This window comes from Cryptomeria japonica, chromosome 4, assembly GCF_030272615.1.
Source record: "Cryptomeria japonica chromosome 4, Sugi_1.0, whole genome shotgun sequence".
NCBI lineage: Eukaryota > Viridiplantae > Streptophyta > Pinopsida > Cupressales > Cupressaceae > Cryptomeria > Cryptomeria japonica.
In genome coordinates this window covers 341,447,551-341,591,729 of record NC_081408.1, presented here as the reverse complement: position 1 = coordinate 341,591,729, position 144,179 = coordinate 341,447,551, and positions in this window count along the sequence as shown.

Genomic DNA, 144,179 nt, shown 5'->3' with positions numbered 1-144,179 from the left:
ATCAATGATCTCAATATAATTTTATAAATTATAATTCCAATAAAAATAAAAAATATTTATAATTCTTAAAATCTTCTAAATATATTATATTAAAATTATTAAAATTATTAAAATTAAATTTAAATTATATTTATTTTTAAAAATATAATAGATTTAATTTTTTCATAATTTAATTTATTAATTTTATGTATAGTATATTAAAAAAGTTAAAAATAAAATAATACTATATTAAATTTAATTAATTCAAATCTTTAATTTGTTAATTTAGATATGTATAGAAAATTAAGCTATAAGATAATATTTTTAAAAAGTTTATTAAAATTTATAAAAGAAAAATATATAAAGCAAGGAGAGGAGGTGGGCTATCAAGAACAATTATTGTAGAGGAGGTGGGCTATCAAGAACAATTATTGTATTTGTTGCATAGTCTATAGTTGTAAACTTGAAAAAGTTGTTATAAGAAAGTAACCCTACGAAAGATTGCAATGTATTTCCTTCGTGGCTTTAATATATAAGAAAAATAAATGAAAAACATCATTAAAAATGCTTTCTAAAAATATATTTCAACAAAATGCCTTCACCTTTTTTCAACAAATTTCATACTTAAAGGATGAAATGTGGTGAATCCTGTGATGTAGGTCATGATATCTTCAATTAGAATATTGAGTAAAATTGCTCACTTCATATATTTCAATACTTAGTAATTGAATTTCTTTTGTCACAAATCAAGATTAGATTACTTGAAAGTTTAAATATATTTGCAATAGTGAACTATAATCATTATGGACTATCAACACAACAATACACTCATAATCTATTATTTATTTCAAGGTCAATTATAAATACTTTTGAAGTTGCAAATCCAAATTAGATATCAGAACAAACTAACAACATATTTTTTATATATGGTGCTCAACACGCCCCCATCAAATACAAAGAAATGACACTAAGGTATTTCCATTAATCGATAATTCTAATATTGAAATGATCACGCACCCCAATGGTAAATTCACGATTGGATCCTATGCAAGTAACCTCCAAATCCTTCACCACTTGGCCTCAAATCCTTAGTTGTCTACCACAATGAAGCCTAAGTGCAATGTTTGAATGAGATTGCCCCACTTTGAATCATGAGTTTTTGTTCACTAATCTAGTGATGTAAATTAAGGGCTCCTCTAATCTCTAGTGATAGATGAACCAAATGTCCAATCTATTTGAGGAAATGAAGTAAACAAATAGGCATACATCCTTTTGCAAAAGGCCTTGCTATTGTTGGCTTGATGATGTTGATATAGTTGTAATAGGTTGTATGATGACTTTATTTGTGTTTTTATTGATGACAATCGTGTTTTGTTAGTCATCTAGGTCATCTAGACCAACTGGTATAGCCTAGTCGGTAGTGGAATTAGTTAGACAACAAAACTGTTAAGTTGCTGTCAATTGGTAAGAAGGAACATAGCGATGATCAAGCGACCGATACAGATGATTGGTGAAGAGTGAGACGTTGCGGTTTTACTGGAGTGTTGGAGACAAGAACATGCACCTATGTTCCAAACCGCATCAACAAATTCAGTGTATCAAGCAAGTTATGATGGATTTGCCCAGTCAAGAAGAACAGAGAACCGATAAAGCAAAGTTACTTTGATCAGTAACCGATAGACTTATTGTTATGTTTTGTTTTTACGATATAAGTAAAGTGTAATGATTAGGAAAATGTAAAAGGTGACTAGGTTCATTGAATCTAGGGAATTGTTCCAAGGTTCTTAGCCGACTCAACATAGTTCTTTATAAAGAGGTGTAAATTGTATGATTTCATGTATCAAGAGTGAGAATTTGATCGTGTGGTTGAAGGAGAAATTAGGGTTTGATGTTTAGTCAGTGATAGAAGCTGAACAAAAGTAGATCTAATCAGGCACAAAGGTGCTAACTTCAGATCAGTTGAACTTGTTGTCTTCCTACAGTTGCAACAAGAAAATCCTCTAACAAGGTCACTCCTAATAGGGTGCGGTAGGATCCTAATAGTTCCGAAGGTGAAATCCTCTAACAAGGTGACACATTAGCTTATGTTTGTAAATACCAGTAATGTGGGTAGCTCCTAATAGGGTTGGATCCTAACATGCCTTATTGTATAGCTCTTAACCAGGCTAAAACACTCTTAACTGGGTGTGCCCCTAACAAGGTGTGATTGTATGACCTTAACCGATCAGATCTCTATACTGCAGTTAGAAGATCCTTGTGGGTACTAATTCCCACCATGATTTTTCCTAGTTGGGTTTCCACGTGAAAAATTATTGTGTCATGGTATGCATGCTTTGTTGGATGTTTGCTTATGTGGTTATATTTCTTGCATGCTTATTGATTTTCAAGTTGTTGAAAGGTGTTATCAGATTTATTAAGTTTTTGCTTGCACTGATTCACCCCCCCTCTCAGTGCCTTATAAGTTTATCACTCATATAGCCTCATCGAGTGCCAACTTTTCCTTAAAAAAGAACCCTTTTTCAAATTGTTAAATGTCTCTTCCCATGACACATATGGGAATTAGATACAAGATTATTTTAATTATAAAATATTCACACTTTAGGCATACACAATGAAAATACTTTAAGCGGTTAGATTATGAAGACATTAAAAGTATACAACTCAAAGGTTATAAATTCATTTCCCTAAGCGAGTGAGAGATATGAAATGGGCTTACTAAACATCGAGGGAGCTGATTGAAAAAGGGGACATGATAGTCTGCCTTCCAAAAAATTGTTTGCCCTTGAGCACTTGGATGTTTTCAAATGTTGGCTCTCTCCCGTTTAGCATCTTTAATTGGTAGGTCTTTCCAACACACCAAGTAATCTATAATGGTTATGTTCCTCATTGCAAGCCTATTTCACTCAAGTTGAAATAGTAATCCAAAAGATGTTGATGAAGTTCTAGGACATAGAAAGAATTGACATGCCTTCAACAATAAGTCTAATAAGTGTTTTAGGACTTGCCTAAACTCACCTAGAATTAGTGAGTCCTAAGGTGAGCCGCCTTCGCCAAGTCTGGGAAACTTGACCGTCGAGTCTTGCCAAACTCATTGAGTTTGGTGGACTCGCTAGATTTGTTGAGTCTAGGTGAGTCTTGAGCCCCAGACTTGGCCGCACGACAAGGAAAAGCAAAAAACCCCATAAAACTCATCAACTTAACTTGATTTTTTTGACTTATATTTCCTCCTCCACCCTGAAAGTAACTTCATTTCATTTTCAAGACAAAGGAGAAGAAGAAAGAGTTTTGAGAAAAATTTGGATTGCATTATAGGGAAACCAACAAGGAGTTTGAGTAAAACTTGATTGTTGAATTACAATTGACTAGGTTTGTAGCTACATTTGGTGCATCTAGAGGTGTCTACAAAGGATTGGAAAGAGCTCGCTATTGATTTCAAGCTAGAATAAGAGGGTAGTTTCTATTTTGAAGGTTTTTTATTTATTTTTAACAAAAAAATCATTTTACTTTTACATTTACTCTTTCTTTTTTATAATTATTTTAATAAATTAAAAAACAAACCCTAGGTGTGTTTGATTTTTCGATTGAACAAAATCTAGGGTTTTTGTAAAAATATTCCAATTTAATAGTTGGAATCTTACATTTTTTTATATTAGTTTAATTATAAATTACAAATGTTAATTTTTCTATTTAAATGTTATTGCAACATTCTTGAGATTTTCAAATTGTCTTTGTCACAATGTACCGAATCTTAGTTAGAAGGAACCCTTGTTGGAAACATGCTATTATTACCCATGTGCAAAATAAACGAGAAGTAACTTGTTATCATTGCAAAATAACTTTTTCATGGAGGAGGCATTGATAGATTGAAATACCATCTTGTAAATATTCTAGTTCATGATGCTAATTGATGCCCAAAAGTGCCCGATGAGGTTATGTGTGAAGTACAAGTGCGACTAAAAAGCTTTGAGCAACAAAAATAATTGAAAAGAGGCAAAGAGAGGAGATGGAAACCATTGGTGGTAGTGAAGAGTCATCTTCCATCCCTCCATTTCATCCACTTTCAGGTTTAGTGTTGGTGTTGGTGTCAAGTGTTGTCGTTGGTGCTAACAATAGTGTTAGTGGTAATGGCAATGTTAGCATTGGGCCTAGAGTTCATGCATCTAGGTTGGATTCATATATTTTTCCATACACTACTTTAGGTTCCCAATTGTCATTTGAGAGCATGGGTAGGAACAAAGACATACGCGACACAACTAAACGTGCAATATGATACTTTTGGTTCAATTGTACCATTCCATTCCATTCAACTAGGTAATTCTTTTTTGTTTGTTTGTTTTAAAATTTATAGCTTGATTCTTTGTCTCTTGAATTTTTATATTTAGAGATGTTGAATTAAATTTAACTCTTCATTTTACAATACTTGTGTTTTATTTTATTTATAAAATGTGTTAGGTCTTGTTATTGGAAACATGGTTGATGTTATTATTGTTTGTGACACAGACTTCAAAGCCTCTAGTGACAAGGAAATAAAGGCCCAATTTTGACACAAAAATGTTGTTGATGTCAAAGCCACAATAGAAGATCAATGATTGATATGGAGGAAGGGTTGCACCATCATGACCTTTGGTTGGATGAATAAAATAAATAGAACATTGCTAAATTTTCTTGTTTCTTCCTCGAGTGATTGTATTTCCTAAAGTGCATTGATTTCGTGATTAATATTTTCAATTTATAATTTATTTATTCATTGATTTTGTTTCTTTTCTTAAGTGACACCGTATTCATCAAATCTATTGGTTCTTTAGGACACAACAAAAATGTTGTATTTCTTTGTGAAGCTTGGAGGAAGTCCTAGGTGAGGTGGGTAAGGAGAATGTGGTACAAGTGGTTATGAATAATGTATTAAATTATGTTGTTGTAGGTAGACTATTCATGGATAGGCACCCATCATTATTTTGGACTCCATGCACTACTCATTGTCTTGATCTCATATTGGAGGATCTTGACAAGATTTCATGGATCAAAACATGTGTAGAGATGGATTTTTTTTTTTTTCTAAATCTATATAAAGTTACACATGGGTCCTCAACCTAATAGGCAATTCATAGGGCATAAGGAGTTTTCTCATCTTGGAATAACTTGATTTACAACGAATTTCATCACATTATAATTCTTGCTTCATGCAAAGGGATCTTTGAGGCACATGGTACTTAGTGATGACCTTATTGTATGCTAACAGAAATGCATGGGTTGATGTGGCAAATTAGATGTTTGATGAGCAAGGCTTTTGGATACCTACTACAAAGATCATAAAGGTAAATCTAATTCTACATTATATTTTTATTCATATTTTTCTTGTATTTTCTTATTTTTGTTCACATTTCATAATATTTGTAGCTCAAAAATCCTTTATTAGTTCTCTTACGAATTGCTGGTGGGGAGAAATCTATAATGGACTAAATATATAGGGGCACTAATAGGGCCAAGTAGGCTATTAGATCCATTTATGCTAGAGTTCAGGCTAAGTATCAATCCCCATTTGAGAAATCATTGTAGGCAATGACACTTATAGCTTCACAAGACCTTACATGTAGTTGCTTATTACCTTAATTTGGCATTCCAAGTCCGCCTTAATTTTAAGGGAAATGAGGAGGTTCTGAGTGGGCGCTACATGGTCATAGATAAAATTATACCTGGTTCTTGTGTTGGAGCACATATTGTCCACGAGATTGAGATCTTTAGACTTCCATAAGGGGATCTCTTTTCCCATGATATATGCAAGGCAACTCGATCATCATTGTAGCCAGATAAAAATATATTAATGACATAATTTAAGTTTAAAAATAAAAATATTTTCCTCTCTCTATATTTTTATTAAATATTGAAACTAAAAGTTGGATAATGAGATTGATTTTTTTTATTTTTTATTATTTTTTATTCATGGCACAAAAAAGATCATTGAGAGGGTTACAATTTAAATATTGAGCCAACCATGCAACGCTTTAGATTGTGAGTGCAATTGAATTATGTTTGAGCATATGCAATCCAAGAAGAAACTATAGATTGTCTGTGTAGAGGTTGAATGATCTAATTAGTGTTCATTACAACCTTTGTCTTTGCCACAAATAGATTTTGGGCAGTACATTATCCCCTTTATGCTAGAGTAGGTTGATCCATAGTCTAATTGGACCACTAAGGTTGAGGACCCTATAATTAGTGATGAGGACCTCAATTGGGTTGACTAGGTGGACAAATAGGTTGAGGTAGTAGACATGGTAGAGGAGGATAGAGCATGAGCAGACACTTTGGACATTGATGTGCATGTCACTGAGATAGAGGCAAATATCATGGTTGCAAAATCATGTAGGACCTATCTTTTACACCCACACATGAGGGTTGTAGGATCCTTTAATCCATAGAATTCTAGCTTTTGTTTTGATATATATTTGAAACTTTTGATACCGTGGATTTCATATTTCAGAAGCTTTGTATACATTTGCCTTTATTTTTATATATAAATGTGTTATTTCCTTTAGGTATATTTTTATACTTATGTGATTGATACATATATTTGTGCATGTGATCAAACCAACTTCTATTTGATGAGCTTATCATGTATTTAAGGTTTATTTATTTAAGGGGGCATGAAACAAGTTTTAAATCATTAAAATCTCTAAATTTCTTAGGTTTTTTAATTTGTCAAGTCTTCGAGTCAAAAATCAACTTCTCGAGTCCAAGTCTTGTAACACTGATCATGAAGTTTCAATCTATATCTATTTACCCTTTGAAGAGGGTTTATAAATTACTTGATGTTTCAAACACCTTATAGTTATAGATTTAGAAATTCTTTAAAATAAATATTTTTAGTTTTACAAGCACTTATTTCTATATTTTTGTTTTCATGTACAATTGTGCCTATGCTACCCTCACACAAAAATAACCAACAAAGGGGAAAAATAAGCTAATAGGTCAAATAATCATTCAACTTCTTGTTCACTATTTGCATTACCAACATGAGAACATGTTGTATTTAATATGTTAAGATATAGCCCTCATGAATCTAACTAATGGTAAATCGGTTATTATTTGGAGAGTGATATATTAACAGAGCATACAGTTTGGAAATTAAACATAAACAAACTAATTGTTATGAATGGTTGCCTCAGTAGGGACATGTCCATACGTGGCAACTGCCACGTATGGACATGTCCCTACGTAGGCAACCTTTCCTCTTGTATTTAAACCAGATTCAATGATGGAGACGATCAATAACTCACGACAATCAGTCTTCTAGAATCGCTGTCATTATTCTTTGATCCATATTTAACAACATGGTATCAGAGCCAGCATTTTAAGAGAATAAATTAGACAGCCATATTACTCATAAGCATTTATCAGAAGTAAATAACAAATCAACACAGAGGCTATATACGCAGAGGATATATCCGACTAAGAAAATATTCAAAATGTCAAGTAATATGAGAGTGGAAGATAGACTCGAAGGAGCCTCCAACTTCGTTTCTTGGAAGATACGAATCATTGCCATTCTTGAAGAACTAGAATTAGAGTCTTACATAGAAGAAAATCTAGACATGCCAAATGATGAACCAGAGAAATCTACCTAGAAAAGGCGTAATAATAAAGCAAAGAAAATAATTATTGACTCAGTCAAAGATCATATTCTTCCATCTATAGCCAGACTGCCTAAAGCATATGAAGTATTTAAAACCATTAAAAATACATATGAAGTTAACAATGCGAGCAGAATGTTAACCTTGAAACAACAACTTTTAAACATAAAGATGAATACAGATGATACAATATCTACATACTTTTCAAGGATATCTGAAGTAAAAGACCAATTACAAACTATTGGAAATGAGGTAGATGATCAAGAAATCTCTCTCATAGCCCTAAGATGATTACCAATTTCATGGGAATCCTACATTCAATGTATTAGCAGAACACCCCCCTTACCCAAATTTGAACAACTTAAGAATGAGTGCATTCAAGAGGAATCTTGACTAATCTCAAGAGGATTAGGGACAAATAAAGAAGGGGAAATCCAAGCACTTAATACAAATACCTTCAACAAAAAGAAAAAGTTCTCCAAACAAAAGAGAGGAAATAAAAACCATCAGAAAAGAGATATGTCTAAAATTCAGTGTTACAAATGCGACAAATATGGGCACACTCACAGGAATTGTCCAGAAAGGAAGAAAACACAAGCTAGTCTAGCCGAAGTCAAAGGAGAAAAATCACTTTTCTTCTTAGCCCTATCAAGCGAAATAAATACAAATAAAAACACTTGGATCGTAGACAATGGAGCATCAAGGCATATAACTGGATTCAAAAATCAATTTGAAACACTTAACAGGCACTCAAGTGAAGAGGTTACTATTGGAGATAACTCCACATATCCTGTGAAAGGAATTGGGACCTGTACTATCAGACTAAGAAATGGAGTATCTCTACAATTAAAGGATGTTCTGTTTGTACCTGGAATAAAAAGAAATCTAGTCTCAATCTCAGGCCTAGCTGATCAAGGATATCGGGTTACCTTCAATGAAGATAAAGTTCTACTCTGGCCTAAAAATACAAATATAAAAAATGCCATAACAGTAGGTTCAAGAGATGGTAGCCTATACAAACTATGCAGTGATCAAAAGGAAGCACTAAATCTTGAAGTTTCAAATAATAATGAATTATGGCACAAAAGATTAGGACACCTAAGATATAGTGCTCTATCCAACATAAAGAAGATTACTTCAGGACTGTCCCAACTAAAATCTGAACACACAGGCATTTGCAAAGGATGTGCCTTGGGAAAGAATATGAAAGTTTCTTTTCCCTCAAGCGAGCACAAATCAAAAGTTATTTTAGAACTAATTCACTCAGACCTATGCGGTCCCATGTCAACACCATCCCTAACTGAATCCTTATACTACATAATCTTTGTTGACGACTACTCTCGAAAAACATGGATATATTTTCTAAGGTGCATAGACTCAAATGAAGTACTATCTAAGTTCAAAGAATTCAAGGCACTAGTAGAAAACAGTCAGGGAAGAAAATTAAGGTGTTAAGATCCGACAATGGGGGAGAATATACATCTGACAACTTCAAAGACTTTTGTAATTATGTTGGGATTAAGAGGGAGTAAACTGTACCATATAATCCACAACAGAATGGATTAGCAGAAAGAAAGAACAGAACCATAATTGAAGCAACAAAAGCCATGATGCATGACCAAAACTTACACACTTCATTCTGGGTAGAAGCTTCAAATACAATAGTCTACATTCAAAACAGATGTCCGCACTCAGTTCTAGAAAACATAACTCCTGAAGAAGCTTTTACAGGGAACAAACCAGACTTAAGTCATTTAAGGATATTTGGCTGTCCCGTATATATACATGTTCCTAAAGAAAAGAGGACAAAACTAGAACCATCCGGAAAAAGAGGTATCTTCATTGGCTATAGTGAAAATACTAAAGGATATCACATTTACATTCCAGGGAAAAAATCTGTTGAGATAAGTAGAGATGTGAAGTTTGAAGAAAACACTACACTCAAAGAACCTGAGGATGATAACATTACTAAAGAAGAAGAAGATCACAAAACTGAGATTGAGATGGAGAATATCATAGAAAATTCCAAACCTTCAGACACTGAGAGGGAGGACATCATAAGAGCTTCTAAAACTCTTGTTGATGAAAATATTGAAACACTCAATAACAAGAAAAGACTTCTATGGGCAAGGAAAATGATTGAAGAGAATAATGTAGAACCAAATGAAATTTCCAAAGAAAATAAGAGAACAAGAACTCTAAAATGTTATGCTGCACTTCTAACCGAACTCACAAATTCTGAACCAACAAATGTCAGAGAAGCCTTATCAAAACAAGCTTGGAAAGATGCTATGGTTGAAGAATATCAATCTATACTAAAGAATGATGTTTGGGATATAGTGCCTAGACCAAAAGATAAATCAGTTGTCTCATCCAAGTGGTTATTCAAGATCAAATATGCATCTAATGGCAGCATTGAAAAACATAAAGCTCGCTTTGTGGCCAGGGGATTCTCTCAGAAAGCAGGAATTGATTATGAAGAGACATTTGCCCCAGTTGCCTGGTATATGTCAGTAAGAACAATCATTGCAATTGCAGCATCCAAAGGATGGAAAATTCACCAAATGGACGTAAAGACTACCTTCCTAAATGGTTCAATTGAAGAAGAAGTACATATAGAAAAACCAGAAGGATTCACCATACGTGATAAAAATTGCTATGTTTGTAAACTAAAGAAAGCTCTCTCTGGGTTAAAACAAGCACCTAGGGCCTGGAATGCAAGGATAGACAACTATCTCTCCAAACTAGGGTACTCCAAGAACCTAGCAGATCCCAACATCTACTTCAAGGCTTCAAATGGCAATATGATTATATTGGTCCTTTACGTGGATGATCTTTTGATAACAGGAGAGGATAATCTCATTGAGAAATGTAAGCAAGATCTGGCAGCAGAATTCGATATGAAGGATCTAGGGCTTCTACATTATTTTTTGGGATTAGAAGTATGGCAGAAGAAAAACTACATCTTCCTAAATCAAGGAAAGTACACCATAGATATTCTAACTAGATTTGGGATGATGGAGTGTAAGCCATTAGCTACACCAATGGAAACTAATTTGCACAAGCTGAAAATTGAGGTAGAAGATTCAGAACCTACAGATCCCACACTCTACAGACAAATCGTCGGTTCACTCATGTATTTGGTAAATACTCGTCTTGATATCTGCTATGCTACAAATGTATTAAGTCACTTCATGTGTGAACCTAAGAAGATACATCTAATGGCTGCTAAACACATTCTAAGATATTTACAAGGCACAATCAGACTTGGCTTAAAGTATGAAAATGTTGAGATTCAACTTGAAGGATATTCTAATTCTGATTTGGTCGGAAGTACCACTGACTGTAAAAGTACTACAGGGTGTTGCTTCAGTCTTGGTTCTGCTATGATATCTTGGTTCAGTAGAAAATAGTCAGCAGTTGCACAAAGCTCCACCGAAGCAGAATATATGGCAGCCTCCATGGGAGCTTGTGAAGCGGTATGGCTAAGAAAGTTATTATTTGGATTATTTGGAAAAACTCTAAATTCAACAATAATTCACTGTGATAATCAGAGCTGTATCAAGCTCTTAGTAAATCCAGTTTTTCACAATCGATCCAAACATATTGAGATCCCTTATCACTACATAAGAGATATGGTAGATCGAAACGTCATAAAACTAGTGTACATCAGTGCTGAAGAACAAAATGCTGATATCTTCACCAAACCACTTGCAAGATTGAAGATAGAATACTTCAGAAGTAAACTTGGTATGACTAGATTATAATTGAGATTATTAGGATGAAATTCCTACCATGTGTAATTTGTTCATGAATAAATAAATAAAATGTATATTGCAATATTCTAACTGTGTTCAAGAAGATGACGATCTTCTTATGTTTAAGGTTACTATTTCAAGGTGACGATCTTGACAATAGTCGACCAAGTGTCAAGATTGACTACATTAAGTTGTTGTCCCGGACTGTGCCGAATATCTTGATCCTAAAGTATGTGATCATCTCATGATTGACTTCTTAAGTGATTGTCCCGGACTGAGCTGGATATCATGATATTGAGTTTATTGTCATGACAAGACTATATTAAATGTTGTCCCAAATTGTGTCGGAAGTCATGACAGAATATGCTCCCAAGAAAATTACTTAGATCCACTCCTACTAACAGGGAGTGTTAAGATATAGCCCTCATGAATCTAACTAATGGTAAATCAGTTATTATCTGGAGAGTGATATATTAACAGAGCATACAGTTTGGAAATTAAACATAAACAAACTAATTGTTATGAACGGTTGCCTCCGTAGGGACATGTCCATACATGGCAACTGCCACGTATGGACATGTCCCTACGTAGGCAACCTTTCCTCTTGTATTTAAACCGGATTCAATGATGGAGACGTTCAATAACTCACGACAATTAGTCTTCCAGAATCACCGTCATTATTCTTTGATCCATATTTAACAACATAATAAACTGCTTGGGTCAATTAATTTGATAAATCATTTTCATGTACATCGTCTTCACTATCCATATTGTTGCAAAAAGCAACAAGGTCATTCTCCTCATCCATTTACTAGTTGTCATGATCAATCTCTTCATTATAACACCCATAGATTATTGATCTAATTGAATTTAGGTGCACAAATTTCCATCTTCATCTATATTGTTGCCATATAATGCACTAGAACCTTCTCTTACCGACTTGCAAACAAAATTATCACTTGATATTTTTGTTCCACTTGATGATACCTCCATACAATTATTGTCTTAAAAAATAAGTTCACCATAAACAACATGTATTCTTGATCAGGATAAATAACTTGCAATCATATCCCTCTTTAGACCATCAATGGAATCAAGGGACCTATATGCCTGTTGCATGTTTACCAAATGAAATTATACCATATTGAACAAGAACCTAGATAAACATCATATGATCCAAGAAATATGTCAATATAGGCATGCGTGTTAGGTATACAATTTTCTGGGATCTTGAAAATGGAAATAAAAAAGTTGTGGTTGAACTCCATAGTAACCTCTTCCACTTGCCATATGATGTTTTCCAATTCTTTATGTAGAGAAGAAAGGCTCAAATGCTAATAACATTTCTCATCAAATATAGTCACAATTTGATTCGAGAAAGCAAAATAATTCTTGGGAAAACTTTGATATCAATTTGTTTCCTTTCCATCCAATGACCTAATAAATAATCTCATCCATGCATCTTCATTGTCAAACTCATACTTCATGAATTCTAGAAATATTCCAACATGTGCATCTTCCTCCAAATGATCATACCCATCAAACCTTGGTGTCAATTTTTAGATTGAATATCTCTTCTTTTTCCTTTTATAATTGTAAAAAAAAAGGATAATTTGCATATACCGAGATCAAGTGGGACAATAAGAGATGTAGATTTTTTTTTATGTGTTTTGTGATTGTAGAGCCTTGCTTCTTTCTTCACACTCCTTTTCGAACTCAAAAAGAGCATCCATCTTTGATCTCTTTTCAAGTATGATTGCATGCACATTTGAAGGTAAATTCTTCTTATGTGTTGGATTGTATGAACAACATGTTGATTCATCATCATGATATTCCTAGACAAGTGTCCTCTCATAACATCTAGGGTTTGAATTTTGTATGTTACATTTGCTAAAATATCCCTAGGGTATATGCATTTATTCTTGCTATCCATGATTGGTTACAACCGTTTATGCATGATATGTGTTTATGGAACGTGAAGTTTTTTTTTGTCGTTGGTAGAGTCACAACCTCACAATAATGAGGAAACCATTGAAGTATATGGGCCTCCATGACACAAATTTTATTATTGGTTGTAACCACTAGAAAAGTCTTCAAAATATTCTCAACCCAGAAACCCTTGTCACAATTATGGTGCCATTTTGTTGGGGTGAGTTGATGGGCTACCCGACTTACCCAAATAGAATGAACAACTACAAACTTGGAAAGCAAGTTGAAAAGTTTTTTCAAACATGCCTCAGGCTCACATTTCATCGGAAACAACTAAGGCAACTTCATCCTTGACAATAGTGCCATTCTATTAGATCGTAAAACTATTGATCCACTTCCTAAAGTAAAATTTCACTCACAAGGCTAGGATTCTTGTCATACAAATGAAATTAACTCATCTACAGATTGTGGAGAGTTGAAGGCTAGCCCTATGAGAGCAGGTTATATCTACTACACTTTGAGCTCATCTTAGAATTGGGAGGGTATTCCAAGGGGTATATTTTAATAGTTATTTGATAACATAACATTTACAATAATGAAATAGGGATAACCAAACCCAAATTGATGTCTGGGTCCCAAAGATTCTCATTAAACCAAGAACAATTAATTACCTTAATAGCTCACATATAGTAGATATAATTGTGCACACATAACCCATATAAAATTAATTCATTTGAGGCTCATTGGAGAATGATCTATAGTTATATAACTAGGTTATACATGAACGTTCATAATACTCCTACTCCTACACTACTAGTTTGATGTTTGATTTGAAAGATGGTGTGAGATTGGTGAATCATTTGAAATTGATGCCTATCTATTGGGTACAAAGTCACAAATATGAAAATTAAAAGTATTAAAAACACAAAGGCAAAAAATATGCATCCATATGCACCAAAATAATGCTAATAATGTACAAAGAATACCTAGTTATCCATAAAAACAATGCATAGATCCATTTAAAACATGCAAAAAGCCATTACAAAGCTTGTAATATTTCAAATGTTGTTACATTCAACAATTTCATATTACAATCATACTAACAAATGTGATAAGAGAAACTTAGCAAAGAAGAGTCTCATAAAAATATACAAACTTTCATGGGTACATGCACGTATAACATGCCATATTAAAAAAATTCATATCTAGCCTTGAATAACATTAAAAAATTCTTAGAATGATTTGTACTATCAATGTTTGTGACCTAAAAATCTTTGATGACCACATAAACATTTGCAGAACCATCTCTATGACCAACCTCTTTTAAAATAAAAATATTTTTACATATATATTAAAAAAGACTATAATTTACATCATTGTATCACATTAAAATCCATGGACCCATATCAACCGCGCTCAAAATGGGTGCTCTAGATCAATGGGAGAGATCTACATTCAATTTTGGAAACTAGGTAATTGGCACCATGAAAGCGACTAGGCAAAGTAGGTTGGTGAGGAAAAATATGCCATTAGGGTAAAAAACACCTTATAAATCACCCAACATAAGTGTAGCGTCCTAAAATTGTGACACTTTCAATTTCGACCACATTTGGGTCTTCACGATGGCGATGCAACACGGAACCTGAATGGAGACCCCGAAACTTGTCCATGACATCAAAAACTGCATTTTCTTGCACCCTGACCTGATCCTCCTTGCACCCTGCTGTCCTGGGAGGTGGGACCAGAGCGCCCAGCGCCCTGGTCCCCCAGGACCATGGCGCCTAGCACCCTGGTCCCTGGCCCTATTTTGGGCCCGGTCTCTTTTGGGGCCTCGGGTCTTTATGTTTGCAATTTGGAAAATAATCTTTCCTGGTCGGCCTAAGGTCGGGAAAATCAGTCTATCAACCCTAATTGGCAAGTATATAAACTACATTTCCTCTCCCATTTTGGGAAGAAGATGGAAAAAAGGCGGAAGCAATACTCAAACATTCAAGCATTCCTTCAAGCAATTGATCATTCTAAGTCTCCATTCAAGGCTAAGTGTTGCATTCAAGACAATGATTCAACCATTGAAGAGGAGATCACATACAACATACAACATACAACATACAACAACATCTACACCTTCGCATGTAAGAATACAAACATTCTTACAACAAGGTACTAGTACTTGTTTTACAATCATTTACATTTACAGCATTTCTCATTTCTTGGTTAATTCCAAAACCGGGGTTTGACCTAAGGGCAAACCCCTAATCCCTAACCCCCCAATCGTCCTCACTTTTCTGTGTGTAGGTTGCAGGTACGCGGCTATAATTGAAGATCTGGAATCCTTGTGCAGAGACGAACAGATCCCCCTTCGTTTCGCGGATTTTTCAGAGGACCGTGTGCACGCCGAGTGCCATCATCCCGTCAACTTTCGCTCAAATTTGTAGGACAGCACCGTCTCGACATTCTACTGCTAATTCCAGGTCTGCAGCTTCAACTTATATCCCTATCTCAGTTTATAAGTGAATCTTTCTCACTTTTCATGCATTCCTAGCTTAATCATTCTATCCACATTCTTTACAAAAGAGGGTAGCCTTGCTGTCTTAACCCTTGAAACTCATTTAAAATCCAATCTTGCATTGTGTGGGATTGGGTCTTGTGGGTTTCAACCCCTCTTTTGAATGTAAAGTCTCCCCAAGTGAAAACCGACAATCCTAAGTGACCCCCCTTTCCCCTTTGGAGTGGTGGAGGGAACACTTAGGGTTCGCTCGCGATTTTCTGCTTTACATTTTGGTGAACCCGACGTGAACATCCTTTCTGATTATTCATGGTTAGATCTAAAAATTTGCTTCCTTAATTACATTTCCATGTTTGATCTTTTGCAAATTTTAGAGGTTGATTGCATAAAAACCCTAAATTTTCTTTTTGAAAATTGAACTTGTGAAATGTTTAATTGTTAATGCTTGTTTCAGATCTACCCTTCTATTGCAAATTATCAAACCATATCTGTGCTTTAATTTTGAAAATTAAGTGGTTTAGTGTCAAAACCCTAATTTTTAAAACCCTCTTGATTCAACCTTTGACTGATAATTTCACTGATCAAAACATCTCCAAATCAGCTGTAACTTTGGATTCCGCAATAAAATCATAATATCTTTCGTCCCTGAAAATTTGGAAAAAAGTTGCGAGGACCGTGTGCACCCCGAGCGCCATCGTCCCCGACATTTTTTTCGAAATTTCGGGAGTTAGATCTTACTGTATTTTTCTGCTAAAATCCAGAATTTTGGCTGATTTTATCAATTCTAACACTTTCAAAATTAAAGTCAAAGTTGGTCTAGTGATTGCTTGGATTAAGGCTTCTAATCATTCAAAAATTGTTGAAATTGAAATTTTGTGTCAAAATTGTGTTCTTACTGTCCTAAATCTGAAAAGTGTGTTGGCATTCATTCAAAATTTCAGTGCTTTATTCAAATTCTTGCAATTTGTGACTTTTGAAATTAAGTGTTTAATTACACCAACTTTGATTTCCGCTTTCAAAATTGAATTTTGCATGAAATTGAGTCAATTTTCAAGTTTCAAAGCTTGCATTACTTTTGGTATTCCTTCTAAAATCATAAAATTCAAAATTTCAGTTTCCCTCTCTTTTTCAAAATTCAAATTTTGCATTTTTCGACAATCTGGGTAGGGTTCAATTTTGAGATTGCAACTTTAATTTGGCCTATCTACAGATCGTAAAATCACTCAATTTTTTTAGATTAGCTTTAAAATCATCATAACTGTCATCCCTGCAAATTTCAAAAAAAATTGCGAGGACCGTGTGCACTCCGAGCGCCACGGTCCCTGACATTTTTTCTGAAATTTCGGGAGATTGTCGTGATTACATTTAACAGCTTAAATCTAGGAGATTGGCTGATTTTACTGAAATTTGCTACCTCTAAATTCAAAATCTTCTCTCTCTCTTTAGTGCATGAGTTTTACAACAATAAGCCCTACTTACACTATTCCCGTTAGACGAAGCCGTAGAATTAAGTCCTTCCGAGGTTTAATTACCGAGGAGATGGAACCTAATTTGAATAGCCTTTTTAACGAGGACACGTGTAATTCCTCTAATCCTCCTAATGATGAAGAAGCTCTCCATGAGGTTTCTGTAGAACAACTTTCGAAATTGGATAACCAATTTGATGATTTTCGACAATGGATGTCTCAAGAATACCCTGATAGTCAAACTCTTCCTTTAATTGAGGGTCTAAAACATATGCTTCAAAGTGATAAGAATGGAATTGATATTTTGCGTGGTATTGCACACATTGTGGATTCGAATGTGATGCCTATGAAGAGTTGTGCTGAAACTTTAGGTTATACACAACCTCCTACACAAGTCAATCATTCTGTTCCTTTAACAACTTCTATTGCTAGCATACCTACCTTTACATCAAACATAATGACTACTTCAATACAAGACATTCCGCCTATGATCACCAGTCATGGGGGCAATCCTTCCTCTTCAATCAACCCTCTTCCTTCATTCAATCCGACTTCTTCATTCATTCCTTCAATGAGTGTTCCTATTACATCTCCACAAATGAACATGACACAAGGGGGCAATTCATTCAACCATTCCATTCCTCCTTGTAGTGTTCCTCTTTTCCAATCTTCTCCTACGACTAACTATCATAGTGTCCCGCCACCTTACTCTTTACCTTCTTTCAATAACATAACACCTCCATCTCAATCTAACACATCTAATATGAACTCTTCGACTGAAGTGACCATTAACAATCTTGCACAAACTGTCTCTTCTTTACAACAACAAATTGCCTCTATGAATCAATCTAAGTTTAGTGTGCCCACATTTGATGTTGCGAGCCCACTTTCTCTTGACATTGTTCGAGCTATCCCTCCTAAACATGTTGAAATCCCGCATTTGGAGCTTTATAATGGTAAAGGTGATCCTCTAACACATGTTAAGACTTTTCAAACAATATGTACCGATTTTGCTTATGACCAAAGGTTGCTTGCAAAACTGTTTACTAGAACATTAAGAGATAAAGCCCTACAATGGTATTGCTCGTTGCCTTCTTATTCTATTACTTCTTTCGAACAACTTGCAAATGCTTTCATTCAACAATTTCAAAACAATATAAGTCCTAAAGTTACTTTGATTGATTTAATGCATTGTAAACAAGGTGTTAAAGAAAAAGTGACTGATTTCATTGGTAGATATAAGCATTTGTATGCTCAAATTTCTTTTCCAGTGCCTGACAATGATATTCAAAGAATCTTTATTTCTAATTTACAAAAAGATATTCGAGATAAACTTCTATTTTTTGAGTTTACTTCTTTCCAACAGTTGTGTGCAACTCTTCACAATTATCAACTAACTATGAGTCAAATGGAACAATCACATCCTATGGCTCCGAGTGATAAGGGTGATAGTAGTCAACAACCATTTGGGAAGTTTAAACCGAACAGAGAGTCCATTAAATTCAATGAAAACATCATCAACAACAATGTGAATGCAGCATCAGGTGTGCCTCCTATTTCTAAGTTTTTCAAGAAAGAAAGAAAGTTTACTCCTTTGAATGAATCATTGCATAGTATTATGAATAAGTTATTGGAACAAAATGTGCTTACTCTTCCTCCTATAAGGCAAATAGATCCTACAAAGATTAATTCACCTTATTTTGATAACAAATCTTTTTGTCAATTTCATCGTCAACCTGGGCATGATACTGAAAAATGTTTTGCTTTAAAGGGTAAAATTCAAGATTTGATTGATAATAATACTATCTCTGTTTCTGGAGTGAATGATAAAGGCAACACATCTATAGCTCCTCCTAACCAAAATCTTCAGATTTTTACTGATCCATTACCTTCTCATACCTCTAATGGGATTGAGGCTAATGATTCCTCTTTCTCATCTGATGGTCTTGTGTCTATGACTCTGAATGTGATTAACTTTGTAGAGCAGCAAGAAAAACCTAAAGAACCTTCCATCACATTTGATTCTAGTGAAACTATCAGGGCACCTGATGGTCCTTTATACATAGTTGCAAAAGTCAAGAATACACCTTGCTGTGGAGTGCTTATTGATCCTTCGTGCATGGTTAATGTTATTACTGAAGAATTTCTTTTTACTTTGCAATTGAATCAAGTGAGCTATGACAAAACAGATGTGGTTGTAAAATTATTTGATGCATTTTCTTCTCCTGCAATTGGTTCTATTACATTACCTATTCAGGTCCATAACAAATCCCTTGATGTGAACTTTGCTATTATTCCTTCATCCGAACAATTTCGTGTGAAGCTTGGCTATCCTTGGCTATCTTCCATGAAAGCTATTGCTTCTCCTATTCACAAGTGTTTGAAATTTCCCCATAATGGTGAAGTTGTTACTGTCAATCATAGTCTCTTTAAACCAGCTGAAAGAACTTCTAGCGTTCCTATTGATTATTTTTGGCCTAAACAATTCCAATCTCTTCCTCTGCGAAGTGATCATCTTTTCAAATCTTATCAAAAGTGGAAAACAGATATGATCCTATCTCTAAGTGAACCTAGAACACCCAAACTTGATATTCCTATTGTTCTTGAGAAGGAAGTTCTTCCTTTGAAAGATAAAACTAATGTCTTTCCTCAAGAAGATTCCCAACCCATTCCTATGGATGTGACTATGTCTATGTCTAATAAACTTTCTAAAAGTAGACCTATACCTCCTCGTCATGATGGAATTGGTCTCCTTCCTAAACCAAATATTCCTCCTTTATATGGAGCAATTCCTCCTCCTTCCTTTTATAGAGAGAAGAGACCTTCTTCTTCTCCTATTATCCAGCCTAAGAGACCACAACCTAAACACCCAAGTGATAAGGATGAGAACATTCCTCCTCCTCAATCTTCTCCACTTCCTACTAAGACTAGACGAAATCGTTCTGCGCGTGAACGTCGACGAAAGCGTCGTCTTAGAGCTCAGGCAGCTGCTTCTCAAACTTTGCAATCTCCAAAAACACCTTCAACAAGCATTATTCCATTTTCTCCAAAATCTCCTAAACATAAGATACATGATGATCTTGATCCTGTGTGAGTTAAAGATCCTATTTTTATAAATCTTGATGATGATATAGATGAAAATGTTATTCATGATGAAAATGTTACTTCTCTTGCTTCTGATAGTGAATATGAACTTGTTGATATTGATAACCATTTATCTAATGAATTTTCTAAAGCACTTATCCTAGCTCCTAGACAAGAACAATGTGGCTTGGGACATGAACATAGCCCTTGTTTGGATCTTGTGATAGCTCCATCTGCTGTGTTGGATGTTCCTCCTCTAGCGTGTTCCCTGCCTTCCCGAAACACTGATCAGCAAGATCGGGGGGGTAGATGACGTGCTAGACTAGTTTCATTAGCATAGCAGATTCTCTCCTCCTCTCTTTTGTTACTTCTTCTATGTGTTATTCTCATTCTTCTATTTGTTGTCCTTAGTGTTGTCTACTTGAGGACGATGCAAAGCATTGAGATCTCTTTTGGTCTCTCTCATGTTGACTCAAAAGACACATGTGTTCCCTTCTTCTAGGTGACCTTCCTTGATTGGGGAATGAAGAACAATTATGCATACATACATATGATATACATGACTTATCATACAACATACTGACCCCGAGGAAAGCGAAGTCACCTCGTGCTTTGTGTTTTGTGTCTATTATCCTTGGGTTTATCTCACACTTGGGGGCTAAATCTTTGCGATAACGTGCTCCTTTCCTTTCTCATTTCTTATGTGTATCACTACCTTAAAGCAATCACCCCCGTTGAGGCGTGTGCGATCGCTTTAACGTAGGGGGGCATACACCCTGTCTATCCCTTCAGGATACTTGAAAATTTCTTGGCAAACTTAGCTTTGCCTTGAAAATTTTTGGTATTTCTCTTGCATGACTCATAGTGAGGGAACCTTACTAGTGACAGTCATGGTTCTCCCTCGTGATCTTCCCTTTTACTTTGTCAATCAAAGTCATAAGATCCTTAGTCCACTGGGGGCTTGGTGTGTCTTGCCTCCTTGATGTGGTGAAAGTCTTTCAATGTTGTTTCCTTGTACTTTACCGAAAGTATGAGCGTACGCTTATACTCCCGCTAAAGTGGGGGCTAAATGTAGCGTCCTAAAATTGTGACACTTGCAATTTTGACCACATTTGGGTCTTCACTATGGCGATGCAACACGGAACCTGAATGGAGACCCCGAAACTTGTCCATGACATCAAAAACTGCATTTTCTTGCACCCTGGCTTGATCCTCCTTGCACCCTGCTGTCCCGGGAGGTGGGACCAGAGCGCCCAGTGCCCTGGTCCTTCAGGACCAGGGCGCCCAGCGCCCTGGTCCCCCAGGACCATGGCGCCCAGCGCCCTGGTCCTTGACCCTATTTTGGGCCCGGTCTCTTTTGGGGCCTCGGGTCTTTATGTTTGCAATTTGGAAAATAATCTTTCCTGGTCGGCCTAAGGTCGGGAAAATCAGTCTATCAACCCTAATTGGCAAGTATATAAACTACATTTCCTCTCCCATTTTGGGAAGAAGATGGAAAAAAGGCGGAAGCAATACTCAAACATTCAAGCATTCAAGCATTCAAGCATTCCTTCAAGCAATTGATCATTCTAAGTCTCCATTCAAGGCTAAGTGTTGCATTCAAGACAAGGATTCAACCATTGAAGAGGAGATCACATACAACATACAACATACAACATACAACAACATCTACACCTTCGCATGTAAGAATACAAACATTCTTACAACAAGGTACTAGTACTTGTTTTACAATCATTTACATTTACAACATTTCTCATTTCTTGGTTAATTCCAAAACCGGGGTTTGACCTAAGGGCAAACCCCTAATCCCTAACCCCCCAATCTTCCTCGCTTTTCTGTGTGTAGGTTGCAGGTACGCGGCTCTAATTGAAGATCTAGAATCCTTGTGCAGAGACGAACAGATCCCCCTTCGTTTCACGGATTTTTTGGAGGACCGTGTGCACGCTGGGCGCCATCGTCCCGTCAACTTTCACTCAAATTTGCAGGACAACACCGTCTCGACATTCTACTACTAATTCCAGGTCCACAGCTTCATCCTATATCCCTATCTCAGTTTATAAGTGAATCTTTCTCACTTTTCATGCATTCCTAGCTTAATCATTCTATCCACACTCTTTACAAAAGAGGGTAGCCTTGCTGTCTTAACCCTTGAAACTCATTTAAAATCCGATCTTGCATTGTGTGGGATTGGATCTTGTGGGTTTCAACCCCTCTTTTGAATTTAAAGTTTCCCCAAGTGAAAACCGACAATCCTAAGTGACCCCCCTTTCCCCTTTGGAGTGGTGGAGGGAACACTTAGGGTTCGCTCGCGATTTTCCGCTTTACAATAAGATTGTGCTTGAAATAGGAAATAGGAATTACAAATAAGAGATCCTCAACATGAGTTTTCAAAGGACAGGTTGCTGATCTGACACCTATTTCTTTCTAGTTGGGCCTCCAAAATAGGTAGGATCCAACTAAAAAATCTATTGAGATCCATAAGGTTGGAAGTATATCACATATTAAAGAGGGGGGGGGGGGGGGTGTGGAAAGAAGAATATCAAAGGGTCGATGTGGAAATTAATTTGGCACTTGAATTCATCCTTGTCGACGATCAAGCTCCAAGGTGGAACTCAAAACTATGTTGGAAGTTTCAGCGGTACTGAGAATTCGCGATGCCTCCTCCATTCTTATTCACTTTATTTATGGAAAATGGTTTGCCAAGAATCAAGAATTAGTTGATATTTTTTTATGGTTCTTGAAACCTCCAAAAGGTTTGATCATGCATTATTCGCACATCTTTGCTTAAAATTTGAAAAGTAGAGGTACTCAACAAGTAGATTTTCATGATAAAGCTTTGAAACTTATACATACTGATGAGACAAGATTATGGTCCGATTTTCTAAGGATTTATTATGATGTCCATGATGATACTTTCGATTTTGATACCGCGATGATACTATTTACTGTGCTATTCCCTTAAAAACTATTATCTTTTGGGCTTAAGTTTGACCTTGAAACAGTTCATGATATTAATACATATGCTATATAATTATCTATTGAATGTGCATATGTTAGAAAGGATGTTGTTTTTTAGATGATTTGGGAAATGTGGATTGTTTCTATGTGCTAACGTGTTTTGTAGATCTATAACAAGAAAGTGGTGTTATGAAGAAGCTTGCAACAAGGAGTAGGACTCTTACCAGCTGGCCAATTGTTGAAGAGGTCAAGGAATAACCAACATAGAGGATCTCTCTGTACTTAATGCTACAACTACCTTCTTAATTAATCATGTACAATCGGTTGAGTCTATTTAGGGGCATGCTTCGCTATATCTCTGTTGAGGAAGTCTTGTCTGACTTGGCTAAGCGCGTGCATGAGATTCCCTTTCATCTTTTCATGCTTTCAATAAATGACGTCCTCCTTATGTTATGGAGTTGGTCACCCAATTAGTTAGGATAGTTGGTAGTTTTTCTTCTATAAATAATGTTCAGATAATCTCAAGTAGGAGGTTGAACATTCTGATAATGTAAGTTTACTTTCAAATTTATAGTTTAAGAGCATGCTGTCAAATCTTATGCACTTCTTCTTTGATGAATAAAATGATATTCTAAGTTTTCAGCACTCGTGGTAATCTTGGAAGTCTCACTCAAGGAGGCTCACTTGGTGATAACTATTATAGTTAGCTTAGTAGTTATTTTTCATTCAGTAGTTAGTATCATTCCAACAGTTGACTGTTCCTACAACCACATAACTCTGCTTTGTGTCTGTTCTTGCAGCCAAAGCAAACAGAGTAGTTTCATGTCTGTTGTCTGGAATCTCATTCTTGTAACTTATGTTAGATTAATATTTGCATGTTCAGATTAGTGGTTTATTTAAGTTCATTTTCCTTCATTAGTTGATTACAACATTCCAATTCCATCATTGTCCTTTGTTGAAGTCATGATGGCCATAATAGAGTCTTAGTGCACATACAATGCTGATCCATTTCAAGTTTACATCCCTAGGTTGATAAGTTAAATGAACCTCCATAATGAGTCTGATAGATACTTAGTATGGATGTGTAATCTTCGAGTCACAACTTTAAAGGCTTAGTTATTGAACCATTAGAGGAGGCTACCACATACCTTGGATATTTCAACTTGACAACATGATGAACCTTATGGACTATTTCAGATCCATTATTTTTGAGAGATCTTACTGCACAAGAATAAACAAAGATGAGATTTCAAGAAATAAAGGGCACCACAAATTTGAGTTCTGACATCATTTATATATCAACAACCACCTCTTTAATAACAACAATTCATTCAACCTCCAATGTACCAACAAACACTGAATCATCAATAACCACTACCATTCATGCTAAATACAACACTTAGGAATACCTTCACTCAAGAGTGGCAAGAGATGGACACTCTTAAGGGGATGAAATGAGAGACCTTACAACAAAAAAAAGCATGCAAATTCAAAGAACTATGCCACTAACCCTTTGAGAAATCGATAACATCAATCCATTTCTCTTATAATATTGAAGTCCCAAAGCTACACAATATAAAGGGAAGTGAGACCCACATGACAACGTGAAAGAATTTAACATGGTTTTCCATGAAGTGATTTACAATGAAATATATCCTTGAAATGGATTTTCATTTACAATTCCACTGTGGTATAAGTTTTGATAAAATTATTGAGAAATCATTCACCCTATAGAAATCCTTTATTTCTAAGGGATTGGTCAAAATCTATAAAAGGACAAATACAATATGACTCAAACTAATAAAATCTAGATTTTGGTATGAATAAAAAAATATTGTAAGTGATGGGATCGCTAATACCAAAGTTATACGAATTGCAAATTAAACCCTGAAATTTAAAATGTCTTATAAAAAAACCTATTTATATACCACAAGGACCATCAAGAGACCCTACAAACAAAATAAGTAATTATAATCCTTTAGGGGAATCTATAGAAACAATATTTGAGAAGATCATCAAATAAAACACGATTAAATATCTATACACTCAGCCTTTTGACGAGAGTAAAGAAAAACCCAAAGGGTATAGAGAAAATAAATACTGTAAATACCATTAGATTAAAGGTCACACCCTTTCAAAGTGCAACTCAAAAACTACATTTAAGATCTTATTGATCATGACAAACTTATAGTGGAATCTCCTTCATCCTCTTCACCTAATGAGAAATTAGGTATCTATTAGGATCCATTTTATATGACCAAAATTGACCTTCAATGTCTAATAATGCTCCAAATAAAAACAATCAAACAAATAATATAATACCACACCCTCCTCATATGACTTAGTAGTTGGTAATATTGAATAGGTCAACCCATAAGTCAATAATATTACAATTAATTATCTTGTGACCACTAGGTGTGGCTAGATACCATCCAAGGGACAACCTTATCCTCAACAAGCCACCCAATATGAACTCCTTGAGCATATTAGGATGACTCTACAACATCTTACTATCTTGGAGCTTCTTAGATCATCAACTCTTTTTAGAAACATATTGGAGCATTCTTTAAGAGAGTCTCAAATCCCTAGCGATGTAAAGCTTAATCAATTTTGAGCCCTCATAGGACACTTGTCTTTTCCATAGCACCTACTTTCAGTATAATTGACATGCTATCTATTGAATTGTCCCATAACAAATGAATCCATATAGATGCTATTATGAATGAAAATAAATTCAAATGAGTCCTTATATATGGGGAGTATGCTTTAAATATGTGTACATACAAAATAAAATAATTGAGATATTCAAATGATAACATGAAAATAAAAAAGAAGATAACCATGAGAGAATATGATTAAGTAGAAATAGATTCCCAAGGCATCATTTGGCTCCCAATCCAAGTGGGTATAGTATCATAGAATACCATGTTGCATATTCTTGATTTGGTCTCCCTAGATTCATGCCATGCAAGGAGTCCCATTACGTACCATGAATGTATCAACTTTTTACACAATTGTGTAGAAGCCATAGTTTCAACAAACCCTAATACCTTCTAATATTATATATTATTGAAGGATCACTATGATAAACCACATCATTTTCCTAGTGTGGATGTCATCATTCCTCCACCATCATTTCTATCTTCATCCTTGGTTGAACCTACCATGTTGGTATCAACATCATCTACGAAATTTTATGCCCAAGTCAAAGTCAAGATCATAGAGAAAGGGCATGGGGAGCACGAGATACACAATGCTTTTCATGTTGGTTAACTCCCTCTTTCTCCAAACTTCTACGATAGACCTCGACAAGAACAAAAGACAACTCTCACATCTAGTGTGGTACAATAAATTTTGTACATAATACCTTCTTGATTATAAAACCACAAACATTCATATAAATCATTGATTATTCAAAGATGAAGAATTTGTAGCATGCTTTGTTGAAGAGACCCATTTGAAGGAACTCAAAATGTGTAGGAATATGAGCTAGAAAGGGTAAAGATTTGGGATTATATGAATAAGGTCCTCATGAACTAATCACTATCAAGGTTAATAATAAAATATTTGGTTTAGGATATATGCCTCTAGTGGAAAAATCCTATGATATCAATCCCACATTCAATATTGTGGTATGAGCCTTTCTCGTTGTTAATCATGTTAAGGAACATAACTTCAAATACTCCTTAGTTGAATTTTCCACCTTATTTAATGAGATAAACATGTATACCATTACAATTTCCATTGATATTCCACTTGTATATCCAAAAATAATTTTTGAGGGCCAACAAGATCCTATGTCTTTGGACATATTTGAAATTATAGAAGTTATATCTAAATTCATGGCTCTCTATGAAGATTTTATAATCACTAACCACAAACAAGCTTTTTATATAGAATTATATCCAACAACTTATTTTAGAAAACACACCAAGTCCCTTAGTCCTAAATATTCAAAAAATTAAAAAGAACAATAAAATACCAAAAAAATGAAAAATTAGAAAAATGTGAAGATATTTTTTTTCGCGCTATGGTGAAAACAATTTCTATGGTGCCTTGGGAGAACCACCATTATGAAAACCTAGCAAACATTCATCATTTTTAACATCCAAAAAAATTAAAAAATAAATAGTAAAGATAAAAAATTGTCCTTTAGTGAAATCCACTTTTGATAGCACCTTGGACAAGTACCATGGTGAAAACCTTCTCATAGGCACCATATTTAATAAACTAGAATCATACATATTATATATCCTCATTAATTTACTCATCCCATTTCCACGTTATTAGTTTAATTCATTCCATTTTGTACCTAGTTATACACCGGGGTAGATGAAAATGTCCTATGCTTGAATAAACCTTGGTTTATGTCTTTTGGCCCACTTAGTAACTAGGATACCTTCTCATAAATATAATTAAGTACAGGTTAATTCCTTTTTGGCTACTAATGACATGATGGCTAATCTTAAAGTCCAAGTCGTTGATATGCAGGTGAGACTAAATGACCTAAAAACTAATGTAGAGAGCCTCAAAGTTGATAAAAAGTTCTTGTTGAAGGCAGTCAAATCCCTTACCCTAATCATAGACATAATTATGCGGAAGGAGATGATGGGTGTGGTCTTGGGACATAGAAAGATAAAGAAACAATAGAAAAAAGGGAAGGATCCTGAAGATTGTGGCCCTGATGCCGAAGATTGGAAGAGGAATCTCTGCATTCTGGAAAAGAACTAGGGTCTTATCAAAGATCAAAAGAAATAGGTTGTCAATCCAGGGTTTGCTTTCTTTTTTGGCTAGGATTAGTTATACATTGTATTTATTTTATTGTGGTTTCTCTAAGACTTATGTTTATGATATTGTTTGGCTTGCATGCCTTTTATATTTTTGGATGGTTTGTTAATTAATTTAGCGGTTATGTTTGGCTTGGATACTATGATGGTACTTGTTATGTATGTTCGATGGTTGGCTGGTGCCACTAGCTATTTTGAGATCTAGTGGTTGTTTTGTGGTTGGCTATTCTATACTGTTAACTATATGGGATCATGACCCTTCCCTGCTTAATAGAAAACTAGGATACCTTCTATATTCAACAAGCAACAAGTTTTGTGAATCTTTTGAAAATCCATCAATGAAAAAATATCAAACACTAAACATCAACATGTTCTTTCAAATCTTCAAATAAAACACTTAGAAACATATACTTTAATGCAAAATTATAAAAATCTACATCAAACTTGATAACACATTATTGAAACCATTATTTGCCATCATGAAAATCTAATATTAGTTTATAACTTGTCTCATATATTGTTTCCTTCCCAAAACTAGACTCTTGCCTTATATGGGATGTTTTCTTCCCTAAATAAAACATGATCCAAATCCATCCTTAAATATTTTACACACCTTGGAATAATATATTATTTTTATGTGTTAGTTGGCAGTTTCTTATCTTTTTCTTTGGTTTATCTTTATATCTTTTGATACTTATTTTTCTTTATGCTTTGACCCATATTATTACATCTCAAGGCCATCATATAATTTCATATTATGGTGTTCTTTGAATGACACATTTATAGAAAAAATTGTTTGTCAACCTCCTTGGATGCAATTGTGATGTTTATTTTATAATTCAAAGCTCCTATAAAAACTTGAATACCAAAATTACCTCAAGAACACACACTTGCAAGATAAAGCTCACAATTACAAGCATTAGATGTAAATAAGGATACGTGTCAATTTCACTAAAATGAATGCATGCAAAAAAGAATAAACCAATAAGAATAAAAATCAAATAAATTAAACGCTCAAATTATACACATGAAAACCTTAATTTAAGCATAATTAGAAGCTTTTCTCATTTGGGAATGTGGGTGCTCAATTTTACAACATAATGATTACATTCCCTAAATGTCAAACTAATAGGATATGTATTTGTAAAATTAATCCTTATGAAATGTTGAGTATTGGGTTTGATATAGGGTTTCAAAAGAATTAGATGAATTACTAAGATTCAATGTAGAACCTCATATCTGATCCATGATTATGGGTGTTTATGAGGAGATGTGGCAACCATGGGAGAGTTGCACAATATTTTAATTTGAATTAAAATAATTATTATTGCTCAACCCAAATTTACTAGTGAGATGAAAAGTTGATTGATGAGTTAATTTCCCACATAAATGAATTAACTAAATGCATGAGATATTTAGGGGAGTTAACTATTTTCATGGGCAAGTGAAGTGGGTTAGATTGTTGCATGGGACTAGGAGTACACCGAAGTGAACTGATTAGAATAGATAGTCAACTAGGTGTATGCACAAAATAGTGAATGTAAACTAGAGAGACTAAAAAGACAAACTAAACAAGATCAACAGACACATATTTAAACAACACTCAAGATTAGGACGCTAAGAAGGAAGAAAACTAGATAAACAAAATAAAACTAATTAAAGTGCAAACTCTATCTTCCTCCTTTGATTTGATAGTCCCCTGATTTGATGTGTTCTTGTTATATGATAGATACTCGATTCTACTCCATGATAGTGAATGCAAAATGGATTAAGCTAAAATGAGATGCAAAGATGGATCCTAAATGGATATGAATGTGCAAAAGGTGAGTAAGCATTTATGCATTGTGAGGGTATGAAAATGAAAGTGGGTTGATTTTAGAAGGAAAATGGGTGGTTTAAATAGGCTTTATTTGAGAGATGGAGAGGCATGAGTATGAGACACATGTCCCTGAAAAGGGCAAACGTCATGGATGAGAATGATATGTGTACTTGAGAAGGACATGTGTCATTGGAAGGAACAACATGTGTTTGATATTTGAACCTTGTTTTAGCACTTTGAACTTAAGGAATTCCTAAAACTCCTTAAACAATATTGGACTTATGCACCATAACCTCTTCAATATGGGATTAACAAAGAAGTCCTTAATGAGATAGTAGTTAGAGTAAGAGAATCTTTTACCAAGGTTGATAGTCCACATTTAAATAGGGCTAACAAATCTTGGTGGCAATTCATTTTATTTAAGCTCTCTAAGCATCTTTTCATTCTCATGAAAAAATATGAATGAGTAGCATCTAAAGGTATTACCAAAACCATATTTTTCAAAATTATATATTTCATCGTGTAATTAGATTCTACCACAATAAAATATTATGTTGGTTTGAAGATGCTGAATATTAAAAGAAATTAGCATTATCCTATTTTTATCTATTAGATTCTACCACAATAAAATATTATGCTGGTTTGAAGATGTTGAATATTAAAAGAAATTAGCATTACCCCATTTTTTTTAATCTTGTTTTGTGTATCTATTCTAAGTAACTAGAATAATCCTTAATAAGTGTCCCTGTGGTACCCTTAAAATTTATCCATGTCAAGAGGTTCATTTTCATTATTAGAAATTGTCCCCATCTTCATAACATTTTTGTCCCTTTTTAATCCTATAGTGGAGAAACCATTTGATCCCATGACTTTGTCTACCTTTTCTAAATTATATGGCTAGGTTTTGTAGACTTATTTTTCTGATGTATTAGGGTTAATATGTAATGCAATTTGTATCAAATCCCTACTCATAGTGAACAATGTATTTCTCTCATCATCATCTATAACACTTCTAGATATATGGTCGTACATTTTGTATACCCACTCCATTACTTCAAGGATTTTAAATTAGTTTAACACAATTATCTTTCCCAAGTCACACTTCCATGCATTACAAAGAGGATACCTTCAAAATATTTCTTGAAGAAAACTTTAAACAAATCCTATCTATTTCTAAAATTTATGGTATCCCTTACATGTGCCTTTGAATCCTCAACTTGGTCAGTTAATTTTCCTTTCTTGAATGGTTTGTTTTACTCTCTTGGTTGTCCAAGGAAGTAATTTAGTTAAGTCTTAGATAGAGCTATGTTTGGAAGACATCATGATAGGTAGGTAATTGTTGGGAAATACTAGAGCTTCAATTAGTACAAAGTATTGATAAAATATTTTTTCTTAAATTTGGACTTTGAAATGCAGACATAAGAGTTATTAAAAAAAGTACAAAGTATTAGTATAACAAATTTTTAAATATGAGAATTTAAAATGTGGACATAGGAATTCTTTGATAATATTATACCCTCCTAGAATTTCATAATTTAAGATTCAACTAATTTAATAGAAAAACTCAAACATTAGTAGACATACAAATAAATAAGGTGTAAGAACATATAAAATGTGCATATCGAAAAACAGATATTCCAAGAAATTTCCTTAAGATTAATAATATCGAAAAATAAATGTTCCAAGAAATTTCCTCAAAATTAAAAACTTCTTAAAAAAACAATCTTTCAAATTACACAAACACCTAATTTGCAACAATAGCTCTCTTATGAACTATCTATCTTTAAAAAATTGTAGGCTAAGGCATGTTGAAAACAGTGACTCATATTCCTTATGGCTTGCAATGGCATTTTGTGATGAATGAACTCATATTCCTTTTGGATCAATTGCAATGTCGTTCATTAATTCAATGACTCATGTAAAGGGTCAAATAAGCCATTGCGAGTAAACAATTTGAAGAGAATAAAACAACAAAATATATTATTCGATTGTATGTGAAGGGGCCACTCAATTTTTTTTTTAAATATGACATTTGGCTATTTTTTAAGTGCATAATAAAAAAACATCAGATGCCAATTGAAAGCTACCATAGACTTAAATTTCATTGGATATATTGCGGGTCCATAAAGACAATGGAATAGCTTTAAATCATACCATGTGGCTTTTGGTTTCAGGGGATAAACACTTTGGGACATAACTCAAAATAAGTTTGGAACAATATGGAGTTTGCACTTATTTTGATGTAGAAACATAGCATCAAGTGGGGCTATTACCAAGAGAACCCACTTTGTGATGGATAGTTTTATCACTTACTTGTGTGCATGACATCATTCCTAAGGACCAAGTGGTAGATAATGGTATATATGAAGAGCTTAAGTAAGACAAATTATGTGGCTAAGAAAACCTCAATGAGTGAGGGGAAATGAAAGATATTTAGTTTTAGATTTTATAAAAGATATTTATATGAGTGGTTTTGAATTCTTTTATAGTGGTGACGTTCATATTGTTTAGTAGATTATATTAATTTATATTTCATGTTGGATTGTTATCATTATAATGTATGTATCATTTTTGTAATCTTATCTTATGTATATGTGTTCTTTTAGAACGAGCTTTAGAATTTTAAGATGTATTTTATTATTTATTTATTGAATTATGGAGTTACTGATCATAATTTATATTTGATGATGTGTTAAATGAGTAATTTATATAATTATGTGAGATTTTGAGGGTAGTGGCCTAATAACTACACACGACTTAGGAGCAAAACATGATTGTAGGACATCAAAAAGCTCAACTATGACCAATCTAGGGTTAAACAACCCAATAAGATTGTGAAAAAATGATCAAAAAGGTGATGAAGAACCTCATACAAGGGTCAACATCACACACTCACAACAAGGATATCACATACAATAGTCAATTCTTCACACCAAAACTACATACTTTTCCAACCTTAAACAAGGAACACCTCAGAACTACTAATGATAACTTCTCCAACCACAAGGTTGACCTCAATAGGTAACTAAACAAGTGGTGGGTATATATATAAATATAGTAAGATACATACAAATAATGTGTGTTGAAGCACTACTAGTGCACCCATCACTACACTATGTCAACCATACATTTAGTTAGACAAACCACATCTAACATGTCATGATGTTCACCCTCATGCTAAAAAATAACATGGATCAAGATGTATTAAACACCTCCACAAACACTCAGCTGATGTTGAAGCACCATGGATATGGTCTTATTGTTGGCATTTTTCATGATTATGTTGTGATTGTCATTGATGGACACACACTTGCTATGAGATCACTTTTTAAATGTATGAGTCATGCTCAACCAGTCTTTGTTCCAAACCGGTATTATGTAGTAGTCTTTAGACTATTGGTGTTTTGCAGAAAGTGTTTATCGATCTCAAGCGGTATGAAGACCTCAAGCGGTTCGAGGATCTCAAGCGGAACGGAACTAAGGAACTAAAGCGACAGTTATCATTTTCCTAGTCTTCATTTTTGTCAACCGGTAATTGGTTTAATATTTGAACCGGTATTACTCTGAGTTCCCACCCAGTAATCGGTGAAGTTGTATGAATCGGTAATACTCTGTGATGAGTTACCAACCAGTATCTTTGTGATGAGTTACCATCCACCGATACTTTGACGGTAATTTTGTGTCGTGTTACCAAATGTGTCTAGATACACTGAACATAGGAACTTGCAATGTAATCCTATTGGACCGACATGAAATCATATTCCTTTTTAGGGATATCATGTCTAGGGTTTTAAAGGTTGTTAGGGTTTTTAATAGTGCATGAGTTTTTGCATGTATGATCTGAGAAGACAAGATCAAGTTTGTGCGAAGCAACAAAGAGTGGAGATATTGAAGACTGAAGTAAAGCTGGAATGCATTAACAATGAGCTATCAAGGATCAAACCAAGCATACTTTGCTAGTATCTAGATCGCTCAATTGTTGATTACTTACATCTTCGACAAGTCTAAAAACCCTTAACCGGGTAGGCTTGGCAGAGCCTTTGTAAATCCTCTAACAAGGTGGTTCACAATTGTGGATCTGAAATCCTCTCACAAGGTAGTCTTTAATCAAACTTATCTCCTAACAGAGATTGAGATTCCTAATAGGATCTGTTCTGGTGAAGAACATTGTATGACCTTAACCGGTTTGGTTACTATTCTGCAGATAGTTACTTGTGAGTCTCATCTCACTGTGGTTTTTCCCATTTGGGTTTCCATGTCAAAATCTCTTGTGTTATGGTGATTGTGCTTCTGTGGGTGAATGCCTTATTTGCTGTTTGGTTTGCATGTGTGTTAACCGGTTTGTTTGTAAAACAATTTTATCGGTTTACTACTAGACTATTTAAGTTTTTGAGTTCAGTATTTTTTGGTATAATAATTCACCCCCCCTCTTAGTATTCATCAATTGGTATCAGAGCCAACCTTTCTATAAGTTTAACCACTTGAAAGGAGATATGGGGGAATACACTGTGAGGGAACTTACTCATCGGCTCACTCAGACTAAGCAAGCCTATGATGAACTTAAAGTCAAATATAAAGCTTCTTCAGCCAAAAGAAGAGAGGATGCTGAGAAACTGATGGAGCTTACTGAAAACAATTCTTCTGATGAAGTAGACATGGAAGCCCTAGTTGAAGAAGTGGAAAAACTGAATGAATCCAATGCCAACCTAAGAAAGGAGTTGGAAGGACTGACTATCTAAATGTGTCAAGAGCTTGAGAACCAGAAGAAAACTAAAGATTTGGTAAAAGACAAAGATCATGAGATCTCCAAGGTGAAGCAAGAAATCAGTACACTTACCGCTCTTCTTCAAGAAAGAAAAATGGAAAAAGAAGAAATGCAAGGCGAACTAAACTTGGCTATCTCTGAAAATGCAATCTTGAAGGAATCCAATGCTGCTATTTCCAAAGAACTCACTGAGTCAAAGGAAATACTTTCCAAATTCAATAAGAGGACTGTTAAGCTAGAGCAAAAGTTTGAATCAACTAAACAGGTAAAGAATACTAATGGAATTGGTTTCTCAGAATATGAGGAAGGTGAGACCTCTAGAACAAACGATGCAGCATCAAAGAAGAAACTGGCACCAAAGGATAAAGGTAAGCAAACATTCAAACCTGTTTTCTTTAATTGTCTCAAGGAAGGACACATTGCCAATGTATGTAGAAGTAAGGCCTACAATAATTTTCCCTACTTTCTAAATGATAAGCCTAGACCCAATAGATTCAATGGTAATTGTTATGCATGCAACAAGTTTGGGTATAGAGCATTTGAATGTAGGTTTGTCGTGCACAACACCAAAAGGTATCCTCAAAGGAGTCAAGGAGTTTTTCCTGAACCTTCTGGGAACTGGAATCCAAACTAGTTTAATACCTATAATCATCAGTCAGGTAGCGGTGGCTATCAAGCGGCAACTAGATGGAGAGAAACCTGTTTGATTTGTAATGGTAGTGGTCACATTGCTGCAACATGCAGAAGGAAGAATGGAAACATGAATAATGGACCTTGGAGAGCACCTGGAATGGTTTGCTATCATTGCAACAAACCGGGTCATACAACAAGATTCTGCAGGATGAGAAAGAATATATCGGATGATATACCAATCACTCCGGAAGGAAAGATTGATGTTGAAACTGTTCAAGCGGATATGAAGAAAGCGTGGAAAAAGAAGCCAAAAGAAATGATTCAAGAAGAACTGGTTTTTGCACCTAGTGTGGAAGTCATTGAACTGGCAAACTAAGCATCAGAAAAGCTTAGGGGGAGAAAACGGTGAAATGTTTCGAACCCCTGGTTTACACCGGTAAAAGACCTTAATTGGTATGTGATACTTGTCAATTGGCAGAAGACCGTAAACGATAAAAGGCAAATTAGGGTTTACGCCCTAATAGTAGAGCATTTATTATGGTAGGTGAAGAATTTGTTTAGAAGGAATTTTCAAGTCATTTTTCACTTATTAGTTTTCGAGCGAAGAATTTTTCAAGTGCAAAGCGATGAAAGGCGATTTGCATTGCGATTCAAAGAATTTTCAAAACCTTGAAGAAGAATCAAAAGCTAATATCAGTTGGTCAAGTGTAGAGCATAAAGCGGTATTTCAGCAACTGAAGTAGTGTGTGGCGAAGTGGAATTTGCAAGCCCTCAATTTTGATTTACGAAGGTATTTTTTGAATTTCTCTATTTATCATGGCTTCCGCATCACACTCTAGTTCTAGTGCACCCGTTGATTTAGTAGATTTCATCCAACAGAAGGCAAAATATAATGTCCTATCCCAAATACCCGCTGGTGTCATAGTCGAGGAAGGCATTTCGGATTATATTGATTGTAAAATTGAAGACCTAGGATCTCTAATGATCCATTCTTAGTTAAGCTTATTCTGTAGGAAGGACAAGAAGATCAAATTGGAATTCAACATCTTGGAAAAGAAGCTTCAAAATGCAGTCTTTTTCCTTGAAGAGTTTATAGATGATCACATCCGCATCATTCTGAGCAGAGTGCATGGTGACAAAATGTACTTAGAGTGGACACATGACATCACACCGGAAGCAATTCATGCCGTCACTGGTTTTTGTAACGTCGGTGAAGTGCCAATCCTAAGGAAGATCAACAAGACCGAAATGACCAAGCTCACCGGTTCTGTGAGCGACCAACAGGGAATGACCATCAATCCCATCAAGGATGATCTGGTCAAGTATGCTGCATGGTAATAGGTTACCGGACATTCTATGCTAGCAGGATCAACTCTGTCTTTGTTGCAGCAGTAAATGCTGCCTACAGGATGATCAAAGAAGATGCCTCATTTTATTTATGCACCTGTATGCAAAGGCAACTTCTAGTGAATCTGAAGTCGATTAAATAGGACAATGCCTTGAGATTTAAGTTTGGACAACTATTGGTTGGGTTGTTCTTCTACTTCCAAGGTTACTTCCTAGGAGTTGGAGATATTCAGTGGTATGCCGACCAACCGATTACAAAGCAAATCAAAGAAAGTCTTCAAGCGGTTGGAACTGGTTATCCAAAAGTTTTGAACAAATACTTTGATGAGTTCAGATGCAAAATGAGCCAAAGGGTAAGAATATCGGGTGATATTGTCAAAAAGTATGAAGAGGACATCTTCTTCACCATCAAAGTTGATGAGTGCATAATGGAGGCGGTTGAACCTAGACAGGAAGAAGTGGAACCCATGGGATATGAGGTAATGTATGACATGCTAGATGGGTATGCCTCTACCCTACTTGCCTAACCCCTTGATCCAAAGGAGAAGAGAACCGACACCTATTTGGAAAGGGTTACACCGGTTGAAGAACCTTCAGTAAAGAAGGGAAAGGCAGTGCCTTAAGTATCGGCACTGGTTACTGCAACAAGTCCCAAAGTGACCAAGCGGTCACCAACAAAGAAGAAATCGGAAGCTGCACCTGCCAAAGTATTTGAGAGAAAGCGGAAGACAAAAGGGAACACACCGGACTCAGAGGACACTGTGTCTGAAGAATAGACTAAGAAGACAAGGCAAACGACGAAGAAAACAAAGACAACTAGCAATGAACTGGCAACATCAGCACCGGTAAATATTGATATTTCCTCCTACAAACCTTTGACACATTGTCAAAGAACTATTAAGAATATTAGAAGAAAAGTGCTTAGTGATTTGAAAGAATGCTTTGATGATTTTAATGATAATGAAAAGGAAGAAGTTGAACAGGAAGTCATTAAATATTTATGTATTAATGATCGGTGGCCATCAGAAATTAAATCTGAGGCACCTGATTCTTTATATAATTCTTGTAAAGCGGAAAAATCGAACCCTAGTTGTTCTCCCCTCCCCAATCTCCAAGGAGAGAGAAGGGAGAGTCACTAGGGTTGATGGTTTTCACTTAGGAGAGACTTTACATTCAAAAGAGGGGTTGAAACCCACAAGATCCAATCCCACACAATGCAAGATTGGATTCTAAATGAGTTTCAAGGGTTGTGACATCAAGGATACCCTCTTTTGTAAAGAATGTAGATAGAAAGATTGAACTAGGAATGCATGTAAAGTAGGAAAGATTCGCTTATAAACAGAGATAAGGGATATGGGATGAAGCTACGGACTTGGAATTAGCAGTAAAATGTCGAGACGGTGTTGTTCTGCAAATTTGAGCGAAAGTTGATGGGACGATGGCGCTCGACGTGCACACGGTCCTCCGAAAAATCTGCGAAACGAAGGGGATCTGTTCGTCTCTGCACAAGGATTCCAGATCTTCAATTACAGCCGCGTACCTGCAACCTACACACAGAAAAGAGAGGACGATTGGGGGGTTAGGGATGAGGGGTTTGCCTTTAGGTCAAACCCCGGTTTTGGAATTAACCAAGAAATGAGAATGTTGTAAATGTAAATGTTTGTAATGTAAACAAGTACTGATACCTTGTTGTAAGAATGTTTGTATTCTTACATGCGAAGGTGTAATGGATGTAGTATGTTGTATGTTGTATGTGATCTCCTCTTCAATGGTTGAATCCTTGTCTTGAATGCAACACCTAGCCTTGAATGGAGACTTAGAATGCTCAATTGCTTGAAGGAATGCTTGAATGCTTGAATGTTCGAATATCGCTTCCGCCTTTTTTGCACACATATGTCTTCCTCCCTTTTTTGGAAGAGGAAATGTAGTTTATATACTTGTCAATTAGGGTTGATAGACTGATTTTCCCGACCTTAGGCCGACCAGGAAACATTATTTCCCAAATTGCAAACTTAAAGACCCGATGCCCAAAATAGGGCCAGGGACCAGGGCGCTGGGCGCCATGGTCCTGGGGGACCAAGGCGCTGGGCACCCTAGTCCTGAAGGACCAGGGCGCTGGGCGCCATGGTCCCACCTCCCGGGACAGCAGGGTGCAAGGAGGGATCAGGCCAAGGTGCAGAAAATGCAGTTTTTGGTGTCACAAGCAGGTTTCGGGGTCTCCATTCAGGTTCAACATTGCGCCGCCATCGTGAAGACCCAAATGCAGTCAAAATTGCAAGTGTCACAATTTTAGGATGCTACAATTCTTTAGATAACAAATGGTGCATTGCCATAGAGAAGGAACAAGAAATAAGAGAGGAAGTATTTGCACAATACTTTCTTGATGTGCCTAACTCAGAGCTTTATGAAGTTGTAGAAAAATATAAAGGCCTCTTCTTCATGAGAAGAAGAAGACTCCTATTACTAGAGGGAAAAATCCCTAAAGTGGTAAAATATACCTACTCCCTTGCTCAATCCTCTCTAAAGTTGCATCAAGTGGCTGAAGCCAACAGGAAAGCTGAGCAAGAACTGAAAATCAATAAACCGAAGGAGGTATATGACAGTGAAGGGGAACCAATCACATATCAAATGGACCCAATTGATGTTGATGCCTTGAACGGTGATAATGTTACTCTGGATACACCAACAGAAGCGGCAGGACAGGAGAAACGGGCAAAAGAAGAGAAGAAGCAACAAGAAGAAGAAAAGAAGAAACAGGCAGAAGAGGAGGAAAAGAGAAAAGAGGAGGAGAAGGGGAAACAGGAAGAGGAAAAGAGAAAAGAAGAGGAGAATAAGAAACAAGAGGAAGAGAAGAAGAAGAAGGAAGCAGAAAAGAAAGAAGAAGAGAAATAGAAGGAACAAGAAAAGAAAAAGGAAGAGGAGAAGAGAAAGGAAGAGGAGAAGAGGAAGCATGAAGAGGAGAAGAAGAAGAAGGATGAAGAAGAAGAGAGGCGGAAAGAAGAAGAGAAGAGGGAAGAAGAGAAAAGAAAGATAGAAGCAAAGGAGAAAAAGAAGGCAGAAGAGGACAAGCTAAGAGCCAAAGAGAAGGAGGAAGCGACACATAGCACACAATTGGAGACCCCAAAGGAAACCGGTAGTCAAGCCAAACCGGCTGACATTACCAGTCCCATTGACCTCCAATTTGCAAACGAATCGGAGCTGCTGCAAAGTATTAAGCTTGCTCAAGAACGATTGGATGTGATAAGGAGGAAGAAGGAGCAAGACGTGATTCATGCCGCGGTGGAAACTCTTACCAGTTTGATACTCGGTACCAACCTCCCTAGTATCGATTCCTCTCTGGCCCAATTGAAACTCTTATGCACAGTTGTGGAGGACTAGGTGCAGATTCTGGAAGAGGTTGCTGAAGCCAGTGCACAAAAGAAGCATCAAAAGGCTCTGAACACTGCCTTGGTGAAGAAGTTGAATGAACTCCGATTTGATCTACAGAAAGCCCAAAAAGATATAAGGGATGCTCTGGATGAGGGGAATCTACTGCTCAGTAAGATATGCCAACCCCATCTCTTCTGTGATGATGTACTTGATCAGAAAGAAAAGCTACAATCTGACTTGCAGTCATACATAAGCACCTTCAAGCCGCCATATGATTCCTTGACCGCTTATGGGCAAACCGCTCACCAGTTTCAAATCCAGTCTGCAAGAATAGAGTTAGAGATTAGCAACCAGACACGAGATTTGCAGGAACTTCAACTGGCTCTACTACCAAGACTGCAAATACTCCATAAATGCTATCTCGATCTGGATGTCCTAACGGTCACTCAGGAGATGAGTACCTTGGATGCCATGGAAGAACAGCTCTATCAGATGCAAACAGAGAGTGAGGTTGCTACCTCATTACTTGAGTCATGGTCCTTATCCATGAAGCAATTTATGCAGGACTTTAAATCAGTTTTTGACAAGTTTCACTCTTTATTGTCATAAACACTTATTATTTTAATGCTAATGAAAACAAGGCTTTTTCAGCTATACTTTGTCATTGTTGGCAAAGGGGGAGTATTATTCTGGTATTTAAAATTTTGATGCATGCTATATATACTTTCATGTTTATCTCTGTAAGGGACTAGTATACATTGTATTTTCTGCAAAGGGATAGTGTATATGCTTAGGGGGAGTAATTTTGATTATGACATTTTTTTTGTAAAACACTTAGATGTCAAAATTTTTCCTAAGTATTGCCATCAATGCCAAAGGGGGAGATTGTTGGTATTTTTTATGGTTATGTTGTGATTTTCATTGATGGACACACACTTGCTATGAGATCACTTTTTGAATGTATGAGTCATGCTCAATCGGTATTTGTTCCAAATCGGTATTATGTAGTAGTCTTTAGACTATCGGTGTTTTGCAAAAAGTGTTTATCGATCTCAAGCGGTATGAAGACCTCAGGCGGTTCGAGGATCTCAAGCAGAATGGAACCAAGGAACTAAAGCGGTAGTTATCATTTTCCCAGTCTTCATTTTTGTCAATCGGTAATCGGTTTAATATTTGAACCGGTATTACTCTGAGTTCCCAACCGATAATCGGTAAAGTTGTATGAACCGATAATACTCTCTGATGAGTTACAAATCGGTATCTTTGTGATGAGTTACCATCCACCGACACTTTGATGGTGATTTTGTGTCATGTTACCAAATGTGTCTAGATACACTGAACCTAGGAACTTGCAATGTAATCCTATTGGACCGACATGAAATCAGATTCCTTTTTAAGGACATCATGTCTAGGGTTTTAAAGGTTGTCAAGGTTTTTAATAGTGCATGAGTTTTTGCATGTATGATCTGAGAAGACAAGATCAAGTTTGTGCGAAACAACAGAGAGTGGAGATATTGAAGACTGAACTAATGTTGGAATGCATTAACAATGAGCTATCAAGGATCTAACCAAGCATATTGTGCTAGTATCTAGATCACTCACTTGTTGATTTCTCTCATATTGGACAAGTCTGAAAACCCTTAACCGGGTAGGCTTGGCAGAGCCTTTGTAAATCCTCTAACAAGGTGGTTCACAACTATGGATCTGAAATCCTCTCACAAGGTAGTCTTTAATCGGACTTATCTCCTAGCAAAGATTGTGATTCCTAATAGGATCCGTTCTAGTGAAGAACATTGTATGACCTTAACTGGTCTGGTTACTATTCTGCAGATAGTTACTTGTGAGTCTCATCTCACCATGGTTTTTCCCATTTGGGTTTCCACGTCAAAATCTCTTGTGTTATGGTGATTGTGCTTCTATGGGTGAATGCCTTATTTGTTGTTTGGTTTGTATGTGTGTTAACCGGTTTGTTTGTAAAACTGTTTTACCGGTTTATTGCTAGACTGTTTAAGTGTTTGAGTTTAGTATTTTTTGGTATACTAATTCACCCCCCCCTCTTAGTATTCATCATCTTATGACCACACAAACAAGAATCAATCATTGTTGGGGGACTTTAAATCACACCTCACCCTCTACTAACAATCATAATATGACACAATGTAGACATTGTTATTACATTATCACAGTTGCAAGATCAGACATGAGTACATAAAGCACATTAAGAAAGATCCACTTGTACTTCACTGAAAAAGAGAAAGAATTTTTTAGTTCAAACACAATTAATGCAACACTATGCAATCACATCTCATTAACAATACATTTCGCAAATATTTACACACAACTTGAGAGACTTCATTCACATTTCATCAAAGAAGATATTTCATCTAACCATTATTCTAATTGACCAACTTTCAGATATGGTACATTCTCTGGGAGGTACTCCCTTGCACATTCTACCAGGGGTTCATAATGAACATGATAGAGAACAACACTTAACATGAAACATGACCAACAATTTCAAACATTCAAAATAGCCACCATGAGATTTTAAAAGTAAATCCAACAAGGAAAATCATCAACTTTAACACTAAATCATCAATTTTATTATTTTTTATTATCTTATCATAATTAGCTTATAGTCTTTTGGTTATTGATCCACTAAATTAGGTTATATGTACAACTAGGGAAGTTATCTCTAGGGGTGACATCTCCACATTTTTCATATTAAGTTAACTAACCAACTCTTGTAGGTCCTTGAATATGTATGGATTATTATGTTTGAAGGCAATAGCCCACACACTTAAGATTTCATGATTTGGGGTTAAGTTCAAACCTAGAATGGAATTATTTTATCTAAATTTCCAAACACATATCCTTCATCTTTTATCCTTTTGAAGGTGTCCAATTTATAATAGTGGATGATACATTTGATCTAGGTTGCATAAATAGACCATCATCAATAACAAATATTCTTCCTTTCTCTAGTCTCACTTGCTTTATATTGCCCTTAAATGTTTCCAAAGCATTTTGAGTAGTATATATCCAACTCTTCAACTATCATTTTAATATGTTCACTTCTAGTTATTTCTTCTCTTTTCAATTTGGTCTTCAATTTAAACATGAAAATTTTGAATTCCTCTATTTTGATAAAGTCGTTATAAAAAAATGTTCTTTGTAGGTTTTTTTTCTTACTTTCCCAATATCAGTGTCTCCTTATGGAAGAGTCATTATTATAGAGAATTGGAGGTTGTAGTTATGATCCTTTGATGACACATTGGGGATGAAATTAATTCTTTGATTGGATAATTGTGATGGACAAATTATTAAATCAGCTTAGTATCATCATAGCTAATCAATGTTTGTGTTAGGATCTCTACTTGAATCTATATATTTCTCCTAATGATTTGATGTGGAATCAAAGATGACCCAACTATATTAATTTTATCTTCAGATTAGGAAGGTGCATAATTTATCATTCCATTAAGTAGGGATGATTCTAAAACATGTTAAGGTGAAGCTGAGAATATTTATGCACTTGGTGAGACAATCTTGATACAATTTTTCCTAGGTATATCAAACATTGTAGGATTTATCAATGGCGGAATTACCTCCAATATTTTCACATTATTTAATTATTATTTTTTCTTTAAATATGGCATTTAATTGTTATTAAATGGATCTTGTGTATTTGAGATCATTCAACTTCCTTATCTATGCAAGTTTTTCCTTCACTTACGATATTTTTCAACTTTATTTTTACAAGTCCTAATAAGATCTTCCTTATCTATAAATTGTTGTTTGTATGTATGCAAAAATAATAAATTATATGAACATCAATATCAAATCAATTAACACTTAAACATACAAACAATAGATTGAGCATTTGTGAAGCTTTGCTCATTTTGGAATGTGGGTGCTAAATTTGTAAGTATAACCTTAGCACTATTTGGATATAAAACTAACAAATTTTTGGTATGAAATTGGATTCTTTTGAATGGATGATAAATGAGCTTGATTTATAGAAGTGCAAGAGAATTTGATGAATTTATAAGAATTGATATGGAGTCTCAAATCTAGTCCATGAAGACTTATTTTAATTTTTAATTAAAATCATTATTAATTGTCAAATCAAATTGAACTACTTGCTTGGAGGAGTTATTTGAGAATAAGGTAGAGTTGACTATTTGGATGGAATAGTTGATTGATTATATGAACGAGTGAAGTGAATTTAATTGATGAGTGGGATGAGAGTAATTATAAGCGAACCAATTAGACTTGATATTTAATTAGGTGAGGTGGAATAAATTATTTGAATTATTGATGTGCGTGAGACATAAATTAATATTAAACTAATTTATTAATCTAGATAATATATTGATAATGAAATAAATCATTGCATAATTTGAAAAAATAATGTATAATTAATTTATTATAATATTAAATAATGATAGTTAATTAACATCAAATAATTATGAATTATTTAATTAAGTGGTTAGACGCTAAGAATCCTAGGCGAAAAATGGACAATAAGGTCCTAGGTGGTTAATGGACAATAAGGTCTTACAAGATAAATGTGTAAACTATGTGATGTGCTAAATGGTTAGGTGACAATTTGAAAGATTATGTGATGAGTGGAATGACAAGACAACAATGTGTGTCTAATTGACTAGATTAGAAAGATGAAGGCAAAGGTGGCATTATATAGCTGTCCACAATGTTAATGACCTTACCTACCAATATCTCACATTATTGATAAAGTTATTTGGATTGAATCAATATTTTCCATGCAAAAATTGTGAATGGTATCATTTAATCTATCATAAACTTCTTTACTTTTAAAGTAGTAAAATCAAAGAATCAGGTTTGTGAGGGTATGAAACATATTTACAACTCTCTTTCTACAACTCTCTCATTCTGATGGATCAGGGAGTGCGATCTGAAACATTGATGCAAATAAATTCTATACAATTGAAACTTGATGCATTGCACAACAATCATTATAGATTATGGAAATCTAATGTCACAAAATGAAACATCTTTTTCAATGGAATTATGAAGGTGCCACATTGATTTTAATTTTGCAATTCTATTAATTATCCACTTTCGTTGTTCATGAGGGGCATATTTAGGTTTATAACCCTGCTCACAAGTGGAGGATGCAATTGTTTAAATTGTGGGGGCAGATTGGTTGTACAAAAATCCTCATGAAGCTCTTCCTTCTGAAGGGGCATTAGCATTTGTTTCAAATCTCAAAGATGTCCTTTGGAGCCCAGAGGTAGTCAAGTTCTTGGCTGGGAACTATGTTCGACCTGAGCTCTTTTCATATTCAGAATTATACGTAGAGCTCAACTCTTATGATATGAATGTTGGTGGATTTCTAAATCGTTATAAGATCCTGCATCACTCAGCTTTTCTCTTCCTGCTCATTTCCCTGGTCCATGGTCCATGGTCTTGTTGGTATGTGTGTGTATGTTTCAACTAAGCACTCATATTAGTCTGTTCTATTCGAAATTGTCATTTTGGCTAGACTGTAATCTATCTTTGTGGCCCAAACCAAATTGGCCCAATATATGAGCCCTCTTTTAGCACTTCGAACTTAAGGAATTTCTAGAACTGCTTAAACAATATTGGGGTTATGTGCCTTAACTTCTTCAATATGGGAGTAACAAGGAAGTTCACAAATCTTGGTGAAAATTCATTTGATTTTATTTCTAAGTATCTTCATGTAGCAGGTTGTAGCATAATATGGAGTACCATCTAAAGGTTTTATCAAATCCATGTTTCTCAAAGTTAGATATTTCATCATGCAATTCATTTACTAGAATCTACCAAAATAAAATATCATGTTGGTCTGGAGATGTTGAATATTAACGGGCAACATTATTATCCCATTTTTTCATCTTGTGTTGTGTATCTATTCCAAGTACTTGACATAATCCTTAATAAGTGTTCTTATAGCAATCTTAAAATTCATACATGTCAAAAGGTTCAAGTTCATTATTACAAATTGGCTCTAGCTTCATATTTGTCCTTTTGTTGATCTTAAAATTCATAACATAATCCTTAATAAGTGTCCTTATAGCAATCTTAAAATTCATACATGTCAAAAGGTTCAAGTTCATAGAAGACGAGAACGATAGGCAAGCGGCCAGGGATCTCTTCAAATTCCTCTCTGAGGACTGGGAGAAGGTCATAAGTATGACAGGGGCTCATAATCTGACCCCTTAGTTTCTAGATTTTTATTGTTGCTTAGTTTTGTAGACACTTAATTTTGACTAATTAATTTAGTCAAATTTATTCCCTTTAACCATTTAATTAATTAAATATCTTCATTAATTAAGCCCATCCCTTGAAATAAATTAATCTAATTAATTAACTCTCCCCTTCCAATCCCTTGGATTAATTAATCCAATTAATTAATTCCCCTCTTTTCCAAATCCATGAATTAATTAAACCAATTTTAATTCCTCATTTTCTTCCTTTTATTTGAATTATTTGAATTCAAATATTCCCTTTAGAGCACATGGCTCCTAACTCCTAACTCCTAACTACCTAACTAACCCTCTTCTAACCTTTCCTCCAATCTAACCCATGGGTTCTAACCAACCCTATAACCCCAAACTAACCTTATCCTAACCTCCCTTCACATGTGTGTGCACACATATTCCCTGATTTCCTTAATTTTTAAGAAATTAAAGCCTATTTTGGGTGTCTTTCTCCCAAAAGAGACATGTGTCCTTGAGGACACATGATTCCTCCCCAAGACATGAGTCCCTCTTTTGGACACTTGTCCTCCCTTGTTGAGACTTTGAGGACAAGTGTGGTTCCACTTGTCATTTCTAGGATTGCCACTTGTCCTCCTTGAGGACAAGTGTTGCATTTTCCAATCCCTTCCTCTCCTCCCTTCTCCTATTTAATCTCTCTTCATTTTAGATCAATCATCCACTTTCTCACTATCATATCGTTATCATGCAGAACTCTATCCACTTTCATTACATTGCATTGTTATAAATGCAAATTTTCATCCACCATTAGCACATTCATATTGTCATAATGCCCAATTTCATCCACAATTCATACCATCCAATCCTCATATCTTGAATCCAATCATCATAATCACATCATGGAGCAATATCGAGCAACTGTTGCGTCAATGAGCACACATCCGAATATGGGAAAATCGAATCAAAGTTGGTAAATGATGTTTGCATTCACTTGTTTTATGCTTTTATGCTTCATTTATTTCTTTTTAAATATCCCAATTTTGAGGTGTTTGGGGTTAATTGTGTTGCTTAGATTGTTTAGTGTTATCTTTCAATCATTTACATTTGAGCACAATTTACCTCACACAAGTTTAATCCGGGGTATGCCCTTGTTGTTGTTAATTTCAGTTGAACTTGTTTCTAGTTTTTTGTTGATCTTCATCTGAACTCTTGTTTGGTTTTTGGTTGATAATATGTTGTTGATAGCCATAGACCATGTTAAGGGTCAGCGCCCTAAATATCACTGCTTTTTGAATCAAAAACATATTTGTCCTTTTTAATCTTATTGTGGAGAAATCACTTGATCCCATGACATTGTCTATCTTTACTATATTATATGGCTAGGGTTTGTAGACTTATCTTTTCTCATGTGTTAGGGTTCATATAAAAATAATTGGTATCAAATCCCTACTCATAGTAAACAATGTATTTATCTCAACAGATCTATAACACTTGTAGATATAGGGTCAATACATATTTTATACCCACTCCATTACCTCAAGAATTTTAAATCAATCTAGTCCACATTTATCTTCCCTAAATGAAACTTTCATGCATTACAAAGAGGATACCTTCAAAATAAATCTTGAAGAAAACCCAAAATAGATTCTATACATTTCTACAGTATACGCGTGTCTTTGAATCCTTAAGTTAGTCACTTAAAATTCCTTATTGAATGGTTTTTATTAATCTCTTGGTTGTCCATGGAAGTAATTTAGTTAGGTCTTAGATAGAGCTATGTTTGGAAGACATTGAATGATAGGTAGGTAATTCTTGGGAAATACTAGAGTTTCAAGAAGTACAAAGTATTGATACAACAAATTTCTGAACACAAGGCTTCAAAATGTGGACATAAGAATTATTGAAAAATGTTACTGTTTTATGAAGTACAAAGTGTTGATATAACAAATTTTTAAACAATGGACTTCAAAATGTGAACATAAGAATTCTTTGAGAATAATATGCTCTTTTAGAACTTTATAATTTAAAATTGAAACAATTTAATAAATAAAAACAAAAACATAAATAGACATACAAATAAGTAAGTTGTAAGAACATATAAAATATACATACCTTAGAAATAGATGTTCCAAAAATTTCCTCAAATTTATTAACTTCTGAAAGCAATGTGACAAGCTTAATTTTGCAATAGCTTCTATCTCTTTGCACAAATATACAACAATGACTCTCTTATGAACTATCTAGCTTTAGAAAAAAAAAATTGTAGGCTTGGGTATGTTGAAAACATTGACCCATATTCCTTATAGCTTGCAATGTCATTTTGTGATGAATGAAGTCTGAAACATAGATACCGATCATTAATTTAGTCACTCATGTAAAGAGTCAAATGAGCAAAGTGAGCCATTGCAAATAAACAATTTGAAGGTTGGATAAAACGTAGTCCTTGAGTGCCACTTACAAAAAAGATCACATCACATTGATTGTAAAGTTGAGAGATAGCCTTGTAATTGGGCCTCACCACCTAGTTTGCTCTGCAATCAAGAAAAAAAAACCAAAACATTTTATTTGATTGTATGTGAAGGGGCCACTTAAAAACATTTTAGACTATGACATTTGGCCAACATTTATTGATAATGTAAAATATCATTTGCTAATTGAAAGCTACCATAGCCTAAAATTCATTGGATATATTGTGGGTCCATAAAGACAATGAAATAGCTTTAAATCATGCCATGTGGTTTTTGGTTTCAGTGGATAAACATTTTGGGGAATAACTCAAAAGAATATGGAGTTTGCACTTATTTTGATGTAGAAACATAGCATCAAGTGGGGCTATTACCAAGAGAACCCACTTTGTGATGGATAGTTTTATCACTGCTAAAGACACTGAGATAATGGTATTTGTGAAGAGTTTAAGTAAGAAAACTCAAGAGAGGATTAACAAGAATTAATACTTCAGTGAGTGAAGGGAAAACTATGTAGAGAAGGAATGAAAATAAGGAATTTGATTTGAACAATGGTGGTAGGGAGTATGAAGTTAATAAAACATAGTAACAAAAGTGCAATGTAATAGAGATGAAAATATAGACTAAGTACCTTAATCACTTTTCATAGTTTTTTAACAAGGTAAGTCCAATTTTGCACTTGGAATACAATTTCGAAACATGAATTTTTTTGGGTCTTATTGGTAGGATGTCAATAAATGGCACTAAATCTAATCATGATCAAATGGCTTTGTGCTCAAATTTATTGTTTGGTTTGATACTTTTTAGATCTTAGAGTGGCTTGGAATTCATTTGTAGTGGTGGATTGTCATGATAATAAATGAAGTCATGGCAAGAGTTTTATCAACCTATCTAATTTCTGGTTTTATCTTGCAGTTTTATGGCTGAATTTTGTTTGGTCAGACTGTTCTAGTCATTTTAAGAGCTTCAACTTATGTATCTTTCAGTTATATTCTTCAGCCTTGTGCCTGATGTTTAGACAACTATTTTTAGCTACCATAGTAGCTTTCTCTATTGTATTATTTAATTAATTATTTTGTTCAATATATGAAAAAAAAGGTATCAAATAATTGTGGACCATCACTCATGAAAAAAAATGAATACTCATTTGACTATTTTATATTTTCATGAATCATTAATTTGATTTGTGATCTAAGTTGTAAAAGTGATATTTTAAATCATTCATATTGTAGATTTTGAGACTTAAGACCACTTTATTTTTCTTAGACATAAGTTATCACTTTATGATCCGCATTTTATAACTATTACTTTAAAAGATCTTAATTCGTAAAGTTACAAAAGTATTTTAAATGAAAAAGTCATTTTCAATCGATAAAAAATATTTGTCTCATGTCTCATTTCTTAATTAATTTAAACTCTTTGAAAAATTAAACTATTCACTATTTGTTGTTACCCTAAAGTTCGTATTCTTGTCGATGGAAGCAATTATTAACATTTAGAGGTCTAAGCCCATCAACCTTCAAAAGAATGTATTTTGGAATTGCATGAAGTGATTAATTTTCTATTAAGAATATTATATTGGGCAGTATATAGGTAGTCCATACTCTATGGAATGCATTCAAATATATCCATCAAATTAATCTACAACTTACACATATGGATTGCATGTACATTGTCTTATATAGAGGATCTAATAAGAAATCTAATCCGCTTTACACAATTTTGTTTAGATTTTTTCTATACATATGCAACATCTAAAATTAATATTAAAATATGATATATTGGTAGGCACAATCCAAAGGTGGTGATAAAAATTATATATGTATTACATGTTTTTGATATATGTATTACATGTTAATATGTATAGATCTATTACATTCGTAGCAAAGAATTGACATGTTTGTTAAGCAAGGATGTTCTTTCTATTGTTTTGTAAGCTTCATCCAATTCACAAAATATGCCTTTTCTAGTTTCATTTTTTAATAAAAAATATTTTCCTATCATGAATTGTATTAATCATTGCTTGTACAATATCCCGACACTCATATTTATATTCTTTCCCTTTGACTAAATTTATTTCTACATATATGACCTTCATTTATCTATCATAATATTTGTTTACTACTATATACAATTTTAATTTATATACACAATGAAACCCATTTAATAAAATAATCTCTCTCGTCTTCCAAATTGATGTTTGTCATTAACAATTTCAAGAACAAACACTCCAAATATATAAATGTCTAGCTTATTTTTTGAGATGCCCATTTAAAATATACTTTATGACCAAATATCAATTAAATAATATTTTAAAATATAAAATTATTATTAACATATCTTCAAAATAGAAATATCTAATGAATATTGTATGTAAATAAGAATTCAATCAATAGTTGAACATGAGTTATCCTACCTAATAGAAGAATGTGGAAAAATGCTTAAGAGTTGGAGTGACCTTGGTTGCTCTATGATTTTTGTCCCATCCTATCAACATCAATATTAAAGATTATATCACCCCTTCTTAACCTTTATGTGCCAAATATAACATTTGATTTAATTATAGTAAGAGAGGGGTACACTTGCATAAATACATGTGTGTTAATGTAAAGAAGATGCAATACTTGGTTCAACATTTTTACACAAATCTTAGCTTGTAGATGACTACCCTTTATTTTTATTTGTCAAAATAAATTCTTTGTTTTTATAAAAAATATATTTAAAAATATATATAAAATTTGTAAGGGTAAATTATTATAAATTATATTTGAAATATAAGATTTTTATTTAAAAATATATGTAAAATTTGTAAGTGTAAATTATTATAAATTATGATAAACATGTTGTCTTTTGAATGGTGTCAAATGTAGTATATTGTGTTTGTCTTTTTTCATATAAATAAATAACTATCCAACATCTTTGTCAGACTATTTAAGGTTGATAAATCATTTTCTTCAAAAGAATAAGTTAAAATTATTTGATTTTTTTGTGTATGTGTAAACTTAATCTTCTAAACATCTCGGACCCTTTCTATATTTTTTCCACACATTTCTAAAATAATTCACAAATAGAAAAAAATGTAACTCATTTTTACACACATTTCTTGAATTTTTACAAACAAATTAACCTTATCACGATAAATCAAACTCTATATTTTTGGATTTTGTTACTTTTCAAAGAAGACTAGTTTTAATAAATCTCTAATTATTCTAGTATGTACAAAAAGAAGAAAAAATGTAACTCCCTACATTAATGTGCAAAGACCACTTCTCTCATTTCTCACAAATAAAATATCTTTACTCCCAAAGTCAAAGTCTTCATTTGTCTATTATGTTTTTTTTCAAAGCACAAGGTTTGAATAAACATCTTATTACTAATATACAATAAATTTCCCTCTATTGAAATTATGCTCATAATCCAAATTTAAAATAGTGACTATATCAACTACAAACTTTTAGTAAAATTATCAATGTAAACATGCTTTAATCCCTTCCCATATCAAATCTATAACTTTGACGTTGATATATCTCCTTAAAGAATCATTTACAATTAAACATATTATAAGTCATGTGGTCTTACCACATTTATAGTATGACAATGAAATTTGGAAATAGTATAAGCATGATCTTAATAGTTAAAAAATTATTTTAAAATCGTTAATTTTTTAAGATATTATAATAACCTAAACTAATCATTACATGACATTTGTTAAACTAGATATTTTAGAAGAGATTTCCCATTTCTCCTCTTCAACATTGGACTATGTAATAGTCCTCCAGGGGGTTCCTTTGACTAGAGTAATGTTAATATAAGTTAAAACTAAATTTAGTTATATATATATAACTTAAAAACTATATATATAAAAGTTAAACTAAATTCAAATGTATGTATACGTCATTGAAGTGAAAACATCTAGAAGGTGGGGAGCGTATGTATTCATCTTTCTTCACTCTTTTTCTTCACGTGTCATTTTCCTTACCCTTTACAATATTAATAATGCTAACAATGGGTCCCACAATTTCATTTTTCGTAGTGTCAGATTGACCGACATTAATTTCTTAGAAACTTCAATACTTCTTTTTCTTTGGCCGGCTATGAATGAATATTGAATGAATAATAAGATGCACACATTATGTTATGCCTCCATGTATGGGACTCTTTCCAAATGTATGTGCTCTAACTCATACTTTGAAAAAAAGGTTAATAATGTTGATTCTTATCTTGGGAGTATGAAATGAAATATTTTTTTAATTATCTTTTTTATAAGATTAAAGAGTTTGTGAAATTAAAAGTCGTAATAAAAATTTATTGTATTTTTATTATAAAAATAAAAAAGGGTATTGAAGGAATTTAAAATTTTTGTTGTGACGAATAAAAATAGTCAAAGTTCAATCAAATTGTAGATTATCAAAAGTCGTAATAAAAAATTATTATATTTTTTTATATAAAAATTAAAAAGTGGATTGAAGAAATTTTAAAATTTTATTGTAATGAATAAAGGAATCGTCAAAGTCCAATCAAAATGTAGTCCAATCAAAATGTAGATTGTCATCATAACTATCGACATTTATAAAGGTAACACTAAGTCCAACCATCAATTGCATGTTCTTAAGGATTTTTACTATTATTAAGTTAATACTTTTATTAAAGATAGTTTTATAAATGATTGAAATATATGTTTTGATGAATTTTTTAATATATATTTTGATAAAAAGTAATAATATATTTGTTTATAAAAAAGTTTGTCATTTTTAGTGTTGCATAGTCAAATAAAATGATTAATAATGTTGATTCTTATCTCAAGAGTATGATGCTCTTTGCTTTTATTTTAAATGATTGAAATGAAATAAAATATTTTAATATGTTTATATAAGACTAAAGTATGAAATCAAAGTCATAATAAAAATGTATTATGTTGTATTGAAGAAATTTTAAAATTTTGTTGCAACAAAAAAAGAATAATCAAAGTCCAATCAAAATACAGATTACCATCTACAACTATCTACCTTTACAAAACATAGAACAAAGAAAAACAAGTCTAGCATAACCAATAATTGTTGAACAACCCACAACATGAGTTACATATTCTTAAGGATCTGTATTGTCTGTATTATATTGATTTTTTAATTAAATATAGTTTTATAAAAGATTTAAATATATATTTTTGATGAATTTTTTAATATATATTTTGATTAAAAATTATAAATTTTGATCAAAGAGGTTGTCGTTTTTAGCGTTCTCTATTCTTAATACCGATTTCAATATAAATTGCACCATTCATCTACACAACCACTTTCTCACAAAATATATATGTTCTCATTTCTCACTTTTTAAAAATTCACCACTTCTAAAATGGTGTGAACTAATCCTTAACTAAACTATTAATATTTGTGTCTTCCACTTAATTTCTACATTCATATAAACTTTTTCATTATAATGTAATATAAAACTAAACTCTCTAATATAATATACTTTCTTCTACTTAATAAATGGACTAAAGATATGTCTAATTTTTTAAAAAATTAAAAAATATAATTTAATGTATAAAATTTAGTATAAGTTAAATAAATTTGATGGAAAAAATATTTCTTAATGTTGAAATATAAAAACACATTAAACAAATGAATATTAAACTAACATGGATATATTTATTTTCAAATTTGAAATAAATTTTATAATATATTCCAAACACAACTAAAACTGAATCATTAGAGTCGGAGACATGATTCAACCAACATAAGCTATGCTAAGTATTATAAAAGCTTAAATGAATATAGAATACTAGCCTTCCTTCAAATGACATAAAGCATAAAGAGTTATATGGAAAGGCCGAGAGTTGGCACAATCCGAATGTCAAATGCAAAATAGAAATATTGAAGTCTACATTACGGAGCTAAAATCTGTCCCAAGTGTGAATCCCCTAAAAAGACAACAAAATTCTTATTTTATAGCCTCCAGACACGAGCACAAATCTCCAGGTAATAGCCCTCCTCCTCGGATCCTGTGACTGGTTCCATCTTCTACCTTGGCTTCCTTCTCTTGTGACATGTCATGATTACTATCTAACTGTCTCAACAACAGAACAACCTCGCAAATGAACTTCATCTTTAGGAGTTAATCGTTGTCATCGGTTGACCTTTTCACCTTTCTTTATCCTTTGGTGCCCTTTTTCAAGAATGCATTTTGTTGATGCGTGACCTTGCTTAGATTGATGGATGGATGGCAACAAAACAAGGCTTCTTGCCCTACAGCTCCTTTCCTTCTTCAAAAGGCCCACAAATGAGCCACGTGTCGCTCTGGCGACGACTCTAGGTCCTACCTTCTTCCTCCCTTAAGAAAATCCCACCCGCTCGACGCATGGCAGTTCTAACTTGGGATAAGTGGGCCCCTCCAAGGTCAAAACCAAAAATGTTGACAAGATGTATGTGGCAGCATAACGAAGCCCAACACGAGTAAGAAGAGGATGCTTCCCCAAAATTTTTCCCACTTGACGCGTGGCGGTATGAGAGAAGGATGACAAACAAACAAAAATAAGAGGTTAGATAAAATAATAAAGAGACCCGTAGGGAACTAGAGATTTAATCACAGTTTTTGGTGACTCATTAGGCTGATTTGCCTGCAAATAAAGAACCCTTGAACTTTGTTCCATAGACCGGCTCCCAAACTCGCAAATAAATTCAAAACTAAGAGAGTTCATTTTGCAGAGGAGCCCACTCCTCGGATGAAGGGTGTGCCTGAGCATGCAGAAATACATAAGCTTGATCCAACTAAAACATTTCTCTGAAGGGAAAATTACCCAATAGCCTGAATGATTGCTCGAGAGAAAAAATGTATTGTGCCAAAGGATGCATAACGTTTTCAATGTCGACATCATTAGGTACTTCTCCTAGTGCTTGTAGGTATAGTTGATCTTGTTGACGTTGCTCTAGGAGCTGCATCATTTTCTCCTTGTTGTCGTCAAACCGTTTGCAAGAAACGAGGATGGGAGACCAATCTGCATAAAATATTCAAATTACCTCTTGAGATGGGAAGTGGCGACCATCAATACGCCCATGCAATCTTTAACATGATTTGTCGCCCCATGGAAAATGATGAACTCATTAGCTTTCCTTGGTCACCTCATCTATTTTGTCGAGCATAAGCTTATTAACTCTCTTCTTACTTCATAATATTTCTTTTGCAAGCTTTAATAAATGACAGAGGATAGATTTACTAATACATACTCTTTTATCCTTTCATCCTCTAGACTTGTTGTATGTCTCCTCACATCCCAAATGTCATGCATGATTTTAGGAATCATGGATTATAGTTCTATTAATGCCTTTCTATAGACATCCATGTATTGAACTGCTACTTCTTCTATAGCCCTCTGATCTTTATCATCAAAATTTTTATAATATATAGGCACATTTTTAAAATTTCCATCCTTAAGTACCTCATCAATTACTTGTTTCAGGGTCATTAGAGGCACAACTTCATATGTACCGTGCACCTTGCTAGATTTGAGAGATGCATCCAATGTTGACTTATGCTTACTTTCTCTGGCTTTTTCAGATGACTGAACTTCTGCTCTTGGCTTCTTTGATTTTTGGGCTCCACTAGATTGTGGCTTCTTCACCACTCTAGCATAAGTGGTTGTCTTCTTTACCTCTTTGACCTCCACATCGTATTTAGTTTCTTACTCTATAGCTACATATTTTCTTGTTGGTTTCTCTTTCTTTCTCTTTTCTACTCCATCGACTAGATTTTGTTTGAGGCTTGGGTGGAGGAATGAACTTCTGCACACTAGAGGTAGTTGCAGACTAAGACTATTTAGGCTTTGGTTGCTTTGAAGGAGTGGAAATAGTTTTTGACTTCTTGGGATTTTCCATGTCCTCCTCCTTTAGTATTTTTTTCTCTTTCCCTTTGCACAACCTCCTTAGATATGGCCATTTGCTTTGCTATCTCCTCAACCTCCTTTCTTACTTCCTCTTCCTTTTCAGCTCGATGAATTTCTTATGCAAGTCTAAGTCTTTTTCCTTGTATGTACCTAAAGTTTTAAGTCTAAGTCTTTTTCCTTGTATGTACCGAAACTTTCTTCCTTATCTTCTACCGGATGACTCAACAGGTGTTGAGCATATGCATCAAGAGTATTTGCATCCACTTCATACCCCATGGGCATGATCCAAATAGTTCTTGGCTCAAACACCTCCATATGACATTGGTTTTTGTCCATCATGAAGCAAATTGTTTTCTCATATTTCTCAATAATATCCTTAGGGATCCTTTCTCTACTTTGCATCATTTATTGAAATGATTTAAAATATCCCCATAAAGCATATTTATGTGCAATAGTGTCACCCAAACCTGCCAAACCTTCCTTTATTTGAATTGTCATCAGTTTATCATACGCCCATTGAACTTTTCCAATTTTGGGGATCTCATTCAAGAAATATAGTGCTATATGGACAATCAAGGAACCAAATTTGAAAACATGTTTCTTGTCTTGTTTTATCTTCTTCAGATTACTCAATAGCTCACTGATAAGTACTACACATAGATTATACCGCTTGTCTTCCTTGACCATCTCATAGGCTACAAATATAACTGTACTAGATACTGAGTTCTGCCTACTAGATTGATATACCTTATATCCAATTACCATTTAAGAAAATATTACACCATGATCTATGATATCACTGATTGTCATTGACCAGCTATCATGTCGGGATCCAGTAACCTTTTTTACCATTGTGTTCTGAACTTTCGTAAGACTGAGGATCTCACTGATTGCATTCAAACAAGTAACCACTTGAATGGCTTTCTTGGTAATCTTGTGAGGTCGGTCCAACCATATGAAATCATCATGGATTTGACTAAAGATATATGTCACCCATTCGTGTTCATCAAACACCAGGAAATGTACAAACTAGATGAAACCCTTATCCTGTAATGACTTGAATTCTGGCTTCAGATTTCCCATCCCATCCATCATATGCTTGGTATACAATGAGAGAATGTCCACATTTCCAAACTCTTTGATGTTACAAGGGATATATGCCCTAATGTATTTTTTATGTAGCATGCCATAGAAAACAGAGGAAAAAGAACCTTCTAGATCATCTTCGACATATTTAAATGGATGTTTTGAATATGGGCCTCGCTCTTTCAATAATCTCAACTACCAAGGGATTCACAACACTAGATGCATATGTCATTTCAAAATTAGGGTATGAACAAATAGCTCGTAAATAGTTAAATACCTTTTCAATCTCAATTGGATGTTAGGAATCACCGCCTGATTGCTTCTAGCTCAATTTTCATTTCTCAATCTTGTTTGCCTTTCTCTTCTGCACTTACTCTTCATTCGCAATGTGAGGAATGAGTAATTGAAATGCCTTTTTATTCATCAAAAACCTAATTTTAAGTTATAATAAATGCACAACCCTAAAAGCTTTTGGATACTCTATTTTTTATGAATTCACTGACTAGAATCTCAAATCGACATGAATTCTACCAGATAATAATTGCACAACTAATCTCCATCATCTGCAACCATCCTCGACTGACTATAGATCTCTGAAAGGGGGTTCTAAAGATTTGCATGAAAAACTTCCACCTAAGGAATTAGGCCTTAGTTATCGGATGATGTTCAAACATCAGAATCAGGTGTGGAACCATTCTGCATATTTGAATCTTCCTTCTTAACCCACATCTTTTTATATTGATCTTTGATCTCTTCCACTTTAGGTTTGCCCTTTTCATTTGATCAGTTCTTGTTTACCAGACCATTGTTGTTCATGTTCTTGCTTCTCCAATATTTTGCAATATGAGTGGATTTGTTGCATGCATAGAAAACAAGATTTCTCTGCATAGGCCCGAGATTCATCTGATTTGATCTCATCCTGCATCGGTTAGAAATGTGTCCAAACATTCCATAGGTATAACGTCTCTTATTCTGAAAATTGTTCACCATTTTGTACATATTTAATTTATGACCAAAGTTGTTACATATGAAACATTGACCGGTAAAGGTAGGACCATTATTCATCTTATTTCTACATTGACTTGCCATATGACCAAATTTACCACAAACAAAACATTTGCCATTGAATGTATATGCATTACGTTGTCTTACCAGAGGTTTCCTATTCTTTCGATGATTGCTTTGTCCATAACTAGAGGATTCTTCTTTCTCAAATCCAAGTCCTCACATATCCTTCCCATGTCTCTGACTTTCCAGCATCTCATCTAACTAGGTTGAACTAGCTTTGAATTTTTCTTTGTACTCATTTGCACTAGAAAGTTCATCTGTCAAAATTATGAACTCCCTTTCAAGTTCTTGTCCATTATTCTTGCATTGCACTAATTCAAGCTTGAACTAATCATTCTCATATGGCAATTTGTAGCATTCATCAGAGTTGTCCTTTAGTGAGTGAGTTAGGGTTTCTTCATTCTTCTTCCATTCTTCAATCTCCTTTGTCAGCTTCATTACAATGGATTGCATGTTATTCTTCAAGACTGCATTCTCTCTATCTAGCTTCTCACATTTATCTGTCTTGTCTTGTAGGGCTTGATTATCAATGCTTTACTCTTCTTTCTCCTTCAATTGGTCCATCATCTCCTTTCTATTTTCTCTAAATGTTCTCACTTGATCTTTTAGTGTCTTAATGAAGTCTTCAGCTGCATTCAGGTTTCTTTTCAGGGAACTTCTTTTATTGCTGCATCAATATCTTCAAGTGTCACACAAAGTTGTCTCTGCAAATCGGAGTCCATTGATTCAATCTACTAGATCTTCCTCAAGTTGTTAGGCTTCTTTCGAGGAACTAGTCTTTGATACCAATTGCTAGAATCAATGAGCACTGAGAGGGGGGGTGAATCAGTGTTTTACAATTTGCAAACTTATTAAGTTGATCCTTAAACCACCAGTTGCATATGAATGAAAGAAAAATACAGAAACATAAAGTAAACAACCACACAACCATAACACCAATATTTTTACGTGGAGACCCAAAAAGGGAAAAAAACATGGTGAGATTTGAACCCACAATATTATTATACTATTCCTATAAGTATGATAATATTACATAAGGGGAATGCACTTGCATTCAAGCACACTGCCTAGAGCTCATTGCTCAATTACAAAAGGGTTAGAACCCAAAGGAAGGCTCACTGCCTTAAAGGCTATTACAAATTATTAAAATGATGAATGAACTAAGGTATAGCATCTAAATATGCCAAAAAGAAGTTCCAGTTAGGCTTTGGCCAAGTTCTACAACTATTATGTCTCTCTGCTATGTTTTCCTACATTGTCATGCATCAGAGCACCAAAATCTTCAATCACCTTCACCAACCTTCACAAATTCACTCATACTGACTTCTCACATTCTACTTATATGTGAATATGCATAAATGAATCGATCTTAATATCCACACCAAAAAAAAGAATCATTAACCATGTTGGCTTCCAAAAACCACATAACATGCAACTTGAAATGTGTATCACCAAGTCATCTCAATCCATCCACAAATCCATATGCAGACAAAAACAAGATGATAATAAGCTTCCCATAAGTTTTCCAAAACACCTCAAACATGAAACCAACCACCAAAATGAACCCAACAAATCTGCAACATACGTTACACAAAAATAGCTCTTCTTTAATTGAATTACTAGATACCAGACCTCTAAACTTGCTCATGAATCAAAACAAGATATCAAGATCACAAGATAAGCTTCCTCAAACCTTGAATAATCTTTCTTAATCACTGCAACCAAATTTACTTCACCAATATCAAGATGTGCACCATGATCTCATTCTCTACTAGTTACTATGATCCACCTTCTAGACTTATGCCTTATGAACAAAATGACTTCCGGTAAGTCAAATCTATGTACATCAGATGTGATATTTGAACTAGGTTGCCATCAATGACAATTCCTAAGCATTAATCATGCACTAATCTTCACCAGAACAATGTCTCTTACCAACAAAATCTAAGAACCCCATCCTTTTACTTCAAAAAGTACACCAATGTGCACCAGAAGAAGTCATCAATAAAAGTGAGAACATACTTAGCCCCTAAAAATGGAGTAAAAAATGGCACGAGGTCACTATGTACCAACTCAAGGGATGTCAAACAACATGTGGTCATACCCTTAGGAAAGATATTCCTATGATGTTTGACAAGTACACAACCTTGAAAAACTCCCTCTAGACAAGAGATCTGAGGTAGACTAATCACCAAGTTTTGTATGCTCATCTATTGAAGATAATTGTAATTCAGGTGCCCAAATGATTGATGCTAAATATTTCTCACTCAATCTACATGACTAACAAATGATGATCCTAATGGAGACTCAACTCCATCAAACCTATACAAGTTGGGTGTCATGATTGATTGTGCTTGTAGCAACAACCTTCTTAGGGTCCTGTAATTCCCAAATAATCACATCATTGGGAAAGAAGTCAACAAGTATGTCATCACCATGATTAAAAATATTATAAATTTAAAGAAGATTATGTGAAATATCTGGAACAAGAAGAACATCATCAATACAACAATCCTACATTCAAGAACTGAGCCTATCCCAAGAATCATATTATGTGAAGAGTTCCTAACAGTGATATGAGGAGTGTTGATATCAAAAAGGGATTCAAGAAGATCCATGACATGAGTCACGTGATGTGAAGTACCATAATCAAGAATAAAATTATCATTGGTAGAGAATAAAACCCTAGTTGAAAAAGCTTGTCCTTTTCCCAAGAAAGAAGACTTAGGCATAACAATATTGTGCTTCCACATAACTTCCTCTAATGTTACTAGCCTCACAAAACAAATTGCTTCATTATGCCCTAATTTTTTACAAAAGGAGGTTTTTTTTTGCTTCTTAGACATGAAGGATGGCCACTCGAAGTTAGAAGGAGGAGGAGGTGAAGGATTAGTATTTTGATCATTCTTTTCCTTATGCTTGAAGGGAAGTTGACCACATAGAGGATAATCTATCTTGAGCTTATTCTTATTCATACCCTTTACCTTGGAAGATTGAGCCATCAAAGCATGACTCTTAAGAAGAGCATCCATCTAAATCAACTTGGCATATTCCCTTAGTTAGATGATCACAAAACACCTCGAAAGAAGGCATCTTATGATCTCCTCCCATAACGTCCACAACAAAATAAAAAAGTAGAAGAAAATTTTGAAAAACACCTCTTAGCTTAGCCATGATTAAGAAGATACACTCCTTTTCATCTTTTGTATGACCAAATCCTTTCAGTTGGGATAAAAACAACTTAAATTGTGCAAGGAAATCATAAATAGCAAGAAATAATAAATAAAAATAGAAGTGAGATCGACTTCAAGTTGTAAGATCTTGAACTGATTATCCTTACCATAAAACTTAGCAAGCTTGTCCCACACCTCTTTAGGTATCTTAGACTCCGCAATATGAAACACAAATTTATCAAAAACATGAAGACCAAAGAGTCCTTTCACCTCATCCATTGTTTTTTTATGAACAAACTGCTCAAATGCCTTAGTAAACTCAATTTGGTCTTCATCCAACATTTTCCAAAGACCTCAAGATTGCAACAACAATGACATCTTTATCTTCTACTTGTGATAATTATATGGAGTAAGCAATTCAATCCTTTATATTGACATGATATACAAGGGAACACAAAAGGACCTGTTGGTGCTCAAATCAACAGATTGGAAAAGTTCTAAGGCAATGCCAACACCTATCTTCAAAATCTCCAATTGATTTTCCCAACTAACAGAGTGAACCTTTCAAGGTTGCTAACTCCCTCAGTTCAGGCTCTGCAGAACCTAGGCGGGTGTACCTACTCACCAACCAGTTTTTCAAATTGGTGCTTTTAGTAGCAGATTTGCACTATATCTTCTACTTCTAGTGTTTATCTCAAAGTGGCATTACCTTTGGGATAAATTTACTGTTCTGGTTATTCTAACTTCTCCTAATTCTTCTTGCTTCAATTTGATTACTTCTTACTCCTACTCTCTACTTCTATCTCCTACTTGCACAAAACTGAAATTGAAAAGTATAAGTAATGATTGAATTGAAATTTATATGTAATAGACCAGTGCCTTATGTCTCTTGGTCAATATAGTCACTCACTTGCAAACCCTACGTATAACTTTGAAAGACAATTTTTAAATCCTCCCTTGGATGGATCTGTTAGTTACCCATTCTATATTTTTCTAACTTGTAATTACAACATAAAATATTCACACAAGGATTTAAGATAACAACTACTTGCTAATGGTTATGACAAAGAACTAATCTCAAAAGAAATTTACTACAACACAATAGTACACTATAGTATTTTATTTATTCATGTCTGGTGATATTTTTACAAATCTGTTATTATATATATATAACAATTTATAATTCCCTATTCGGTCCCGATTTCCCTTTTTATAAGAACAAAAGAGCATTTCAGACCATTACAAAAAATATCAGAACTACCCAAATGTAAAAAGTCACAACCTTTTGTTTATTTTAATATCGCAACTTGTAATCCCTAATTTGTGTATAACAATATTCTTCCTCCTTCATTAAAAAATTCTTTATGACTTTAATCTTCCATTTTCACTTCACACTTATCTTCTATAATGCGTATTTATCTGCTCATTTACACCCTTCATCTTAAGTGTAAATAATTCACCTCTATCTTTTCTTGTTTTCCAATCACCTTCTTATTTCTTTTCATGAAATAATTTTTACATCTGTCACAATTCGATTTTTATTTCTTCATCTTTCACAAAAGTAGAGAAAAAAAACAATTATTGAACTTCATACCCCCTTATTAACTTGGCATTACTAGTTCTCTATCTTGAATTGATGAATTTTCCTTACTCATCCTTCTTTCATCTTTGCGAAGTTAATCTTTCTTTGTGTGAAATATATACTTCCCTTACTTTTGCTTTTAAAGTATTTGGCTCCATATTACTAATCCATGTAAAAGCCTTTTCACCTATAGGTTTGATGTAGTAAATCCTTATATTATCCACCTTTTAGGTAAAACAATTACCCTTCTCATTCTTGCAAGCTTTAATTTGTGCATGATAAAAACATATTTATTGTATTTTAACCGAAACAATTATAATTTCCATTTGTGAAAATATTTTTGTCCCTCGTGAAAATACTACTTTTGTCTTTAAATGAAAATCTTATTTTTATAAATTACTTCAATTGGTAATAATCCTTTAGCCACCTTTGTGTAATTTTTCCGCACCTTATTTCACTATTTTTTGGTGAGGCATGGTTTTTTTTTGGCAAGAACATTTTCACTGATAATAAATATTTTTTACTCGCGGGGCCCATCACTTTGCTTGCTCATCTAATAAATGATTTATTGGGATAATTTCTCCTTCCCTCTTTATAGTGTTTATCATATTAAAATGATTTAAACTTCTATTTTACCTGGGTGTTTTCCCACTCTTCTGTAGATACTTCATCTTTTATATATATGCATATATGTTTTAAATGAATTATTATTTAAATCAAATCAATTCAAACAACATGATTTTAGGTTCAACACCAACTTCTTGTCTTTACATACCATGGCATTCATCTGCCTCCCTTTGAAACTATATCTTGGGCTCTACCCTCTGTTAGGTCCCAGAGACAACTGAGAGGGGGGGGGGGGGGGGGGGTGAATCAGTTGTCAAATAAATTCGAACCAAAACAAATTAACCAACCTTAATGCTTAATACCGGTAAACCAAACTTTATGTCGGTAGACAGTTTATCAGTTAATTATAGTACTGGTAAAGATTAATGCATGAAATAGAAAGACAATAACATCCACAACATATAACACCAATATTTGTATGTGGAAACCCTGTTAGGGGAAAAACCATGGTGGGAAACCTTACCCACAATCAGATGATACTATTGCAGATAGTATGTGTATACAAATGGGGTCTGCACATCCAGAAAGGCCAAGCGCCTAGATCTCACTGCTCAAACACAAATAGGAGTCACACTGAGTACAATTGGATGGTTAAATCCAATAATGATGTACTGCTCAAAATAGCATCTTCATATGCTGGATTCAGTACCGATGTAGTTCTAATATGCCTTCACAAAAACCTTGCTTTACCTTCAAATGATGTCTGCGTGTATAGTTTTTCTTATTCTCACATAAACCTTCTTACAATTCCTTTTCCCAATCACATATCGATCTTACAAATAAGATCTTACATATATACCATAACCTAAGACCAATTTTAGTAGGTTGGCTCTAAAAGATATTACAATAAAATCAATTACAAGTAAATCAATAACCGATGCAATATCTGATTCAACATTTCAGCTTAATGCATTTATAATAATAACAAAATCATCTCCAAAGTGTGTTGTGCTGATCTGGAATAGATAAGCCTGCCAGTGCTTATTCTGGACCTATTTGCCTTTAACAACAAATGTGCAAGTACAAATATATCAATGAATAAATCTCCAAGACAAAGTGTCCAAATGATGTCTTCAACATAACCAAGTGTTTTCTATGTCATTCCAAGTGCCAGTGAACAATATATCCTACCGGTGAACCAGATACCGGTGACTATGCATAAAGTCAATTGCTTGCCGGTGAACATTGCCAATCCTCCAAAGTGCCAGAGTTGATAAGTGTTAATAGGTGTTGACATCAATGACAAAACCATATCAACATAGCCAAAATACCAACAATCTCCCCCTTTGGCATTGATGGAAACACAAGATGGAAAAACCATCAAAGTGCCAAAATAGAAATGCCAAATACCAAAAACCAACAATCTCCCAAAAGAGATCATAACCAGAAATCAAAATTCAGATATGGAGATTAATCAATCTCTCCCAAAGTAACAATCTCTCCCCCTGAGAGTAACATGTGTTTTCCTTGTGTTTTTCCATATCAATCTCTCCCCTTTTGACATCAAATGCCAAAGCCAATACAAAAGCCAGGTTCAAGTATAAGATACCAACCAATTCAGTATACCAACTACTCCCCCTGAGAAGTAGCTCTCCTCATCAAAGCCAGAGTAAAAGATTTCTCTGTTAATTTTGCCGGTTGATGACAAACATCAACTGTCTAAGTCCCTACCGGTGGGGATTCGACCCCAAGCTAATCTCTGAGATATTCAAAAGTCTCTTTAGGCAAAGGCTTAGTGAAAATATCTGCAATCTGTTCTTTAGTATTCACATAAACTAGTTTTACTTCTTTTGCTTCAACATTCTCTTTCAAAAAATTCAGTTTGATAGAAACATGTTTAGTTTTAGAATGTAGTACTGGATTCTTAGATATATCAATTGCTGCAGTGTTATCACAATAGATAGTTATAGGTTCCTTGCATTTTATCTTTATGTCCTTCAACATTTGCTTAAGCCATAATACCCGTGTACAGTTAGTTGTTGCTGCAACATATTCTGATTTTGTTGTTGATAAAGATGTGCAACTTTGTTTCTTACTCAACCAAGAAATTAATCTACTTCCAAGAAAAAATGCTCCGCTGGTGGTGTTTTTTCTGTCATCCACATCTCCTGCCCAATTTGCATTTGTGTATGCACATATTTTGAAGTTTTCATCTCTAGGATACCATAAACCAAGATTTGTAGTGCCTTGTAAGTACCAGAAAATCCTTTTTACTGTTGATTCATGATTTTTTCTAGGATTACTTTGAAATCTTGAAACAATACATACTGCATTCATAATATTAGGTCTTGTTTGTGTCAAATACAGTAGGCCTCCTATCATAGATTTGTACCTAGTCAGATTAACAGGTGTATTCATCCATTAGTGATAATTTGTCATTTGTAGTCATAGGTGTGCTTGCCGGTTTAGACTTCTCCATTCCAAATTTCTTTAGCAACTCCTTCAAGTACCTAGATTGACTCAAGAATATACCTTTATCAGTCTGTGAAATTTGCAATCCTCAAATTTTTTTTATCTCTCCAATCATAGACATTTCAAATTCTTGCTGCATTTCAATAGAAAAGTCTACATAATCCATCTTCTCCTCCAAATATTATATCATCAACAAAAAATTCTATAACCAAGATGTCATCATTAGTCACTTTATAGTATAAGTTGTTGTCAGCATTACCTTTAGAAAATCCAGTCTTCAAAAGATATTTATTCAATCTAGCATACCAAGCTCTCAGAGCTTGCTTCAACCCATACAAAGCTTTCCTTATCCTGCAAACCATATCTTTGTTATCTGTCAAAGAAAATCCATCAGGTTGCTCAATGTAAACTTCTTCTTCAAGATCTCCATTCAAAAATGCACATTTAATATCCATTTGATATACTTTGTAGTTCTTGTGTGTTGTAAAAGCCAAGAATAATTTGACTGCCTCAATTCTAGCTACTGGTGCAAAGGTTTCATTATAATCAATTCCTTCTTTCTGAGAATATCCCTTACACACTAATCTTGCTTTATTTCTGATTACCTTACCATCTTCATTAAGTTTGTTTCTGAATACCCATTTTGTTCCAATCACATTTTTGTCTTTAGGCCGGGGAACTAATTGTTAGGGTTTCAAGCAGATCCAAAGCAAATATGAACTAACAGTTATATGCAGATTCAAATACAAAAGATAAAGGAATAAAATAGGACACAGATAACATAGAGATTTAACGTGGTTCACCCAGAATGGGTTACGTCCACCATACATAGCTGTCCAATCTTTCTTATTATCCAGCAAAAATAGTACATCAACTTACCATGCCTTAAGCATCACAACCGCTTATAACATGCATTTTTAGAGCAACAAACAAAGTCAGCCTTTTTAGGGTTTTATTACAATGTTAGTTTTCATCAACAAAAATGGCCCCCGAACCCTCGTAGCAGGCTTCGCTCGCTTTGGGGGCTGCCACCCCCAAACCCTCGCTCGGGGCTCGACCCGGCCCCGAACCCCGGCAAGGATACGTGCTGAGTGTACAATACTTTGCTGATTAGTCACCACATTTCAACAATCTCCCACTTGGAGACTGATCAGGCTCCACATCGAACAATCTCCCACTTGGAGACTAAAACTACACGACACCACTGTACATGCAACATCCGTTGGATAAAACACTAGGACTCGACTGGTATACATTCCACAACTATCAATCAAGAAGACCAATAGAAACTGATGAAGAAATCAACTTCTGCTATGGAACTGCCTTCGTGAACATATTGGCAGGATTCTCACTTGTGTGAATCTTCTCAAGCCGTAACTGACCCTCCTCCAAAACAGTCCGGATGAAGTGGTACCTGAGCTGAATGTGCTTTGTCCTTGAATGAAAAGTAGAGTTCTTTGCAAGATTAATGACACTCTGGTTATCAGTATACAATGGGCGATCCTCTTATGTCTGACCCAATTCCTCTAGAAAGCATTGTAACCAAATCATCTCCTTGCTGGCTTCTGTAGCAGCAACATACTCAGCTTCAGTGGTTGAAAGTGCAACAACCTTTTGTAGCATAGAAATCCAACTGACTGCAGTTCCCCCTATAGTAAAAACATACCCTGTAGTACTCCTCCGTGAATCAATATCACCGGCTAGATCAGAGTCAACAAATCCACTCAGAGCAGCATTCGATCCTTTGAAACATAATGCCTTCGTAGTAGTTCCTTTCAAATACCAAAGAATCCATTTCACAACATTCCAATGTTTCATACCCAGATTACTCATAAACCTGCTCACAACTCCCACTGCATGTGCAATATCTGACCTTGTGCATACCATTGCATACATCAGACTACCAACAACTGATGAATATGGGATGTTAGACATTTTATTAACCTCTTCCTGTGCCTTTGGGCACATCTCCTTAGTCAATTTGAAATGACTAGCCAAAGGTGTACTAACTGCTTTTGCATCCTGCATGTTAAATATTTTCAACATCTTCTTTATATACTCACTTTGGGACAAATTCAAGGTTCTATTTTTCCTGTCCGGTGTAATCCTCATATCGAGAATTTGCTTAGCTGCACCCAAATCCTTCATAGCAAATGACCTGGCTAATTTTTGTTTAAGATCATATATATGTTGCATGTTAGACCTTGCAACAAGCATGTCATCAACATAAAGCAACATGATAATATAACTGTCATTATCAAATCTCTTAAAATATACACAATGATCAGAATGACATCTATGATAACCGTGTTCAGCCATGAAACCATCAAATTTTAAATACCATTGTTGGGGTGCTTGCTTTAGGCCATACAAACTTTTCTTCAACCTGCACACCAAGTTCTCCTTACCTTTGACCTCATATCCCTGTGGTTGAAACATTTAAATTTCCTCCTCCAAATCTCCATGGAGAAAAGCTATTTTGACATCTAATTGTTCAAGATGTAAATCATCTGCAGCCACAAGACTAAGTACAGTTCTAATTGAAGTCATTTTTACAACTGGAGAAAATATTTCATCATAATTTATACCCTTTTTCTGTGCAAAACCTTTTACCACAAGTCTGGCCTTATATCTTTTCTGACCTCTTTCCTCCTCCTTTAGTCGATAAACCCATTTGTTAGGCAAGGCTCTTTTTTTTGCAGGTAAAGGGACTAAGTCCCAAGTCTTATTTTTCATCAAGGAGTCCATCTCCTCTTTCATGCCTAGCTCCCACTGTTGTTTGGCACCTACCTGCATGGCTTCTTCATATTCTTCTGGTTCACCAGAATCTGTTAATAATATAGAATACAAAGAAGGAGAAAATCTTTCAGGGGGTCTACTTGACCTCGTAGAATGTCTAACACTTGCAGGAGTTTGTGGAACATTCTGTTGTTCCTGAGCATCAGGTACCTGTGGCATTTCATTTTCAGGAATCTCATCCAACACCACATATTCTTGCTTGTCTTGTTCATGCTTCTTTTCCCACATCTTTTCTTTATACATAACCTTCTCATTGAATATAACATCTCTACTTCTAGTTATTTTCTTATTTTCAAAATCCCATAACCGATAGCCATATTCATCTATCCCATATCCAGTGAAGGTACATTTTTGAGATTTAGCATCAAGCTTGGTTCTGTTTTCTTTATCAACATGGACAAAAGCTTCACAACCAAAGGTTTTTAGAAAAGAATAATTTACCTTTTTACCAGTCCATGCCTCCTCTGGACTACCACAATCCAAAGGGGTTGAAGGTCCTCTATTTATCAAATAGACAACATTATGTACAACATCTACCCAAAAATGTAAGGGCAATCCAACATGCAATCTCATGCTCCTCGCGCGTTCCATGATAGTCCTATTCATTCTCTTTGACACACCATTTTCCTGTGGAGTTCCTAGATCTGTCTTCTACTTTCTAGTCCCATTTAAGGAGCAGTAATATTCAAATGCCTTGCTACAACACTCACCTCCATTATCCGATCTTAGACACTTCAACCTTTTTCCTGTCTCATTTTCAACCAAAGCTTTCCATTTCTTAAAAGTTTCAAAAACATCTAATTTTTGCTTTAGGAAATATACCCATGTTTTTATAGTTGAGTCATCAATAAAAATAACATAATAACAAGAGCCACCAAGAGATGATACCTGAGCCAGTCCCCATACATCTGAATGCACAAGCTCTAACTTCTCACTCTTCTTCTCTTTCCCAACCTTGAGAAATCTGACTCTTTTCTGTTTGCCATAAACACAATTTTCACAGAACTCTAAATCGATTGTCTTTAGTCTTGGCAATATATTTTTGGAGTGAAGGATTTTCATCCCTTTCTCACTCATGTGCCCAAGCCTATGGTGCCACATTATCGAATCTGTTCTTGCAACATTTACTGTTGTTGTCCCTACAGTAACTTTATCTGTAGCAGCTAAGGTAGAGTAAGTGTTACTAGCACACAAATATAATGTGCCTACCTTCGCACCTTTAGCTACTACTAATGATCCTTTACTGACCTTCCAGATACTGTTTGAGAAGGTAACTATGCAACCTTCACTACCTAGTTGCCCTCCAAAAATTGAATTTATTCTTAAGTTAAAAACATGTCTTACCTCCTGCAGAAACCAATCATTACCATTCTGCAACTTGATCTTTATCTTTCCTTTTCCAACAATTCGACAGGGCTCATCATCACCCAAATATACCTGTCCAAAATCACCTTAAACATATATTTTCTATGGGGTGTAGCATGAAATGAAGCCCCAGAATCTATTACCTAGGAATCATTAACATTATCCAAACATAAGATTAAAGCATCTTGTAAAGTATTGCTTGCAATATTAGCTTCCTTACTATCATTTTCATTTTTGTCTCCTTCTTTGTTTTTCTGAGACCAACAGTCTTTCTTTAGATGACCAGGCTTTCCGTAGTACCAACAATCTTTCTTTCCTCTAGATTGAGAGCATCCTTTTGACTTCCCTCGTGACTTCTCATTCCAAGGGTCTTTTCCTCTTTCCTTTGATCTTCCTCTATTCTCCACATTCAAAACACTACTTGATGATGTTGGAGTCTCACCTGTGTTTTTCCTTCGCATTTCCTCGCTTAGGATAACACCAACAATATCATCAAATACCAAAGTATTTTTACTAGAGACAGAGTTACTTACAGGCATAACCAAGCTATTCTAGCTTTCTGGCAGAGAACATAAAATCAAGAGAGCCCTAACCTCTTCCGCAAAGGTAATTTTTATCAAAGACAATTGACTGGTAATTGTATTAAATTCATTTAAGTGCTCCGCTACAGATCCTCCATCACTCATTTTCAAATTTAACAAACACTTCATAAGAAATACCTTATTCAAAGTTGAGGGTTTCTCATATAGCTTAGCCAATGTCGCCATCAAATCTACAACCGTTTTTGCTTCTGTTACATTGAAAGCTACAAACGATGCAAGGCACAATCGAATGGATCCCAGTGCCTTTCTATCTAAAATGTCCCATTCTTCATCTGACATTGTGGTTACTTTCTTTTCCTTTCCTTCTAATGGCCGCCACAAATACTTTTGATACAGGTAATCCTCCATTTGCATTTTCCATAACTGATAATTCTGGCCGTTAAACTTTTCGACCTTGAATTTGGAATCCTCCATTGCTCCCACTCAAATCTGAAAGTGTTGCCAATTTATAGAAAACCTCGCTCTGATACCAATTGTTAGGGTTTCAAGCAGATCCAAAGCAAATATGAACTAACAGTTATATGCAAATTCAAATACAAAAGATAAAGGAATAAAATAGGACATAGATAACACAAAGATTTAACGTGGTTCACCCAGAATGGGTTACATCCACCATACACAGCCATCCAATCTTTCTTATTATCCAGCAAAAATAGTACATCAACTTACCATACACAGCCCCCAAACCCCTGCTCGGGCCCCAGCCCGGCCCTGAACCCCACTAAGGATACGTGCTGAGTGTACAATACTTTGCTGATCAATCACCACATTTCAACACTAATGTCCATGTGTTATTCTTCTCAATTTGTTCTAGTTCCTCTTCCATAGCTTTAATCCATTGTTTATCTTCACATGCCTCATTAATTGATGATGGTTCAATTTGAGAAATAAGACACCTCTTCATTTGCCAGTCTTCCTCTTGTCATAACTCCTTGATACTTGTTCCCAATTATCTGATTTTCTGAGTGTTTCAATCTTACATACCGAGGTATCTTCATTTGCTGCTATTCCTCAGTTACAGTGGAATTTTCAGATGATACCGGTGTAACTGGATCTTCATTCTATACCGGTGGATTCAATGTAGGTTCATTTGTCAATATTTCTGTTGCCTGTTTAGAGTCTATATACCTTGAAGTTCCTCTAAATTGTTCATCAACCTTCACATTTGTACTCTCAACAATTTTCTGTAGTCTCTTTTTAAAACATTTATATGCTTTGCTCTTAGATGAATAACCAAGAAATATTCCATCATCACTTCTAGGATCAAATTTGCCAATATAATCATCTCTCCTAATATAGCATTTACTTCCAAATATTCTAAAATATTTAAGAGTAGGAGTAATGCTAAACCATAGTTCGTGAGGGGTCTTACCAGTTTCATCTTTGATGTGAACTTTGTTGAATGTATAGACCATTGTGCTTACTACCTCTCTCCAATATACATGTGGTGGATTTGCTTCTAATAACATACTTCTAGCTGCATCCAAGATAGTTCTGTTTTTCCTTTCGACAACTCCATTTTTATATGGTGTCCGTGGTGCTAATAACTGTCTTCTAATTCCATTCACTTCACAGAATGTATTAAATTCCTTAGATGTAAATTCTCCTCCTTCATCTGATCTCAGACATTTGATTTTCTTACCGGTTTCATTTTCTATCATTACCTTGAATAGTTTGAACTTCCCAAGTGCTTCTGATTTTTCTCTGATAAAAGTAACCCAACACATTCTAGAATAGTCATCAATGATTAGCATGAAATATCTATCACCTTGTAAGATTTTAGTTCTAGCTGGACCACATAAATTAGTGTGAATTAAGTCAAGAGAATTAGTGGATTTTTCTGGAATACTTTTAAAAGATGCTCTAACTTGTTTTCCAAATTGACATTCCTTACATACCAGATTGTGAGGTTTAACAATCTTAGGTAAGTCTCTAACTGCCTTAGTAGTACTGATTTTTACCATGCAATCAAAATTTAAATGACAGAGTCTCTTATGCCATAGCCAACTTTCATCAATATGTGCAATCATGTCTTTTCATTGTTATTCAAATGAAAGATATTACCTCTAGTTTGATTACCGGTTGCAATTTCCAAACCAGTTCTGTTCATAATTTTGCATTTTCCATTCTTGAATTGTAACTGAAATCCTTTCTCAACTAATTGACCAACACTCAAAAGATTATGCTTTAAACCTTCTACATAGTAAACATTGTCAGTATTGTGCTTACCATCAAGAGATATAGTAACTTTTCCTTTGATCAAACAAGCTTTATCATCTCCAAATCTTACCAGACCTCCATTATACTCCTGAAAGTTCAAGAATTTACCTTTATCACCAGTCATATGATGTGAACATCCTGAATCAATGATCCATTCATCCTTAACTTCAACTTTAGCTTCCAGGGCCTACTCTACCTGTTGAACAGTAGGTGTCAGTTGATCTTCTATTATAGCAACAAAAACCTATCCATTGTCTGTTGGATCCTCATCAGAATCACCAATGACTCCTTTATCAACAAGATAACAAGATTTATCTTTATTCTTCTTAAATCTGTATCTCTAATATTCAGGGTTAGGCTTGTATGTTATTCTAGCTTCTTCTCTTAGTCTAGCATATTTATTAGGGCATGTTGAAGCCATATGACCAATCTTATTACAGTTAAAACATTTAAAGGTGCTTTACCTTCATACTTACTTCCAACTGGACCTATAGGCATTTTCCTTGCAAATAGTGCTTCAAGTTCTTCAAGTTCTTCATTTTCTCTCCCGCTTTCTTCAAGTTCTCTTGCATAAAAGGGTTTCCAATCATATTTGTCAAATGATGGTGCAGATGATGTTGATGCCTTAAAAGCTAAATTTGTCTTTATAGTAGCAACAGGACCAAATTCCTCAATTTCAAAAGTTGAAAGTTTTCCAATCAGTTTGTCCCTAGTTACTGATGTATTAGGTATTGTTCTTAACTCATTTATAGCAGAAAATTTTATTTTATATGCCGGTGACAATCCTCTTAAAATTTTTGAAACAGTTTCATCTTCACTTAAGGTTCCTCCACAACATTTAATACCCAAAACAATTTCATTAACTCTTTCCATAAAAGCAGAAATCCTTTCATCTTCTTCCATTTTTAGATTTTTGTACCTGACCCGGAAGCTTTCAAGTTTTTCAATTTTGACCGTGGAATCTCCTTCATTGAATGTTTCCAAATGACCCCAAATAGCTTTAGCAGTAGACCTATTTGATAATCCCATGATTTGTTGATCTGATAATGCGCTCAAAAGTACTTCCCTTGCTTTGCAATCATTTTCTTCATCTTTTCCTAAGGTAGGTGGATTAGGCTGACTTTGAGTAGGAGCAATATAGCTATTGTTTGTAGCATCCCAGATGTCCTTTCCAATGCAATTTAGATGTGTCTCCACTCTGATCTTCCATATGCCATAGTTGGTTCCATCAAGTTTAGGACTGTCCTTCCTGAAATAGTTAGTAGACATTGGATCTCCTCAAGCTGTTAAACTTCTGCAAAAAGAGGACTAAGCTCTGATATCAATTGTTAGGTCCTGGAGACAATTGAGAGGGGGGGGGGGGTGAATCAGTTGTCAAATAAATTCGAACCAAAACAAATTAACCAACCTTAATGCTTAATACCGGTAAACCAAACTTTATGCCGGTAGACAGTTTATCAGTTAATTATAGTACTGGTAAAGATTAATGCATGAAATAGAAAGACAATAACATCCACAACATATAACACCAATATTTGTATGTGGAAACCCTGTTAGGGGAAAAACCATGGTGGGAAACCTTACCCACAATCAGATGATACTATTGCAGATAGTATGTGTATACAAATGGGGTGTGCACATGCAGAAAGGCCAAGTGCCTAGATTTCACTGCTCAAACACAAATAGGAGTTACATTGACTACAATTGGATGGTTAAATCTAATAATGATGTAGTATTCAAAATAGCATCTTCATATGATGGATTCAATACCACTGTAGTTTTGATATGCCTTCACAAAAACCTTTCTTTACCTTCAAATGATGTCTGCATGTATAGCTCTGCTTATTCTCGCATATACCTTCTTACAATTCCTTTTCCCAATCACATATCAATCTCACAAATAAGATCTTACATATATACCATAACCTAAGACCAATTTTAGTAGGTCGTCTCTAAAAGATATTACAATAAAATCAATTACAAGTAAATCAATAACCGATGCAATATCCGATTCAACATGTCGGCTTAATGCATTTATAATAACAATAAAATCATCTCCAAAGTGTGCCATGCTGATCTGGAATAGATAAGCATGTCGATGCTTATTCTGGACCTATTTGCCGGTAACAACAAATATGCAAATACGAATATATCAATGAATAAATCTCCAAGACAAAGTGTCCAAATGATGTCTTCAACATAACCAAGTGTTTTATATGTCATTCCAAGTGCCGATGAACAACATATCCTATCGGTGAACCAGATACCGGTGACTGTGCATAAAGTCACTTACTTGCCGGTGAACATTGCCAATCCTCCAAAGTGTTAGAGTTGATAAGTGTTAATAGGTGTTGACATCAATGACAAAACCATATCAACATAACCAAAATACCAACACCCTCATGGGAGCTGCATTTATCTCCACATATAGTAAAAATTTGGTTTCAATAATGTCAAATATATTAATTTGAATTATCAATTTTCATAAAGAAGATGTCTTTTATTAATGAACTTGCAACAGTACGAACCTCGTCTGATGATCAAATAAACCATTCTTCTCGCATTAACACTCCATACCTTGCTCTGACTTATTTTGCCAAATATTTCATTTGAGTTGGTGAGTATGTGATCGTAATTTATTTTTTGAATATTGTTGAATTGTGCGTTTTGGCCTTTTGTAAAAATGTCCAATCTTGACTTTTTGCATTTGGAATCAATCCTGAAAACTGACCCAATTATACCATGAGGTCACGAAAGTTGGCAATCATGTAGACATTTAACTAGATATTGCAATGTAACTAATGACTGTGAGAAATTCCTTTCGAGGTGGATGATATTGACTTTCAAAGTGAGCTCCGTAATTGATTTTAACCTTGTGCAGGTCTTAAATTTGCATAAATTGCATTTTGTTTAGGCTCAAAAAAAATATCAAATAGATTGCTGAGGGTTTGGGGATTTGCACAGGAGTTCATAATCATACTAACAATTGCATGGACCAATTGTTTCAATCTGAAGGTAATCTGGGCGAGAAATATTAATCTCAATAGAAAGCTACTTTGGTAAGTTTTTTGCACCGTGCAAGTAACAACATGAATAAATTGCAAATGAAATTGGATTTAGAAAAATAGAAAATTAGGTGTTGGGGTTATGCAAATTTGTATAGGGGTACTTTGTTGATAGGAGAATCACCTAGGATAATCATTTTAGCATGAAGGCTCTCATATTAAAAGATATTAAATCCTGAAAATGCCTACTCGGAAAGGTTGTGCGACTCAAGATTGTGTGCACCCTAAATTTTGCCACTTGAAATGGGTAGTAATCATAAGTGCAAGGTAAAATTGGTCATTGGGATTAAGATTCATGGGTGCATTTTTGGGGGTGTTCACTAAATTATCTCATTTAGGAGACCCTAAATTTTGCCAAAATTTAGGGTTCCAACAGGGCCATTATGGTACTTATACTCCCAAGAATGAATAAAACTAGAATTTGTAATCCCAACACCAATTTTGCCAAATGACACCAAATAGAAGCAACAAAAGCAATGTGTAACTTCAAGCTAGTAAAAATATCAAAAGATGGAAAAATATGCAAAAACTACCTACTCCACAATGTAGTTTGTCAAATAGGCTTTTATATGATCCCTGGTTTGTCAAAAATCACCTCCATTTGCAAAATTTGTACAAGTTTGAAAAAATAGCCTATAATAGGCACTTCAAAGACCAAATCAAAATCAAGCTAGTCCCAACATGTGATAAAAAATGATCTTCTAGGATTAAAAAAAATAGTGTCCTTCAGGCCAAGTGGACCTCGATAGATGATATTTGTGGTGGGTTAATTGTGCCATATAAGATCCAAATCACCATACTCCACAAGCTTCAAGAACCATAAGTCTTACCATGGAAAATACACTAACACAAACAAATCAACAATCACAACAAATCCATGCACTCACGAAAGCCTACCACAGACCATGTGAGCATACGAAATCAATCATGATAGATTCTTGTGCACCGAGCTTAATAAAGCTCATAATTACTCCCCACTACAAATATGGGACTAAATTCCCAATGAGATGCTTATGCTTTGCTGCAACATGGTGATCAAGACTTCCATATTTTGATCAGTCCATAGAAAGAAAACCCTAACAACAAAGAAAATAAATATTTGTTTGAAAATTTTGAGATCATAAATTCCAAACAAATTGCCTTGGCCATAGAAAAAGATTCATGATAGCAAAAGGAAAGGCCATAGAATCGATATGGCTTGGTGGTTGAAAATGAAACCATAAACAATGAAAAAGGCCTCAAATGCATATAACATATGTCATTGTAGAGAACAATTATTATAACCACCCTTATGATTTAAGTGAATAGCCTAAATCGCTCGTCATAAAGGATGTATCACCAGACATGAAATGCTATAGATTTTTTTTTAGCGGTGTAATTTTTCCAAGGAAATGAAGGCACAGATAAAAAATGGTGAAGCCGCCAATGAAAAGGAATATGCCAAAGATGCATCAACTATCAAACAATGGCCACTGCTAAGCAAAGCTTAGTCCAAGTAGTACAAATATGTAGGCAAAAAAATGATCTCAACCAGTCATGTGAGCACCAAATGTCAATGGTGTGATTAATCACCAAAAACATGATTTCATCATTATAAATTGAGACCTTTGACCTCAGGCACAAAATGATGAAGACTCCAAGCAGGGAAAGGGGTTGTAGGAACTTTTCTCTGATACCATGTTTGAGAACCTAGAAGCCCAATCTGCAAACCAAAAAAACCTTCACAAAAGACTAAGAGAATCAATCTAGAAGATGATATTTCACCAAGAGAATAATAAAAATGAGATAATATGTAATGTATAGGAATCTCGGATATAAAAGGAGATGTGATGATGTATGGAATAACTGTTAACAACTACCTCAACCAAAAACTGAAATGCACTAAACAATATTAAATAATGTCTAATAATGGAAAATGGGGATATCACATATTAAGCTACCAAGGTTCTCTAGAGTAGCAGATGTTGTAGAGTACATTTTAGTTATGGAGCATATGTTTTAGAATGAACAAATAATAATTGTCACTGTACAACATACCTTGGTTTGTAATGCAAGCTATTGGTAGAATACACATAAATGCACTATCCTAGAATGACTTACCTTTAGAATCCTTATCAAAGCACAATGTGCACAAAAAGAATAAGAATATGGTATGATACAAAAATATATAGAAACAATTACTTTGGGAGATCACTTTCAAACTTTCACTACTATATGGAAGAGAGGTAGGGAATAAGACAATAATTTATACATACAACTCTTTTACTAGACCATAACACTGGTAATTCAAACTTGGTACACTAACCAAGAAAGGAGAACCAAAACTAGGAAATGGGAGGAGTTACAAAAGGACTTTATCAACATATTTTCATTTTGGTACGAAAATAGAGAAATTTGTACTACATTGGGCAAAATAAATTAAATTATCTTCAAACTAGTGTAAAAAACATATGTCATGAGTAGAATCCACCACCTCAAAGCTAAGGATTTTGGAAGTTGATCGAGTGGTTAGATAAACAAGAAAGACTAATGTAGAATAGATGTTATAAGGTGTGGAAAGGTGAGGATGAATTGAACCTTAAGATTGAGATCATTGTAGGTGAGGGAGAGAAATAATTACAACTAAATAAGGAATTATAAGAAAATTATGATAACTAACCCCTTCAACTCTGAGAAGAAAATACAGCAGTTGGAGATGCCCCTAAAATGGAAAAAATCAGAGACTATTGGGAAGATCTAGTAGTAGCATATGTTATTAAATTTCTCACAAAATATGAATACTTGTTTCCCTAGAAGTTTATTAAAATGAAAGGAATCAAAGAGGAGGTAGGAGTTATGAAAATACACTTAAAGGAAAGCACAAAACTCACCCAAAAGAGGCCCTAACACCTCAATTCTAATATGAAGAAGAGAGTTAAAATAGAGCTGGATAAGATGTTGAAAACAATAATTAGCAAATCAATCAAAATTCTGAGTGGATTATGTTATTGTGAGGATCTAGTTATTATTGAGAGGGGGGGGGGGGTGAATCAGTAATAACAATAAGCTGAAATCTTTTCCCAATCTGCAAATACTTCACAAAAATAGTTCATAACTAGTTTCGGTAACTGCTCAATCATTCACTTAAAGAAGATTAACCAAACTACTCATTCACGTGTTCATCAACATGTAAGAAATATAATGATATCAAATCCACACATAAACACATCAACCACCATATGAACACTAATATTTTTCATGTGGAAACCCAAATGGGAAAAACCATGATGGGAATTAGTACCCACAATATTTCCAATCTTTCAGAATGCACCCTGTTAAGACCCTATCTCGGTTAGGAGCTTTACAATAATGCTCGGTTAAGAGCAGAACCTGTTGGGAGTCACCCGAAGAAGGGATTTTAACCTCAGCCCTATTAGGAGCTATACCCTATTAGGAGTAACCTTGATAAAGGATTTAAACTCAAATTAACAAGCCACCTGGTGAAGGGATTTACAAGATCAGGGATGTTAGGACCTACCTAGTTAAGGGATTTTAATACTGCTACAATTGTTAGGAAACAATAGATAAATGATTTGATCAATGCATTCTTTGCTTGCTAATACAGATCCATTTCAGCTCCAATCTACTTCACTCATGCAGATATCTCAACCTGGTTCGACACACTCTTCTTCTCTAATCACCAACACAATAAACCTTCTCAAACTTGACCTAAATAAAATTTACAATTAGGTTGGTTACATAACCCTAACTTACATTGAATTTGCATCATAGATCATATCAAATCATTAAAAATAATTAAAATTCATCATACAGAACATTACAACAAATTTCAAGACAATTACAACCATTGAATGATCATAACACATCACCACACATTAATCTGATAAGCTATCAAACCCTTATGACATTATTCTAAGCACTTTGTTTCTTCCCAAGAAATTCGCTCCTTGTATGCGCTAAAATAACATCTTATCACTTCACACAGATTCTGCGACGTCACCACTAAGTTAAGAACATGGAAAGAATCACTGCCAAACCATAAAACATTAGCGATCAAAGATCTTGATACCAGTTCTCAAACCGTACACTGAATAATCAACAGTGAACTAAAAACATGACTTTCGGTTCTCCAAACATGATATGGTTGAAACCATAGACTCATTACAATTTCATAAGCATACATTCCAAACCACAACACCTAACTCAACACGCATCTCTACCACAACTATCTCCTTCTTTGTTCCTGCTTACCGATTAACTGCTTGACTGCTACTTAACAAGTTTGTTGTCCAAATCAATCCATTACTAGTTAGGCAATACTAGTAGACTTAGATGGCATACCAAACATACACAAACATGGTTTCCATCAATGACAACATAAATAACTGATCATAAAGTCATCATATCACAATTGTATCATCACCAACATTCCATCAATATATCATCATCCTTTACCAGTAGGTACATCATTATCTCCATCAGTTATGCCAACATGCCAACATTCTCCCCCTTTGGCATTGATGGTAACACTAAAAGAATGCAACAACTAAAACAATCAACTGATGACAAATATTAGGAACTCATCATGCCATGCTATATTGATATGTTCTTCACTTGATCTTCTCCTCCTTTGCATTGTTCTTCTTCCCCTTTGACAATAATTTGAAAGGTGTAAAGGCATCTTCTATCTTCATATTTGTTGCTTCATCTCCATCATCTCTATGTTCCTCATCTTAGTTCCTCCCCCTAAGGAGTAGCCCACTTCTCATCAATCCATAGTGAAAGATATTCAATAAATCCACTAGATTGATGCTTCAACATCTTCTTAGTTGACCTTGGGGGTAGGGGTATAACCCCTAACTTACCTTTGAGATATTCAAAGGTAGCCTTAGAAAATGGTTTGGTGAATATATCTGCCAACTGCTCCTTACTTGACACATGCTCCAATCTCACTTTATTTGCCTTTACTCTTTCTCTCAGAAAGTGATACTTCAACTCAATATGTTTAGTCCTAGCATGTAGTTGTGGGTTCTTAGAAATGTTTATAGAACTAGTGTTATCACAATGTATTATCATCGGTTTTGTCATATCTTGCTTGAATCCTTACAAGACATGTCTCATCCATATGTAATGTGTAAATTCATTGATATAGACACATACCGATTGTTCTTTTTCGATCATCAACATTTCCTGGCCAATCAACATCAATGAATACCTGCAAAGTAAATTTCCCTTTTTATGGATACCACAATCCATAATCAACTATCCCTCTAAGATATCTAAATATCCTCTTCACTATTGTCATATGTGTCTCCTTAGGGCTCTTCTAAAATCTTGCTACTAAACCAATTGCATGGGCAATATCTGGTCTACTATGAACAACATAATGAAGTTTCCCAATCATAGATCTATATTCTTTCTCATCCACTGAGGGTGAATCATCTTCTTTTGACAATATGAAACTGGTAACCATAGGTGTTCCAATTGGTTTATAGTCTTCCATTCCAAAGGTTTTTAAAACTTCCTTCACATACTTAAACTGACTGATAAAAATTCCACCTTCCAGCTATTGGACCTGCAAACCAATGAATTTTTTTATGTCACCTATCAGAGACATCTCAAACCCTTCCTTCATCTCATCTGCAAAAGTAATACACATATCATAATTTACTCCAAAAGTCATCAACAAATAATTTTGCAATCAACATCTTGTCTCCTTCAGTTTTCAAATAAATATTGTTTTCCTCACTAGTTCTCTGAAATCCTATCTTTATCAGATGTGCATGAAGTCTTTCAAACCATGCCCTTGGCGCTTTCTTTAATCCATATAATGTTTTATGCTATTTGCATACCATATCCTTATCTTTGACAATGCAAATCCCTCTGGTTGTTCAATATACACCTCTTCTTCAAGAATACCATTCAGAAATGTTGACTTTACATCCATTTGATAAACTTTAAAAGCTGCAAATGCAAGTAGCATTCTAACACCTTCAAGCCTAGAAACCAGTGCAAAGGTCTCTCCATAATCTTCACCTTCTTCTTGTGCATACCCTTTGAAAACTAATCTTGCCTTGTTTCTAACAACTTCTCCTTCTTCATTCAATTTGTTTCTAAATACCCACTTTGTACCAATCACATTTTTATCTTTCGGTATAGGAACAAGTGACCAAGTGTTTTTTTTTCTCAATCTGATCAAGTTCTTCATTCATTGCCTTTAACCAGTCAACATCCTTAAGAGTTTCTCTCACTATCTTTGGTTCAACTATAGAAATTAGACAAGAGATTTCTCTGATTTTTCTTCTAGTCTGCACTCCAGCATTCTTGTCACCTATTATCTAGTCTTCAAAATGATTTAACCTTACATACCTAGGTACAACATGTTCCGGTGTAATAACCTCTTCTTGTTCTTCATCATCTTCATCTTCTATCGGTTGAGCATCTTCCACTGCACTATTCTTCTCAACATCTTTCTACACTTTCAGTTCAATAATCACAAGTTTTTGTTCATCATCTGTTGGATCAAATTTGCTAATATCATCAATTTTTACATTCACACTCTCCATAATCTTATTTTTCCTTTTGTTAAAACACTTGAAATCTTTTCTCTTAGTAGAGTAGCCAAGAAATGTTCATCACTTTTAGAGTCAAATTTACCAGTATATTCATCTCTTTTAATGAAACATCTGCTACCAAAAACTTTGAAATAACTAACATTAGGATTTTTACCATACAATAACTCATAGGGTGTCTTGTCATTACCTTTCTTCACAAGTACCCAGTTCAAAGAGTATACAACAGTGCTGAATTCTTCTCTCCAAAACATTTGAGGTACATCTCCCTATATCAGCATAGTCCTTATTGCTTCAACAATAGTTATGTTTCTCATTTCTACAATTCCACTCTATTATGGAGTCCTTGGAGCAAATAATTGCCTCTTTATTCCATTTTCATCACAATATCTCAGAAACTCATCTGATGTAAATCCTCCACCCCGGTCAGATCTCAGGCATTTAAGATTTTTATTGGTTTCCTTTTCTACTAAGGCTTTGAATGCCTTGAACTTGCTGAAAGCTTCTGACTTTTCCTTCAGAAAAGTAACCCATGTCATTCTAGAAAAATCATCAGTAAACAACATGAAATACTTATCATCATAAAAGCTTCTAGTCCACATAGGACCACATAAGTAGGTCAATATGCACCAAATCTAGAATATGCTTAGAAGAAAAAGAATTGCTCTTAAAAGAAGATGTGGTCATCTTACCCAACTGACATTCTTTACACAACACATTGTCTGGTTTATCAAGTTGTGGCATACCTCTCACAATACTACATTTGCTGACCTTAACCACATTATCAAACTTCACATGACAAAAACTTCTATGCCATAACCAACTATCTTCAACCTTAGCAACCAAACAATTGTTTACATTAGCATTCAGATGGAATAAGTTACCTTTAGTTTGTTTCCCTATAGCAATTAATTCCCCTTTGCATCCTAAGATCTTTCACACTCCATTCTTAAACTCAAGATGATAACCTTTGTCATTCAACTGACCAACACTCAACAAGTGATTTTTTAAACCTTCAACCTGTAGTGTCATAAAATTATGCCTCTTGTAATTTTAACCACATTTTATGTCCTCACCTAGGTGATGACATCTCCTTCCCTAACCAAGACTTATTTTTGCATTCTTACCCCTTCACCCTTCATCCTCCAAGACTTGTGGCTACTCTAGACCCTGTTTGGGCCCCAAAATAGGGTAGGATAGGGGTGTGCCACCTAGGACAGGAGAGTGACGCCCTTTTCCCCACCCCTTAGGGTGACCCTATGTCAAGTCTGCTTGGTCTCCCATGCATAAATTATCTTTGGGGTTTTCAATTCCTCTTTGTCAGCCTTCAATGGTTGAAAATTAATCCTTGAGGCATGTATAAAAGGGAATTCAAATCCCTCATTCAAGGATACATGAAAAAGGAGATAGAGTATAAGAGGCATAAGGATAAGATATAGGGTTTCAAGGTCATCGTCAAACATTCAACCATTCAAGTCTTCTTCATTCATCCATTGGAGAAACATTACAACATTCATTTGTAAGCATGTGTGTGTGTTAGGGTTTTTTCATGTTACATACCATTTCATATAACATTTGTGATTACATTCAAGAATCAAAGCAATCATCATCAACAAGTTGTAGATCTACAAGGTATACATTTCTATTGTTTACGTTCAAGCATTTGCAATTACTTTCTTTCAAGGTTGATTTCTCAACCAGGGTTTGACTGAGGTAAAACCCTATCCACAACCATTCTCTCTATCTTTTTTGTGTGTAGGTTGCAGGTGTGTAGCTGTAATTGCAGGTTTGGGCTTCATTTGTAGAGACCGAAGAACCCTTTTCATTTTGCAGATTTTATGGAGGACCATGTACATTCCCGGCACTGTCCCAATGACTTTTCTCCAAATTTGTAGGACATATCTATATCAGTCTAATTAGCTCAGATCCAAAGTTACAGTGCGATCCCAAACTGGTAGCTCCTCATTTCACTCATTTCCTCCCTCTTTTCCGCATAGTCAACAAGTCAACTTTCTCATTTACAAATGAGGGTAAATCACACTTTAACCCTTGTAGTCCATTTGGAATTCACATCCTTGTTTCCACCGGATTTGGATCTAATTGATTCAAGCCCCTGTTTTGAATGTAAAGTTCCTCGTAAGTGAAAATCATCCTAGTGGCTTTCTTTCTCTCTCCTAGGTGGGGAGTCACTAGGATCCGAATTTTCACTTTACATTTTGGTGAACCCATCATCTTAACAATTCATTATGATTTCTCATTCTTAGATCTAATTAATTGCAATTTGAATTTCAAATTTTCATTTTCAATTTTGACCTATTTGCACATTTTAGAGGTTAATTTCATAAAAACCCTAATTTTTCATGTTGACAAAATAAAGCTTGTGAGGTGCAAAATTTTAATTGCTTGTTTCAAATTTGATTTCCATTTCAAAATTGCAATTCAAATCTGTCTCTTTATTCTAAAAAATTCAATGGTTAAATCATACAAACCTAATTTTTTACCTTTGACTGCAAGTTTGGTATATCTAGACATCTCCAAATCGGTTATTTTTTTGGATTCCACATTAATATCATAATTTCTATCATCTCTGAAAATTTCAAAAAAAGTTGGTTGGACCGTGTGCATTCCTACCACGGTCCTTGACTTTTTTCCCAAAATTTTGAGAGACGGAATTGATTGTATTTTTTTGCTCAAATCCAGAAAACCAGCATACTTTATCAATTTTAACACTCTCTAAGGTCAAAGACAAATTCAAAATTCATCAAATTCAAATCTTAAAATTAATTTTCATAAAAAGGCCCTTATTTTAGATATGCTTTTCCAGCAAATTCAAATTTCACTTAAGACACTTTTAATGGCAATTAATAAATTGGATTTACTTGCTCTTTCGTATATGATTACATTGCTTTTTGCATTTATTTACTACAATCATGTGTCAGATAAGAGTTTCTTTCATTTCCTGTTGTTTCTCTTTCTTCATAACACTTGGTCATATTGTGTTGTTAGGATTTCCAAATTATTTTCTTTTCAATTAGATCTCAAAGCTTTCTTATATCATTTATGTTGCATTATGGTGATGTTGTTAACTAAATTCCTTTCCTATGTTAATCACCTTAAAGTCTTTGTAGATCCTAAATCTTTGTAGCTCTCCTAGGGTATCTTGTGTAAATGAGATGAGACCTAATGCTTTAACCAATGATCTCTCTATAAAAGAGCAAGCATTGGAAAGTAACATGGATCCATCTTCTTCTCACACACATACCCTTGAGCAAGGGGGGCAACATGACAACATAAAAATTCATACATCTTTAGATCCTCCTTATTCTCCTAGGACCTATCTTCAACATCAAAGTCTATGTAGGGAGGATGATGTCATGCATTTTATTCATGACCTTTCCCCTTGCATAGAAATCACTAAAAATGAGCTTTTAGATGATGAAGATGTTCCTCCCCAATCTTCCAAAAAGGATAAGCTTGATAAAGGAAAAGACATTGTCATTTCACATGATACTCCTCCTTCATCTACAAATCCTTTTATACCTCCTTACACATCAGATTTCAAAGAAATTCATGATCCTGTTCCCCCATCTGGTCAATTGCAACATTCTTATAGTTGTGGCTTTCATACAATTACAAAACAAGGTTTTAAAGGACAAGGAATTGGGAAATTTGAGCATGGAATTCGTGTCCCTATAAATCCTCCTACACAAACTAATACAAGATGCCTAGGAAGTGGTACCCCTCTTTCTATGGATGAGTTCCTTATGCTTCAAAACTTTCAAGATTACCTTCAAAAACAACAATTCAAGAAAGCCCGCAAGAATGCTTCTTCTTGAAAGCGTCCTTCTTGTTCATTTCATCAAACCCATGACCATAATGCTGATGATTTCTCTAGTTTTCAAAAATCTATTCAAGATGGCATAGATAGTGGCAAAATTATAATTGTGGATAATGAAAATTCTTCTTCTAACAAACCCTCTCCTTCATGGCAAGATGATCTTTACCATCCTGATAGATTAGCTGCAAGAATCTATTGGAGGTTGAAATATGACAAGAACATTTCCTTTCCTCCTCAAAATAAAAACAAAAAATCTTAAGCAAGTGAAAGGTATTGAATATTGCATTTTAAATTATTCATATTCGCATTCTCTTGGAAAATGTTATGCATTTAAGAAATTTGTTAACCTACAATATGATCTTGCACACATTTTTCTCACAACAGATCTAGTTGTATTTCTTGGTAAAAACATCGTGCCTCGACACTTCTTTTCCCTTCATGTTTCTCTTCACACTATGGAATAATTATCCCATTTAACGAGAGCTCTTTATCTTTAGCGGTGGTATTGATTAACTTTAACATACTTTGGGGCAGCAACATGAAGTCCATTTTTTCTTCTTTCTATACATTTATCTCTATCTTTGTGCATTATTCATTATTAGATCTCTTTTCTTTCATAGGGTTATTCTTATGTGAGAATATAATTGTTCTTTGGTTTCCCTCTTTGCTTGGAGAGGGGCATCTTTAATTAGTACGGAACTTCTTCCCTTTCCTTCATTCTTTTGGAAATCTTACCTCTTCTATGGTTTTGATTGTTTGCAAGTATGATATGCCCTTTAGTAGGGAATGATCTCTTGATAATTTTGTATCCCTTCCTTGAAAGGACTTGTCCCACTAAGATGGAATATCACTTGAAACTAATCACAATTAGAGGACATGTAGTGTTTCTCCTTGTTCTCCTCACTTGGAGGGCAAGGATTTTCACTCCTTTTCCTTTTATTTCTTATCATTATTTCTTTTAGGGGCTGCATTTTTCATATGTGATTATCATTTCTTACAATGGCATGCTTTTATGATTAATCCCCCTTGGGAAATATATGATGCTTTTTCTCTCTTCTTTTTGAAGGTTACCACTTCTTGAGATTTGTATTTTACATTTACTAATGTCTTTTCTTACATGTGTTCATGTAAGTTCATTTGCACATTTTCTTATGTTTAATCTCTCTCTAGTAGATTGTGTAAGATCTTCTCATTGTCCCTTATATTGAGGGGCAATGATCCTTCTCTCTCTCTTTCTCTAGGGATCCACTTTTCCCTATTAGTTGGATGGTGTGAGTTCTATTACTTGATGTCATTCCTTGTGTGGAATTGTTGTTGTTTACTCAAGGATTCTCTCTTATATAAGAGATGTCCATCCTTGATTACAAACTTTTTTATACTTGGTAATGTACATCTATGACAAATCTAGCCATCCCTCAGGGGGCTAAAAGTGAGTCATCCCTCATCCAGAATCCCTTTCATCTAGAAATAGGAGGAAGGATTGCATTCTTGTTCTTTCCTTTTCTTGTTCTATAAGATGTTATATTTGTCTAAGACAACTCCTCTTGGGGGTAGATGTCTTTTTAACAAATATATCTTCTCCTCCAAGGATCACCTTTAAACTTACAACAAGATATCTCTTTTCAACTATCTTATTCTTTCTTAAAGAGTATTCCCTCTCTTGCTTGGATTTATGACATTGTTGCATAGAAGACATCTTCTTTGTGATGAAGGTAGGTATCATTGTTATAGTTTCCTTAAGATATCAACATCAACCTATGTTGACATCTTAAGGCAGGGGGTACCCACAATGCTCCTTTGTATTATACTTCTCTCATGCATTGTACAGTGGGACATTCTTGGAACCAGAGGGCGGCCTCTTAGAGAATGGTTTCATAACTTTTCTTGTACAATGGAACATTCTTGGAACCAGAGCAAATCCTCTTAGAGAAAGATGTCATCACTTTTCTTGTACAATGAGACATTCTTGGAACCAGAGGGAAGCCTCTTAGAGAAAGATGTTGTCACTTTTCTCTTGTACAGTGGGTCATTCTTGGAACCAAAGGATGGTCTCTTAGAGTGAGATGACACCACCAGAGCACATAATCTTAGAGTATAATGTAACACCTTTATTGACACTTGTACTATACATTCTATATAGGTTGTAGTGTACTCTGGCATAGACTTCTATGAGGTGCTTCAAACCTCACTTGCACACACGTGCATGAGGTTGAGTGGAACTAATGGTTTTCTCACTCTCTCTCTTTACATGGATCACCTAGATAGGCTCTAGGGGCAAGATTTTCCATGTCTTTCTCTCCATGGATCACCTAGTTTTAGGGGCAAGACGTCCATGGTTTCTTTCTTCTTCACCTTTCTTCTCATGGATCACCAAAGTGTGTATTCATGTTATCTCTCTTCTTCCTCTCATGAACTCATAGTTTTACTATTGATGATTCATGGATGATGTTGTCTTTTCTCTTTTATGTGATCGCTTGTGTTTATGTGATGGCATTGGTCTTTGTGTCCTGATTGGTTTATTGTCTTGTGTCTTGCTCTTCTCACATGTCTTTTTGTGCTTTGTCTTTGTTTTTGTGTGTCTTGTGCGTTTTTGTTTTGTGTTCTCTTATGTATGTTGGCATGAGTTGAGAACCTAAGATTGGGGGCTTTTTTCTCCTCGATATTATTGATTTCTTATACTCCTTTTGGTTTTTCTCCACGTCTCTCATCTTCATCTCTCTTTGTTTCTTCTATTTTACTAGCAGTGGTGGCGTATGCCATACTCCCGCTAAAGTTGGGGCTAAATGTAGTGTCATAAAATTGCACCTCCTGCAATTTTAACCACATTTTAGGTCCTCACCTTGGTGATAGCATCTCCTTCCCTAATTGAAACCTATTTCTGCATTCTTACCCATTCACCCTTCATCCTACAAGACTTATGGCTACTCTAGACCCTATCTAGGACCCAAAATAGGGCAAGACAAGGTGTGATGCTCTATTCCCCATAGGACAAGGGCATAGCACCCTTGTCCCCACCCCTTAGGGTGGCCTTATTTCAAGTCTGTCTGGTCTCCCATACATAAATTGTCTTCGGGGTTTGTAATTCCTCTTTGTCGGATTTCGGTGGTTGAAAATTAATCCTTGAGGCATGAATAAAAGGGAATTTAAATCCCTCATTCAAGGATGAATGAAAAAGAAGATAGAGGATAATAGGCATAAGGATAGGATACAGAGTTTCAAGGTCATCATCAAGCATTCAATTATTCAAGTCTTCTTCATTCATCCATTACAACAACATTACAATATTCATTTGCAAGCATGTGTGTGTGTTAGGGTTTTGTCATGTTACATGCCATTTCATATAGCATTTGTGATTACATTCAACAAGAAAAGCAATCATCATCAACAAGTTGTAGATCTACAAGGTATACATTTCTATTGTTTACATTCAATCATTTGCAATTACTTTCTTTCAAGGTCGATTCCTCAACCGAGGTTTGACTAAGGAAAACCCCTATCCACAACCATTCTCCCTCTCTTTTCTATGTGTAGGTTGCAGGTGTGTAGTTGTAATTGTGGGTTTGGGCTTCATTTGCAAAGACGAAAGAACCCTTTTTGTTTCATAGATTTTATGGAGGACCATGTACATTCCTGCCATGGTCCTGGTGAATTTTCTCCAAATTTGTAGGGTAGATCTGTATTAGTCTAATTAGTTCAAATTTGAAGTTACAACACGATCCCAAACTGGAAGCTCCTCATTTAACTCATTTCCTCCCTCTTTTTCGCATAGTCAACAAGTCAACTTTCTCATTTACAAAAGATGGTAAATCACACTTTAACCCTTGCAATCCATTTGGAATTCACATCCTTGTTTCCCTCATATTTGGATCTAGTTGATTCAAGCCCCTCTTTTGAATGTAAAGTTCCTCCCAAACGAAAATCATCCTAGTGGCTTCCTTTCTCTCTCCTAACTAGGTGGGGAGTCACTAGGATCCAATTTTCCACTTTAAACAACCCAATATACATCATCAGCATTAATTTTACCATTCAAAGAAATAGAACCTTTACCTTTCACCATACAGGGTGAATTGTTCCCAAATCTTACTACACCGCCATCAAATTCTTCAAGAGAAATAAATTTGCTCTTATCACCGGTCATGTGGTGTGAGCAACCATTGTCAATAATACATTCATCACTATTATCAATGTTAGATACTAAAGCCTTCTTATCAAACAAATCTTCCTTTATAGAAACAAAAACAATCTCCTCATTGTCTTCATCCCCAGATTCTTCATCAATGACTTCTTCATTAACTGCAACATAGCACTATTTCTTTCCTTTTCCCTTATATTTTCTAAATTATCCTTTTGATCATTATTAGGACAGTTTGTAGCTATATGTCCTATCTTGTTATAAGAGAAACATTTGAGAGGAATCTTGCCTTTTTACTTACCAGTGCCTCTAGGAATTTTGTTTGCTAATAGAGATTCAAATTCTATCAGATTATCTTTATCATCCACATCAGCTTTGCTACCACCATGATGACTTGGCCTGCATTCATGACTATGACAAACATCTCTCCCTTTTCTCACCGATACACTAGATATAGATGCTTTAAAAGAAGATTCTATCTTAGGTACATTGTTATCAAAACTATTCAACTCAAAAGCAGTGAGCTTACCAATCAAAGAATCACCAATAACCTTATCATTACTAACTGACCTCAACTCTTGAATAGTAGACACTCTAATGGAATAGGTAGATAATAGGATTCTAATCATCTTATTCACCACATTGTCCTCTTCTATAGTACCACCAGCACTTTTGATTCCACCAACAACTTCTTTTATGCTTTGTCCATACTAATTGATATTTTCACCTTCCATCATTCTCATATCATCAAATGTCCCTCTAAGACTATCTTCTTTAGCCTTTTGAACATGTTTATCACCACCATAGATTAATTCTAACTTCTCCCAAACTTCAAAAAGCAATTTCTAAGCCATGGACATCAATATATTCAGTATTAGAAAGTGTACTTACAATGGCTTCTAGTGCTTGATTGTTTTTCCTGCTGCTCCTTAATTTGATCTGCAGTCAGAGGATCGATAGGAGGTACATACTTAGTAATAACATGCTATTAGAACTGAGAACCCATACCTTTTATGTAAATATTCATTCTATCTTTCCATATTTTGTAGTTGTCCTTAGTGAATTTGGGACCCTCCTTCTTCATCATCTTCAGATCTTTTCCTCAAGCAGTTAAGCTTCTGCACAAAGAGGACCTAATGCTCTGATACCAATTGTTATTGCGAGGATACGATTATTACTGAGAGGGGGGGGTGAATCGTTAATAAAAATAAACTATAATATTTTCCCAATCTACAAATACTTCACAAAAATAGTTCATAGCCAGTACCGATAACTGCTCAATCAGTCACTTAAAGCAGATTAACCAAACTACTCATTCAAGTGTTCATCAAAATGTAAGTAATGTAATGTTATCAAATTCACACATAAACACATCAACCACCATATGAACACTGATATTTTTCACGTGGTAACCCAAATGGGAAAAACCATGGTGGGAATTAGTACCCACGAGATTTGCACTCTTTTAGAATGTGCCTTGTTAAGAGCCTAGCCTGGTTAGGAGCTTTACAATAATGCCCGATTAAGAGAAGACCTTGTTAAGAGTCACCTGGTGAAGAGATTTTAACCTCAGCCATGTTAGGAGCTATGTCCTATTAGGAAGAATCTTTCTAAAGGATTCAAACCCAAATTAATGAGCCACCCATTTAAGGGATTTACAAGATCGGGCCTATTAGGACCTACCCGGTTAAGGGATTTTAATACTGCTACAACTGTTAGGAAACAATAGATAAATAATTCGATCAATGCACTCTCTGCTTGCTAATAAATATCTATTTCATCTCCAATATGTTTCACTCATGCAAACATCTCAATCTAGTTCAACACACTCTTCTTCTCAAATCACCAACACAATAAAGCTTCTCAAACTTGACCTAAATAAAATTTGGTTACATAACCCTAACTTATTGAATGATAATAAGACATCACCGCACATCAATCTGATAAGCTATCAAACCCTTATCACATTCTTCTATGCACTTTGTTGCTTCCCAATAAATTCACTCCTTGTATGCACTAAAAAAACATCTTATCACTTCACACGGATTCTGTTACGTTACCACTAAGTTAATAACATGAGAAGAATCACCGCCAAACCATAAAACATCACTGGTCAAAGATCTTGATACTGATTCTCAAACTCTACACTAGATAATCAATAGTCAATTACAAACATGACTTCTGGTTCTCCAAACATGATGTGGTTGCAACCATAAACTTATTACAGTGTCATAAGCATACATTCCAAACTGCAACACCTAACTCAGCACGAATCTCCACCACAACTATCTCCTTCTTTGTTCCTGCTTATCGGTTAACTGCTTGACTGCTACTTACAAGTTTTATTGTCCAACTCAATCTGTTATTAGATAGGAAATAATAGTAGAATTAGATGACATCACCAATAGTCCATCAATTTATCATCACCAACAGTCCATCAATATAGCATCATCCTTTACCAATACATCATCATCTCCATCAGTTATGCCAACAAATTAGTCCTATGCTAATATAAAATAAGAAACTAGGGGAGATTTGGATATACCTGGACTTCCAAGAATTAAAAAAGCCTTCATCCATGACCCATTTCCCTCTCCATTCATAGAGGAGATTTTGGAATCAATTGTTAGGAGAAAAATTTATTCCTTCACTAATAGATTTCTTGGATACCATCAAGTATGAATTTGTAAAGAGGATCAACTGAAGAAAAAATTTGTCATAGAATAGGGTTTGGTCATATACACCATTATGCCATTCAGATTAAAGGATACACCTACAATCTTTGGCAGAATTATGGTGAACACCTTTGAGGAATCCATCCATTAATTCTTGGAAGCATATTTAGATGACTATATAATATATGATCTTGTTAAAAGCCACATTAATACACTATGGGTCATGTTGGAAAAATGCACAAGCATGCATAAATATTTGAACCTTAAGAAATGTGTTTTTGTGGTGCCTTTTGGGACACTATTGGGGCATATCATATGTAAAGAAGGGCTAATAGTTTATCCTATGAATATAACATTAATTATGAACCTCTCACCTCCTAAGACTACATTAGAGGTGAAAACATTCCTAGGGTATAAATTACACCATACAAAATTTATTAAAGGCTATGCTACTATAATGACATTACTAAAGGAATAAATTAAAAAGAAAACCAACAAAGCCATTACTTAGATTGATCAATACCAACAATATTTTGATACATTAAAACAAAAGTTAGATGAAGTCCCTATACTTATATTTCTAGATCAGTTAGTACCTTTTCATGTACATGTAGATGCCTTTGAAATAGCCATGGTGGTAATCCTTTCTTGGCCTAAGGGAAATAAATATTGACTTAAGGAAAATAAAGATCATCCAATGATATTTTCTAGCCACAAGCTATCTCAAGCTAAAAATAATTGTAACTCTAATCAAAGAGAATCTATAGCCATGGTCTACAACTTACATAAGTTTTGCCATTACCTCCTATCCACAATGTTTATATTTTATATAGACCATAAGCCCTTTAAAATTTTAGTTAACAAATTGGTGATACAAGGGAGAATATGTAGGTGGTTATTACTATTATCACATAGGTTTACAACCTTGCTAAGTGATCAACTTACTGACCTAGTGAAACAAGGGAAAACCTCTCAAATTTTTGGCTTTGATAATTAGAGGTCAACCTCCAGAGAGGGTTGGTGCTCTGCTACAATCACCTAAAATTAAGTTAAGAAAACGATTTATTGGAAAAGGGAAAAGAGTGTTTGAAAATGAAAAATATGTTTATGTGGTGATGCATCATATGTTAAAATGAAAAATATGTTTATGTGGTGATGCATCATATGTTTAATGACCTATACTACTATTCTAACACACAAAAGCTTCAATGTTCTGTTGTTTATCAAATAATTCATGTGTTTCTAGATACTAATGCTCTAGTATTTTGTAAGAAGGATTTAGTTTAACATTTTTAGGTAGGATAATATTTATTTCTTACAACTAACAACTAATTTTATTTGATGTGGGAGCATCCCCAGTCGATGAACAATCTTGCATCAACCAAAAAATATTTCCTTTTAGTTTTGTTCTTGTTTAGTTCTTTGTGCAGTTTTTTGTGTTCATACTGGTATGTATCGGTAGGTGCTTGTTCTTCATGGAAGATATTATTTTTGGTTTCCAGATGGTTCATGTGCTTGATTCTAGAATTCTAGTTCATTTGGGTTTTTTTCTGGTCAGTTATCGCTTGTGATTGACTATTTATGGGTTCCAGGGCAGTTCTTGTGCTTACCGGTTGGTTTTACTTTATTACTGGTGTGATTCTTGGCTTGTGGATCCATCTTGGGTCTTGTCCAATGTTGTTTGGCATGTGGCCGACCTTCTTGTTGAACCTCATCACTTGGTTGTTATTTTTCAGAAAGATTTCTTAAATCTTAGGGTCGACCTAATTACACGTTTCATTTTCCTGCATTGGTGAATGCAATCTTATGAGGTTGACCCAGACATGCTCTGATGGGTATAAATATGATGTTAGGTAATAATTTGTGAGGGTGGAGGAAGTAGAACCAAGAATAATGATTGAGATTCACATATTATGATCTAGTTGATTCTTGGAGTCCCGGTTGGATTGTTTCTGGCTTGAAGCCTACATGTAACTGGTTAATTACCAGATGTTCTTTGATGATAATTTGATGATTACCGAATGATTGCTAGAAGTTATAAGGATTTAATATGATCTGTATATGTGAATTTGTTATGTTTTCTTGTTGTTTTTATTGTGTCTCTCTTGCTATATAAGTCAGTTGACCTTTTTGAGGGTTTTTTATTAGTTATGGCTACATCAAGTGGTATCAAAGATGGTTATGGATCAGCTAGTGGAAGAATCATTTGCAAACATTGAGGCATTCCTTGAGGTGGATAGATCACTGATTAGAGGTAGGCTGCACGTGTATTCAATAGATAGTCAAGGGGAGGCAATTAAAACTATAGTCAGAACGCCGAGTTGAGGTAGTTCACCGGAGTGGAAAAAGAGATGTCACCAAGGAGAACAAACCCCCGAAGGGTAGAGCAGATGATGGAAGACTTCAAGAATGAAGTGAGGAATGAAATCCAGAATGCTTTGGTTAGTTTGCAAACAAACCCTGATTCTGAGGATAAATATGAGGAAGTCGGTGAAGAGATTGAGGAAGCTAAAGGACCAGAAGATGAGAGAGGAAAGATTCCTGAAAGTAGTGGCACAAGCAAGTAAAGTGCATAAAGTTGAGGTTTCTAACTTTTCTGGAACGTTGAACCTGTAAGATCTGATCGATTGGATCAGAGAGTTGGAGGACTAGTTTGAGTTTGAGGATGTCAAGGACCCATAGGGAGTCCAATTGGCATAGACCAAGTTGAAAGGGCATGCTGCCTTGTGGTGGAAAGAGTTGCAAAAAGATAGAGTGGAGAATGGCGAATTGAAGATCACCCGATGGAGATAGATGGTTGCAAGATTGAAGGCCAAGTTCATACCAGAGACCATGAACTAGAGTTGTTCAAGAAGTTGCAGAACCCGAAACAAAGAAACATGATTGTGAAGGAATATACTAAGGAATTCTAAAAGGTGGTAATCAGAGCTGGACATAGAGAGATAGACAGAAAAAAGGTGGCAAGATACATCAATGGGCTTTCTTTTAACATTCAAGATGAGATAAGTATGTTGAATATTTCCACAGTTTAAGAAGCTTACCAGTATGCTTTGAAGGTTGAGGAAAAGGTGAGAAGAATACAACTGAATAAAGGAAAGGAGAAACTCAAGATGAGTGATAGTATGAAGAAATCGGTTGAAGAAGAGGAGTTAAAACCTAAGTGGAGTAAAGAACCAATAAAAAAACAATAAGGAAAGGTAGCAATAGTACTAGTAGAGAATTTCTTGGCAAATGCTTCAAGTATGGAGAAACCAAACATAGATTCTATGGATACAAGCAAGGAATGTCAAGAAGTTGTATGGCAAGTGAGCAACTAGATGGTACTAGATCTGACTGTGCACTAGAGTAGGGAGAATCCCTTATGTTCAGAAGAAAGGATATTGGATCTACTCAAAGGAAGAGTTTATTCTGGACTGTGTGCAAATCGGGTGGTAAGTGTTGCAAGGTCATTGTAGATAGTAGATGTACTAATAATTTAGTATTCGAGGAGATGGTTGTGATGCTTGGATTGAAGAGGCTTAGTCATCCTTGTCCTTATGAGGTGATTTAGTTACAAGATGATCAGAAGATAGAGATAAAGGAGCAGTGTTTTGTGAATTTCAATATTGAGCCTGTCAGAGATGAAGTTTTATGTGATATTGTATCTATGAGTGTTTGTCATGTATTGTTGGGAAAGTCGTGGCAGTATGATAGAGGATCTATTTATGACGGTAGAAGAAACCTAGTTACTATTGAAAAGGATGGGCAACATTTCACATTGATTTCTTTAAAGGAGAAAGAGAAGGAGGTGAAGAATCTGAGTCCTGAAAAAAGTTGCAGTGTTGAGAAACCAGTGGTAGAGGTTATATCAGAAGGTTTGAAAGAACCGGTGGCAGAGGTTATAATGAAAGGTTTGACAGAACTAGTTGTAGAGGTTATATCAGAGGTTTTGAAGAAATATTTAATAAAACTAGTTGCAAAGATTATACCGGAGGGTGACATAAGTTGGCAGAAGGATCTGACATATGAGTTTGATGGACAGATGGAACTGGATGACAAGGAGTTGATGGTAACAAACCGGATAAAGTTTTGTGGTAGAACCAAATCAGATTTGCAGAAACAGAGACAATGTACTATTCTGAAGAAAATAAAAAGAAACAAAGAGAGTTAGAGGTTAGAGAAGTTAGTTGAGGCATCGAAAGAGATAAAGAAGAGATTGGCAAATCAAGAAGATGTTTGGATCAAAAATGAGAATGGGATCTTCATTCCAAATATGTTTAGATGTTCATGAGTTTCCTCTCATGGAACATCTTTTTCTACCTAGGTTGTCTGATGTAGGAGCATCCTTGGTCAATGAGAAATCTTGCATCAACCAAAAAATATTTTCTTTCAGTTTTGTTCTTGTTTAGTTCTTTGTGCAGTTTTCTGTGTTCATGCCGATATGTACTGGTAGTTGCTTATTCTTCGTGGAAGATCTTATTTTCATTTTTTAGATGGTTTCATGTGCTTGATTCCATAATTTCAATTCATTTGGTGTTTTTTTTCGGTCAGTTATCACTTTTGGTTGACTATTTCTGGGTTCTGGGACAGTTCTTGTGCTTACCGGTTGGTTTTACTTCATTACTGGGATGATTCTTAGCATTTGGATCCATCTTGGGTCTTGTCCAATGTTCTTTGGAATGTGGTCGACCTTCCTATTGAACTACATCACTTGGTTGTTGTTTTCCAAAAAGATTTCTTAAATCTTAGGGCCGACCTAATTACACGTTTCATTTTCGTACATTGGTGATTGTAATCTTATGAGGCTGACCTGAACATGTTTAGGTGGGTATAAATATGATGTTAGGCAATCATTTGTGAGGGTGGAGGAAGTAAAACTGAGAATAAGGATTGAGATTTGCATATTGTGATCCAGTTGATTCTTGGAGTCCCAGTTGGATTGTTTTTGGCTTGAAGGCTACACGTAACCGGTTAATTACCAAATGTTATTTGATGATAATCTAATGATTACCGAATGATTGCTGAAAGTTCTAAGGCTTTAATATGATTTGTAAATGTGAATTTGTTATGTTTTCTTATTGTTTTCATTCTGTCTCTCTTGTTGCATAAGTCAGTTGACCTTTTTGAGCATTTTTACCGGTTAAGGATACATCATTATTCATCTCACAACTTACAACCTATTGGATATTAGAGTTGTTTGAATGTGTTGTTGTCATTGATGTCAATATATTCCTATGTTGTAGAGAGTTGGTTTTGGAAATCTATTATAAATGTGTTGATACAGTTTATTGGGTTTTGAGATGCTTATCTTTGTTGATTCAATATGTTTCATGATGCTATAAATTGATTTGGTCGAGTTGTGTGATCCGGTGTAGTGACTGATTTTTTACTGTTTAGTGTTGCAGAGTTCTGGTATTTGATTCATATTTCTCTGGAATGATTATATCTTGAGTTATCGATCTTGGAGAGTGTTTGGGATGTTCATGTGTGTTCTTAGATTGGATGTTTCTATTGGTGTTTTGGTATGGTTTTGTCATTGATTTCAACACCTACTTTGGAGATCCAACAACATTCACCGGCAAGAAGTAATTTGTGCAACAGTTACTGGTATATGATTCACCGGTAGGATATGTTGTTCACCGGTACCTAGAATGACATGGAAGACACTTGGTAATGTCGAAGACATCATGTGGACACTTTATTTTGAAGTAATAATCATTGGTATATTCATATTTGCATATTTGCTTTTACCGGCAAATAGGTCCAGGTTATCTAGGGTTACACCGGCAGGTTTATCTTTTCCAGATCAGCATGGCACGCTATGGAGATGATTTATTATTGTTGTAAATGCATTAAGCCTACATGTTTAATCAGTTATTGCATCAGATATTATATTATTTGTAAAATGTTTTTATTGTAATATCTTGTAGAGCTGACCTACTAAAATTGGTCTTAGGGTATGGTATAAATATAAGATCTTATTTGTAAGATCAAGTGTGAATGCAAAAAAAGATTCAAGTGAAGGCATATGTGAGATAAAGCAAAGGCATACACGAAGACATCATTTGAAGGTGAAGTTAGGTTTTTGTAAAAGAATATCAACATTACATTGGTACTGAATTCAACATATGAAGATGCGATTTTGTGCAGTACATTTTTATTGGATTTAATCATCCAACTGTAGTGAGTGTGACTCCCATTTGTGATTGAGTAGTGAGCTCTAGGTTGTTGGCCTTTTTGCATGTGCAGACCCCCTTTTTGTACACTTACTATCTGCAGTAGTATCATCTGATTGTGGGTAAGGTTTCCCACCATGGTTTTTCCCCTTACAGGGTTTCCACGTACAAATATTAGTGTCATGTGTTGTGGATGACTTTGTGTTTATGTTTCATGCATTAATTCTTATCAATATAGCAATTTACTATTAACATTGTCTACCAACATACTAAACTGGTTTACCAGTATTAAGTATTAAGTTGGTTAATAAGTTTTTGATTTGAATTTATTAGACAACTGATTCACCCCCCCCCCTCTCAGTTGTCTCCGGGACCTAACAATTGGTATCAGAGCCTAGTCCTCCTTTTGCAGAAGTTTAACAACTTGAGGAGATCCAATGTCTACTAATTATTTCAGGAAGGATGGTCCTAAACTTGATGGAACCAACTATGGGATATGGAAGATCAGAATGGAGACACATCTGAATTGCATCGGTAAAGACATTTGGGAAGTTACTAAGAATGGTTATACTGCTACTGTAGCTGGTCAAACTACTCCAACTACTTTAGCTAAAGATGAAGAAAATGATTGCAAAGCAAGAGAAGCAATCTTGAGCACATTATCAAATCAACAAATCATGGGATTATCAGATAGGTCTACTACTAAAGCTATTTGGGATCATTTGAAAACACTGAATGAAGGAGACTCCACAGTCAAAATTGCAAAACTTGAAAGCTTCCGAGTCAGGTATGAACATCTGAAAATGGAAGAAGATGAAAGGATTTCTGCTTTTATGGAAAGAGTAAATGAAATTGTTTTGGGTATCAAATGTTGTGGAGGAACCTTGAGTGAGGATGAGATTGTTTCAAAAATCTTAAGAGTTTTTCCACCGGCATATAAAATGAAGGTTACTGCTATAAATGAGTTGATAACAATGCCTAATACATCAGTAACTAGGGATACATTGATTGGTAAACTTTCAGCTTTTGAAATTGAGGAATTTCATCCTGTTGTTACTATAAAGACTGATTTGGCCTTCAAAGCATCAACATCATCTACTCCATCTTTTGACAAATCATACTAGAGAGCCTTTTATGCAAGAGAACTTGAAGAAACTAGGATGGAGAATGAAGAGTTTGAAGAACTTGAAGCACTATTTGCAAGAAAAATGCCAAAAGGTCCAATTGGAAGTAAGTATGAAGGTAAAGAACCCTTTAAATGTTTTAACTACAATAAGATTGGTCATATGGCTTCAAGATGCCCTAATAGACATGCTAGACTAAGAGAAGAAGCTAGAAGAACATACAAGCCTAATCCTGAATATTAGATATATGGATTTAAGAAGAACAAAGATAAATCTTGTTACATTGCTGATGAAGGTGTGACTGATGATTCTGATGAGGATCCAACAGACAATGGATGGGTTTTTGTTGCTATAACAGAAGATCAACCGGCACCTATTGCTCAACTGGTAGAACAAGCCCTAGCAGCTAAAGTTGAATCAAAGGATGAATGGATTATTGACTCAGGATGCTCACATCATATGACTAGAGACAAAGGTAAATTCTTGAACTTTCAAGAATACAATGGAGGTTTAGTAAGATTTGGAGATGAAAAAGCCTGTTCAATCAAAGGTAAGGGTTCAATATCTCTTGATGGTAAACATAACACTGACAATGTCTACTATGTTGAAGGATTAAAACATAATCTTTTAAGTGTTGGTCAATTAGTTGAGAAAGGTTTTCAGTTACAATTTAAAAATGGAAAATGCAAAATCATGAATAGAACTGGTTTGGAAATTGCAACCGGTAATCAGACTAGAGGTAATATCTTTCATTTGAATAACAGTGAAAAGGCATGCTTAATTGCACATATAGATGAAAGTTGGTTATGGCATAAAAGACTATGTCATGTGAATTTTGATTGCATGGTAAAAATCAGTACTTCTAAGGTAGTTAGAGATCTACCTAAAATTGTGAAACCTTAGAATACAATTTGCAAGGAATGTCAATTTGGAAAACAAGTTAGAGCTAGTTTTAAAAGTATTCCAGAAAAATCCAATAATGCTCTTGATTTAATTCACACTGATTTATGTGGTCTAGCTAGAACTAAAAGCTTACAAGGTGATAGATATTTCAAGCTAATTATTGATGATTACTCTAGAATGTGTTGGGTTACTTTTCTCAGAGAAAAATCAAAAGCACTTGGGAAGTTCAAACTATTCAAAGCAATGGTTGAAAATGAAACCAGTAAAAAAATCAAATGTTTAAGATCAGATCAAGGAGGAGAATTCACATCTAAAGATTTTAATACATTCTGTGAAGTGAATGGAATCAAAAGACAGTTATCAGCACCTCAGACACCACAACAGAATGGAGTTGTTGAAAGGAAAAACAGAACTATCTTGGATGCAGCAAGAAGTATGTTATCAGAAGCAAATCTACCACATGTGTATTGGAGAGAGGCAGTAAGCATTGTTGTCTATACATTCAACAAAGTTCACATCAAAGGTGAAATCGGTAAGACCCCTCATGAACTATGGTTTGGTAATATTCCTACTCTTAAGTATTTCAGAATTCTTGGAAGTAAATGTTATATTAGAAGAGATGAGTATATTGGCAAGTTTGATCCTAGAAGTGATGAAGGAATATTTCTTGGTTATTCATCTAAGAGAAAGGCATATAGATGTTTTAATAAAAGATTACAGAAAATTGTTAAGAGTACAAATGTAAAGATTGATGAACAATTCAGAGGAACTTCAAGATATATAGACTCTGAACCGGAAACAGAAATTATGACAAATGAACCTACAATAAATCCATCGATACAGAATGATGATCCAGTTACTCTGGTATCATCAGAGGATTCCACAGTAATTGAAGAACAACAACAGACTAAGACACCCCAGTATGTAAGACTGAATCATTCTAAAGATCAGATAATTGGAAGCAAATTTAAAGGAGTTATGACAAGAGGAAGATTGGCAAATGAAGAGGTATGTCTTATTTCTCAAATTGAACCATTAACTATCAATGAGGCATGTGAAGATAAATTTTGGATTAAAGCTATGGAAGAAGAATTAGGACAAATTGAGAAAAATAATACTTGGACATTAGTTCCCCGGCCTAAAAATAAAAATATAATTGGAACCAAATGGGTATTTAGAAACAAACTTAATGAAGATGGTAAGGTTGTCAGAAATAAAGCAAGACTAGTGTGTAAGGGATATTCTCAGAAAGAAGGAGTTGATTACAATGAAACCTTTGCACCGGTAGCCAGAATTGAGGCAGTTAGATTATTCTTGGCTTTTGCAGCTCACAAGGATTACAAAGTTTATCAAATGGATATTAAATGTGCATTTTTGAATGGATATCTTGAAGAGGAAGTCTATATTGAACAACCTGATGGATTTTCTTTGATAGATGACAATGATATGGTTTGTAGGTTAAGAAAAGCTTTGTATGGATTGAAACAAGCCCCAAGAGTTTGATATGCAAGATTGGATAAGTATCTTTTAAAGATTGGTTTTACTAAAGGAAATGCAGATAGTAATTTATATTACAAAGTAACTAATGATGACATCTTGATTATTGAAGTATTTGTTGATGATATAATCTTTGGAGGAGAAGATGAATTATGCAAAGAATTTTCTCTTGAAATGCAGCAAGAATTTGAAATGTCTATGATTGGAGAAATAAAATTCTTTTTAGGATTGCAGATCTTACAGACTGATAAAGGTATTTTTTTGAGTCAATCTAAGTACTTGAAAGAACTACTAAAGAAATTTGGAATGGAGAACTCTAAATCGGTAAGCACACCTATGACTACAAATGAAAAATTATCTCAAAGGGATGAATCTATACCTGTTAATCCAACTACATACAAATCTATGATAGGAGGTTTACTATACTTGACACAAACCAGACTTGATATTATGAATGCAGTATGTATAGTTTCTATATTTCAGAGTAATCCTAGAGAAAATCATGAATCAGCAGTAAAAAGTATTTTCTGGTACTTACAAGGCACAACAAATCTTGGAATATGGTATCCTAAAGATGAAATCTTTGATCTATGTGCATATACAGATGCAAATTGGGTAGGAGATGTGGATGATAGGAAAAGCACCATTGGAGGAGCATTCTTTCTTGGAAAAAGATTAGTCTCTTGGTTGAGTAAGAAACAGAGTTGTACATCTTTATCAACAGCAGAATCAGAATATGTTGCAGCAGCAACAAATTGTACACAAGTACTTTGGCTTAAACAAATGTTGAAAGACATAAAGGTAAAATGCAAGGAACCTATTACTATATACTGTGATAACACTACAGCAATTGATATATCTAAAAATCCATTATTACATTCTAAAACAAAACATGTTTCTATCAAACTGAATTTTCTAAGGGAAAAAGATGAAGAAAAAGAGATAAAACTGGTTTATGTGAATACTAAAGAACAACTTGTAGATATTTTCACAAAACCTTTGCCTAAGGAAACTTTTGAGTATCTCAGAGATCAGCTCAGAGTCATACCACCACCGGTAGTGACTTAGACAGTTGATGATTGTCATCAACTGACATAATTAAATGGATAAATCTTTTATTTTGGTATTTGATGAGGAAGCTACTTCTCAGGGGGAGTAGTTGGTATATTGAATTGGTTGGTATTTTGTATGAACTTGACTTTTTGTGACTTTGGCATTTGATGTCAAAGGGGAAGAGATATCTATGGAAAAACACATTATCTTTTTGGTAAGAAAAAGAGATTTTAGGGGAGAGATTTTGAAAAACACATGAAAGATTGGTATTGTTACTCCCAGGGGGAGAAATAGATATTGTTGGTTTTTGTACTTGGCATTTTTGTTTTGGCACTATGATGGTTGTTCCATCTTGTGTTGCCATCAATGCCAAAGGGGGAGATTGTTGGTATTTTGGTATGGTTTTGTCATTGATGTCAACACCTACTAAATACACCTACTTTGGAGATCCAGCAACATTCACCGGCAAGAAGTAATCTGTGTAATAGTTACTGGTATATGATTCACCAGCATGATATATTGTTCACCAGTACCTGGAATGACATGGAAGACACTTGGTAATGTCGAAGACATCACGTGGACACTTTATTTTGAAGTAATAATCATTGGTATATTCATATTTGCATATTTGCTTTTACCGACAAATAGGTCCAGGTTATCTAGGGTTACACCGGCAGGTTTATCTTTTCCAGATCAGCATGGCACGCTATGGAGATGATTTATTATTGTTGTAAATGCATTAAGCTGACATGTTTAATCGGTTATTGCATCGGATATTATATTATTTGTAAAATGTTTTTATTGTAATATCTTGTAGAGCCGACCTACTAAAATTGGTCTTAGGGTATGGTATAAATATAAGATCTTATCTGTAAGATCAAGTGTGAATGTAAAAAAAGATTCAAGTGAAGGTATATGCGAGATAAAGAAGAGGCATACACGAAGACATCATTTGAAGGTGAAGTTAGGTTTTTGTAAAAGCATATTAGCATTACACTAGTACTGAATTCAACATATGAAGATGCGATTTTGTGCAGTACATTCTTATTGGATTTAATCATCCAATTGTAGTGAGTATGACTCTCATTTGTGATTGAGCAGTGAGCTCTAGGTTGTTGGCCTTTCTGCATGTGCAGACCTCCTTTTTGTACACTTACTATCTGCAGTAGTATCATCTAATTGTGGGTAAGGTTTCCCACTGTGGTTTTTCCCCTTACAGGGTTTCCACGTACAAATATTGGTGTCATGTGTTGTGGATGACTTATGTTTCATGCATTAATTCTTACCGATATAGCAATTTACTATTAACACTGTCTACCGACATACTAAACTGGTTTACCGATATTAATTATTAAGTTTTTTATTTGAATTTATTAGACAACTGATTCAACCCCCCCTCTCAGTTGTCTTCGGGACCTAACAGGTTCATGATTTGGAACTTCACAATTGTATCTTTCAATTTATCAGTTGGTGTTCTTGTGCTCTGGTGATGATGTTAATGATGATTCTTATTCTTCGATTTTTTGTGGTGATTGTGGTGGAATTAACATTGCTTGTTGATGTTCTCTGATCGTTTCCTATGCATTTTGGTGGTCCACATTGATCATGGTGTGTGTTAATGAATATTTTATTAGTCTAGTGATATTCTTCGTGATATACAACATATTCAGTGGTGTAGCGTATTGTGGATGATCTTGGTGAATTATTTGGTGGTGCTCCATGTTCGAAGATTTGATTTGGGTCCATACTATGTCCTTGTTGACATTATATTGGTTCGGTTATGTATTTATGTATCATGTGATGTAATTTTTTAATTAGATCTTATGTGTTGAGCCTACTTTAAGGGTAAGGTTGATGATTTGTACAAATAGGTGATATAATCATGTTAGTTGTGTGTCTATGGTTGTGTTTATGATCTGAGAGTATATTGTATGTGCAAATAAGTGAATCTATCATTCATAAGTGTGGAAGAGCATAGAAGAATTGTTTTGCAGGCAATTCTCTTAACCGAAACTGTAATCAAGCATTTGGAGATGCTATTCTTTCAATTCATGTAATATGTATTGTTGTCCGATCTTTGTAAGGTGGTGAGCCTTCCTAGTGTTATAGCCCTTTGTTATTTTGAGCACTGATCTCTATGAAGTGTTCCTAAATGCATGTGCATTCCCCATTGTAATCTTTTCACATACTACTACAGACTATCATCTTATTGTGGGTAGGTTCCCATCGTGGTTTTTCCCTTAACTGGGTTTTCCATGTCAACAATATGTGTTATGTGTATTGTTGATGTGGTGATTATCTCTATTAAATTGTTGTTCATGATCAGATTTATAATTAAGGATAACCTAGTTGAGTTTGGTGAAAACTAATTCACCCCCCCCACTTTCAATTTTCTTGCTGCTTTGCTGCCAACAATTGCTATCAAAGACAAATCCTCTAGAAGGAGCCTGGCCACTTGAGGAGATCTGAGATGGTAGTTGTTTTTAAGAAGGAGATTCTAAGGTTTGATGTAACTAATTACTCTATATGGAAGCATTGGATGGAAGTCCACTTTAATTGTCTTGGAGAAGATTATTGGAAGATCACAAAGAATGCATACATTGTTCCTCTGAATGGTCCTCTTACAACAGCTGAGATCAAGGATGTTGAAAGTAATATTAGAGCTAAAGAAGCATTTCTAAGTGCCTTGAATGATGTAGAGATGACTAATGTGATGGGATTTTAGATTGCACATGAGATTTGGGTGAATCTTGAAACCCTATATGAAGGAGATAAACATGTGAAAGTTGCTAAATTGCAAAGCTTAAAAGGAAAGTGTGTGATGTTGAGAATGGTAGAAGATGAGAATATTACATCCTTTATGGCTAAAGTGAATGATCTTGTGCTAAAAATCAGATGTGTTAATGGATCCCTTGAAGAAGATGAGATTGTGGCTAAAGTATTGAGATCTTTGCCTCCTGCTTATAAACATAAAGTTGCTTCTACAAATGAGATTTGGACTATTACAACTATGACAAGAGATATAATAGTTGGAAAGCTTACTATTTTTGAATTGAGTGAACTTGGTGAATCGCATGGAAAGATTGAGACTGCATTTAAAGCTAATGTATCCAAGACGTAGAAGTGTGATCTGAGAGAAAGTTCAACTAGGGTGTTCTGATATGAAAGATAAATGAGAGAGATAGAAGAACAAGAAAGAGAGCTAGAAGATCTTGAAGCACTTATTTCCAGAAGATTTCCTATGAGAGCCAATAAGTATGAAGGGGAGTTACCTTTGAAATATTTTTCTTGCAATAAGATTGGCCATTTTGCTTCTAGGTGTCCTGAAAGAGCAAAAAAAGTGTCAAAGTATGATAAGCCTTACAAGCCTAACCGGAAGTAAAGATATTAGAAGAAATGCTATTATGTTGTTGATGAAGGTGTAACAGATAAGGAGTCTCAAAAAGGGAATCCTGAAGATGAATGTGTGTTTATTGCTATCAAGGAAGATGATCCGATACTTGTTAATTCTACAAGATGTATTGTTGAAGAGAAAGATTTGGCTGCTAAGATTGATGAGAAAGATGAATGGGTAATTGAAAGTGGTTGTTCACATCATATGACAAGAAATAAAGGTAAATTTATAAATATTAAAAAATATGTTGGTGGTTTGGTGATATTTGGAGAAAATAAAGCTTGTGTAATCTGTGGTAGAGGTTCTATTTCTCTTGATGGTAAGAATAATAATGATGATGTTTTGTATGTTGAAGGTTTGAAGCATAATCCTTTGAGTGCTCGATAGATGGTTGATAAGGGATATGATTTACAATTTAAGAATGGGAAATGTAACAACTTGAATAGCTTCGATATAGAGATTGCATCGAGTACTAAAACTAAAGGTAATATCTCTCATTTGAATGCCAGTGAGAAAAGTTGTTTGATTTCTTAGATTGACGAGAGTTGGTTGTTCCATAGGAGAATATGTCATGTTAACTTTGACTATATGATTAATATTAGTTCTAGTCAAGTTGTTAGAGATCTACCTAAGATAGTGAAGCATACTAATCCGGTATGTAAAGAATGTCAATTGGGAAAGCAAATAAGAATTTCATTCAAGATAAAACTGTATACATCTAATGGATTGTTAGATCTTGTGCATACTGATTTATGTGGACCTTCTAGAGTGAGAAGCTTGAAGGGAGACAAAAATTGTATGTTGTTGATTGATGACTATTCTAGGATGATGTGGGTTGCTTTTCTAAGGAAGAAATCTAAAGCACCAGAGAAGTTCAAAATATTCAAAGATAAAGTGGAGACAGAGACATGACTAAAGCTGAAGTGTCTAAGGTTTGATAGGGGAGGAGAATTCATTTTTGATGAGCTTAATTCTTTTTACGAAGAGCATTGAATCTAGAGACAATTATCTGCTCCAAGAACCCCTCAGCAGAATGGAGTTGTTAAAAGGAAGAACAAAATAGTTTTGGATGCTACTAGAAGTATGATGATTGAAGGAAATGTTTAACATATCTACTAAAGAGAACCTACTAGCACTGATGTATACACACTCAACCAGGTGCATATAAAAGATTCTTTTGGTAAGACCCCTTATGAGATATGGTTTGGTCATGTTCCTACTATTAGATATTTCAGAATCTTTGGAAGTAAATATTATATCAAAAGAGATGTATATATAGGTAAATTTGATGCAAGATGTGACGAAGGAATATTTTTGGGATATTCTACTAAGAGCAAGGCCTATTAGTGTTACAACAAGAGACTGAGAAAGATAGTGGAAAGTGCAAATATTAAGGTTGATGAGAATCATGGGAAGCAAATCAGAGCATGCAAATATGAGTCTGATCATCAAGATGTTAATTCAAAGTAAGTACAGAGTCTGAGAATGAAGCAGAGTGATCTAGTAGAGGTAGAGATAGTGAATGTTGATACTGTTGTCAGTGAAAAAATTCAAGAGCCTAAAAATTAGAATAATAAGAAGACTCTAAGGTATGTAAGACTAAATCATTCGAAGAATCAGATTATCGATGATAAAAATAAAGGTGTGATGACTAGGAGAAGAATTTTTGGTGAAGATGTTAGATAGTTCAGATAATTGGAAGACAACTGAGAGGGGGGGGGGGAATCAGTTGTCATAGATTACAAGAACCATTAGCAATTTAAACTTTAATACCGAAACACAAAACATTAATATGAAAATAGCATATAAATCAATTAAGTATAAACAGTAATCATAGAATAAAAGTCATCCACACAAAACCGAGGTTTGTGCGTGGAAAACTCGGTAAAGGGAAAAACCACTATGGGAAGCCTTCCCATAGTCAGATAATACTTTTGTAGTAAGTATGTAAATTACAATTGAGGGGATTGCACTTGCAGGAAGGCCAACAACCTAGAGTGCACTTCTCATTACAAAAAGAGCCTCATTGACTACATATAAATCTAGACTACCATCTGGAGAAGTGTTGAACTGCAAAAGATAGCATCTCCTATGCCTGAGTACAGTTCCGGTTAAGCTCAATACCAGAGGACTAAATCCTCCTACATAAACCCAATTCAATCTCCAATGATCGATCAACTCCTCTACCTGAATGATATTACATTATTCACACATTACAATCCTTGACCATGACCTCTTACTTATAACCATGATGATCTACAATGAGATCTTACAACTATTTATATAAACCCTCGACCATAAACAATCAGGTTGGCCACCAGACAATAAACCAATTACATAATTACAAACCATGTTGTCCTAAGGCCAAAAAAGTAATATCAACACATAAGACATCCCAAAAATACATCAATAGGTCCTATCCATACGTTACATTAAAGTTGGTACATAACGTAGATCAACCGGGACCAAGTATAGGTCCACACACTTCAGCAATGATCTCCAACCGCCAAGTCTCAAACATGATCATCAACAACATCCTGAAACTCCATCAGAAGATGCACCAACACCACTAATGTAATTCATCAAAGATCTCCATCAAAAAGCTCAGCCGGTGAAACCCTCACCGGAACCAGAAACCAATCTTCTAAGCAAGCGGGATAGTATCCAATCTCCAGACCAAAACCAACCGATCAAATATGAGTATAAGTATCATGAACAAGCCAATTCCATCACCAGATTATACTAGAGCCTAGAAGATCATGTCGGATCCAAGTTAACTAGAAACCACTTAACCTACCGAGACTAGAATGGTGTCGGTAAAGCATCCAAACAACTAATGTTGGCATCAATGACAAAACATAAATGCAACACATAATCAATTCTACCAAATGGTCAACATAAGACACATGTTTGATTTCTAAAATTGAGCCTAAAGATGTTGCTAAAGCTTGTAAAGATGAAAATTAGGTAAAATCTATGAAATAAGAGTTAGATCAAATTGAGAAGAACAAAACATGGGAACTTGTTCTAAGACCTAAGGACATAATTGGTACTAAATGGGTGTTCCAGAATAAGGTAAATGAAGTTGGAGAAGTTTTCAGAAACAAAGCAAGACTGGTATACATGTAAGGGATATTCATAAATGGGAGGTATTGCTTTTGAGGAGGCTTTTGCTCTAGTAGCTAGAATTGAAGTTGTTAGACTATTTCTTGCATATGTTTCTCATAAGAAATTCAAGGTATATCAAATGGATGTGAAGTCATCGTTTTTGAATGGTGAGTTGGAAGATGAAGTCTACATTGAGAAACCAGATGGATTTTCATTGATAGATGAAGAAGGCATGGTTTGAAGATTAAAGAAAGTATTGTATGGACTTAAAAAACCCCTAGAGAATGGTATGTTGGGTTGGATAGGTATTTGATGAAGTTGGGATTCTATAAAGGTATTGTTGATAGTTGTAGACACTTAAAATTGGTCATCACTCCTACATCGCTAACCTACTTTTTAGCATGTCTTTTATGTCACATTGAATATTCATCATTTGTTGATATTGTGCCATTCCTCTAGCTTTAGTTCATTTCAAATCCAACCATAATCGGTCTTGTTCATTCGCATTTGGTCCTAAATCATTATGAATGGCATTTTATCATTTTTAAATCATTTGAATTGGTCTCATCTTGACAATTAGACTCAATTCCCTTTTTGTTGATAATTAATCAGTCATTAATTATCAACCTCTTTATCAATCAATTTCAATTAATCCTCTATGACACTCTATCAACCTTTCATGGCACTTTATCAAGCCATTGTCAATTGGTCTTATCAATCTTATCATTTTTTTATCAAAATCATTATCAATTTTGGGTCTTCTTCGATAATCAAATAAATTCAATTTATTTGATTAGCTAATTCCTAAATATGAATAATAATTTTATTTATTAATTTATCATATTTATATTCTCATATGCAGATAATAAATTTTATTTATTTAATTATCCCATATTTATCTTTTCAACCTGCTAATTTGGAAAAATATGAGGATAATCAATTTTGTTTATTTATTAAATCCCCATATTATCTTCCTCGATTTGATTCTAGATTTATTTTTGGATTTCTTATGCTTTTTCTCTTTCTCCTAATGGAAACTCTGCTATGTGTTTGATCTTAGCCGTTGATTCTTCTTATCTTCAAATTAATCTCGTTCATCGATTTAAAATTCTCTTTTCTATAAATTGAGCTCTCATTGCTCATTTTTGACATCCACATTTTGAATAATTATATGTTGTCAAATCAACTTCAAATCTTTGAATCTTCTTGCCCTTGCTTTCAACACATTTACAATTTGGAGTTTGAGAGCCACATACCATTTGATTAGAGAAGAAAGGAGCAGCGAGGCCTTCATCGAATGGAGTAAAATTGGTTTGATTTTCTCTAGTTTATTTTATTTTATTTGATGACCTTGTTGTGAATGTGCCGGACTTTACATGGTTTTGTGTATTTTATTGCTACAATAGTAATTTGTACTTCAAGATTGATAATGACAATATGTTGATTGTTGAAGTTTTTGTTAATGACATTATTTTTTGAGGAGATGATGATTTGAGTAAGAAGTTTGCTAATGATATGCAAAAAGAGTTTGATATGTCTATGATAGGTGAGATGAAGTTCTTTCTGGGATTGCAAATTTCATTGACTGGTAAAGGTATTTTTATATCTCAATCTAAGTATGTGAAGGAATTGTTGAAGAAGTTTGGATTAGATCCAAACCTGTTGGAACTCCTATGGTGACTGGATGTAAGATGATAAAAGATAATGAATCTTCAAAGGCTAACCAAACCTTGTATAGATCTATGATTGGTGGACCACTTTATTTGACTCAGACTTGATCTGACATTATGAATGTTTTATGCCTTGTTGCAAGATTCTAGGTTGATCCTAACGAAAGTTGTGTTATTTCTATAAAGAGGATATTCAAATACTTGAAGGTAACATTTGATTGTGGGAAGGAAGATGATTTCACTTTAAATTCTTATATTGATACCAATTGGGCAGGTGATGTTGTTGATTAGAAGAGAACTACCGATGGAGCATTCTTTTTGGAAAAGAAGTTGGTTTCCTGGACAAGTAAGAAGAAACATTCTATTTATTTATCTAATACAGAAGCTAAATACATTGTTGTTGCTAGGAATTCTACTCAGATACTTTGGATGAAGAAAATACTGAAGGATATGAGAGTTTTTAATCATGAGCCTACTATTATATATTGTGAAACTTCTAGTACTATCAATATTTATAAGGATCTAGTTTTGCATTCTAATACAAAACATATATCTATCAAGTTTAATTTCTTGAGAGAAAAGGTGAATGAGAAATAAGTTAGACTGGAGTATGTATCTACAAAGGAACAAATTATAGATATATTTACAAATACTTTGCCTATTGACACATTGTATATCTAGGAGAGAAGTTAGGGGTGATTATCCCTCATGCTATGAACTAGATGCATTGTGTTGCATTGATCTGATGGACTTCATTGTCTTATCCTATTATCTGTATTGATGAGTTGGTGCTATTGCTCTAGGGTAGTAGTTAGTGTGTGGATCAGTTGATCAGATTTGTGAATTTATCCTAAGGGGGAGAGATTTTCCTTTTGTAGGGGGAGAGATGTATGAGAGAATAATATTTTGTATGTCTTTGGCATTGTTCTCAAAGAGGGAGAGATGCATGTGAAAAACTACTATATCTTGTTCTTATCCTATGTTGATCTCAGGGGGAGATTTTTTAGAGTTATGAGAGATTGTTGGAGTTGTTGTCCTTCTTTGTTTTGATTCTTTTTCACATTCATATGTTGTCATCAATTCCAAGGGGGGATATTGTTGGATATTACAGTTGTTGGAATGTGTTATTGTCATTGATGTTAGCATAATCCTATGTTGCAGAGAATTGGTGTATTGCAGAGAGTTGGTTTTGGTGATTTGTTGCAGATGTACTGATGTGGTTTATTGGGTTTTGAGATTCTCATCTCTAGTTGATTTAGTATGACTTTCATGATGCTATGATTTTATTTGGTCAAGTTTTGTGATCTAGTGTAGTGAGTGGTTTTTTAGTGTTCAATGTTGCAGAGTTGTGGTATTTCATTCATATTGTTGCGAAATGATTATACCTTGAGTTGTAGATCTTGGCGATTATTTGGGATGTTCATGTGTGTCCACAAATCATATGGTTCATGATTTGGAACTTCGCAAGCAGATTTTTCAATTTATCAGTTGGCGTTCTTGTGCTCCAATGATGATGTTAATGATAATTCTTATTATTCAAGTTGTTGCAGTGATCACGATGGAATTCACATTGCTTATTGATGTTCTTTGATCATATCCTTTGTGTTTTGATGGTCTGTTTTGATGGTCTGATGATATTCTTCATGTTATGCAACATATTTAGTGGTGTAGCATGTTGTGGATGATCTTGGTGAATTATTTGGAAGTGTTTCATGTTCGAGGATTTGATCTGGGTCCATGCTATGTCCTTGCCGACATTGTATTGGTTTAGTTATGGATTTATGTATTGTGCAATGTAAGTTTGTAACTAGGTCTTATGTGTTGAGCCGACCTTGAGGGTAAGGTTGATGATTTGTATAAATAGGTTATATAATCATGTTAGTTGTGTGTCTGCGATTGTGTTTATGATCTAAGAGTATATTGTATGTGTGAACAAGTGAATCAATCATTCAAAAGTGTGGAAGAGAAAAGAAGAATTGTTGTGCAGACAGTGTTTTTAATTGGAACTATAATTAGGCATTTGGAGATGCTATTCTTTCAATTTATGTAATCCAGATTATTTTTCAATCTTTCTAAGGAAGTGATCCTTCCCAGGGTTGTATCCCTTTGTTGTTTTAAGCACGAGCTCTAAGTAGTGTTCCTGAATACCTGTGCATTCCCCATCGTAATATTTTCACATACTACTACAGAGTATCATCTTATTGAGGGTAGGTTCCCAACATGGTTTTTCCCTTAATCGGGTTTTCCATGTCAAAAATATATGTGTTATGTGTGTTGTTGATATGGTGATTATCTTTGTTATTGTTTTTCATGATCAAATCTATAATTAAGATTAATTTGGTCCAGTCCTGCAAAAATTGATTCACACCCCCCCCCCCTCTCAGTTTTCCTGTTGCTTTGCTGCCAACACAACCTACACAAATACATGTAATTTCTATGTTAGAGGTACTAAATGAGATAAAAGTTTTAGGATTTATAAGTAAATCCCATTAACTTTCATCAATCAACAAGTTGTACATAAAAAGAAATATGCATATAGTATAAAATGCTCAAATTGCTTTGAAAATATAAAAATTACAATTATATTGATGAATAATGATGAACAGTAAATACCCAACAGATACTTAGAGGGGGGGGGGGGGGGGGGTGAATCAGTATGGACAAAAACTTCTTAAACAACTTATACTGCAAAGACTGCACTAACTTGTAAACAATACCACCAATCTAAATGAAGGCACTATCGGTAAAACACAGTATGACTGTAAAAGACATAAACCGGTAACATCTAGATCTTCTCAAAACCTAATATCTAATCTAAACTTCACCCATACGCTTAAGCAAGTAGTACATCAGAAATACAATGACCATTGGATCAGCTTGCATTACCGCTTAACAGAAAACACTAAAACATCATATGAAAAAGCATCACACATAACACACTGATTTTTCACGTGGAAACCCAACTTGGAAAAACCACAGTGGGGATGAATACCCACAAGTTATTCTTGAACTATTCTAAAGTCCACTCTGTTAGGAGCCTAGTCTGGTTAAAGACTTTACAATAGGTTCTGCTAGGAACCGATCCTGCTAGGGATCACCCGGTTAAGGGATAGCTAAATACCCAGTTAGAGGTTAAAACCCTGTTAAAGGTTACCTTGTAAGAGGATTTGAAGAAATCAATGATTTTGAGTCACCCTGTTAAAGGATTTACAAAAATCCTATTAAAGCTACCCGATAAAGGGATTTTACATCTACTGAAATGGTTAGAAGTCAACAGGTAATACATTGATTTGATAACAACACTTAATGCCAAGGCGGATCCACTTCAGTTCCTTTACATATGAAATCACACTCTACAGATCTCTACTCACTTCTTCGGTCTGGCAAGAATCACTTCACATACATTCATTTGCCAACAACTTCAAATACAAATCATCATCAACCTTATAGACAATAATTAGGTTGGTGGCCAAAACCTAAAACCCTAAGAATCTAGGTTAACAATATAGTCATTCCACTCCTGACTATTTAAACACATTACATGGGGTAAAAAAATCTTGAGCAAATCTCAAGATGTTCTCCATCGTTCATTCTTCACTGCACCTGGAAGCTAATAACCCATCACACACTCTCCACCATTTACTAAGATTTTGCACATTCTTGAGGTAGATAGAATCAATCTTCTTCATGCAAGATCGTCAAGGAGATCCTTCACGTGCACAATGTTGATGTGGAAATGCGATCTAATCTTCATTTCAATGCTAACTCATCACAAGATGTCATCGGTTGAATCACACAAACTTGGAATGCATCAACCGGAAACCCTAAAGCTGAGACTACCAACTGGTAGTTTTATCAGGTAAAACCCTAATCCAAAATTTGCATATACCAGTTCACACTCCAACATATGGGTTCACTTTTTTCATATACCGATTCATACCATCATACTAGTTCACTTTCCAGTTTGCTTACTTCAATATATTGGTTCATACTTCAGCATATTGACATCAATGACAACATACAATCTCATCATGTCATCAAACTCTACACATATGCCAATGATCTCCCCCTTTGGCATTGATGGTAATACATAAAGATATCTCTACATCTTCTTCCATATAATATTTCAATACTGTAGATACCTTCCCTGCTTCACATCTTCTCCCCCTTTGACAACAATGCCAAAGTGGAGGCACAAACATCCATGATCTACTATGTTGCTCCCCCTGAGGAGTAGAATCCTTCAACATATCAATCTTGAAAAGATATGACAATGCAATACCTGACTGATGTGGAGCACATACCTTTAGTTCACCTCTTGAAGGGGCAGCATCCCTAATTCACCTCTTAAATAGGTAAATGTAGCCTTCCGTAGAGGCTTGGTGAATATATCTGCTAACTGCTCTTTACTGGAAACATGTTCCAATACAACCTCTTTGTTCTGAACTTTCTCCCTCAAGAAATGATACTTGAGCTCGAAGTGCTTGGTTCTAGCATGCAATACCGGATTCTTGGAAATATTAATTGCACTTGTGTTATCACAAAATATACTCACTGGTTCAGATATAGGGACTTTGAAACCACTTAATACATGCTCATCCAAATTGTCTGAGTGCAGTTCATAAATGTTGCTACATATTCTACTTCTATTGTGGACTGAGAGATACAACTCTACTTCTTGCTCATCCATGAGACTAGTAGACCACCAAGAAAGAATGCAACACTAGTTGTGCTCTTCCAGTCGTCCACATTACCAGCCCAATCAACATCTGTGAATACTTTGAGATTGAAATCATTATTGTATGGATACCACAAACCATAATCTATAGTTCCCTTCAAATATCTAAGAATCCGCTTGACTGTTACCAAGTGGGATTCTCTTGGACTTTTCTGAAAATATGCAGAAATGTCCACTACATGTGCATTGTTCGGTCTTATGTGTACTACATAGTGCAACTTACCAATCATTGATTGATATTCCTTCTCATTCACCAATTCTAAGTCATCTTCTTTTGACAATTTATAACCGGTCATCATCGGTGTACCAACCGGTCTACTGTCTTCCATGCCAAAGGTCTTCAACACCTCTTTGACATACTTGGACTGAGTGATAAAGATACCATCTTTCATTTGTTGAATCTGTAGTCTAATGAAGAACTTAATCTCTCCGATTAATGACATCTCTAATTCCTTCTTTATTTCATCTGCAAATGCATGGCTCATCTTGTCATCTCCACCAAAAATTATGTCATCAACAAACACTTAACAGATCAGAATATGGTCTCCTTCTGTCTTCAGATAGATATTGCTATCTTCACTTGTTCTTTCAAATCCAATCTTCACAAGATGGGAGTGTAAATGTTCATACCATGCTCTAGGTACTTGCTTCAATCCATACAAGGCTTTATGTAGCCTACACACCATATCACTGTCTTCTGATAGGGAAAACCCATCTAGTTGCTCTATATAAACTTCCTCTTCAAGTATTCCATTCAGGAATGCAGATTTTACATCCATCTAATACACTTTGAATCCCTTGAAGGTTGCATATGCAAGTAGCATTTTAACTCCTTCCAATCTAGCTACCGGAGCAAAGGTTTCTCCATAGTCTTCTCCTTCTTCTTGAGCATATCCCTTACATACCAATCTTTCTTTGTTTCTTGCCACCGTTCCATCTTCATTAAGCTTGTTTCTAAAAACCCGTTTGGTGCCAATAACATTTTTGTGCTCAGGTTTGGGTACCAAAGACCATGTACTGTTCTTTTCTATCTGGTCAAGTTCTTCTTCCATAGCCTTAATCCAGTCTTCATCTTGGTGTGCCTCTTTAAATATTTTGGGCTCAAATTCAGAAATCATGCAAGAATTCTCTCTAACCTTTCTTCTTGTAAGTATTCCTGTGTCCTTATCCTCTATGATTCAATTTGGATCATGATGCAACTTTACATACCTAGGAATGATCTTAACTGATTCCTCTTTCTTTTCCTCTTCATCCTCATCTTCATCGGCATCTACTGGTGTAGGAGCACTATTACTTGTACTTGGTTGTTTTGCAACCGGTTCCCAAAAGGTTACATCTGATTCATCTACTGCTCACTCGCTACTAGTTTCCTTAGGTTTCTTAGAGGTTTCATCAACTCTAACATTGATACTTTCAACAATTCTTTGAGTTCTATTGTTAAAACACTTGAGAGCTTTTCTCTTGGTGGAATACCCTAGGAATATTCCCTCATCACATTTTGCATCAAACTTGCTCTAGTATTCACTTCTCTTGATATAACGCTTGCTACCAAACACTCTAAGGTATCTTACTACTGGAGTCATACCGGTCCAATACTCATAAGGAGTTTTATCCTTACCTTTCTTGATGAGTACCTGGTTCATAGTGTAGAATGCAGTGCTCACCGCTTCTCTCCAAAAAGTATGAGCAACCTTCCCTTGAATCAACATCGTTCTAGCAGCTTCAACTACATTCTGGATGTTCCTTTTTGCTAGGCCATTCTGTTGTGGAGTCCAGGGGGCAGATAGTTTCCTCTTGATGCCATTCTCTTCATAGTACTTATTGAATTCACCAAAAGTGAACTCACCTCCTTGGTCGGTTCTAAGGCATTTGATCCTCTTACCACTTTCCTTCTCAACTAGTGCTCTTAAGGCTTTGAACTTTCCAAAAGCTTCAGACTTGTCTTTCAAGAATGTGACCCACATCATTCTTGAGCAATCATCAGTGAGAATCATAAAGTACCTATCTCCTTGAACACTCCTAGTTTTCATAGGACCACACAAATCAGTATGCACAAGATCAAGTAAATTATCCACTGTGAAAGATTTACCTTTGAAGGTTGAGGAAGACATTTTCCCCAGTTGAAATTCTCTGGACAAAGGATTCTTCGGTTTGTTTAGCACAAACAATCCTTAAATGCCTTGATCTTACTAGCCTTCACAATATTATCAAAATTTACATGGTAGAGTCTTCTATGCCATATCCAGGTGTCATCAAACTTAGCCATTAGACATTGACTGATATTTGTATTTAACTGAAATAAGTTACCTCTGGTATGCATACCGATGGCCATCATTTCACCATTCTTTCCTTTTATTTTGCACACTCCATCTTTGAATTCCAGAGTGAGTCCTTTATCATTCAGCTAGGCAACAGTCAAAAGGTTATGCCTGAGACCTTCTACCCAATACACATTATCAACATTGCTTTTTCCATTTAGAGAGATGGACCCTTTGTCTTTTACCATACATGGTCCATCATTACCAAATCGGACTACACCTCCATCGTACTATTCTAGAGATAGAAACTTCCTCTGGTCACCAGTCATGTGGTGAGAACATCCACTATCAATAATCCACTCATTAGAATTATCAAAGCGGGAGACAAGAGCCTTCTTGTCTAACACATCTTCCTTAACGACTAAAAAACACTATGTCTTCACTTTCTTCATCTTCTGATTCATCATCAGTGACACCTTCATCAACTGCAACAAGACAGGTTCTCCTATTTCCTCCTTTGAACTTTTTAAACTTCTCTGGTTTGTCCTTATTATCACTATTGGGACAGTTGACAACAATGTGTCCTATCCTATTGTAAGAAAAACATTTCAAAGGGAGCTTACCTCTGTATTTTCCAGTTCCCTTAGGAAGTCTCTTGGTAAGAAGAGCTTCAAAATCCATTAGGATCTCCTCATCATCCATATCCCTGCTTTGTCTGGGTTCACAGCTGATACCAACCTCTTTTCCCTTTCTAGATAGTGCAGTAGATGCTCTAAAGGCTAATTCAGTCTTCTGAACACTGCCATCATAACTGTTTAGCTCATATGCAGTCAACTTAGCAATGATGGAGTCAAGGGATACCTTTGTCTTGTCAATAGATCTCAACTCTTCAATAGCGGCAACCCTTATTGCATAGACCGGTAATAAGGATCTCAAAACTTTTCTAACAATGGTGGGATCATCTATTTTCCCTCCTGCACTCTTGATGTCTCCTACAATAGTTTTAATTCTTATCCCATATTGTTGAATGGTCTCTCCTTCAACCATCCACATGTATTCAAATTTTCCCCTAAGGCTCTCTTCCTTAGCTTGCTTTACATGCTCATCACCACCATAGATAGTCTCTAGGGTATCCCATACATCTTTGGGATTGTCTTTGTCTTGAACATCTATAAATTCAATATCAGATAGACTGCTGATAAGATCTTCCATGACTTTTCCATTCTCCTGAATTTCTCTTCTTTGATCATTGGTGAGATTACCAGTAGGGACAACATAAGTATTCTCAACATAGTTCCAGTGTTGAGCACCCATGCTTTTAATGTAGATCTTCATTTTATCCTTCCATATCTTAAATTTATCTTTGTTGAACTTAGGACCTTCCCTCTTCATTATTAGAATAGGATCTTTTCCTCAAGTGGTTAAGCTTATAACACAAAGGACCTGGAGGATTCCCTTATAACAATTGATGAATAATGATGAATAGTAAATACCCAACAGATACCGAGAGGGGGGGGTGAATCAATATGGACAAAAACTTCTTAAACAACTTAAACTGCAAAGACTGCACTAACTTGTAAACAATATCACCAATCTAAATCAAGGCACTACCGATAAAACACAGTATGACTATAAAAGACATAAACCGGTAACATCTAGATCTTCACAAAACCTAATATCTCATCTCAACTTCACCCATATGTTTAAGCGAGTAATACATCAGAAATACAATGACCATTGGATCAGCTTGCATTACCACTTAACAGAAAACACTAAAAAATCACATGAAAAAGCATCACACATAACACACTGATTTTTCACGTGGAAACCCAACTGGGAAAAACCACAGTGGGGATGAATACCCACAAATTGTTCTTGAACTCTTCTGAAGTCCGCTCTGTTAGGAACCTAGTTCGGTTAAAGACTTTACAACAAGTTCTGCTAGGAACCGATCCTACTAGGGATCACCCGGTTAAGGGATGGCTAAATACCCGGTTAGAGGTTAAAATCTTGTTAAAGGCTACCTTGTAAGAGGATTTGAAGAACTCAATGATTTTGAGTCACCCTGTTAAAGGATTTACAAAAATCCTGTTAAAGCTACCTGGTAAAGGGATTTTCCATCTATTGAAATGGTTAGAAGTCAACGGGTCATACGCTGATCTGATAACAACACTTAATGCCAAGGAAGATCCACTTTAGTTCCTTTACATCTACATTCACACTCTACAGATCTCTACTCACTTCTCCGGTCTGGCAAGAATCACTTCACATACATTCATTTGCCAACAACTTCAAATAAAAATCATCATCGACCTTATAAACAACAATTAGGTCTGTGGCCAAAACCTAAAACCCTAAGCATCTAGGCTAACAATACAATCCTTCCAATCTTGGTCGTTTAGACACATTACATGGGGTAAAACAATCTTGAACAAATCTCAAGACATTCTCCATCGTTCGTTCTTCATCGCTTCTGGAAGCTGATAACCCATCACACGCTCTCCACTGTTTACTAAAATTTTGCATATTCCCAAGGTAGATACAATCAATCTTCTTCATGCAAGGTCCTCAAGGAGATCCTTCACACGCACAAGGCTGATGTGGCAAAGCAATCTAATCTTCATTTCAATGCTAACTCATCATAGGATGTCATCAGTCGAATCACACAGACTTGGAATGCATCAACCAGAAACCCTAAAGCTGAGACTACCACTGGTAGTCTTATCAGGTAAGACCCTGATACAAACTTTGCATATACCGATTCACACTCCAACATACCAGTTCACTTTTTGCATATACCGGTTCATACCATCATACTGGTTCACTTGCCAATTTGCTTACTTCAATATACTAGTTCATACTTCAGCATATTGACATTAATGACAATATACAATCCCATCATGTCATCAAACTTTGCACATATGCCAACATATATTTAGTCACGAATGGAAATATAGCTTAGCATAGCTACAAATGTCTTAAAAAAATTGAAAAAGAAGTCTACTTAAACTATTGTTGGGTGTACCTTATGCTATCTCATCATCATCCTATCATATGACACATGATTTGAGTAAAATGGCTTTTATTATCTTCGATCATTTGTTCAAACCTCATTCATTTATGTTGGGAAAATCGAATCGCTTGTTTATCTCTTTGCAAGTCTAAGTGGCATTAAAGATGTTTTCTAAGTTTGTCTTGCTACAACAACCTTTGTCCATCATTTCCTTGATGCCTAGATAGTTGTCAATTGATATAAAACCTTTCAAAATACCAACTATATTTGTTCATTTATTGTTTAACTCATCTAGATAGGTTCCAACTATCCTAAACCTCCTTAATTGTTCCACTAAAATATCTCAAACTGCTAAGCCATTCTCGTTAGTTTTTGATAAAGATAAACGGGTTTTACAAGGACCCGAAACCTAAAGTTTTACAATAGTCGACCAACAACCAAACTGGCAAGAAGTAGCAGCAAAATAGGGGAGCAACCCCAAGTAGATACAAAAACAAAGGAAAAGTAGACAAACAAGCCAAAACAAAATAAAAAGCTCTCAATTAAGAGAGAGCACCAGATCCTTGTTCTTTTGGATGTAAATCCTATTGATTTCCTCTATCTCCTCCATGATGAATCTGGAGGTACCCTTGTTGTTGCTTTTTCTCCTGGTTCTGGAACTGGGTCCAGTGCTTTTGTTGTCTCCAACAACCATATCATCTTCTCCAAGATCTTTCACCAGTTCAATGTGATAGGATCTATAATAAGCAACCATGGCATTAATCTTTTCAAGCCCCTCAATGTTTTTGTTCATAGCTTCTTTACTAATGTCGACCAGGTTCTTGAGATTTTTCTTAATCTTAGCCATGGATTTCTCCACGTTATCAATCCTTTGTTTGTGATTACATTTCATCACCTCAACATTCTAGGAGAGTTTTTGTGTCATAATCATGAGTTTCTCTGGTTTGCAAGGCTCAGAGGAAGCAGTGAAAATATTTATTATTTTTGTAACCCCCATTTTGAGGGTGTCAATTTTGCGCTCAGCCCACTTACAGCAGCTCTCCTGGCTTCTAGTAGCTTCCATGACCAGATTCATCAGATTACCAATCTTCTAATTCCCACAGCTCCCTTCATTGACTATGATCCCCTGTTTTTCTTTCTAGACATTGATAGGGATGTCCAGTTTAATCCCTTGGTCTGTAATCTTCAAGTTGTGGTCCTTAGCCGCCAACTTTTTCTTTTTGGTGAGGGGCTCGGCCTTGGAGATCAGTTTGTTGTTGGTTTTATATTTTCTATCCACCTGTCTGGGGGGATTCTTGTTTCTGAATGTCCCAGGAGTGACCATCATCTCCCCTTCATCCGCAAGTTCATATTCAGGGTCATCAACAGGAACCCTACTTTCTTTCAGGTCCATTTCCGAGTCAGAGACATCTTGGACATCCATCTGCAAGCCAATCTTAGCAAGAGGGGGCATAATTTCAAGGGATTTAGCATAGTCCATGATAAGGATAATAATTCCCTCATGGAGAACATGGTTGTTAGGGTTCTCTAGATGTTTTTCCAAGCTATTTTCAAACGAGGAGGCCAAATAGAAGGGAATAGAGATGATTTAAGATAGTGAAATGGTAGGAAATGATGCTTGCATACCTGCCATCAAGGGTAATATACCTCATTATAAACTCAGCCATGTCAGCCCAGGGTGCCATGAGGTCTTTTCTATTATAGCCACCATCAGCCATCTTGGTGACTCTAGAGCACTCCTTGTCTTTGTCAAAGAAACTCACAAGTCCTCCTCCCCAGTTTTTCTATCCCTATAAAATCTTCTTCCAGACATAGCCACACTAGTGACCATCGCCACCAAAGTTTCATCAATATGATAATCAGTACCATAAGCCCTGAGACTCCCTTTTTTCTATCCATTAACAAAGGCCTTCGTAAGCAAAGGAGAGAGGTCGTGAAGTTGGTCCAAGTAGGGGACGAGACCACCATCGATGACTTCTTGCTAGACATTTTTATTCTTCTTCCACTTCTTACAAGTAGAGGCCTCTTATTTGTTCTTATCCCCTCCCATTATGCTCTTGGTCACCAAATAGTAGGAGATGGGGCTCACTAACACCAACCTGTCGCAGAAAATGGGCCATGCCCACAAAATATCCAAACAGTAGTAGAAAAACCACACAATGAGATACGAAATCCAGTCGTCGAGGAGGTTTCTAGATCTTTGATTAGGGAAAACCAGAAAGAGTCATTTCCCCATCAACTCAGTCATGTCATGATGAGGGGTCATTGATTAATGCAGTAATCATTACGTGCTAGGTCGCACAGATTTTCAGGGAAAGCATCCCTGCTACTCCACCAATTGGTTGCCACGTATCCCACCACTAGATTGGTCAGTAGATCCGCTACCTTATTGCCTTCCCGGTATATGTGCGAGATTTTGAAATTTGTCAACTTATTAATTATATTTTGGTAGTCCTTGATTAGGCTAGCAATCATCCAACTAGGATTCATGCATCCACTCAGGCAATTGATAGTGTTTAATGAGTCAAACTCCAGCCACACTTTAGTAAAGCCTTCTCTTTTAGCCATGTGTAACCCAATGTGGGCATCACTGGCTCCGCATAGTGGTTAGACTGGGTGTCCAGGGGGAGTGCCACTACAGAAACCAGTAGACCAGAGTGATTCCTAGCCACTCCCCCACACCTGGCCGGCCCAAGATTTCCTTTACCCACCCCATCCACATTGATTTTGATCCAGCCCATAGGGGGAGGATGCCATATAACATTTTTGTCTGCACTGCTTGGTTTTGTGGACTGGGTTGGCAATATTCCAATCAATTTGCCACCGATTGATTGTATCCCAATCCTCCTAGAGAGTAGGGATGGGGGAGTCATTGGTTCTGCTGGGGCGGGAGTGGAGAAAGTTCTCTTTGATAGAATTATGGATTCTAGCAGCCACAACAAAAGCAGGAGTTTCCAAATCCCTAAAGACTGTATTGTTTCTTTATTTCTAGATGCCCCAAGCAATATGCGAAAGAGATAAATTCCAGAGAACACCTAAGGCCTAATTATCAGATGGGAATTTCCATTCAAACCACATTCGCTGGGTAGTAACAGGGAAGACCCAGGCAATGTTCCAGATGTTAAGGAAGTGATCCCAGATATCCTTGGCATAGGTGCAATGCAGCAATAGAAGGCCAACATTTTCCTCTGCCTCTTTACAAAGAAAACATCTATTAGAGAGAGGAATACCTCTTCTACAAAGATTGTCAATGGTAGAGATCTTGTTGTGCATAAACAACCAGAAAAAGATGTTAATTTTAGGAATTAGGTGTTTGTTCCAGATACCTGCCCAATAGGGGGGGGAGAAGGATCTAGAGATGAACTTATAGGCATCAACAACTTTGAACTTCTCAGAAGAGGAGAAGTTATAGAATACTTCATCCTCCCCTTGAGAGTGAGGGAAGTGGATACAATTCAACAAAGGTTGCATAGGACTCAGATCATTATCAATAGAAGAGAGGTCTAGCCAGTCTCCATATCTAATGTAATCAGCCACCCACGCACTAATTTTTCTGAGGAATAATTCTTTGAAGGGGGAGCCCAAATAGAGTTCGATAGGGGGCATCACTAATCCACGAGTCTTCCCAAAACCTGATTCTGGTACCATTACCTAGCATCCATTTGCAACAATGCAAGATAACTTTGGAGGAGCCAAAGAAATTGCTCCAAAAATCAGAAACTGCGTTGGGGAGATCATAAGTTTCCAGAGTGTTTTGGATATTAGGAATATGGTACTTAAGTTTGAATATATCAATCCATTCATTATTCTCCTTAAGACATCTCCATAACTTCTTGGTCATCAGGGCTTTATTGAAGTCTCTCAAATCCTGGATATCCAGTCCTCCCATGGATTTGGGAAAGCAAACTTGATTCCAAGCCACAAGGTGTAATCTATTCTTGGATTCAGTTCTAGTCCATAATAATTTTTATTTAATTCTTTCCAATTTATCCATGATTTTGGCTGGAATTTCAAATAGAATCATAGCATAAATAGGGAGGATCTGAAGTGAGGCTTTGAGCAACTGGAGCTTACCAGCTTGTCTTAGCAAGGCGCATTTCTACCCAGCCAATTTATTCTGGAATTTGTCTATAAGATTCACCCAAAAAGAGTTAGGAGTTGGGCCCTAGTAGAGAGGAAGGCCCAAATAGGAAATAGGAAAAGTTCCAATTTTGCAGCCAATAATCAAGGAAATCTTAACTTTCCTGTACTCGGGGTGTTAAAGAAGAAGATGGAGCTTTTAGCCAGGCTAATTTTTTGTCCCGAGCCATGTTCAGATATATTCAAAGTCATTTTTAACTTCTTTGACTGAACCTTCCTCCATCAAGAGAGTGTCATCAACAAATTGTTGGTGAGAGCAAGTGGGGGCCTGAGAGGAGGGTTGAAGGCCCATAATATTGCCATTTCTGACCTCTGTCTGAATAATTTTGCTGAGAGATTCACTCATTAGAATGAAAAGGAAAGGAGATTGAGGATCCCCTTGTCTTATGCCCCTAGACCCAAAGAAAAAACCAGAGGCAGATCCATTAATCAACACAGAGGATTTTGGGGTGGAAACACATTGCTTAATGATTTGGATGAAGTTATCTCCAAATCCAAAGGCCTTGAGGATTCTGAGGAGAAAGCACCAATTAACTCTATCAAAAGCTTTCAGCATGTCAAGTTTCAAGAGAAAACCTGGTTTTTTATTGATTGAAAGGGAGTGGATGTTCTCATGAACCACAATAGCAAAATCTAGGATCTGTCTCCCAGGCACAAACCCATTTTGATGTTTAGAGATTAAAGAGGGGATGAAAATCTTAAGCCCGAGGACAAGAATCTTGGTGAAGATTTAATAAATAGAATTGCAAAGGCTAATAGGTCTAAAATCCTGAAAAGAGCAGGCATAGGATTTCTTAGGGATGAGGACTAGGAAGGTGGCATTCAGTTCCTTCAGGAGAGAGTGGGATCCAAAAAATTCTTGAGCAGTGGTGACCATATCAGAGCAGATAATTTGCCAAAAATTTTGAAAGAAAAAAAGAGGGAAACCATTAGGTCCAAGGACTTTGTTACTTTCAAAAGAGAAAACAACATTGCAAACTTCCTTAGGGGAGGGGATTTTGGTAAGCTCCAAGTTCATGTCCCTAGAGATGATGGAGGGAATTTCTTGGAAGATTTCAATCTAAGCTAAAGAATCAAGAGGGTCATCCACATAAAGGAGCTTGGAGAAAACATTGATGGCTTCCTAGAAAATCTCATCATGCTTATCAACCCATCTCTGCCCAATCTGAATTTTGTTTATTCTATTAATGGCCATGTGCTTAAGAGTCGTCATATGGAAGAACTTAGTATTTTTGTCACCACTTTTGAGCCATAAGGCTCTAGATCTCTACTTCCAAAATTCTTCTTCTTTGGAGATAATATCATGTAATTTGGTCAATATATCAATTTCTTTATTTGAGACATCAATATCAAACCCGTATGCTTGGATATGATTTTGAACCTTTGCAAGATCTAGTTTGAGCTTCTCTTTAGCTTTAAAGATGTTGCCAAAAGTGGATTTATTCCAGCGTTGAATATTAGACTTGACATTGGAGAGCTTCTTGGCTATACAAAACATAGTTGTTCCCTAGATATCAATATTCCACCACTCCAAAATTTTATCTTGGATTTTTGGGGCCATCGGCCACATTTTCTCAAATCTGAAGGGGTATGCCTTTTTGCCAGACAATGGAGAGACCAAGAGGTAGATAGGGAAGTGATTTGATCCAACATGAGCCAAGGCATTAAGTTTGTAGGAGGCCATCTGAAGCCAATCCAGAGAGATAAGACCCCTATCAAGCTTGACCTGAATAAGATCCTCCTCACTGCGTTTGTTGGACCAAGTGAATATGGCCCAAATAATATCAAGATCTAAAAGCCTCAAAGAGTTGATCATGTTAGCCAAGTCTTGTCTACTATCAATAGAAATAGGTATACCATCAGATTTCTCTAGATTAGAAAGAGGGGTATTGAAATCACCCAGAAGGATCCATTTCTCATTAGGGAATAGAGATCTGGTAGGGCAAATGCAAGACCATAGAGATTTCCTAGTGGATCTCCCATTAGGAGCATAGATATTTGAAATGATCTAAGAGGATCCATCTTTAAGATCAAAGAATCTAGTAGCAATGTGATTGGAAGAAGAGAGAACCACCTTACCACATAGAAATCTTGGATTCCAAAGGGTGGCGATACCTCCTGAAGCACCATCAGCATCCACACAGTGAACACCACAATCTCCAAAAATTGCCAGTTTGAGTTTTTCCACTTTACTACTAGGCATTTTTCATTTCTTTGACAAGACAAATATCAAGCTTGTGATCTCTGACCAAATTAGATAGCAGGTCATGCTTATGGGGGTGGTATAATCCCCTTATATTCCATGAGATGACCTTCATTTTGCATGAGGGGGGGATCCCATCCCCATTTTTGGTAATGTTCTTTGAGCTCCATCTGCAATGGCAACCTGACTCTATCTATCTTTGCTAACTGCATTAGAAGGTCTCCCCACCCCCCTTGTATTTGACCCACAGTCTGCTCTTTGTTTGTTTCTGGTTAAGACCCCCCAGGAGTCGGGGTGATTTGGCCAATAGAGGAGTTCCTTTTCTGTTTTTTGGCTTGACCTCAATAAAAGGAGCGGGGTCTTCAAGAGGAGGATCCTGCAAGGTGTAGGTCTAGGGATTCGACTCAAAAGAGTTATCCATATCAATAATCAACTAAATGGGATTATCCTGGGTAGATCTAGTAGAGGTTGGGGAAACCCCGTCAATGCGGGGGCATTCACAGCAGAGGGTTCCCCAACACTCTTCATAGGGACCGAGCTGCTCGAGTCAAGGTCACCAGGAATGATTGGCTCAAGTGTAGAACCAACTAGATCATAGCCCAAAATAGTTGAGGAAGGCTCAGTGACCAGGGCATCCTTCTTTTCTAAGAGCGGCTCATTCTTTTTTCTTCATTCCTTCTTTGGGTTAGATGGGCACTGCCTAGCCCAATGACCAACTTTTTTATAGTGGAAACACGCAAAGGGGATGGATTTATACTCTACTTTCTGCACACATCTGCTGAGCTTGGAGAAAAGATCTACCTCAGAAGGTAGGTTTGAGGACTGTTTGACATTAATACATAGTCTGGCATAAACCAACCGTCTTTTTGATGCAGTCATTGGGTCGACTGAGATTAGCTCCCCAAATTAGGCAACAATACCTGCAAAAATTTCTTCTCCCCAAAATTCCATGGGTAAACTTGGTAGTTTGACCCAGATAGGGGCTTCATTACATTTCTAGTCTTTGGGATTAAAACCTGGTTCCCATTTTTTAAGGGCCAGCGAACCTTTTCCTAGCATCCAAGGACCTCCCACCAAAATAGATAAAAAATATTCTTCACAAGCGAATGAAAAGGAGAAGAAGCCACTAGCCATAGCCACAACATCATTTTTACCTTTACCTTTCCACTTCCTTGCCACCTAGGATCGAACAACCTCAATATTTGGGCATGGGCCGATAAATTTTCCAACCAAGACCAAATGCATATGAGCCATATTTTGATCTACAATACTGTCCAGAATGGAGATGGAGTAAGCACCAGAGTCCCAATCCACCTTATGTGGTACCGGTGAAATGGCCTTGCCTTTAAGCTTTGTTGAAAAAAGAGAGGCCCATTTCTTGTTGCATTCCACAGAGGGAATCTTATTATTGGGGCCCTCAACCTCACCAGTTTTGTCAAAGGTGAAAGAAAAATCATTGGTAGTAATGGTACCACCATCCCAAGTATCATTTGAGGCCCCATCTAAAGGATTAGGGGGGGTTCCCCTGGGCTCCCAAATCCAACGCAAAGAAAATTCAAACCTGAACTAGTTCCCACACCTACTCCAGCTCCGACTCCCACTCCTAACATTTTCAACTAGTCATTCTCCTTAGTTATAAGGAATGCAAAATTGCTTAATAAGAATGAAATTATTAAGGATAGTAATTGGCTTATGTTACTATCATCAAAATCTTCTTTATCTAGATATTTTCACCATTAGTTCACCTACACATTCATGCTTTTAGTTATTTGTTCTACCATTATAATGTTTACTTTAGGGATTACTTCACTCTTCCATTAGTTCCTTTTTTATTTGCAAACTCACCTCTCCCTTAGATTTTTTTTTAGAAATTACCTTGTACTCATTGCTAATGCATCTTCCACATTTTCTATCTACTACAATTACTATTTGATGAATATTGAAATATGCCATATAATGTTTCCCCTCTTCTTCATAGTTTTGTATTGTCATCATTTTTTGCTAAATATACTTTCCTTACATTTTTCTCTCATGATTTCATCCATCTTGTATAAATAATTTTAGGTTTGTCACTATTTCATGATGACTATCTTTATTTCTTTGAAAATGTCATGTGCATTATTTGATTATGTTATGTGACCATCATCTTGTTTTCACTTTCATTGCCTGTTTTATCTTGCCATGCCACTCCTAATGGTGTAAAACTAGGTTTTAACCAATTAAGATAATAAAACCCCTAATTTTACCTTAGGGACCTCTACATTGAAACAAGTTTGAATCCAATAGATCTAGCCACAATCTATATAGGAAAATGGCTAAAATTATTATTAGATTCACTAGTTTTTAGTTTCCCCCCTCTTTCTAGTTGAAGATTGGATGTGAATTAGTAAAATAGGGTAAAAAAAGTGATAATTAAAGTAAATTGGTGAAGACAATAAGCTATAGATGTCCCACAAAGACACGGACTGGGATTTGAGAAAAAGAAGAGATTCGGAACCTATACCCATAAGTTCGGCCTAATTTTTCAAGACCAGGTAGTGTAGATTCACCCTCGTTCTCAGACTTTTTCTCCATCAAAATTTGAAGTTGTTCATCCTCATCATCTCTATCAGAATTCTTGAGAACAAATATTGAGCATGTTCCCTGCACACAAAATGAAAGAAGAAAGTGTCGTAGATAGGGATTTTCTTTAGTTCAAACCCTGGTTTAGGAATTAACATTAAATTAAATAATGTAAATACTAAAGTAACTTATAGGAGATGTACCTTAAATCAACAATGGTTGATAGAAGGATTGACGATGCAATGCTCTTTTAATGTAATCACAAATGTTGAATGTACTGACATGACAAACACATGAATATGAAAACCCTAATAAATAACACATGCTTTCATGAAGATTGATGTAACTGTAGACACCCAAAATTAATTAAATTAATATATAATTAATTATTCATCCTTGCATAATTAATTTTATTAATTAATAATCTAATCTCTCATTCTTTTAAAATTCCCATTTAAATCCCCGCCTTAGCCAAATTCTTCAATATTTCTCCTCAGCCAAATCAATTAATTAATTAGCTAATATCTTGATTCCTACAAATCTTCCTATTAATCCCCTTCATCAAGCTAATCAATCAAGACCTAATATTCTTTAACCAATTTCCACAATTTTAAATTCCCTCACATCTCCTAAGTCCACATGTGACTCCCCCTCTCAAATGCACTTGCATGCAGGGGTCATTTCTATTTCCACCTCATCTTTGACCTTTGGGTACTCACACATGTGTTAGAATTATCTTCCCCATAAGAGCCACCCTAAACGTTCATCTTTCATCTACATGGCATCCTCCTCAATCCTATAGCTCTTACACTTTACCAAAAGTGTTTTTGCTTGTCATTTCCATGTTCTTCCTAAGATGTGCTCACATGTGTGAGAACACCTTTCCCTCTTCCCCATTAAAAGTGTTCTTCCTAAGACTTTCCACCTTGTGAAATATGTCACAAGGCTATGAACCCAATCCATCTCATCCTCTCTCACTCAATCTCAATCCTTCATCAACACTCAATATCAACTATCCATTTCAAATTCAAAAGTCTATAAATTAAAGTTTCTTCCTTCACAAACCATCCACTACATTTGCAATTTCATGTTGCTTGTTTGATCACCATAACCCTTCTATTTTGCATCCTTGTCATTCCTATTTGATCATCCAATCAATCCCTCACAAAATCATCATGCCCAATTTCCTCTACAAATCTCTCATCATTTGAACATCCATCATACATTATATCCTTTCAAGCCTATTGTTGTGTTAGTTGGAGAGAATCCCACATTCAATCATAAAAGAGAAAATCAAATGGACATGGGTGTGCCCATTTCTTGCTCAATCTGTGGAGCTTGAAGTTATATGATTTTAATAGTTTGCACTTATATGAGGTGCTTTTCATGTTATTCGGCATATTACTTTTCATTTCTCTCAATAACTTTTCTCCATAATGCTTGAAGGATGAAATGTAACCTTGAATATCTAAAATGTTTTGATGATGACTACTTAAATACATGAATGCTAGGTATGGAGTCTTAGTGGATCCCAAAATTAATTGAGAGGATATCTTTATATAGGGTTCCCTAGGTAAATTATCGATTAGGCCGACCTCAAATGGTCAAGTGTAGCCATAGGGATCAAATTCCATCAGGGAGTGAAAGTATCTGCCTATTTCAAATTGGGTCCACTTCAAGGGGGATGAGAGAATTTTGGGGCACCCTAGTCCTCTAAAAATAGGACCAACAAATCAAAAAATAAGGGAAGACAACTCTAGTATGAGACCCACTTAACAGGGTTAATAAGTGAAATCAAGGTTGGAGTAAAGAGGACCAAAATAGACCTAGAGGGAATGAAAATGGGATATGCTAAAGTAGGAGCACAAACATGAGGTGTAAATTGAAGCAGTTATAATTTACAATGCTACATTGAGCCCCCACTTTAATGGGAGTATGAGCCTATGAAAATACTCATGGTAAAGTAGAAAGAGGAGAGAGAGAGAGAGAGAGAGAGAGAGAGAGAGAGAGAGAGAAGAGAAACTAGTAGCAAGATCGCAGGGAGATAAAACATTGCTAATTTTGAGGAACCAAGCCCCCAATCTTAGGATCTTAACTCACACAATAACATGCAAGGACACACAAAAAAAGAAAAAGAAAAAGAAAAAAAATCCAAAAGAAAAAAGACACACAACACAAGGGGTTAGTACTAAAAATAAAAAGTCTTCAATTCAAGTAGTTGAAGAGACCTCAATAATCAAATGTCTTAGCCACTAATATCCTTCTCAGAATGTTATCACAAGAACACAACTGGTCACATAAAAAGAGAAAGAGCATACATCAAATTATGAACCATGATCCACAAATAGTAAATCTATGAGCTGATGGGAAGGAGAAAAGAGAGAACACATATGCCATAGGCTAGCAAGTTGTGTTATGTTAGGTGATCCATGAGAAGAAGAGAAAGAGATGCCATAGAATCGACATGCTAGCAATTTATTTTATGCTAGGTGACCCATACGAACGTGAATACTCATGGGACAACAAGTTCATGAAGGGGAGTTAAAATAGTCTAGAAAGTTATCTTATGCTAGTTCCACTCATCTTGAAAAGGGAAGAGTTGAATGGTCTAGAAAGATATGTTCATGGGGGCTTCACTAGATAGGAAATATTATATCACATTCCTTCATATTGGGGGGTTTAATATCCTAAAAATTGAAAACAAGATATTGCCTATCTGGTGAAAATAGGGTGTTTTTAATTCGGGCTATGAAAAAATACAATATCTAGTTAAAATAGGGGGGATTTTAATTCAGTTTGTGCATTGGGAGGGGGTTACAAAAAAAGGGGTTAAAGGCAATATTTTTTGAAAATAGGGGGATTCTTTAGTATGCCACAAATGCACATGATATAACTCAAGTTCACTAACTGAAGCCCTCAAGATTGTGTTATGTTAGCTAAATCCCCCTATTGCATATGTTGTTGTTTGGATTCAGATATAAGCATCTCATATAAGGATTGGATCTAATTTTGAGCATGCAACAACCTGTATAAGACATGAAATAAAAAGAAAATATGTTTGGTTTCAGGAATATCTCATATAAGAACTAGGTCCAATTTTGAGAATGTATACTCTATATAAGACATATAAAAAGATTGCATCTAGTTTTAGGAATGAAGTTTCTCTTATAAGACTTCTAAGTTTGGTTTCAAGATTGAATGCCCACATATAAGACATATAAAAGGGCTACATCTAATTTCAATAATAAAGAATCTTGTATAAGACTTGTAGGTCTAGTTTCAAAAATCAGCATTCTGTATAAGACATGCAAAATAAAAAATATATATAGTACAAAGGGAAATATGTATGCCCCCCTCTTACGATGTCAACATAAAGATATGTTGATGTATTAAGCTAGAAACATGGATGCACACCTTCAACACCAAGGAGATATCCTTCTAGGCAACAATGTTCACAAAATAAAGCTAAAGAGATAAGACTCTTAAAAGAAAGGAAAAGATGGTTGTAAAAGAGATATCACACAACAAGTGTAAAGGTAATCCTTGGGAGGAGAAGGAGGAAGAGATCCTTGCTCAAAGACACCTACCTCCATGAGGAGATTTTGAAAAAAAAAATATCATTGACCAAAAGAAAGGAAGGAGAACAAGAATTGATATCTTCCTCCTATTTCTAGGAAAAAGTGATTCTTGATGAAGGATAAAAAAAATTTGACCCAAAGTGAGGGGTTTACATATAATAGACATGCATTGCCAAGTGAGGAAGAGGTTGTACACAATGATACGCACCTCTTGCATAAGAGAGAATTTTGGGGGAAAATGGTGTCGCAACCTTGCACTTACACGAGGTTACTATTTATAGTAGGTTTTCATTTGAGCATGAAATGGTTCAAAATTCTCCCTGAAGCTTTTGGTTGGCTAGGTAAGCATTCTGGTAAAGTTACGTCGCAAGATCATAACTAGTTTTGAAGATATTAAATTTTCCATTTTGGAGGGGTGCAATGAAATGTTTAAATTTAATTTTGAGTACTTTAGAGGCCCATAAATTCCTTTAAAATTGGGTGTAAGTGGTATATCATCTTATGAGGCAGTAGAGCACTTCATGATCTTTCTAGCGCCTCAAACGGTTCGTCAATAGGACACACGGTTCTCAAGTTATGGCCTCTAAAAGTTTGTACTCCTGAAATAGGAAATATAAAATGTATCAAACATATAAATTAGTTTTAAAGGTGAGGTACATGTTTTGATGTGTGTTGTATCATGTCATAGGGCATCTAGAAGGGAGATAAGGTTAGCTACACCTTATTGGGTGGTTTTAGCCCATGGTTTTGTAATACCATTTGATGGTTTCTTGTATTGTATCTCTTATATATGAGGTGCATGAGACAGAGGTTGCATGTAAGAGTCTTTTGGTTATTGAGTTACCTCTAAATATCTGATTAGTGGTAATCATGTGAAGAGATTGCTCTACAATTATATTGTAATTTGTTTTTTATTGCTAAATAATATATTGGGTGGCTTTTGGAGTGTGGGGTTTTTCTCTCGAAAGAGTTTTCCCCATGTAAATCATTGTGTTATGGTTTGAATGTTACTATGTCTATTTCTATTTTTTGTAACTATTGTAATGATTTGTAATTTTTTTTGCATTACCCTCCTCTCAAGGTTAGTGTTGGTTGAAAATTTTGTACACGGGGAAATATACAAAATTGTGGCTTCAACCATAGTGTGTGAGTAAAACTCTCCTAATTAAGGGAAGGATCCCCCTATCTATATCTAATCTAAAACTAAATAGGATGAAACAACAATCTTTCTTCTTTCTTCAAGAAAGACAATATCCTTTTCTCTTCACAAAAAAGTGATAGCAAGTTAACTTAAAACATTAAATACAAAAATGAGACTTTTTTGTAAGATTTCTGGAACATAAAGGGAAGCAAAGTTTCCATGAAGGCACAAAGACCTCTATCACTTCCCTGGGATGAGAAAACAGAAAGAAAGCTCAAAGTCTTCAACTATCTATTCTCTTATCAACCTTTTTAGATGATTTTCTGCTAACTAAGCACAATATTTAGTAGCTCAAAGTCTAACTACATGATGCACTTCACCTTACATGAACAAGTCTTAAAAATAGAAGCAACCCAAAGTCTACAAGCTATCTTCACACTTTATATTTCCACACAAATTTCATATATGATAAGTAGCTCAAAGTCTACAAGACCAAATTTGAAAACCAAACATATAACTCTAAATACAATTAGTGGCTCAAAGTTTGCAAGACTGAATGTAAATCCCTTTTTCACAATAGAACAAAACTCATAATTAACTCTAGAAAATATTGTCACATAACAACTTGAATTGGCACAAAGTCTCAACACAACTTGCCTCTTTTATTGAAAGCAATCTAATTTACATCTAAGCTCAAAGTCTTAGAGTGCACATACAAACTGGTAGAATTTTGTTGCATTGCCAAAAGATATCAAAATTACAATAGAACCCCTCATGTATTTATAGGAGAGGAATCATGAGAAAAAGGTGGGAGGATCCCAACTAACTTGAGAAATTATCTCAACCACCAAGACTTATTCAATAACTAACTATGACTTATTCCAACTACATTCCTAATTGAACACAACTTGTAGTTGCTTTACATGTAATTTCAAAAGTGCAAGTAATGAGTTATCTTGCAATTACAAAGTTATTTTTTACATGGAACTTGTCAAAACAAAATTATAAATGCATAACTAAAACTAGAACTTGAATTATTCTGGATTGGTAAAGACATCTCGAACCAAAAAGGGAACTTTCATCCTTATCTTCTTTCTTGGGGTAGTACTAGATTTTCAAGAGGGAAAGGGTTGCCTTCCACTTTCCATGTCATGACCATCTTTGTCTTGAAAGCATTCTATGCTCTCAACCATGAATTGTTGTTGTATCTCTTCTTTGTATCATCCTCCAATCTTGAAATTTGCTTTCAAAAAATGTCCCATGCCTTAATCTATTGATTTGGCAGGTTGTGTGTGCAAACCAAACTGACAAGAGAAGGGATAAATTGATGCAAAAATGGGCTCACAAGTGAATTTCAAGTTTTTGAAGTTGCATTACATGTGTGGGAAAAAAAAGAGTATTAAGTTACAATTGTGAGTAACAAAGATGCAACTTCATATGCATAATGGGTAAACACAAGTTTGCACTTGTAATTGGACCTTTAAAACTCATTTTTCAAGTGTTTTTTGAGTGCATTTTGGACCAATTTTAGGTTCTGGATGGCTGATTGCAAGTGAAGACTTCAAATGGGAAAATTGAATGAAGTTGTGAAATGAGTGGATGAAATGGTGGGAATGGTATGTACGGATGATGGAAATGAATATGAGTGAAAATGAAAATATTTTGGGAAGATCATCTTTATGAAAATGGAGAGAACTTTCAACATGCAATCCGGTTCTAAAACCCGATTTTGAAAGGATGAATATTTTCCAATTTAGAAACTTGGAGTTTCACCAAAAGATGGTTAAGATTTTCCAACCAAATGGGAAGATCAACTATTTTCATCTTACATACAATCAATTTTTTAAATCCTGAATGCAAATAAAGAGGGAAAATGGGGAAAGACAATGCAATTCACAAATTGCCTTGCAAACTTGGAACAAAGGGGAAAATCTCTCACAAAACCAATTTTAGGTAAAACCAACATATATACAAATTTACAAATTGACCAAGGAAAACCAAACAAACAAGAAATAAAAACAAAAAAAGAAAGGAAATAAACATACCTTGATCAATCAAAATGTCCTCTAAAATACAAGAAGCAATCCTTGAAATGGAAGATTGAAAGTTTTTAATAGATACAAGGAGGAGATTCAAGCCCTAGCCATGTTTTTTCCAAAATACCATGTGTAGCAAAAACAACTATCAAAATGGCATAATAAATGGTCAAATCTCCATCCAAACCCCACGCCTAGGTGAAGGAAGCAAAAATGACTTAGGAAAGAATGGATTCATGGCAAATTTCAAAGGCAAATCGTGACATTTCTCAAACACATTTTTGTTGTTAAAACACCATAAAACTAGCAACAATCTCTTCCAAATGGCGTGAAGAGAGTTTCAAAATGCATGAAAATAGGCATGAAATCAAAATTACTTCCTCCTTGAATTTATCCATAAAAATCATTGGAAATATTCAACAAAATCCTCCAATATTGTTGGTCGGGTTTTTGGGAAAGAACAACAAGTTTAAAATTGCAAAGAACACATGAAATCAGGTTTCTAAAACCCATTTGCAAGTTTTAAAATGTTCACTTTTCATGCATAAAGGCAAAATAGGGTTTGTGAGAGAAAACAACAAGTTTAAAATACTTGTAATAGGGAAATAAAACTCCCATTACAAGTTTTGAATGATTCAACAAAAGACTAGTAAAGGGCAAATAAAATTCCTTTTACAAGTCACAAAAACAACTTAAAAATAAAACTTGTAAAAGGGAAATAAAATCCCTATTACAACTTAAAGTGACTTTATAAAACTTGTAATGGAGGATAAAAACCCCTACCATAACTTAAAATCACTTAAGTGGAACTTTTAAAATAATTACAAGTTTTATTTTAACTTTATAATTTAAATTTCACTTGAAATATGCCCAAAAAGTTCCTACAATGACTTAAAAGACAAAAATCAACAAGGGGGAAATAAAAAGTAAGTTACAAGTTCTATTTTTCATAAAGTGCACTTTTAATTAACTAAAAATTTCCCTAGAACACTAAAACAAAGGAAAAACATAGCAAATGGACCCAGGATATGATGAAATTTGAAACATGGTTTAAGGATGGACTAAGGATTAGTCCAGTATAGGGATAAGGCAAAATTCTGCCTTGAGAAGCATGTCATAGACTAAAATTTTCACTTTTTCATAAAAAATTTATTGAATGGGCCATCATTTTAGAAAACAAAAATAAGGACAACAATTGACTCTAACTAGGGAATTCTTTCATTTATCCATCAAGATTGTGAAAGAAGAGAAACTAGATCTCTAAGTACATTCCTTTTATCCATTGGGCCACAAAGTCAATCAAAGCAAAAACTAAAAACAAAAACAAAAAGACTCAAAAAAAGAAAAAGACACAGACGTCAAGAAGGATGATATGATTGATGCAAAGCAACTATTAAAAACAAGATGCTAACTTGTGCAACTACACTTATTGAAAATGGAAACCTAGCTATCCTAAACTAGCCACAATGAAAACCTTTCAAATGAAACCATTCACTAGATCAGCAAAATAATTGCCTTTCTTCATCAGCTTATAGTACCTTGCATGATCACGAGTAGCCACAACCAATTGAAGCACAAACAATTGTACCAGAACTTGATGCAATACTCCTTGGAAAAGATGAACAAATTCACCTTCCTCTTGAAATGAATCAAATGTAGTGTTGCTCCAAAGTAGATTTTTGAAACTAGACTGCTCCTACTTAGCTGAAAATGAATGTTTGGAATCTTCCTCAAGTGTATCTTCAAGCTGAGGAACAAGTGGAATCTTTGTCTTTCCATTAGCTTCCAACCAAGCAAGATGTCTGATTGGACATCCTCTTGATGGGACAAAACAAAATTCTTATTCTTGATTACACCTTTTTCAAATGCTTCTTCAATTACAACCTTATGTTGGACGGAAAGATCTTCATGTGATTCAAATGAAAACATGGCTACATATCTTGCTTCATCATGTTGTTCACAAACTTTTGATTGGACTGAATCATCAACAAAACTTGAACAAGACTCTTCTATAGAACTTTCTTTAGGACTTGAACAAATATCAAAACCTTCATCTTGGAAAATAGACACTTGATTTTCATCTTTCTCAAGCTTCTCATGATCTTTTAACTGATGGGATATTGGTTTGACATCAAAGCTTGAACAAAACAATTCCATCTCATCCCAAAATGTATCCTCTTCAATATCTTCTTTTCCAAAGGTGGTCTTCAACCTCTTGTTGTACATTGTCCATGGTATCTGACATGGTCCATTCTTTTTGTTCATAAGCTTTCTAGAATTGTATAAACCAGATTTGAGAGTCGCCAGCTACATCTGCTTCCTCCTCTTCTTGGAAGAGACTAGCAAGATCACTTTGTTCAAATTCAGAATCCTCCACTGCTGCATTTGTTGGTGGTGCCTCAAGAGAAAGCCCTTCTGGTGATGAAGGAATCTTATCTTGATTTTCAGCTACATAACTAGGAGCAATATTTGGATATGGCCTCCTTGGAATGTCTTCTTCATAAGGGGAAGAGAATATACCTTGATCTATTTGCCTTTTGAGGGAAACCAACTCATTAGCCAACTTCTGCACCATGGGATCTGTTCTCTTGGTAGCCCATGATCCCAATGGAGGGACTTCTTTGGACCCATTTGTCTCTATCTTTATCTTACTAGCAAGAATAAGATCATCTTCAATATCAATTGCCAAGGCTTGCGCTACTACAAGGTCTCTTGGAACTTCCCTTCTCAACAAGAAACATACTTCTAGCACTTGAGAATTTATGAAGAAGCACTTCAAATTTCCAGTGGTAGGTTGAGAAACAACTGGAATTCTATTACACAACTTATTGAATTTAGCCATAAAATCCCTCATGGGTTCATGTGACTCCTTTTTCATTTGAGTCAATTGAGCTATCAATACATGCACATCTTCTATAGGCTTGAACCTCTCTTTAAAATTGTCTTTAAGTGTGGCCCAATATATAATCGAACTAGCAATGAGATTGAAGAACCAATCGGTTGCGATACCTTGAGGAGTTTCTACGAACAAGCAAATAGCAACATCTTGATGTTCTACTCCAAGAACACCACATGCCATGTAAAAATATTTGACATGCTCATCGGGATGATCAAGCTTCATAAGTGTTGTTTCAACATATTCATGGTTTATCATGGGTTTGTCTTCATCTGCTATCATCTCAACTTGCTTGGTTTGTTCCTTGTATTCTTCCATTAGCAAAGGCTTCTTTTCATCTGGTTTTGGTTCTTTCATTTGTCTTCTCTTATGAGCTATCCTCTTAATAGGACATGTAACCTTATTCCTTATTGGTAAATGCCAACTTTTCTCTTGTTTTTCTCTCTCAAGCAATTGTCGCATCTCAAGTTCATGTCTTTTTCCTATTTATTCCATGGCTTGCCTCAACTTTCTCAACTCTTGTTCAACATATAATTGCCTTTCCTTCTCTTTTTTCTTCTTCATCTCACTTTCTTCCTCTATTTTCTTTTATTATTTCTTCTTTGATTAACCCTCACCCTACAAGTATCTCTTCAACAAATCCATTTCTCCTTCTTCAAACAAGTCTCTTTCACCTTGCTTCCTCTTGTCTTTGATACCTCACCTAGGTTTCCTCTCTTCTTCACCACCTAGTCTCCTAGCATCTGGGTTCTCTCTTCAACCTGCAAAAAGATAACACACAAAACTCTAAAACTTCTTCACTTACCCAAATATTTGGTCTCTAATACCAATTTGATGTAGAGAAAGGACTAACATCAATCAACATACTACATATACAAATAAATTCAAGGTGCATTCCAATTACACCACTTGGATACATTGCTTCATTGGTCTATCTCACACAAGTCATCTAAAATTCAAAAAGGAAATAAAATTTTGGCCTGATCATGGCCTCTTACTATGGATTTTGATGGCATACAAGTCATCATTACATCAAACAACTCAATAATGTATTATTGTGTTGAAACCACGTGACAATATTTACTATGAAAATATACACAAAAATATCCATATCTTTTCAAAATGATCAGACAATCCAAATTCCTTTGTATAATCCTTGTACAAAAATTTAAATAATACTCTCAAAAATTTTGAGCCATTTAGGATGATGCAATACAAAGATATAGTTTTCTTAATGCTTGCTGGAAACCTTAGTTTTATTACAGACCTGCTCTCACCAAAAATGTCATAACTCATTCAAAACTTAATGGAATTGGATCAGATAAAAATAAATTTAAACTTATATAATTTCTCCATCTTTTTCCATATATTTAATACTTTTATTGTATCTTACCAATCCATACCATACATTTATTTCATATTGTTACAGAAAAATCAATCATTGAGGACAACCTGTACAAAAAATGACATAACTTTTTAAAATCCCAAGAAGAATTGATGAGACCAATTGAAAATGGAAGTATATTCACATAAATAAATTCTCCAAATATTTTCAGATCATTACCTGAAATATAAAATTAATACAAGCCAAGAGAACATTCCGCAACATGATAAAAATTCAAAAATATTGCACGAAAATAAGGGTTTCTTCTTTGTATTTCATCTCCAACCTTCAACAACCATGGAAGTAGAGTTAGAGGCCATACTTATGCCTTTTTCCAATAAAAAATAATCAGTTATAACTAGCCGTTAAATTACTTGACCATTCACCTTCCACATACAACCAAAAATGTAAACTTGCATGACAATATTTGACAAACATGACAACTTTTTACAATATTTGCCATATAGCCCACAAATGATCTCCTAAGACTAAAAATAAATACAAATAAGTTAAAAATGGTCTAAAATACCTTATTACATTATCAAAACATAATACTAAAGAAAAATTTACAAAATTGCCTCATGGAGGCATAAAGTCCATCAGGTACCCCTACACCATAATCCCAGCCAAAAATAAATTCAAAGCCCTCTTGAATTGAGGGTAGAAAAAGGTATCCACCTCTAAATGATCCTCCTTGATTCCTTCTATGATATTCCCTTTCACCTTGGGTTTCATCTTGAAGTTTGGTTTTCCCTTGTTTACAATCTCAACAAGAACTATGTATACTCCTTCCTTTCTCTTTCTCCTTTTTGGTGGAGATATGATCGCTTCCCCTTTGGTCCTCACTTTTCCCATATGTCGCTCTTCCTTCAACCTTGTTGCATTGTTAGGATCACAAACCTCTAAAGTTCAAAAAAATTAAACTCCATTATCCTCCTTGAAAATCAATGAAGAAAACATCACACCATCAATACCTTTGAGACCAACTTTGATCCTCCAAAATCAAGTCATCCTTGACCTTAACCAAAACATATTTTGTCACCAATTCAATATCATCTTCCATTGAAATCAAATCAAGCTTCATACCTATTGTTTAAACATCTTCATGATTTTTCATGGTCGTACCCTTCATGGGTTTGTCTTCCTCTACCATCATCTCAATTTTCTTGGTTTGTTCCTTGTCTTCTTCCATTAGCAAAGGCTTCTTTTCATTTGGTTTTGGTGCCTTCATTTTTCTTGTCTTCTAAAATATCCTCTTAATAGGCCATGTAACTATGTGAGGGAAAATGTTTGTGCAAATATAAAGGCGTAAAAGATAAACTAATTAACCAAAATAAGCCATTAAACTAAACACTTCAAGCTCAAAATGGTAAAATCAAAGCAAAATCTCAAAGGAAAAGTTATGCAAACCCCAAATCCTTTCTTTGATTTCATTATTTCATGATTGGATGTGTGTTCATGAAATCAATTCAAATGATCGATTGTGCTCCATGACTTGATGAACATGATAA